This window comes from Aulonocara sp. 'chitande type north' Nkhata Bay, linkage group LG12 (assembly GCF_057382095.1).
Source record: "Aulonocara sp. 'chitande type north' Nkhata Bay isolate Kocher_YH1m ecotype deep benthic linkage group LG12, A_spYH_male_GT1.1, whole genome shotgun sequence".
Lineage (NCBI taxonomy): Eukaryota > Metazoa > Chordata > Actinopteri > Cichliformes > Cichlidae > Aulonocara > Aulonocara sp. 'chitande type north' Nkhata Bay.
The window spans coordinates 1,831,995-1,953,225 of record NC_141355.1 but is presented as its reverse complement, the minus strand read 5'-3'; the positions used below and the strand labels follow the sequence as shown (position 1 = coordinate 1,953,225).

Sequence of the window (121,231 nt, the reverse complement as noted above, 5' to 3'; positions counted from 1 at the left end):
GATCTACGCTTCGTAACGGAGGCAGATTTGATGACAGCATTAAGACCTGTACAAGCAAGAAAGCTTCTTTCTGCTTGGAAACAGAAATGTAAGTAAAAACAACAAACAACTATTCAAAATCAAAAGCAGAGATGGTCATGAACAGACATACAGTGTGAATCATAATTGTATTTGTTTTGTAATTTAAAGACCAAACTCCAGAGAACAGCTCGCTATCATCTGTGGAAGCCTCATCAACCCAGTCGCTGTCATTGCTCTCACTTTCACCCCAAAGTCTATCGTCGACCTCCTCCAGCAGCCCAGGATGTGACACACAATGGGATGACAACTTTGAAATTCCATGGAGTAAACTTCCTGCAGAAGTGATGCATTTTCTTGAGAGGGGGAAAAGGCCTCGCCCCAAAACTGAGGAGGCAAATGGTCCGGATTGTTGTGACTGAGATGATGGAAAAATGCCCACATGTAGGTAGAAAACATTCAGTTGACGTTGCAAGAAAAATGGTGGCAAAATATCCCAATTCTCTGCAAGATTTAATAGAGGGTGATATTGTTGGCGCAGGCTACCTTTCACTTGTCAAACAGTTGCAGAACAGAATTGAAAATGTAAGGCGCACTTCAACACCCAAAATAAGAAAAAGAAAACATCAGACTGACTCAGACCACACAGACGAGATCCCTTTAGAAGAAAGAGCAGCCATGCAGGATGCATACGGGTGCATTAAATGGAATGTAGAATTTCTGCCTCTTGAAGAAACTCCAGAGAGCCAACAGCAAAAGATGGAAAATCTCAAGGTGATGTTCCAGCAAGCTGACACCAATCCAGAAGAGGTAAAAAGTCTAATGAAGTCCACTTACTACACACAACGTCAACATGTCAATCAGGGAAAAAGTATCAAATGCCTTAGGGAGGAGTGGCTGTTTTGGTTTGATGAATTTGGCATGTCTGTCCACTTCAAGGAACTTACTGGGATTGACCTCAAAGAGACATTCACACGTAATTTGGATTTGAAGGGGAAAAGGCTACTGGACTACTTGACCACAGTTGCTGTCAGCAAAAGCAAGGTGTTCCTTCAGACTTATGCAAGGCTTCAGAGGATGCGGGGACCGCAGAGTGGCTCCTCAGATGATGTGAAAGAGATGATCCTGCTTCTGCTCAGCTACTTTGAAGAGAAGGAGGAGTCCATGCTTCTCTGTGTTGAAGATACATGTCTGGCAGATGAGGTACAACTGGAGCAAGTGCCTCTGACACCCACTATTATCTTGTGTGGTAAGTCTGTTTCATAGCTCTCTCTCTCTTTTTTTTAAGTGCATTTTTTATAGAATGTCATGTGACTGCCGTGTTTATTGATATAACCTGTTAAATAATTTGTTCACAGGACAGTCCTGCTATTCCTCAAGAAGATACATGCTGAGTATTGATCGGAACCTCGTCAGCACAAACATATCCTCCTTCATTTCTGCACTGTGCCTCATGTTCGGGAGCTACTACAATTTCAACATCCATTATCCATCTGAGCTGGCTTCCACTTTAGAGTTTCTTCAGAGGTGAACAAATATGGCTTTGTTATTTCTCATAACTGAGACTCTGGGATCTGGAGTCTGGCTTTGATGTGGTTCGAGTCCAGGTCTGGCTCTGAGTCTCGGTCGGCTTTGGAGCCGGTTTCAGTTGTTTTTTCTGTTTTTTGTTGTTGTTTTTTCTTTTTTTTTTTTTTGGTTTTTTTAAATACATTAACAGTCTGAATCCAGGTCCAAGCCTGGCCGAGACTCAGGGCTAGACCAAGCGTCAACTGACGTCTGACTACCTATAACCTTTGCTTTGGATTTTAACAATGCTAAAGTGTGACATATCACTGCAGAAGACACTCGTGAAGGGTGCCAATACTTTTGACCATGCATTGTTCACTTCCCCACAGCATTTTGGTTATACTTTGTCTTGAACGTGGTCATGGCCATGACTGTGTGTATATATATGTATATACTTAATTTTTACTTACTTTGTACGTGTATTTTAACTGATCAATTATAAAAATGCTTAATAAACTTTTATATGATTGTTATTCTTGTGACCAGGAGATATTTTATTTTGTATTCTTATGATCACAGTTATAATCAGAATAATTTACCATTGTTGAACCAGTTGACAGAATAATCTTTGAACCACATCTATGTTAATATTAATCTACACAGATTATCAGTACGTTAATCAGTCTATTGTTGTTCTGCACTATTCTTGGTATTTGCTTAAAGCTGTTTCACAGTTCTGTGACCACTCAGAAGCCTGTGGGTCCTTCTGGACCCTGCCTTAGTTCTATGTTCAGTTCTGCACGTACACAGGCCTTTAAAGAACATGCACGCTCTTATATAACACATGCACGTTTACACACACACACTTAGTAAGAATAGGAGGGTCGTCTGAGGACAGTTTTCTGATAGATATACTTTCACAAAAGGCACAAATGTAATACACACTTGTTTTTCTCTAAAAACTAGCAGTTGATGTCCATATTAGGTAAACTCTCTGAACAGGCCCAAACTGTTATCATTTCCAGTAAGGTCTAACTGTGTGACGTCATCACGGTAATATAAGGATGAAAAGCCTCCGCCCGGCGGAGATTGTTGATGCAAGACTGTTTTCCCCGCACTTCTGCGCAAAAGTGTGTAATAAAATCACTATTTTTGACACCTTGCACGGACTCGGCTTGTTTTTCCTTCTTAACCAAACTGAACCAGGACGTAACATTCTACAGGTGTTTCTTCTCCATAAACCCAGAAAAAGGAACCAAAGTAGAGAACCACCAATCAGACCAGGAGTGACATGTTTAGCCGCATGTTCTCCTTAAATTGCTGGCTGTCTGAGTGGTGTCCCAGAAACGATGTGGGCTTCATAGATAATTGGCAAACCTTCTGGAGGAAACCTGGTCTTGTTAGGAGAGACGGCATCCATCCCACTTTGGATGGAGCAACTCTCATTTCTAGAAATATGGACAAATTTATTAAACCCCCCAAAATATGACTATCCAGAGTTGGGACCAGGAAGCAGAGTTGCAGTCTTACACGCCTCTCTGCAGCTTCTCTCCTCCTGCTACCCCCCCAAAAACCCATCTCCATAGAGACTGTGTCAGCTTCCAAAAAGACAAAAAACAAACTAAAAACCAGCAACAAACAACTTAAACATAAACAATTACAAAGAAAGAACAATACAGTATCCACATCTGAACCAAAGAGTAAAACAGTGAAATGTGGATTATTAAATATTAGGTCTCTCTCCTCCAAGTCTCTGTTAGTACATGACTTAATAATTGATCAACAAATTGATTTACTCTGCCTTACAGAAACCTGGTTGCAGCAGGATGATTATGTTAGTTTAAATGAATCAACACCCCCGAGTCATTCTAACTACCAGAAATCTCGAAGCACAGGCCGAGGGGGAGGTGTGGCAGCAATTTTTCACACCAGCCTATTAATTAATGAAAGACCCAGACAGACTTTTAATTCATTTGAAAGCCTGATGCTTAGCCTCGTCCACCCCAGCTGTGAAACTCAGAAACCAGTCTTACTTGTTATCATCTATCGTCCACCTGGGCCTTACACAGAGTTTCTGTCTGATTTCTCAGACTTTATATCTGATTTAGTTCTGAGCTCAGATAAAATAATTATTGTGGGTGATTTTAACATCCATGTAGATGCTAAAAATGACAGCCTCAACATGGCATTTAATCTGCTATTAGACTCAATTGGTTTCTCTCAAAATGTAAAAGAACCCACCCACCACTTTAATCACACTCTAGATCTTGTTTTAACATATGGCATAGAAAATGAACATTTAACAGTGTTTCCTGAAAACCCTCTCCTGTCTGATCATTTCCTGATAACATTTACATTTACAATAATTGATTACACAGCGGTGGAGAGTAGACTTTATCAAAGTAGATGTCTTTCTGAAAGTGCTGTAACTAAGTTTAAGAATATAATTCACCCACTGTTATCATCTTCAATGCCCTGTACCAACACAGAGCAGAGCAGCTATCTGAACGCTACCCCAACAGAGGTCGATCATCTTGTTAATAATTTCACCTCCTCACTACGTACGACTCTGGATACTGTAGCTCCTGTGAAAACTAAGGTCTCTAATCAGAAGTACCTGACTCCGTGGTATAATTCTCAAACACGTACCCTAAAGCAGATGACTCGTAATCTGGAGAGGAAATGGCGTGTCACAAATCTAGAGGATCATCATTTAGCCTGGAGAAATAGTTTGCTGCTTTATAAGAAAGCCCTCCGCAAAGCCAGAACATCTTACTATTCATCACTGATTGAAGAAAATAAGAACAACCCCAGGTTTCTCTTCAGCTCTGTAGCCAGGCTGACAAAAAGTCAGAGCTCTTTTGAGCCAACCATCCCTTTAACGTTAACTAGTAATGACTTCATGAACTTCTTCACAAATAAAATTTTTATCATTAGAGAAAAAATTACCAATAATCATCCCACAGATGTAATATTATCTACAGTTACTCTTAGTACCATTGATATTAAGTTAGACTCTTTTTCTCCAATTGATCTTTCTGAGTTAACTTCAATAATTACTTCCTCCAAACCATCAACGTGTCTTTTAGACCCCATTCCTACAAAACTGCTCAAAGAAGTCCTGCCATTAATTAATTCTTCGATCTTAAATATGATCAACCTATCTCTAATGATCGGCTATGTACCACAGGCCTTCAAGCTGGCTGTAGTTAAACCTTTACTCAAAAAGCATCTCTAGACCCAGCAGTCTTAGCTAATTATAGGCCAATCTCCAACCTTCCTTTCATATCAAAAATCCTTGAAAGAGTAGTTGTCAAACAGCTAACAGATCATCTGCAGAGGTTTATTTGAAGAGTTTCAGTCAGGTTTCAGAGCTCAGCACAGCACAGAAACAGCTTTAGTGAAGGTTACAAATGATCTTCTTATGGCCTCTGACAGTGGACTCATCTCTGTGCTTGTCCTGCTAGACCTCAGTGCAGCGTTCGATACTGTCGACCATAATATCCTATTAGAGCGATTAGAACATGCTGTAGGTATTACAGGTACTGCACTGCAGTGGTTTGTATCATATCTATCTAATAGACTCCAGTTTGTGCATGTAAATGGAGAGTCCTCTTCACACACTGAGGTTAATTATGGAGTTCCACAGGGTTCAGTGCTAGGACCAATTCTGTTTACATTATACATGCTTCCCTTAGGCAGTATCATTAGAAGACATAGCATACATTTACACTGCTATGCAGATGACACCCAGCTCTATCTGTCCATGAAGCCAGATAACACACACCAATGAGTTAAACTGCAGGAATGTCTTAAAGACATAAAGACCTGGATGGCCGCTAACTTTCTGCTTCTTAATTCAGATAAAACTGAGGTTATTGTACTCGGCCCTGAAAATCTTAGAAATATGGTATCTAATCAGATTCTTACTCTGGATGGCATTACCTTGGCCTCCAGTAACGCGGTGAGGAACCTTGGAGTCATTTTTGACCAGGACATGTCCTTCAACGCACATATTAAACAAATATGTAAGACTGCTTTCTTCCATTTGTGCAACATCTCTAAAATTAGAAATATCCTGTCTCAGAGTGACGCTGAAAAACTAGTTCATGCATTTATTACTTCCAGGCTGGACGACTGTAATTCATTATTATCAGGAAGTCCTAAAAACTCACTGAAAAGCCTTCAGCTGATCCAAAATGCTGCAGCAAGAGTCCTGACAGGGACTAGAAAGAGAGAGCAGATTTCTCCTGTTTTGGCTTCCTGTTAAATCCAGAATTGAATTCAAAATCCTGCTCCTCACATACAAGGTCTTAAATAATCAGACCCATCTTATCTTAATGACCTTGTAGTACCATATCACCCTATTAGAGCGCTCCGCTCTCGCTCTGCAGGCCTACTTGTTGTTCCTAGAGTATTTAAAAGTAGAATGGGAGGCAGAGCCTTCAGTTTTCAGGCCCCTCTTCTGTGGAACCAGCTTCCAGTTTGGATTCGGGAGACAGACACTATCTCTACTTTTAAGATTAGGCTTAAAACTTTCCTTTTTTCTAAAGCATATAGTTAGGGCTGGACCAGGTGACCCTGAATCCTCCCTTAGTTATGCTGCAATAGACGTAGGCTGCCGGGGGATTCCCATGATGCATTTAGTTTTTCCTTTCCAGTCACCTTTCTCACTCACTATGTATTAACAGACCTCTCTGCATTGAATCATATCTGTTATTAACCTCTGTCTCTCTTCCACAGCATGTCTTTATCTTTATCCTGTCTTCCTTCTCTCACCCCAACCGGTCGCAGCAGATGGCCGCCCCTCCCTGAGCCTGGTTCTGCCGGAGGTTTCTTCCTGTTAAAAGGGAGTTTTTCCTTCCCACTGTCGCCAAAGTGCTTGCTCATAGGGGGTCATATGATTGTTGGGTTTTTCTCTGTATCTATGAAGCGCCTTGAGGCGACTTTTGTTGTGATTTGGCGCTATATAAACAAAATTGAATTGAATTGAATTGAATAGAGAACAAAAACTCAAACCGTCGTCTCAGTGTGAACCCTCGAGTCCTCACCCTGATTCAGGATCTCGCCGACCACGAGTGGCGCTAAGCCTAAATCTTGACTCTCTGTGGACTGTTAGTTTTACTTTGTTAATTTTGTTCCACAGTGTGTACTGGAACCTTTTACTGGTCAAATGCATGAAGCCAATTCATGAAGATGTTCTTTCTTTGTAGGAATGTTCTTTATTTACATAAGAAAAGAAAAAAACAACATGCTGCTACTGCAGTGTTTCTAGACCACATGTGTAGGTTTGTTTCACCACGTGGTTTTGCTGATGTTTTCTGACCAGGGCCATGGTTGTGGTGACAGCAGGGTGCGTGTTGCGTTGCACGGTGATTATGATCATTTTTGGCACAATATGTGTTTTTTGTTTTAAAGTCTTAACAGGTTATTTAACTTTTTCTGGTGGAGGGTCTAACAAATGCTTGTTTCATGAACATGGTTCTTGCTTTGCAGGAATGTTCCACAGCTTTTATAGCCTATATTTTGATTGAATTGTGTAGTTGCTGTGTGCCTTGCATATTGTGTTAGTTGGGAAAATGGATCCATTTGCTGTCATTTTGCTAATGTGGCTGCAAAATAAATTTCCCAAAAGTGATATTTTCCTCTCTTGTGTTTTCTCAAGATGTATTTTTGCATGTTTGGGTGTAGGCGTAGCAATAAGAAATTTGCTGGGTTATGGTTAAAATTTTACATTAAAACATAATATTCAGCATAGATTTTATGTATAATTTACGGAGCAGCTCCATTTAATATGCACAGTTTCACCGTAGTTCTACCATTTTAAATTAGTTCTTTGTACGATATTTCCCTGTTAATTTTGCAGTTTATGGATCCACAAAAAGCATTTATTACTTGTAAAAGATACAGGAAATAGTGTATTTATATATCACATCTATGTGTGAAATTAACTTCTTTTTCCTGTAGATTTAACAGTTTTAATCTGAGATTCATTCACTGTAAATCAATTTACAAGTTGCATCTGTAAAGCGTTTTTACAGGAAGTCCCTGGTAACCCCAGCTGCCAGGGTTTTCCTGTAAAAACAGCACGTTTTTTTTTTACAGTGTGTGTAAAAACCAAGGAGGAACCCACCCGGGGGATTAATAAAGTTTTATTTTATCTAATCTAATCTAATCTAATAACTTTAATCTCAGCCAAACCGATTTACTCACGAACAAACAAAACACTGAAAAAAGCCCAACAATAACATTTTTAGGTTGTCTAAGTGACTTATATATTACGTTTAACCCGAGCAGCGAAACTCCGCGGTGATCTGAAAATGATGTGCCGGGAGTTGTGCCGTTCTCGGCCGCATCAGTAACCCTCGAGCTTCCGGCTAGCTGTCGAGCTGGTGGGTAGCAGACGCCTCTGAAAACGTCGAAGCACTTTTGCAAATATGGGATATCTTGATAAACCGAGCAGATATTTGATGTTTACACAACTACTTTCTCGCCTGAAAATATGTTAAAAGTTTATTTTGTGACCCAGAAAGATTAGTAAGAGTAATTTTAAAACTTAGTAGCGGCCGCCATTGCTGGAAACTGGAGTTTGGCTGGGCCGCGCTATGAATTCTGGGATATGGTGGGCCACGAAGGACACACCCGACCCATCCTTCAAATTCGGGGAAAAGAAGGACGCATTTGTCGGCTGCATTCGGAGGAGTCGAATTTGGACAGCCTTCGGCGCATCGCTGTGACGTAATCGGTCTACAAATGCGGCCTCAGGAGGATGCAGCCCATGAATTTGGACACGACCAATACTGTATGTGTTAACAGACCTCTCTGCACTGAATTATCCTTGTTATTAACCTCTGTCTCTCTTCCACAGCATGTCTTTATCCTGTTTTCCTTCTCTCATCCCAACCAATCACAGCAGATGGCCCCGCCCCTCTCTGAGCCTGGTTCTGCCGGAGGTTTCTTCCTGTTAAAAGGGAGTTTTTTCTTCCCACTGTCGCCAAAGTGCTGCTCATAGGGGGTCATATGATTGTTGGGTTTTTCTTTGTATGTATTATTGTTGGGTCTACCTTACAATATAAAGCACCTTGAGGCGACTGTTGTTGTGATTTGGTGCTGTATAAATAAAATTTAATTGAACTTACCCTATGAGCTCTAATTTATGAGCTTTGTGAGCTTTATAGCTCATAAACCAGTCCCATCTCTGGGACACATTGTGATGTGAATGCCAGAGTTTCACTCATTCTTCTATGATACTGAGACACTGTTTAGCTGAGGATCGGTAAACTTGTGGCAGTTATGCTGACAGTTTTTAACCAAAGTGAGACAAAGACATTTGATGAATGCTTTTATTGAAGCAAAGGAAAATGAAAGAGAGAGTAGGCAGTCTAATAGCAAACAGATGCTTCCCTGTTGTATTATTACTATAACCTCCACATGTTACACAGCTTGTAACGATAAACGAAGTGCTGATTGAGTAGAATAGATCTTAGAGCTAATGTGGTAAGTTGTGTAAATCTTTACTTGGATAAATGCTGAAGTGTAGCAGAAAGGCCTCATTTGTTTGAATGAACTCACTAAGAAACTAAACAAACTACATCAGTTGTATTTCTTGTTGGATTGTGCAGGTGGAAGTGTGATCACTGGCAGGAGTAATATCAGGAGTAATGCGTTCATTCAATCCTCATCAGAATGAGTTAGCTGGGAAACTAAAAGCACAGCAGCAAGCCTAGTGTGTGACACAGCAGTCTGCATGTGCAATAATACTCAGACATCTACATCAGGGTTGCCTGCAGGGTACATTGTCTGGTGTCTGGCCTCGGTCTCTCTCATAATGCACAGGACGGCAGACATTCTGATTCTTGATTGTGTTACATGCTACAGTCACACGCCTTTGCCCTGGAACAACCCTGGAAACTGTGCAAACGTTGTTGATTCTCTGAGATTCAACATTATACACCTGCATAGTTAGTCTGCTGATACACAAGTTTAGTGGATAGTTTTGTGCATTGTTCAGGCGTCGACCGTTGTTGCCACAGATCCCGTTCACATCCTCCCCTTCCTCAATGAAGGACTGCACTGGCTCTCTCTCACAGAGTCTTCGATTTTCCAAGTACCTGCATAAGTAGATCGATATTCCAGTACACATTGTGCATAGTTTATATATAAACATCACATGGTTTTTAGTAAGTCTGTTTTCAGCTCGTTAACACCTTCTGCCTCGTTTTCACTCCATGGCAAATGGCCTATATTTGTTTAGTGCTTTTACTAGTCCCTAAGGACCCCAAAGCGCTTTACATATCCAGTCATCCACCCATTCACACACACATTCACACACTGGTGATGGCAGCTACATTGTAGCCACAGCCGCCCTGGGGCGCACTGACAGAGGCGAGGCTGCCGGACACTGGCGCCACCGGGCCCTCTGACCACCACCAGTAGGCAACGGGTGAAGTGTCAGAGACTGTCCAAGCCGGGGCTCGAACCGGCAACCTTCCGATTACAAGGCGAACTGCTAACTCTTGAGCCACAATTTCCATGTGTCAGATCCTTTTTCACTGTGATGATGCCACAGTCTGACCAACTGATCTGATCAACATTCACTCATTTACACTCACACTGGATTTGACTGGCACCAAATTTCTCCCTGTCTTTGTTTCTCTGGTTTGCACACTAAAGGCCAAACCTTCAGTTACCTACCATTGATATTTGTTTGCTTTTAACAATCGGTCATTATCAAGAGCTCGGTATAAGGAGAAAAAAAAGTACTTTTAATTGACTCACTGTGCCCAAGCATCATTAGCATTTCTCGGAAACATTTCTTGGATGATGTGTCGTCTGACAAACTCGTCGAACCGCGGCTGGTCACTTTGCTGCTCACAAGGAAACGCATAGGTAAATCCCTTCTTGACCACGCTGCCCCCATAAGTGAGGACTACACTGAATATGAAGATGTCAGTGAACCTCATTCTTCCTGCTGTGAAAGAAAAAAGGCAACACATACTGAGTAATGTACTTTATATCACCAAAAATGAACTTATATAATCCATCCATCTTCTTCCGCTTTATCCGGTGCTGGGGAAGCAGCCTAAGCAGAGAAGCACAGACCTTCCTCTCCCCAGCCACCTCCTCCAGCTTGTCCGGGGGAACACCAAGGCGTTCCCAGGCCAGCCGAGAGATATAATCTCTCCAGCGTGTCCTGGGTCTGCCCCGGGGCCTCCTCCTTATATAACTGCTATAATTAATATGTCAAGGTTGATATGTTCTTTTTTTACACATTTTAAGAAAGTCAACTTTTATGAACATTAGTCTGTGTTTGTAACAACACCACACCTAATAGGTTTGTTTACATGTTGACATGTTTAAGTTGTTGCTCGTCCTTTTTCTCTCACTAATCCACATTAAGAATTTATGTTTTTAATTCACATGGAATTACATATTGTTTTATCTTCAGGCCTGGGTGTGCTTATTCTCTCTCCAAATGCTCTCCTCCAAAAGATAAGAACAAAAACAGCATAGAGCAGGGTTATTGGTATAATTTATCATTTTATAATTGTTATTTTACTCTATTTCTGCTTTGTGCCTGTTAAATTCTTTTAATAAAATACCCTGCATTAAAGTCTAAACTCACTTTTTAACTGTTTGTGAAACAGTAAAGGTAAAACCTGAGTATTAATCTACATTTATATGAGTAGCTCTTACAGTTTAGTTAGTTTACCAGGCCACCAAATTTAACCCAGTTAGTTACCATGTACATTAAATAGAGGGTAGCTGGTGCAACAGGTATGGCTTGTAAGATACTGGACTTGGAAGGCTGCTCAAAGCTATGATGGGACAGAGACAGAACTGGGTGAGTCCCCACAGCTGTCAGAGCCGTCTGAGCTCTGTACTGCCTACTGGGAAAACTCAGAAGATCAGAGATTATTATCAGTTAGACAGTTTAGTGAACCAATCCAGACTTCCTGTTGTTGGGTGGTGGTTCTGGAAATCAACAACCTTAATCCTAGTTTGACAAAACATTAACAGTAGATGAAAGTTGCTGCTTCCAACTCTTTGAGGTTATTAAATGTTAAGGAATTTTTATTGTTGTATTTGATTATGCTTCAAAAGTTATGTTATACATATTTCACCAGACACAGCTCTCTGTAGAAACAGGAAGCTGACCCTGTGACACTGACAAGAGACCAGTACAGAAATACACATCCGCAGAAGTTGACTCGCAGTATAATATTCTTAGAAATTGACTTGCAGCACACATACTTTGTGACACACACACACACACACACAGCTTATACACAGACAGCATCAAGACATGCGTAACAGGAAATGTGATTATATTTACATATTGACAATGTAACTTATAAAAATAAACGAATACTGCAGTTCGGTGTGATTTGCTCTGAGCTTTTCACCCGTGCTGCACGTTGTCAATCTTAAGTGTCTCAGTGTTGTTTACTCACCTGACTGTTTGTTAACTGTAAATCTCTGACATTAAATATCTTTACTTTTCCAATATATAGTATTTCAATTCAGTGGTCTATTTATTTATCAAAGTTTCAATTTAAAAAACTGACTGATTATACTCATTTTATAAATTATCATTACACATGAACAAAACTATTCTTAAAGAAGATCATTAATAAACTAATAAAATGGGTTTTTGAATACAAAAAGAGCAGATGATAATCACAAAATTGTTTTGCGGGACTTTTGACCAATTCTTCCATGAGATTAATCCCATCTACTGAGTTAGATCACCTTAATTTCAAATGAATCAAATGACATGCAAATGACTCAGATGTTTGACAATTAAAACATGAACGGTGATATCCCATCCTAGATTTCTGCTAATGTTCACTACATGCAATTGTTCATGTACTTTAACTATTACCGCATAACTTGCACTTACTGATTTGAGGAAAGTTCACCCTATATTGGATATCAATTACCCAACAAAAATTAAGATTAAAAAATCTGAATTGTAGTGTTCAAACTCATCATATGAAAGTCATGTACTTAAAGTTTTTTATAAAGAAAATAGGATTAATCAAGCTTGACTCACATGACATGATGGCACCTTGATTGTTGTTTCCCCTAGAACTCTAGAACAGAGCAGGCATAAACTCTACTGTTGTATACTGCTGTCCGCTCAGCACAGTCAGAAGGCAGATCTTTAAAGGGTAGAATATGACCATACTCCTAAGGGTGGCACCATAAGCTTATCTAACATTCAAATTGTTGCAATTTGCATTCATGAAAATACTAAGATCAGGAGAATGTAAAGATTTTATCAGCAAAATACGCATTAGAACAATACAGCATACATTTGTTCATCTATCAGTGGGGAAAAATGTTTTTTTAAGTCTCCAAGTTACATTCTCCCTAAGTTATAGTCTCCAAAACTAACAGCAATGGCAAAATGTTACCTCTTACCAGCTGTTAAGGTTCAAATATTGAGGAGGAGAGTAAAAACCACCATGGTCCAACAAGAGCTTGGTCAAACAATTGATTTTAATGAATACACGCGTGGGAAGACCACTCTGTACGCAGACAGGGATTGATCTTCGACTTAATCAAAGCATAACCAGATATTTATACCATCAGGGCTTGAACTAATGACGCCCCTTCATACGTCACAGACAGAATATATACATACGTCAAATCAAAACCATAATGACTTTTAACACAGTTTAAAAAGAACATTGTCTTCTATCTTCATGGCCGGTATTTCCTGTCAACCTTTTGACTTCCAGTTCTCGTCTGGAAACTGTTCCTCTTTTTTGCAGAGACAACAAGAAATTGTTCCTCTTTCACAGTTGCGAGCAAACATAACTAACCTCTCACCTATAAATGATTCCCTCTAACTGAGTGTGTGTGTGTGTCGTCCTCAAATGCTCTCTCATCTCACCCGTTGCACTTCTGACCTTTCACCAGAACAGAGGCTCATCTTTATGTGTAACAACCTAACTGAAACTATATGTACTATGTTGAATAAATGTTTTAATCAAGAACCTCTACTAAAAGCTTAATACAAGAATATAAAAGTATAACAGACAATTTGAATACCCTAGTTATTCACATAGCCTCGTCTAACCAGTTCCTCAGAATAACTTAGACTCTGCTTTCACTTCTGCAAACGCTCTGCAAGCCTGCAGTGTCCTGTCAGCCTGTGGCTTAGTCTTTCTGAAAGACACACACTGTTTGAACATTTGAATACAATATCAATGCTGCAGATTATATTATTAATGCAATAGTAATGATGATTATTTAACAATAGCAGTAAAAAAAAAAAAAAAAAAAAAAAAATATATATATATATATATATATATATATATATATATATATGTGTGTGTGTGTGTGTGTGTGTGTGTGTGTGTGTGTGTGTGTATTTGGGGAAAAATGAAATTTTAAGTAGTTGTTTGTTGAATTGAAATTGACTGACTAAAATGATCAGATTTGAACATTTAAATGTTTTTAACTAACAAAAAATATGTATTTACAAAAGTCCCATTGTTAGAGTAGCATCATAACCATGATGAGATGGTAGTGGAACCAGAATGGTCATTCAGTGTGATTTCTAGCAACAGCAGAAAAGTTAAGTTGGAGTTCAGATATCAATCATATAGTTTCATAGAAATAAATACCCAGTTATGTATAAAATGAGTTAAAAACAACAAAAATACCAAGGGAAAAAACTCACTGTCTTAGAGAAAGAGGACACAAGGAGACATGCTGCAGTCGCTCCACTAATCAGTTTCATATTTGTATACATTTGAATTGGAGATTAAGATAATGGCATTGTGCCTTCTGTTCATTTGCCTAGTCTTCTAAATTCAAATATAGCACAACTTGAGATAAACCTACATACACCCAGACAAATTCTTCCACATCAAACTTGCTCATCAATGTCTTTATGGACCTTACTTTGTGCATGCATGTTGGAACAGAAAAGGGTAATCCCCAAACTGTTCCCACAAAGAAGAGGGGCCTGAAAACTGAAGGCTCTGCTTCCCATTCTACTTTTAAATACTCTAGGAACAACAAGTAGGCCTGCAGAGCGAGAGCGAAGTGCTCTAATAGGGGGTGTAGAATAAGGAGGGGATGTTTTTCTCATTATTATTTAATATTTTAATATGGCATTATTAGTTCATTAGAAGTATATAACCAGCTTTGCATTAAGCATGAATTGAAGTTTTTGATCTTACATTATTCTTTGCATTACAGTGATGGTGATAACTTTAGTTTGATCTTTCCTTACAGGTACCAGAATAATAACATGATTTTCCATTGCAGATGTAACCATGATCATTCCATACACATTGCAGTTTGTTGCTCATTCTAGAGTTGTGTTCAAGGTAATTAAAGGTTAAAAGCTACAGCCAGCGCGAGTCTGGCTGATCTATGGAGGGCAAAGGCTTTGAGCTTGGAAGGCCGCACGCGCTTACACAGCACTTATAAGATGTCATTCTTGGTGATTTTGTGCTCAGTCATGTTTTAATATGTTTTAAGTAGAAGTAGCTGATCCAGCAATATTCATTTAATATTATATACTTGATTTAGAGCAATACACACTGATGGTCTTAATAAATGAAAGAGTCCTTGTAGCTGCCATGTTGTGTCTTAGCAGGGTACAGACGGTTCCAGGAGAAGGGGGGCAGTCAGCGTCTGCCCTCGGGAAGGAGACAATGTTATTCTTTGTGTTAAATAAAATTGTCAACATTGATTGTATTATACCTGTCACTACGCATGAGGGGGCGTTCTAATACCCTGATTTCATAAAACTATGGAGATGTGTTTTTTGAGATGAGATCTGAGACTGTCTGCATACAGTGTCCATCTCCCACGTGTGTGATCATTAAATCATCGTTTGACTCAACCCGACCGGACCAGTGTTGTTATTGTGGGTTTTTCCTCTTGTCTCCATCCCCAATATTCTGAACCTTAACATTTTGGGGGCTCGTCCTGTGGTATTGGGGTGGAAGTGTGAGGTGTGGACGGTCTGAGGTTGTCGAGCGGACAGGCACGGACCAGGGATCTGATGTGAGTGAGCTTCCCGGGTGCATCTAAAAGGTAAGGCACTGCCTGTTGAGTTGATTCCCAAATTGTGCCAAATTGGGCTGCATTAAATTAAAAGCCTGCTCACTGACGTTGCTGGTGGGTGTCTGTTTTGATTTTGATGAGAATCACCGTGTGTTATGCAGTTAAAGTTGCTTAAGAATGTTTAATGAAGTTGAAGAAATATGAAACTGTTCTGGAGGTAACAGATATAATGTTGGGTTTGAGTCCCTGGATATTGAGCTGAAGGCTCAGGTAGTTTGGTAGGGAAATTAGGACAGAAACTGTTCTGGAGGTAACAGATACTGTTTAATTGATATGTTAAAATTTGTCAAAATTGTTTAGGTGAAAATTGTTATAGGACGGCACTGGAAGATGCTAAGAAGCACATAGCCCGGAGGTTACGCTCCCTCCTGGCCGTGGACGCGCGGTCTTGACCTGTCGGCGAACAGGGCTAGTTCAGTTTGGTTTAACTGTGGGGTACAGGGCATCCCGAAATAAGCTAGGAGTTACCGAGACTCCTCATCGTTTAAAACGGTGTCATGTGCTTGTTTGGACAAAGTTAAATTGAGTTAGGGACTTTAGAAATCAGGCCATAGGCTGTTCTGGAGGAAACAGATACTGGTTAATTGATTACAAAAAAGTGAAGCTTTCTTCGGTTGGACCCGTTAATTTAAATTTGTCGAAATTTGTTAGGTGCTGAATCTGTCATGTCTGTCAGTGATTGTAAATATAAGACGTCTTTTGTGAATAGAATTCTATCTGAGCTTTGTGTGACCCTGTGTGTGATGAGAGCGCAGCTGCAGCGCTGCGAGCTATTTTTAGACGGTGTGAACATGCAAATGAGCGTGTGGCTGGGAGGAGAACGGAGCTTTTCACTTCCTGCCCAGAGTGTGTGTGAGCCTTATAAGCAGAAGGCTTTTTATTGCTGAAAGTTTGTAAATATGCTGCTGGTTTTGATGTTATAACAATGTAAATAGTTTTTGATTTAAAAAGAGTGGTTTAAATAATTTTCAGACACACCTTGCAAATGTGCTTATAATGAGTTGGCACTCGGCCTTTGAAGGTCAGAAGCTTCATTCGGCGTGACTGTCCGGATTGATAAAGTGTAGTAAATGCCTTGAGTGCAGAGGGTTAAATGCAAACAAGCTTACAAACACATAGGTTATGATCAGAATAGGTCCCTAGAAGGCTTTTGAATGTTTTAAACCAAGTGGGAATCACTAGAAGGTTATTTGTTAATCACAGTTGATTTATGTAATGTAAAAAGCATTTAAGACTGAGTAACTTCAGTTTTTGAGGAGCATAAGAGAGTGTTCCTAGATCAGAGTAAGCTGCTGTAAGTCAATTGAAAACAATTTAATTAAATCTTAAATATTTTATACTGATAACACAACTGATTTTAAGCCATATCTTTAAATAAGTAAAGTTCATGAAGTTTTCTGAGCTGCCATGACACAGAGAAAGTGGAGTGTTTCACCCTGAAAGGATGAAATGATGCTCTGCCTTTGTTGTCAAGTTCAAACATAGGCCTTAAATAAATATGAGCCACTAATAAGCGTGACATAATTAATAATTTCAAACAATAAAGCATATTGGGTGAGTGACCCAGATAACAATAATTTATGAGCACGCAATAAAGTGGACCTGTTAGAACCCCTTTGACATTTGTCCCTTCAACAATAAATGATTATATTGTGTCCCATGCACTAAACAGTCCCATTTAATACTGTTAAATCGTTGTTTAAATAGAATAAGCAAACATGCCTGTGCTTTATTTTGCAACCTGTAACATACAAATTGCAGAGGAAGAGGGTCGACTGGAGGTGACCTGTAAATGTCACATAGTGACTGAGGAAGGTGTTTCACCTTATGAGATGACAGTGTGGTCCGAGATTGAGCTGCATGAGCTAAATGCATATATACAACGTTGTCTATTTCTATTTCAAGGCTTAAAGGAGATGACTGAGCATGAAAATGATCCAAATTGGGAGCCCACAGAGGCCGCCCACTTTGCTCAGGCTATGGTAGAGTCGGTACTAGACGGTTTTGATTTTGATATGCTTGCTTGGGAAATAATGTAATTATCTGTGGAGATGTCTCCAAGCGATTAGTAGATTTAAAGGAGACAAATGTGTGCTTGAGAGTGCGTGGTTGAAATTGTGTGTGTGGGTGTGCGTTTGAAAGGCTTTGAAACATAGGTTTGATTTGAATAAAGCTAATCACAGTACTATGGTTTGGCATTGAAGTAGAGCGAGCTATACAGCTAATTATTGAGGAGTTTGGATTTAATTGGTCCATTGCTCCCTCGCTCGGTAAACAACACGGTGAATTTGTTAGTTTGTGAGCAAACATGATACTGCTTTGGGGCAATTTTCTGTGAAAAAATTTAAGGCTGTGTGAATGAATTCGAGCTGTGTTATTGTTTTGTGCCCCGAGGTCAATATGTAGTGTGTATGAGTTTATAACATTTATATTACAGAGTGAAAAGTGGTCATTAAAAGCGAATATTGAAAGAGGCTTGGTTAAGTCTTGACACACTGCGTTGGCTGTGTGTCTTACCAAGCAGATCATAAGGAGACAGTGACCCTTGGAGGAGCGAAAGTAATTCTGAAAGCTAACAGGCAGACATTGCGGAGTGATCCAGAAGGAGGAGCCGTATAACGTCACAAAAAAGGGAGGTAAGCTTGTGTTCTAGGATAATGGCTGACGGCCCGAACACGACACCTACTGGGCACAGAGGCTATAAGCCTCTAAAGGAGCAGCAGCAACAGTTAAAAAAAAAGCTATTCGCTTAGCTTCCCCTGGATCAACAAAGTTAGCTGAGAAGGAATCCAAAGCAATGGAAGCTGAGCTAAACAAGCTTATTGCTTCCCAACAGAGAGGGCTGGATGACAAAATAGCCCTAAGTCTTGTGCTCAAAATAGAAGGAGAGAGATGTGAGCAGCAACTGGAACAACTGCAAACCGAGGCAGAGAAAAGTTCAATCAACTGGAAAATTAAACAACAAATCAAGAAACTACAGCAAACTCATGCAAAGTGTTGCAAGTGGATGTTCTTGTGGAACGGAGCATCTTCCTGGATGGAGGAGGATGACACAGCGGAAACAGAAGATATGGAAAGCATAATGGAGGCTTTGAAACAACTGTAAGACCAAAATAAGAAGCTGGAAGACCAAATGAAGAACTGGATTCCAAAACCAGGAGATGCTAACAAGTATCACACAGCAGAGATTCTTCCTTGGGCCACATTAACATCTAATGCCGTAGGACGACAACATATCATGCCTGTAAGCTGATGTTGAATACACCAGAGCACCACGGGTGTTTCATAATGAAGGGCCTATGACAGTTAAATGTCAGTCCCTGAGTGGGGAAGGGAAAGAGATAACATCAGCCGCAGAGGAAGGCTTGCCTTTGCCTTCTTGTTCACATGAGAGAGAAGACAGGCCAAAAGCCGAAGCATCAAGAGAGAGCCTGCCAGACCAGACTGGAGAAGCGGATTGGACCCCAACAAACGAGGAAATGATTTCACCGGTGGAAAGGATGGCACAACCGGCTTTCATCGGGCTGCCAACACCAGCAAGAGAAGAGCAGGCCCAAACCAGGTCAAAACACTCTAAAGCAATGGCCAAGTCAGACACATGGGCAGGAGAAGTATTCGGACGAATGCTTGAAGCCCCGCAAGGGCTATTGGAAGTATTAAATACACTGAAGACCGTAAAGGACAAAATGACCAAAAGCATGGCAGAAGAGGAGAGCGACAATGATTCATCTACCACAGAGGAGGAAGAAGATGATGAAGATAACGACAGAGGAGGAGTCGCGTCAGAACCAAGTATAGCCAGGAATCTTAGGTCAAGACAGGTGAAAAAAGAGCAGGGACAGAGGAGGCCTATTTTTAAGAGTTCAAAAGGCAAGGGAAAATTGGGACAGTGTAAAACTGTGACCAAAGCAGAAAAACCTGCGGGCACTCATTATAATTTGCCTTTAGTGGCTGGTGCAAAAAATGAACCAGTGTACCGCGCATACAAAGTAAGAGATTTGGAGGCATTGGTTAAATAGCTTCCACCTATAACTGGGGGCGGAGCAAGGTGGTTGCGTGAATTAGGCAGACTAACAGAAGGAGAGGAGCTTGCGATTGGCGATTTTCGCGCCATTTCTGCGCGGTGTATGCTCGGTGGTGGGCTAGCAGATGTAGAGGCTATAGCTCGCACAACTCGCTATGCAAATGATTTGCCTTATCATGAAGTGCAATGTGCTTTGTCTGACGCAGTCCGTGAAAAGTACCCAACCCCTAATACAGGAGCCATACCTAAAATAATTTGGGACCCCCAAAACACACCTAGAGAGTTTTTAGAAAAAGCCAGAGATCAGTGGTTGTTAGAAACAGGTACCCATCCGGGTAGAGAAGGTGAGCATCGGGCGTGGTTTCGCTCAGCGGTGCTGGCAGGGCTGCCAAACCAGGTCACAGAAGATCTACAGAAAAACCCAGATTTTGCCGTAGCAGATTCGGTGCAGTGGGAAAGACACGTCTCACATCGTTTGCAGCTGGAGCAGGACAGGGCGAACAAGCAGAAAAAAGAGTTGGAGGAGGCACAAGCGTCCCTACTCAAATTACAGTTGGTGGAGGCCAGAAACAAAGCCAGCGAAAAGAAAAAAGAGGAAAGAGAAAAAACAGAAAAAAATTATGATAGTTGCGACCCAGCCTGGTCCTGGGCCTGAATGGCCAGATAGTGGCCCGGGTCCCTGCACTAATGACGGATGGCCCGCCAATGCACCAAGGCAGAACCAACCCACAGGGAATTGGGGAACCGGTGGATCGTACAGAGGGCGTGGTGGCTCAGCGGGGGGAGTACAAAGAGCTCGTGACACGGGGAATCTCAGCGGAGTGCCTTGGAATGTCTGTTGGAGGTGTGGAGCAGAGGGTCATTGGAACAGAAATTGCCCAGAACGTCGTCAGAACAATCAAAGACGAGGCTACCAATCCCAGGCACGTGGAGCTCCGAGAGCAAGAGATGGCTCTAGGGGAGCATATCAGGCCCCAAACCCGAGTGCAGCACCAGCCACGCAGTATCCAGTGGCTGACTGGAGGGAGGACCAGTACTGAAGGGACCCGGAGGGACCAAACAGTATGGTAATGGCAGATCCCATGCTGTTAATGACTGTAGAAGGGACAGAATTGCCCTTCTTAGTAGACACTGGAGCAACATATTCAACCTTGAGAGCAGCACCAGACAGTGCAACGTTGTCCTGCCACACAGTGAACGTGGTGGGTTTTTCCGGGATCCCGATCACTCTGCCAGTGACTGACCCAGCTTTGACAAAGCTGGGCAAGCAGACTTTGAAACACAACTATGTGGTGTCATCGCAAGCGCCAGTAAATCTTATGGGCAGGGACCTGCTCGTGAAGTTGGGCGCCACAATCACATGTTCAGCAGATGGATTATCTGTGACTCTGCCAGGGGGCCAGCATTTTCCGTGCCTGGGAACAAGTTCAAAGACTCAATACCTGCTTCAAGACTGTGAAAGAGCAAAAGTCAATATCTACTGGGGGAGACTAGTGAAAGAGGATGTTCTGAGGCAATTTCAGCTGTGGAGACCCTGGATAATGAGCTTGGCAGTTTACTCCCCTCCGCGCGACCCTTACCACGTTACCCTGTTTTATGATAAAGAGAATGACGACACCTATCGTGAATTATTTCAATCTGATCTTGAGGGTCAGACGTGGAATGTGCAAACACATGACATCTACATCGGACCAGAAGGTGTAGCCGCGGCTGTGAAATTAACTGATGAACAACTGCCTTGGTACAATGTGGAAGAAAATTCAACCCCTCACATTACATTGGCGGTCCACCAAGGTCATGGTGCAGGTGATCTAGGTCCAATGGTCAGGCAAGCACTGGACGACACAGGGTGGCAAAGAACCCAAATTCCTAACTTATCTTATGCTCCAAATTGTAAAACCTATCGCATAACTTGTGCCTGTGAGGATACAGTGATTTTGGAACATAAAGAAATTTCAAAAACACATGGTGAGGAGTGTGTAGATCATCTTCACGCAGTTGCTGGACTGTCGAGTCTGCCTGACAGTCTATGGTCAAAAGGGCCCACGGATGTTGGCCTAGCTAAGTGTCCTCCTGTCTTGTTCCAGCTCAAGTCACACACACCAATCAATAGACCACAGTATAAACACAAACCTGAAGCAGAGGCAGGAATTACAGAAACAATAGAAGGCCTGCTAAGGGCCGGGGTGTTAGAGCCCTCTCACTCACTGTGGAACACACCAATTCTACCAGTGGAGAAACATGGAACAGGAAAATACCGTATGGCACATGATTTGAGAGCCATTAATGAAATATTGCTCTCTACTACTGCACCGGTACCAAATCCGTACACAGCTTTATCAGCTATCACATGTGACCAAAAGTGGTTCACGTGCATAGACCTGGCAAATGCATTCTTTTGTCTTCCTCTGCATGAGTCACGCAGAGACATTTTTTCATTCACATACAGAGGCCAACAACTCAGATACACACGTTTGCCACAAGGCTTTGCACTTTCTCCAGGCATTTTCAATCAGGTGCTTAAAGAAGCCCTGTCGTCATGTAATTTGCCTAATGATTGTACATTAATACAATATGTTGATGATCTTCTCATTGCAGCCCCGTCAGCAGCGGATTGTACAGCGGCATCGTTCGTTGTGTTGAATAGGTTGGCGGAATGTGGCTTTAAAGTAAGTAAAGACAAGCTGCAGTTAGTTCGCCCTGAAGTGACCTTTTTGGGCCGGGTAATCGCACACAAATCAGTGGGTTTGATGAACACACACAGAGACCAAATTTTGACACACCCAAAACCGCGAACTGTGAGAGAAATGCTTTCTTTTCTTGGTTTAACAGGTTACAGCAGGCAGTTCATTCCGGATTATGCAGGTAAAACTGCCCCTTTAAGGGGCCTAATGAAGCAAGTTGGCGTTCGAAACTTTAAGGCTGAGCTGCCTTGGACGCCTGAAGCTGAAGCCGCATTTATTAGGGTAAAACAGGATTTGTCAAGGGCCTCAGATTTAGCCACACCCAATTATGATGAGCCATTCTATTTAGATGTTTCTGAGACAAACTCAATTGTAAATGGAGCGTTGTTTCAGAAAAAAAGGGGGGGGGGGGGGGGGGGGGTAGAGAAGTGCTCATGTATGTAAGTGTAAAACTACATCCAACAGAAGCAAAGCACCCTACATGCACACAACATGCAGCAGGGGTCGCGAGAATTATCCAAAAAACAGCACATGTAGTGAGAGAACACCCACTAAAAATACTCACTACACATAGCATAGTGGCATACGTAAATTCACAAGCATTTTGTATGTCACCACGGGCACAACAGAGACTGAGCAAAGTCTTAGAGGCCCCAAATTTGACATTCACACATGAAGGAATTAACATGGCAGATTTAATGGGTGTAGGGGAACCACATGACTGCACCAAAAGAGCACAGATCGAGGAAAAGATTAGAGAGGACCTGAAGGCCGAACCCATACCGGGAGCTGAGGACTGGTTCACCGATGGATGTTGCCACCGAGACGAAGGAGGACTGAAAGCAGGGTATGCGGTGGTCTGCAGAGTAGAAGGAGATTATCAGGTCAGAGAGTCAGGAAGGATTGAGGGAAAGCAGTCGGCCCAGAGAGCTGAAGTGATAGCCTTAGCTCGAGCTTTGAGACTAGCCAAGAACAGGAGAGTGAACATCTACACCGATTCGGCATATGTGTTTGGAGCAGCGCATGTGGAGCTGCCTCAGTGGAAAAGAGCAGGATTCAGAACAGCAACCAATGCACCTATTTCCCACAAACATGAAATGGAGGAACTGGAAAAGGCCTTGGCTGACCCAGAGGAGGTGAGCATTATAAAATGCAAAGCTCACTCCCAAGGAACCAGCATGGTGGAAAAAGGAAACCAGAGAGCAGACGAAGCCGCAAAGGAGGCCGCAGGCTACAAAGGACAGAGACAAATGATACAGGTAACATCAGAAGAAGAGATACCTGTTGACCTGATTGAGGAAGTTAAACAGGCCCAGGAGGAGGCATCCCCAGAGGAAAAGGGGGTGTGGAAAAACAAAGGAGCCTGGCAGGATGGACATTTGTGGAGGGGGCCAGACGGGCGCCCCGTGCTGACAGCCAAAATGGCAGAACAGAAGGTGGATGAAGCCCACGGACTTGCTCACGTGGGGAGAGCCCAGATGGAGAGAAATTTGTGTCATTGGTGGCATCCTGAGCTGCGAGGAATGATAAGGGAGAAGGCCAGGATGTGCTTAATCTGTGGGGCACACAATCCTAAGCCAGCAGTAAAACCGGAAGTGGGTAAGTTTCGGCCCCCTGAGAGGCCGGGAGAGGAGATTGTTATTGATTTCACTGATATGATTGATTCTGGGCCGGGCGGTGTAAGATATTTGTTATTGTGTGTTGACGCTTTGACCGGCTGGCCAGAGGCCTGGGCTAAAAAAAAAGGAGGATGCTAAGACTGTCATTAAGGGTTTAATCAATCATTACATTCCCCGTCATGGGTTCCCAAAAAGAATTAGATCAGATAATGGAACCCATTTTAAAAATCAAGATTTGGAAAAAGTAGAAAAAATGTTGGGCGTCCAGCATAAATTTGGAACGGTCTATCATCCTCAGTCTCAGGGGAAAGTAGAAAGAATGAACCTAAATTTGAAAAACAAATTGGCAAAAATCTGCGCGCAAACAGGGCTAAATTGGGTCGCAGCCCTGCCGGTTGCGTTGATGACCATAAGATGTTCTGTTAATCAATCCACAGGTTTTACACCATACGAGCTGCAAACCGGGAGACAGTTTCCGGCACCTTGGACGGTGGGCTCGGGTGAACGGGACAAAAAGGGGAACCGGTCCCACGCAGACTACTGGAACGAGCTAAAGGCGCTAGTGTCCAGTTTCACGAAACAGGCGGCTTGTAAAGGGCCCACAGGAGAAGGAGAGGTCCCAGACGCGAAAACAGTGTGGCTGAGAGTCATCAAACGAAAGTGGAAGGAGCCCCGCTGGACTGGTCCATATGAGGTATCGGCTCGGACGGCGACAGCGGTCCAACTGAAGGGGAAAGGCGACATCTGGTATCACTGGACGCAGTGCGCAGCTGCGCACGAGGGCTTGGTGGGGAAGGATCAATCTCAACCCGACGCAGGTGAAATTGAGCGGCAAAATAATCCCTCACACCTGTGCAACGGACCGACCGGTAGTCTACCCGGAAGGTCGAAGAAAGAAGAGCAGCCAAGGAGGAGATCGCCGCACCAACGAAAAGGAGCGGTACCACACTGAACACCTAAAACAGGAGAGAGGCTCTGATAAAGGGCTTTGAACTTTTTACTACACCATAACCTTCACATACCACCATGCCATCACAACAAGTAGACACTGGTGATGAAAGAAGAGTCTCAAAAGCCATCACAATGTTCAAAATTATTATGAGTTTGATGTCAACTATGTTGCTAATCATGGCTATTTGTTTTTTGATTTGTTTGTTGCAGACCGACCCGGGAAACCAGTCTGAGCACGGAGGCCATGCCAGTCCGGCGTTGTTTGATACACCAAGTACATCACGCGTGATCTATAGTGATTTAAAGCTGCGGGCAGGAGTGAAGCGCGAGGTCTCTGGTAAAAAGGATGAGTGTCTCAGCACATATGGTGGTTTAGAATTAGATTATGTTATTGGCTCCACAACTTCCTTTACGTTTGATCTGTGTGATGTTGTTAATTGCAGGGACGTCGGCAGTGCTTGGAGGGGATACAATGTGTGGGTCTGTTGGGATTATTCAGTGAGTACGCACTGCGAGAGGGGAAATCGTCCGTATGACAGCTGGTGCCGTAATTGGGACCAGGTAAGGGGTTACACTGGGCAAAATTGGGAACCGTTAGAATCAGGATCAGAAAACGGGCTTAAACTACAGAGGGATTTTAGCCCCTCTGGAAACGCGTTAACTTTATCCTTGGGGAATTGGCATCGCAAACAATCTATGTATTTGGTTCTGGGGGTGGAAATAGCGGGGGTTGATCCAAAAGGGTTAAGAACGCAAGAACGTAGATAGGATCAATTATGTTCACTATAATGTACTGAGGCTCTCTAACCTCACCAGAGACGGCATGGAGGGGTTGGCGGGGCAGGTGGGTCCGACCTCGTTAATGGGAGTGCAGAATAGAATGGCCCTTGACATGTCGTTAGCGGACAAAAAGGGGGCGGTTGTCCTGTATTGGCCGATCAGTGTTGTAATTTTATTCCAAACAAGACTGCTCCAAATGTGTCGGTAACCAAGGCTCTGGAGGGCCTAAAGAGCCTTTCTGAAACTATGCATGATCACTCCGGTGTTGGTAATCCGTTAGAAGGCTGGCTGACCTGAGTGTTCGGACGGTGGAAGGGGGTCATCGCTTCGGTCATGTTTTCTTTGTCTGTTGTGGTGGGTATTATGGTTATTTGTTGTTGTCTCATCCCTTGTGCCAGAAGAATGTTCAAAAGTATGTCTGTGAGGGCAGTGGACCCTGGAGTCATTACTCCAATGTCCATGATGCCAATGATGCATGTGGAACTGAATGTGTAGGCCAAGGAGGGACACAACTGTTTGTGACCTCTGGATTCTCCAGAGGTCAACAGAGGGAATTGTAGAATAAGGAGGGGATGTTTTTCTCATTATTATTTAATGTTTTAATATGGCATTATTAGTTCATTAGAAGTATATAACCAGCTTTGCATTAAGCATGAATTGAAGTTTTTGATCTTACATTATTCTTTGCATTACAGTGATGGTGATAACTTTAGTTTGATCTTTCCTTACAGGTACCAGAATAATAACATGATTTTCCATTGCAGATGTAACCATGATCATTCCATACACATTGCAGTTTGTTGCTCATTCTAGAGTTGTGTTCAAGGTAATTAAAGGTTAAAAGCTACAGCCAGCGCGAGTCTGGCTGATCTATGGAGGGCAAAGGCTTTGAGCTTGGAAGGCCGCACGCGCTTACACAGCACTTATAAGATGTCATTCTTGGTGATTTTGTGCTCAGTCATGTTTTAATATGTTTTAAGTAGAAGTAGCTGATCCAGCAATATTCATTTAATATTATATACTTGATTTAGAGCAATACACACTGATGGTCTTAATAAATGAAAGAGTCCTTGTAGCTGCCATGTTGTGTCTTAGCAGGGTACAGACGGTTCCAGGAGAAGGGGGGCAGTCAGCGTCTGCCCTCGGGAAGGAGACAATGTTATTCTTTGTGTTAAATAAAATTGTCAACATTGATTGTATTATACCTGTCACTACGCATGAGGGGGCGTTCTAATACCCTGATTTCATAAAACTATGGAGATGTGTTTTTTGAGATGAGATCTGAGACTGTCTGCATACAGTGTCCATCTCCCACGTGTGTGATCATTAAATCATCGTTTGACTCAACCCGACCGGACCAGTGTTGTTATTGTGGGTTTTTCCTCTTGTCTCCATCCCCAATATTCTGAACCTTAACAGGGGATATGGTACTACAAGGTCATTAAGATAAGATGGGGCCTGATTATTTAAGACCTTGGGAAAAGCTCCACCTTGCATTTCAGTTAGCTTGGGAAAATCTGACACATACACAGGCTAAAATGAAAGATCATTATGATAAAAAGGCTGTTTGCAGAAGTTTCCAGCCAGGCGAGAATGTGTTGGTGTTGCTGCCTGTGGTAGGGTCCAGTTTACTAGCCCAGTTCACTGGCTCATATGTGGTGGAACAGAAACTCAGAGACAACAATTATGTGATCCAGACCCCAGACGGCCGGAGAAAGTCTAGGGTTTGTCACATTAATATGTTGAAATCGTATCACTCAAGGAGCCCTTTGAGTGCGCCATCTCCAGTGTGCACCTCCTTTTAAACTCTCTCATGATGGACTGCTCAAGAAAAGCAGTGTTGGGTAAGTTACTTTAAATTAGTAACTTAGTTACATTACTAGTTACTTCTATCAAAAGTAACTCAGTTACTTCAAGTTACTCGTTACTTTCAGAGTAACTAGTTACTAGGGAAAGTAACTTTGGTTTAACTCAGAATTCTCTTGTTAATGTGTTGCTTCCGTAACTGGATACCCAGCAAGATTGCTAGTCTTCTAGCTTGCTTACTTGCCACAAGTGCACTGTGCCACCTACCAATAGAAAGGAAAAAATAATGTGCACATTTCCACGAGAGAAATCCCACGCCTGATTCTATCCTAGCTTTTTACATCCAACACAAAAACTGCAGTCGTGGTGCTTTCGATTGTACTCAGAACTCGGAAATTCTGCCTTCTGAATAGGAAGATGCAGGTAACACCAGACTGCAGATGAGCTGCATACACAGCTGGACTGGGACAAAAAAATCGTCCCGGGCATTTTGACTAGAGACCGGCCCACATAAAGCCTTTGAATGAAAACAAACACTGTTGTGACAGTGATGTACACTGTTCTGATGGTATATATGCATCAATCTATCAATCGTTTGTTGTAAGACGCAGATAATTATTTTTTTAAAAGCGAGATATTTTAAATGAGAATAAGAAATAAAAGTATTTCTTTGTGCCCCCCTCTCCCTGTTAATGCCCTACATGCCCCCCTGGCAACACTTTGCTAGACCCGCCCCTGCACAGTTACCAGCTGTCAGCTGCTTAGAAAAGGATGCTGGTGTTATTTGTCTCTCAGAAACTGTTCATAACTTCCCTTCAACTCATTCATGTCACCTAAAAGGTAAACCTGTTTCTCCATCACCTGTTCAGTTCTGATGATTCAGTAAGGACATCTCCTGGTTTCATCTTCATGTTTCCCTCTCACCACATATCCAAACCGACATCATGACCAGCAGCTTTACAGCTGTGGCTCCAGCAAACATCAGCTGATACTAGAAATTAATATTAAATAAATTCTAACAACAGCCGATCAAGCTTAAACGTGCTGCTGTTGTTTAACGCGACATCCGCTGGTTTCCTCTTTCGGCGCAAAGTGAGCGATAAACAAACAAGAGAGAAAAGCCGATCAGCTGATCATTGATCAGTTTCATGATTGAAGTAGAAACAGGAGAGGGAGGGGTGAGAGGATGAGAGAAGAAGAGGCAGCTGTGCAGCAAAGACACAGAATAACTCCAGCTTTGTGTCTTTTTCATTGTAGCTGAAGTGTGAAATGTGTGGAGAAGAAAAAAAAACATCAAGGAATCAAAACACCATAGAAAATAAAATAAAATGTTGTTTTCTCCTCTCAATTAAAACAGGCTGTAAAAGCCAATATCAATAGAAAAAATAAATAAATTACAATCCGTGCCTGTATAATTTGAAGCAACAATATGAAACAGTGACAGAAATGATCACCTACGTATTTGCCCTTTAAGTTCACACGTGACTAGGGATGGGTATCGTTTAGGTTTTATCCGATACCGGTGCCAAATTGGTACTTTTGAAACGGTGCCGGTGCTTAAAGAATGGAGAACACAAAATTGGTCCAAAAACCTCTCATGTTCAGCTGTTTTTTGTAAAAAGATAACAATGTTAGCCTTTTCTGCAGCTATGGGGCATATATGGTATCACTCTTGGCTGGAAGCAGTGCAATGGAAAAAACACAAACTTTGTCCAAAAACCTCTCATGTTTAACTGTTTTCCACTTTTTCTTTGGTCATTTTAGCCTTTTTGGCCAGGGTGAAGGGAGTATCTGCCATCAAACAAGAAGACAGCCGCATGTAGCTATGATGATGTTTGCTAGTTCACCTTACATGCATTAATGTAATAACGTGGTTAGCCTACTCAACGTAAATTACACACGAACAACATTAAGCGACTCACGCAGTGAAGAACAGCTGCTGCTGCATCATCATCCTCATCATTTCTGCTACACTGGCAGGGCTAGGGGCCAGGACTCTCCTCTTCGTGTTTTTGGGGGATGTTGCTAACTCCGGGTCCGATAACAGGCACCACACCCGCAGTAGATGTGCTCGGTTTGAGGTCTCGCATCAAGCTATCAAATACGGCGCATTTCTCTGCTTTTAACAAAATGCTATGCGTCGCCAGGTGTTTCATCAGATTTGAGGTGTTTCCTCCTTTGACAGTATCACAGTATCAGCTTAAAGCACTTGTTGCTGCTGAGTTTGCATATTTTGCTGTCTTTTGCTGACTGCTTCTCCTTGGGCATTTTTAATCTGTAGCTCTGCTCTAAGAGAACATTCAATTCAATTCAATTCAATTTTATTTATATAGCGCCAAATCACAACAAAAGTCGCCACAAGGCGCTTCATAGATACAGAGAAAAACCCAACAATCATATGACCCCCTATGAGCAGCACTTTGGCGACAGTGGGAAGGAAAAACTCCCTTTTAACAGGAAGAAACCTCCAGCAGAACCAGGCTCAGGGAGGGGCGGGGCCATCTGCTGTGATTGGTTGGGGTGAGAGAAGGAAGACAGGATAAAAGACATGCTGTGGAAGAGAGACAGAGGTTAATAACAGATATGATTCAATGCAGAGAGGTCTGTTAATACATAGTGAGTGAGAAAGGTGACTGGAAAGGAAAAACTCAATGCATCATGGGAATCCCCGGCAGCCTACGTCTATTGCAGCATAACTAAGGGAGGATTCAGGGTCACCTGGTCCAGCCCTAACTATATGCTTTAGCAAAAAGGAAAGTTTTAAGCCTAATCGTGAAAGTAGAGATAGTGTCTGTCTCCTGAATCCAAACTGGAAGCTGGTTCCACAGAAGAGGGGCCTGAAAACTGAAGGCTCTGCCTCCCATTCTACTTTTAAATACTCTAGGAACAACAAGTAGGCCTGCAGAGCGAGAGCGAAGTGCTCTAATAGGGTGATATGGTACTACAAGGTCATTAAGATAAGATGGGGCCTGATTATTTAAGACCTTGTATGTGAGGAGCAGGATTTTGAATTCTGGATTTAACAGGAAGCCAATGAAGGGAAGCCAAAACAGGAGAAATCTGCTCTCTTTCTAGTCCCTGTCAGGACTCTTGCTGCAGCATTTTGGATCAGCTGAAGGCTTTTCAGTGAGTTTTTAGGACTTCCTGATAATAATGAATTACAGTCGTCCAGCCTGGAAGTAATAAATGCATGAACTAGTTTTTCAGCGTCACTCTGAGACAGGATATTTCTAACTTTAGAGATGTTGCACAAATGGAAGAAAGCAGTCTTACATATTTGTTTAATATGTGCGTTGAAGGACATGTCTTGGTCAAAAATGACTCCAAGGTTCCTCACAGTGTTACTGGAGGCCAAGGTAATGCCATCCAGAGTAAGAATCTGATTAGATACCATATTTCTAAGATTTTCAGGGCCGAGTACAATAACCTCAGTTTGATCTGAATTAAGAAGCAGAAAGTTAGCGGCCATCCAGGTCTTTATGTCTTTAAGACATTCCTGCAGTTTAACTCATTGGTGTGTGTTATCTGGCTTCATGGACAGATAGAGCTGGGTGTCATCAGCATAGCAGTGTAAATGTATGCTATGTCTTCTAATGATACTGCCTAAGGGAAGCATGTATAATGTAAACAGAATTGGTCCTAGCACTGAACCCTGTGGAACTCCATAATTAACCTCAGTGTGTGAAGAGGACTCTCCATTTACATGCACAAACTGGAGTCTATTAGATAGATATGATACAAACCACTGCAGCGCAGTACCTGTAATACCTACAGCATGTTCTAATCGCTCTAATAGGATATTATGGTCGACAGTATCGAACGCTGCACTGAGGTCCAGCAGGACAAGCACAGAGATGAGTCCACTGTCAGAGGCCATAAGAAGATCATTTGTAACCTTCACTAAAGCTGTTTCTGTGCTGTGATGAGCTCTGAAACCTGACTGAAACTCTTCAAATAAACCTCTGCAGATGATCTGTTAGCTGTTTGACAACTACTCTTTCAAGGATGTTTGATATAAAGGAAGGTTGGAGATTGGCCTATAATTAGCTAAGACTGCTGGGTCTAGAGATGCTTTTTGAGTAAAGGTTTAACTACAGCCAGCTTGAAGGCCTGTGGTACATAGCCGATCATTAGAGATAGGTTGATCATATTTAAGATTGAAGCATTAATTAATGGCAGGACTTCTTTGAGCAGTTTTGTAGGAATGGGGTCTAAAAGACACGTTGATGGTTTGGAGGAAGTAATTATTGAAGTTAACTCAGAAAGATCAATTGGAGAAAAAGAGTCTAACTTAATATCAATGGTACTAAGAGTAGCTGTAGATAATATTACATCTGTGGGATGATTACTGGTCATTTTTTCTCTAATGATAAAAATTTTATTTGTGAAGAAGTTCATGAAGTCATTACTAGTTAACGTTAAAGGGATGGTTGGCTCAAAACAGCTCTGACTGTTTGTCAGCCTGGCTACAGAGCTGAAGAGAAACCTGGGGTTGTTCTTATTTTCTTCAATCAGTGATGAATAGTAAGATGTTCTGGCTTTGTGGAGGGCTTTCTTATAAAGCAGCAAACTATTTCTCCAGGCTAGATGATGATCCTCTAAATTTGTGACACGCCATTTCCTCTCCAGCTTACGAGTCATCTGCTTTAGGGTACGTGTTTGAGAATTATACCACGGAGTCAGGTACTTCTGATTAGAGACCTTAGTTTTCACAGGAGCTACAGTATCCAGAGTCGTACGTAGTGAGGAGGTGAAATTATTAACAAGATAATCGACCTCTGTTGGGGTAATGTTCAGATAGCTGCTCTGCTCTGTGTTGGTACAGGGCACATACGTACCTGGGCCCACCTACTACGCTTGCAAAAGTAAAATGATTGGCTAGAATTCAAAGTGTATGTCATGGTCCGCGGCCCGGTGTCCGAGGAGCTGATGGGATGCCCACGCCCACGGGTGTGGCTGTTAACTCCACACCTGCATCCCATCTCAGGCGATTATCAGGTGGACTATTTGATCCAGCCCAGCCAGATGCTCCACGCCAGTCCATTAGTCGTCTCACAGCGGTAACAGCTCGGCGTGTTTTTGAGCCACCTGCCTGTCCACCTGCCCGTCTGGAGTTTGGATCGCCTCCGGTACCAATCACCTCTACTTTCCTGGAGCTCCCCCGCGGACCCTCACCCCTCCCTCCGGCTCCCACGGCCCCGCTTTGACTGTAAGACTCATACTCTCCCCCACGTATGCTGCTATTTCCCCGCTCCCCAGTAATTCTCTTCCTCTTTCTGTTGCAGCCTCCCACAGTCCCGATTACTGCGTTCCTGCGTAACTCATCTTCCGGTCCCTTGGTTTTTCTAGTTTCTCGCGTGTTTTCCTTTGACCCTTCCGGGACACCTTTAGTTGAAATAAAGTTTATTTTTCGTACTCCTGTGCGTGTTGTCTCTGCTTCTGGGTCCAGCTTGTGTAGTGAACTTCGGTTCATGACAGTGTATGACATCTCAGGGGGAAAAAAGCACCGAAATGTACGCAGCTTTTCGGTCTGGTTACTACCGTTTATGTCAGAACCGGTGCCATCATGGCACCGGATACCGGTACCCATCCCTAGTGAAGAGAGAGGTGTGTGTGTGTGTGTGTGTGTATATATATATATATATATATATATACATATATATATATATATATATTAGGGGTGCAACGATACACAAAATTCACGGTTCGGTTCGGTTCGACACTTTGGTGTCACGGTTCGATATTTTTTCGATACAAAAATAAATGTTCATGCCTTTTTTAATTTGTCATTTATTAAAATTATAAATATATATTTTAACTCAAAAGTACAGTTTTTAAATTTAACGTTGCTGAAACAACAAAGTAATAAAAAAAATAAATATATCTGATTGAGGAATCACTCATCTTTAGAAAAGAGAGTTTATTACTCTCTTTTCCAAAGATGAGTATTAAAGAGAAATGTCTCTTTCCAAAGTAAAAGCTATACTATCTGCTTCTTCTGGGCTATATTCTCAGCAGCATATTAAACATATCAGGTCCCCATAAGGAGAATCCTGTGCTAACGGCTGTCTAAATGACTCGGGTAAAGTTTGTAGCATGCTTGTTGTTTGTGTCTTTGCACTAGGATGCTGTCGGAGTAAATGTGCAGTCATATTCGTTGTGTTCCCACTAGTGCTGTCAGCGTTAATCTGAAATGACGTTAACGCCACAACACGGCAAATCTCCGTTAACGAGCTACCGCTGATCGCCCCGTGCGTGGGGCTGGACGGCGTCAACACGTTAATAGGCGTCAACACGTTAATAAGCTAACTGCGCTAACACACTAGTTCCCACCATGTAATTGAGCATTGCATGGCACATCCAACATACTGTTTTACTTTAGTCCATGACGCGCTTACCTTCAGGGTCATACGTCACATGAAAACCGAAATAGTTCCAAACGCCAGATCTGAATGAGGGTGGGGGAGGTTCAATTTGCCATGTTGCAAGGAGAGCTTAACTTCTGTCTGCTAGCTTGCCCTGCGCTCAGTGAATCTGCGTTCGACTACTCCGCCTAGGCTGCACTGTCGAGCGCAGACCCACTGAGCGCTCAACACAGACAGCATCGTCAGAAGGAAAGTTGATAAAATAAATTAAAAATTCTGTATTGTTCGATACATATGCGTACCGAACCGAAAGCTCTGTATCGAATGGTTCAATATCAATACGAGTATCGTTGCACCCCTAACATATATATATATATATATATATATATATATATATATATATATATATATATATATATATATACATATATATATATAAGAGATGAAAGCACAACTTGTAGAACTTTGGCTCATCTGAGCCTTCTCAATGTGGCCTCACAAAATTATCACGACTACAACAACCTTGAAAATAGTTGGATGGACACTGCTGCTCAGTCACAGCTGGCTGGTCAATGTTTTTCATTAGCAATTTAGCAAAGTTGATGATGGTGATGTGTGTGTGTCTGTGTGAGTGAAAGACAGAGAGGGAGAGACAGATTTTGTGTTACAAGCTTCATGTTATGGACGCACAGTGTGAGCACTCAGGTCGCATCAGAGCATCAGGCCGTATAGTGTAAGAACCTGCATTGTGACCTTTGAACTTCTAACCCCTGAGATTCAATCGTACAGTTTGAGCAGGAGCTGAATAACGTGACTGAAAACATTCACACAGCTTAAGTAAGAATTTTAAAGCAAATCTAAAACTAACCAGGAGCCAATGTAAGAAAATAAAACAGGACTAATGTGAGCTCTCTCCCCAGAGGCCGTCAGGAGTCTGTTTCATGGAGGCGTCACAGACATGATTTGTGGTTTTCCTCAGTCAGAAGCAGAGACTGAGTTGCATAAATGCAGTTTATTCATATTCAGCATGCTGTGGTTTATGTAACAGGAAAATATGACAGTATAAATAAAGACAAAGTGTTCATGTCACTGCCCCAGAAACCCTCTACAGTCTGTTACGGAGGTGCATCAGTCTAATTTATCTTTACAAGAACAGCAGTTCTTAAACCTGCCACGAGGTTGAGCTCCGACACAAGGGATGGAAGCATCTCTGCTGTCCACAGTGTGACACACACACAGACACACTGTTCACAGTCACATAAAGCATTGAAGGAAACACTTGTATGTAAGTTCAAAGTAGAAACAACATGTGCATCAGTGTGTCTAAGTACAATCATCTTAAACATGATATAGTCAAACCCCCGTCCATGTGATGCACAGTCAGAACAGTAGGGGGTGTTTTTATCTTTAGTCCCTCACAGGGGTCATCACTGCAGTCAGCCAGGGTGACCATCTCCCTGACTGCTCCTGCTCCCTTCCAACATCTCCAGCTTCAACGGGCTTTAGGATTATTTTCCCTGTTAATTATCCAAGCCATTTCCTGTCATATTTATATATTACACTGACATGTTTTTCACCTTATTTAGCCTCATTTTCAAACTTGTGAGATAAATAAAGCATTTCTTATGTTAAGTAATGATTAATTATGATGTCACAAAGGAATAATCCTATTATCACATCCTGATGAGTTTGATCCTGCAGCAGCTTTTATGTCAAACTTGCTGCCTGTTTGACGCCCGTCAGAGTCTCTGCAGAGGTTTTAGTTGCAGGCTGACGCTGCGGTGATGTGCTGCCACCTGTTGGCAGCTTCCTGTAACTACACAGTCTGTGTGAACAACTCCACAGGCGTTCAGACGTAGTTCCTGTAGTCACTCCACAGTGGGAGCTTGTGCACTCGTACCTGTGTGCTGGTGTGAAAACTGAGCCAGCTGAGAGCACCAGCGACCATATCCATCCATTTCTTAAACACAGAGGTGTCTGCTGTGGTTTCTCTCACTCACCACCAGGTGAGGATTTCCTGTCATTGACACTCACTGGACCCAAACAGGTAATTATAGTGTAAAAAGCTGTTTGTCTTCAAGCTTGTCTCTCACCCTATCATGCGACTTCCTGAGGTCAAATGGCCCAGGATGTGAGTGGGCGTTAAGGCGTCTGGGAAGGGATCTCAGGGGGACACTCCAACAGGGTTAAATCTGGGACTCTTCACCATTTGAAGATTTAAGCCCTAGAACTGAAGACGCTTCTCAGATGAAGGTGAAACGTCTTCAAGCAACTTAAAGAAGTCCAGACGCTTTTCTTTCCAAGCTCCTTCGACTACGATGACCTGGATGACTGAGGACCTTCATGGACATACTGACATAAACTGATCTGTAGAAGAAAATGTAGAAAAATGAGTTATATAATAAACATGTTTATGATAGTTTAAGATATATTTCATACCATCACACTGACTCCACTCTGACATCACTGATCAATAATCAAACAGATCAAACTGATTGATCAGCCATCACAGGAGGCGGATCAATGGAGCTGCTTCTGTTCCTGATGTTTGATCCTGGACCTGAACCGTCCCTGCAGAGGAGACACGACAGCTTCACACAGAAACACAATAAAATTATAAGTGAAAGCAGAGAGAACCAAGTGAAAGTGAACAAGCACCTGTAACTGTGAGCAGCACGACTCTCCATCAATGATGTTTCCCTGGCTCCAGGCCACACAGCTGTCTCTCTCTGTGGGGCGTTTAAGGGTCAGGCTGAACTGTCCGCTTTTCACACGCTCGTCTTTCTTTCACTCGGTCTCTATGATGCTGCTCCTGTTTGTCAGGCTTCTCAGGACGGTGCCACCACTCCACCTGAGTGTCCTCAGGCAGCCGGACAGACTCCGCCCCCTCCTCCACCTCCACCTGACTCTGAGAGAACAGCAAACACAGCATGAGGTGTACAGACAGCAGCAGGTTTCAGAGGTGTAGAGAAAGCTGAAGCCGATCAGAGCAGAAGACGGAGGCCACGTCCACACTGAGACGTTTTCCTTGTAAAAGCTTCTTTTTCTCTCCGTTTTGGCCTCCACACTGAGACGGCGTTTTTGGTCAAGGAAAACTGAGCTTTTTGAAAACCCAGTTTTCATGTTGCAATCTGGACTGCAAAAACTGAGCCCTTTGAAAACAATGACGTATTTTAGTCATATGATGCAGTCATGTGACCAACTAAACTAAGTGGGTGGACGGCATTATACAGCAGTTCTTTTGTTTGCTCTCAGTTTTGACAGCCCTGTTAAAGATTAATAACAGTTTATACATGCTGCAGATAGCTCCAGATAAAACTTTTCCTCCACATTTGGCAGCGAAGTTTCAAAGAGCCGGAAAGTAAATAAACGGCACATGGAAATGACTTTCTGTGTGAGGCTTCAGTGTTAGTGGAGCCGCTAAAAGTGGTGGATCTAAATCTGCACCTCAAAGTGCGTTCACATACAAGTAGAAGGGGAGTGAGTGGGTCAGACACTAAGTTGGCACACCATTTATTTCCATGGAAACAGACACAACCAGAGTTACAGGTTAAAATCCCCCTATACAATAAAAAGAGTCTCAACACACTAAAAACCCTGCCGGCAGAAATAACTCTACACTGTCAACACAAAGGCTAAACAAATGTTTCTATATGCTAAAATTCCCATAATGCCACAGTCCAGCCACACGCGGGCAAACTGTCACGGTTCTGGGTCCGTTGGACCCAGTATTTTGAGTTTATTATGTTTTGGTTTAATTTTACATCATGGATTGTTTTCTTGTTCTCATGTGGTTGTGATGATGATTATTATTAGAGTTTCATGTTTCTGTTATCCATGTTTTAGGAATTGTGGTTTCATGTATAGTTCAGTTCCATGTGTCATTTTCTGTCTCTCTGTGTTGAGTCCGTGTCTCTGAGTTGTGATTCATGTTTCCTGTTTTATTGTGAAAGTCTTTGTCTTATGTTAGTGTGTGCAGCTTTGTTCCCCATGTCTTGTTAGCCCTGATCTCTCCCAGCTGTGTCTCCCTCCTGTTGCCGATTCCCCCGTTACTACCCTGTGTATATAAGCCCTGTGTTTTCCCATGCTCGGTGTCGGGTTGTACCCTCAGATCCTGCCTGTGTGTTCCAGTTAGTGGTTTCATGTTTGGTTTCTGTTTTGTTGGTGCCAGCAATAAAGCTGTGGTTTTCAGTTATATTTCCATCTGAGAGTCCTGCACTTGGATCCACATCTCCATCTGCCCGCACACAGAGCCCTGACACAAATGTTCCTTATCTGAAACAGGAGAGGAATTTCTCTTCCGGGATGGAAACCACGCTGCCAGAAGAACAAGGGGGCGGGGCTCCTGTCGCAGACCTGTCTCCTCCTGACAGCGCGTCACAGTCCCGCCCCACTCCACACCTGAACACGGCCTCCGTCATAGCACCGCCAGATGCAGGCAGAGGGACACCCCTGCCCTGCTGTGGATTGCATCGCCTCCCACTATGCTGGCTTGCGCGCGTTTCTTTTCCTCCTGCTTGCCTTTCGTGCGTCGCCTTCCCATCGCTGCGCTCACATCCCCTTTAACAGGTCAGTTTTGCGGCTGATAGGCTGCCTCGGGGAACGCCCCCACCTCCACAGGTGCCTACTATTGTGCGCTTAGTCCACAGTGGATTAAAAGAATATTGTGCAACAACACTAAAACACACAATATCAGGATAAAACCTGATATTTAAATATCAATAAACAAACATAAATATCAGGATAAAATCATGCAAGTAAAATCAACACTATGTACCAATGCACAGTCTGATCAAACTGTGTGACATTAGCATTTTTCAGACAGCTGTGACATTAAAGATCTAATCAAACTAATAATGAATCACTTTGTTTGTGCAGCAGCATCAGGAAATGTTCAGGAGCTCGTCTCTTCCTTCCCAGCTGCTCTGATGGATCAATAAACTTTTGATAATGTTGTAAAGTGAGTTTGTTTCTGCACTGTGTGAACTTGACACACACACTGAGTCAATTTCTGGAGCATCCAGCACACGGTCTGACTGCAGCTCTGCTGGACCTGAGCGATCCCTCTGATCTTCTTCTTTCTAATCCTGTCCATCCTGCTCACCTCCAACCAAACTCTCAGCATCTTCAGCTCTGCCACCTGCAGCTCCTCCTGTCTGTGTGCCACCGTCTCCAAACCATCACAGCAGGTCTCACTGCCGTCTCCTCCTCTTCACTCTTACTGTTCTCCTCCTGTCATAAATCAATCAGCCCTGACCTCCTCCTCATCTCTCCTTGTTTGTACTTTCTCTTCTCTCCAGACTCTCCTCCTCACTCTCACTACAGATCATAACTTTGTCTGCAAACATCAGAGTGTTCATCAGCACTGCAAACGATAAAGGGCTCCGAGCCACCTCTTTGTGACCCCCACTGCCTGAGCCTGTGAGTATTTAGAAAGTAGAAGGACAGAAACTCCAGGTGTGGACGAGGCTCGTTGCATCATCCCCAAAAACAGCTGCTACTTTGTGCAGTTCTTACAGTAAACATGTTTGAATGTTTCCTGTTCCCCTGATGCTTCTTCCTGTTGGATAAAGTTGGTTTGAATAACATGTTCTTATAGGTTTCAATGAACTTCAAACTGTGATCCACTTACAAAACTGTCTCATTTTATTGGAACGATCCACATTTGCATCCATTCACGGTACATTTGACATCTGAACACGTTTGTACACATGATGAAAAGACAGATGGTGTTTGTGTGTCCTTCTTAAACTTAGTGTGAATGTTTCATCATGTAGAACTACTTAGAACAAAGTCTTTGGGAACATTTGGAGAACACATTTAGGAAAGTAACATCCTGGTAGAACATTTTCTTAAAGCAAAGCAGAGCTGCAACATGACTGTGAGTATTCACAATAATAAAGTCAGAATACTTTATTATTATGAAGACTAAAGTGCACCTTAATGCTGTCAATGAACACACATGTTCTTTGTGAAAGCATGTGTGAGCACAGCTGACATGCACCACACTGACCCCACTCGCCCCATTTCTTCATCCACTTCTTGCTCTTGTGCTTGAAATGAGACGCAGCAAAAGTCAGAGGCTCTAAAATCCACAGAAAGGGGGCTCGTTAGATCAGGATACTGGATGTGATCAATAGAAAACATGGATAATACACCACTTTATTTGAAGCATCTGTAGCACTGCCTCAGTTCTGGATGTTTCCACAGACTCCTCTGTGCACCTAAAGGAAAGGTCAAAGGTCAGCAGCACATGTAGTTGTGACAATTCTTCATTTACAAACAACAGTCGCACAAACTATACAATTATTTTCCTCCAATGACGACTTTTCACTTGCAGAAATGGTCCTGTGTGATTTCCAGGCTGTGATATAAAAACTAGTTCCTAATGGCAGCGACTCACTCAGTAAACATGTGTTTCCTTCACCAACCTCACACACAGATCCAATAAGATCAGGAAGTGGGCAGTATAGTACAATATGTGTTATTCTGTGCTGCACTGCCCAAACTAAAGATCTGCTGAAGTGTTGGAAATGATCCAGATGTTTATTTTGGACGATACAGGAGAAGATCAGACATGAAAGTGGAGATAACACAGAAGACCTGCAGCAAAGGGTCAGAGGTCAGACTGGGCCCCTGAATTCAACAATGAGCCAATGATCATCAAGCAGTGACTAAAGCAGAGCCCTGACGTTCTGACATTCATCACACAGTCAGAACAAATGTCTGCTGATGACTTCATCTCATGAAACGACTGATAGATGTCAGTTCATTGATCAGCTGAGCTGCTGATCTTCATCGTCACAGAAACATTCAGCTTGTTTCAATCAGTAAATAACTCCCACTACTCTCAGTTTGAACTGTTCCCACTCAAAATGCTGTGAGAACAATGATCACCTCTAAAATCTCTTCCACAGTTTCTGTCTGAAGTCCACTCTCTGTGTCGGATCCACAGGAAACAACAAGATCTTATTAACATGGTTTTCAATGTGTCTCCTTCCAAAAAGTCCAACCAATGAACAAATGTGTGTATTTGTGGAGGCCGAACAAAAGCATGACACATTCCTCTGTTTCTATAAACTGGAGTCAAACACAAACATGAAGAGTTTCACTGACAGACTCCAAAATGCCCCCACAGTGGATCAAAGGGAAATCCTACAGTGTGGCCAGAGACTCTTAATGGCTCCAACATCAACACATCCACAATGTTGGATCCAGTTCTGCCTCACAGAGTTACTAAGACACACCCTCTGCCAGCATCACAACAGCTCCACCTGCTTCACCTGCCTCCTCAGCATCTGTACACCTGAAGAGAAAAGAAAGGCTCCAACAGCTCAAATCTACAAAGGATTCATGAAGTTTCATCCAACAATAACATGTTTGCCTTCCACAGTGTGCTGTTAGACACCACTGTACCTCTGCCATTTCAAAAAGAGCAGCTTGGGAACATTTTGGCTCCAAACACTTTGTGTTTAAGTTCTTTGTTTTCTTTGTGAAGCCGACAACATCTGGAGCTTTGTGACTCATAGAAACATCATTTTGTTCTTTAGATGACAGCAGATTGGGACTGAATAATCAATCACTATCAAACCAATAAAGACAAACATGCTGATTTTACAGGAACTTTGTTGGAGAAGCTGTAAAGACATGAAACTGGTGGAGATCCCAAACCAGTTGATAGTGCTGGTTATTCCAAATAAAGCTGTTTTCCATTTGAGATGAAATGACTTTGTGTCCTGATATATAATAAAGATGTTGTTGTTTTTGAGCCCCTGTATTAAAAGTAGATCCAGTTTAAAGTCAGCTTGAGTTTGATGTCTTTATGTCAAAGCTGCTCATGATGTTGAGCTGCTGATGGAATAAAAACAGTGAAAAATCTCCTCAATATAAAAGCATGTAGTCCAGACTTAAATGTAGCCTGTTGTTAGCTGAGGTCCACACACAGTGTTTGACAGTGTAAACTGTGTGAAAGGGCTGCTGGAGCTCACTAGGATGAGCAGGTGACCATGTGCCACGAGGTGGAGAGCAGCTGGCCTGGCTTTGACCCGGGCCACGCCCCCTTTCTCTCTGCTTTGCTGTCACTTATCTTCACTGCTCTGTCCAATAAAGCTGAAAAAGGCCCCAAATCAAAGAAATCTGCTGCAGCCTCTGAAATGTCTTCTGTTTCCTTCCCGACGGCTTTTTCACCGTCAGCCCATCAGACAGTCCAGCAGCATTTATGATGATGTCATGATGTTGAAGAGGCTGCTACGGTGGCCTCCCATGACCCCCAGCCTCATCACAGCTGAGATGCAGACATTTGAAAACATTCAGCAGACAACTGAATAACAGTCCAACACAACAGTCTGTGTTTCACTGACCTTTCATATAGTCAAACACAGCTAGTTGAGTCATTTCTTTTGTGAGTCTAAAGTGAATCTAGTATTTGAAAGTCCACTTCCTGTATTTGTTGTTGAAGACTTCTTCAGCTTCTTCTCAAGGACATCAGCTGCTTGTTTGGCAGCAGAGGCAGTTAAGAAGCTTCCTGAAAAACACTGAACAGTGAGTTCACTGTGGCATATGACAAATTCAGCTTTCTATGTGGAAATACGTCTGTGTCAACCTTTCAAATGCTGTTGAATCCAAAACATCAGCGGCTGCTCGGCTGCTCACTTCATGCACTTCTGTCTGTGACAGTCCAATGACATCACAGCTGTTTCCAGCCCCAGTGTCTCAGGACTGGACACCTTTAAACATGTCGAGGATCAAACAGCGTCCAGCTAAACACACATGAAACTATCAAAGCTGACAATCATTCCAATAACATCTAATGGTTCATGTATGTAGACACAGGACTACAAGGAAATGGCTCTCAGCATCTGGCTGTGGGAACACATGAGTCCCTGTTTGTGTTCAGATTGTGTGCATGTTTTAGACGTGTGTCACATGTAGAAACACAACAATCCCACAATGACACACAGATGTGTTTGACACAGCTGTGCAGCTGTAAGTTGTTTCTAATGATTCATTGAAGCTCTTCTAACATTCTGGAGACGATCAGTACATGAATCTGTTCAACACGGCAACAATTTGACTTCAGTGTGAACGTTTGCATTAAATAACCTTCTTCATCCAGCTGACAGCATCTTCATCCTATGATGTGAACAGTTCCTCCTGTTGATGACAAACCTCTGACAGGATCTGCTTGAGGAGCTTTTTCATGTGCAGCTCTCTGAGCTCAGGGCTGAGCTGCTGTTTCATCTTTAAGAGCTGCTGCCTCCTCGCCGGACTTGTTCTCCTCTTCTTCTCCTAATGACACCATTTCTGCTTCATATCTTTCACTGGGCCTAAAACAGATGAAGAGTAGATCTACTGCTGTTCACTGTTTGTGTCAATATGGAGAAACATGAAAGACAAACACAGCACATACAGAGAAATGCAGACAGGATGTGCAGCCAGTGCAGTAAATGGTCTCAATATCAGCTCTTTAGAAAATGATCCTGATGAACATGAAACTAACATCCAATGAGAAACAGCTTCCTTGTTCCATGTACAATAACAATAAATGAAGAGCTAGTAAAGAGTTATTCTATTGTAAAATGCTGAGATGATTATTAGACAGAACCCAGCGGCTCACCAAAAGCCTGCATTGAAAAATATATTAAAGTAATCTATGCTCATATATGGCAAAATCCTCACTGTGTTTTTTATCTGTGCTCTTGTTGGTTGGACAAGTTTGTAAATGACAAAGAGCTCAATGGGACTTTGCATCCATCAGATCCTGTTAGATGTTTGGATTGTTTTTCCTTCACAGCTTTGTGATGAAGGCTGAAGAACAGAGATATGAACTATTGCCAACATGAATCCTGATGCATGACGTGGGCACAGACCCACCACAGCAACACTCAGCTCACCTCATTCCAGGCGCTTGTCTGCTGGAGACCATGAGCCTTGTTAGTCACACACTAGCACCGTGGTAGGAAACAGCCTCCATCATTTCATTAGATCTGAATTTGGACTGTTTCCCTCTGGATGAGAACCAAGTCTGTCAAATCTATTGATCCAACACAAACTATCAAACACATTGGCTCACAGTCAGATTGGCTTTGTATGGATGGTGTAACAGGGGGCTGGGGAAGGATGGTGAAAGCTGAATAATACAGAACAATAACAGGACATATAATAATGCAGCAAACATGATCTTCAACAGGCACACTTCTATTATTCATGATCACAAACACAAAGAACTTGTGCAGCCCTGATATCAGCCCTAATATATGAGTGCGTTTGCCCAAAGATTGAAACAGCATCAACATGACAGCTGTAAGAAATCTTCTCTCAGCCTTGTTTGGCAGAAGATCCCTGCAACAAAGATTGTAGCTGAAAGATGAGGTGTGTAAAGTTTGCTCTTTGGGGGGGTTGAGGCTGTTTTTAGACCTTTGATAGTTTCCAATCCTGTCATAATCCGACTGCGTGCAGGGAGGAATTGGACCCAAACGCAAACTCATGGGAAACAGGACTAAACTCAAAATATAGCTTTATTGTTGAAAAAAGGCAAAGGTGATACAAAGTAATACAAGAGTCATGAGGGAGGATGCGACATAGAACTGAGGGAGACGCAGACATAAATACACCGGAGAATAACGAGGGACGTGGAAGCACACAGGGAACACAGCTGATACTAATAATTATAATAAGACAGGGCAGCAGCAACACAACGTGACGTACACTGATGGGAGACTATTAAAGTAAAACAGAAGGTACACAGAGATACGGACAGAAGGGAGAGAGAACATTGGGAGAGCACAGACATAATGGGCTGGGGAAAACAGAATAAAACACAAGGAGGAGAAATGAGGTATGGGCACTCACAGATACATGGAGGGAGACACGGGGTAAATACACGAGGGGAAATCTAATAAACTAAACCGAATAACCATGGAGTAAATAATGAACAAAATACAAAAAGAAAAGAAAACTAAGAACATTGGATCAAAAGGTCCCAGTACCATGACAAACCCAGTTCTGAAAGACAGAAATAAAGACCAAAACAACATCAGATCATGATCAGATCATGGAGCTGTTTTCTGCCTTGTTTCTGTCTTCATATTACAATGCTTTAATACAACAAAGATGCTAAAAAGTATCTGTAGGAACAACATCATTGAATCTATAACAACTGGAGCCAAACCAGTAAATGGACCTATTCTTACTCTTCTGGAGTACTCAAAGGGCTCTATACAAAATGTAAAATTCACACACACTTTCTCTGAACTTAGTGCTGGCTAACCACATTCACAATCCGATGGATGCATCGGAGAGCAACTTGGGGTTAGTATCTTGCCCAAGGATACTTAGCATGCAGACTGGAGGAGCCAGGAATCGAACTACCAACTTTCCAATCAGTAGGTGACCAGCTCTACCTCCTGAGCTACAGCCACCCCATTGGTGAGCCAACACTGGTCATTCCTTGTTGGATTCAGATTTCAGGGCTTCCTTTTGCTCCTCCGTTTTAACTGTTCTCTCTTCTCAACAAATGATGACACAAAGGAATCAGCAGTGACAAAGATGATACTGAAGAGGATCCATCGATTTTAATTGGACAGTGATCTCTCTGTGCTCTCCTGAAGTCAACACTCATCTTTGTTGTTGACTCACATTCCTGAATGTGAGTCAACAACCAGTCAGAGGTCACTAAAGGTCAGAGGTCACTAAAGGTCAGATCCTTGATTTTAAATCTGTTTACTGTACTTGAAGCCCTATGTGTCCTGCAGTCAGTCTCCTGTACTAGGTCATCTCTTATGCCAAACATATAATTATGTTTCTTTTAGCTTTATGTTCACAGAAGCTCTGCTGCATTAGTTTTGGAACACCCGAAAGCAACACATTCAAAATAATTAAAGTTTTTCAAAATGGAATAAACGTAAAGTTTTATTCATGAAGCACAAAATCACAACAGCTGTCTCATGGCGCTTTATATAGAAAAGTAAAGACGTTAAGCTGTCTGTGAAGGCTCTCAAACTGGATTATAGATGGCAGACAGTTGGTGTCTTAAACCATCGCCTCTGTTCAAAGATGGTCGCTCACAGTGGATGTAAATGGCTTCTTTCAATTCTCTTTCAAACCGTCTGTCTTTGGCTGCATTTGAAGGTCGATTACGTCACAGCCAGGGGACGAAGACTGACTCCTTCAAATGCGGCCGACAAATGTGTCCTCCTTTTCCCCCAATTTGAAGGATGGGTAGGGTGTGTCCTTCGTGGCCCACCATATCCCAGAATTTATAGCACGGCCAAGCCAATTTCAGTTTCCAACAATGGCGGCCGCTACTAAGATTTAAAATTACTCTTATTGATCTTTCTGGGTCACAAAATAAACTTTTAACATATTTTCAGTGGAAAAAGTAGCTGTGTAAACTGCAAATATCTGCTTGGTTCATCAAGACATCGCATATTTGCAAAAGTGCTCGGATGTTTTCGGAGACGTCTGTTACCCACCAGCTAGACCGGGGGGTTCAATGATCACTCGCAACGGCGAGAGCAATGGACTCCCGGATTCATCAGTTTTCAGACCCCCTCTGTCTTTCGCTACTCAGGTTAAACATGATATATAAGTCACTCAGATAACTTAAAAATATTATTGTTTGGCTTTTTTCTGTGTTTTATTTGTTCCGGAAATCTTGGCTGAGATCAAAGTTATCAGATTATTAGATTAAATAAAACTTTATTAATCCGTCGGGTGGGTTCCTCTGGGATTTTCACACAGCTGAATAAAAGTCAAAAAGAAAGCTGATTAAACAGAAGTGTGAGACAGTCGAGAAAAAAGTTAGCTGAAAAGACTTTTATATTTTAGATAGCAAGGAGCAGACAGCTGAGTTTATTAAACTCCACCGACACAGCGGTGACGCTAATCTGAAGGCTAGACTGTCCAATTTCACAGTCTCACACTTCCGACCTTCTCAGTCTTAGAAGGACCCGGCCCATGTAGACCATGAAGGCCGGATCCTCCGAAGGATGCAGCCTACGTTTTGGGACACAGCTTTTGTCAAACATGTGAACTAGGGATGCAGTGATACCGATGCTGGTATCGGGTATCGGGGCCGATGCCATAAAATGTGCGTGTACTCATACTCGCAAAAGTTAACCGATACCATGAATCGATACTAATTTACTTCATGAATCAGAAGGTGGCCTGTACTTTCTGTTGTAATTTTTTAGATTGGCCGCTAGGGGGACATGTCACTAGGGGGTTAGGCAAGTGAGACTGGCGGCTCCTGCAGCTACGCTAAACAAAATGTCAGCAGTGTGGACTTACTTCAAAATTTGTGTAGATGACAAAAGCAAGGCAGAGTGCAAACTGTGTACCGGTAAGGTGTCCACGGGTGGGAAGGAGAGTATGTCGTTCAATACAAGCAATTTAATCAAACACCTGAGGACACATCATGCTCTGGAGTACACCGAGTTTGCTAAGGCTAACGCAAGACCAGAACAGCCCACTTTAACACAGGTTTTGGAAAAGCGACAAAAAATCTCTAGAGAAAATCCACGAGCAATTAAAATAACAGAGGCTCTATCTCATTTTATCGCTCTGGATGACCAGCCACTGTCGGTTGTGGAAAACGTAGGATTTCGCCGTCTTCTCAGCGTACTCGAGCCGCGATATGAGATTCCCAGCCGCCCATACATCACGGACGTAATGCTGCCAAAACTTTTTGAAGATGTAAAAAAACACATGCATAACCTGTTGCAGGAGGTTTCAGCCTTAAGCTTCACTACCGACATTTGGAGAAGCAGTGTGTCCCCGATGTCGCTCCTCAGTTTAACGGCGCAGTGGATTGATGAGGAGTTTGTTCATCATCAAGTAACTCTACATGCAAAGTCATTCAGGGGCTCCTACACCAGCCAAACCATCGCAACTGCTTTCGATAGCATGCTTCAAACCTGGGATATACCAAAGACGTACGTCCACATAGTGCTCCGGGACAACCAAGAAATATGATAAAGGCCATGAGTGATGCTGAGCTGCCCAGCCTGCCTTGTACTGCTCACACTCTCCATGTAACGGTCTTTTGCATTTGATGTTTGTTGCATTTGATATTTGTTAAGCTGTATGTCTGGATTTTGTTCCTTTGCGCCCTCTGGTGGTGAACTGTGTAGGGTACAGTTTTGCTGTTTGGGTCTCCACCCAGCCACTTTTCTTTTGCTAGCGCACATGGTGTCTGCATGCTGCAGCTCACAGTTAGCTCCACACATGGAGAAAATATCATTTAAAGAGTGGAAATAATTGACAAAGAAGATGGAAGATAAGGCAATAAGGCCATAAGGGACTATTTAGCACCTCCTGGATGTCAGCTCATGAGGTTTGTGTATTTTAAATGTTTATTTTCTGTAATTAAGGATTTTTGATTGATTGACACTACGTACAAGAGCGCATTTTGATGTGATGTTTTTGTTTTATTGTTTTGTCCGTGAGCAGTTCTCACGGGTTGCCAAGACCAGAATAAACCCTGTTTTATAACTACATCGTGCGTACGTCAATCCTTGAGGGTGCTACACTCCAGTTGGTTGTTCATGAGGGCCTTCTGTCACAGAAGAGTGTTGCTGATGCGGTGGTAGTTGGCCGCAAAATAGTTCGACATTTTAAACATTCTGCTCTGGCTAGCTCCCGTCTGGAGGACATTCAATTACAGATCAACCAGCCTGTGAAGCGGCTCCAGCAAGACGTTCAGACCCGCTGGAACAGCACCTTTTATATGGTACAGTCATTGATCGAGCAGAAACGGGCTCTGGGAATATTTGTGTCTGAATATGGACTCCCTGATACTCTCACGGCTCACCAATGGACACTGCTGGAGAAGGTGATATCTGTTCTGGGTCCATTCGAGGAGTTAACTCGAAAAGTCAGCTCTTCAGATGCCACGGCTGCAGACGTCATTCCAGCGGTCACTGTGCTCCACAGATTTCTAACAAGGGAGACTGACGAGGACCATGGGATCAAAGCAATGAAGGGAACCTTGGCTGCAGCTGTCAGGACGCGGTTCTCTGAGGTGGAGGAAAACCCACTCTATAGCATCGCCACGCTACTCGATCCCAGGTGAGTGTTGTGCCTGTGTGTAACTGTTTGACTGTATGTGTGAATATGACTGTGTATGTAACTGTGTTACTGCAAAAAAAATGGTAAGCAAAACAATTGTCAGCTAACTTTTTTTCTTTCTCTGTTTTAGATATAAAAATCGTTTTTTCTCCAGCACCACAACTGCTGCAAATGCTAAGGAGATGCTAAAACTTGAGCTGCTAAGGTTGCCTGAAGAGGAGGATCATGACCTGAATGAACCACCTTCAAGAAAAGCACGCAGTGACCAGCCCACAACTAGTTTGGACAGCATGTTTGATGAAATTGCAGATGAGCAGGCATCAGCATCGGTGGGCAGAGCTGCGGTAGGTTCTAGTGTAGAGTTAGAGACATATCTTGGAGAGGCCGCAATTTTACGAGAAGACAAACCTCTACAATACTGGATGGTTAATAAAGTGCGGTTCCCAAACCTGGCTAAAGTGGCGGGCAGATACCTTTCAGCACCATGCACAAGTGTAGATAGTGAAAGGCTTTTCAGCTCAGTGTCACACATTGTGAATGAAAGCAGAAACAGGCTCACAGCTGATCATGCAGAGATGATTCTTTTTATCAAAAAGAACCTGCCTCTCACTTTCCCAAAAACAGTTTAGTTCGGAGGTCACACCACTGCTTGCTGACTGAAGTTTTTTTGTTTGATTAAAATGTGGACACTCTGCAATAGGTGGTTCATTAATGTTATGTAAATCTGAAAGCTGTAGACAATTGCCACATAGTTCACTGTTATTTTGTTTGGATATAATATGGACATTGTGCAATAATTTAACAAAAGTGTTTATTTTATTCTGAAACCTAAGTTTTATTTGTTTTACTCTGAACAGAAGTGTTTATTTTTTCAATCTGAAAGCGGGAAAGAGACCCAAAGAGTTCAGTTATTTATTTATTTGTTTTTACAATGTGGATACTCTGCAATAGGTTCATTAATGTTATGTCTGAAAGCTGGAGACTCCAAAATACTTGAGTTATTTTGTTTGTTTGTTTGTTTGTTTACAATGTGGACACTGGACAATTTAAGAGAAGTGTTTATTTTTTACTTGAAATTTAATTTTTGTGGTCTTTTTTATTAATATTTGATTTTTTTATTGACAGAAAAAAAAACTGTCTTCTAATTCATTGCATTTTTCTGTGTGTGTGGTAGACGTGTCGGTTTTTGTACTCGGTATCGGCAAGTACTCAGATCCAAGGATCGGTATCGTATCGGTTTGAAAAAATTGGTATCGTTGCATCCCTAATGTGAACATTGGCACGCTCAAAGAGTGACCTTTGACCTTTTGATGCAGCTGGACAGCTGGGTCTTGTCTCATCTTTTCTATGTTTTTCCATGAAGTAATTTTTGGTCTCTCCAGTGTTGAGGTCTAAAGTTCAGAAAACAGATTTAAAATCAAGGAATTTGTCCTGTAGTGACCTCTTACCTTTAGTGAACTTTACAGAGGGCTTTTTTTTTTTAAATAGAGGCTATGTGTTTGAGAGTTATACCACGGAGTCAGGTACTTCTGATTTGAGGCCTTATTTTTCACGGGAGCTACAGTATCCAGAGTCGTACGTAGTGAGGAGGCAAAATTATTAGCAAGATGATCGACCTCTGTTGGAGTAGCATTCAGTTTCTATGCCATATGTTAAAACAAGATCTAAAGTGTGATTAAAGTGGTGGGTGGGTTCTTTTACATTTTGAGAGAAGCCAATTGAGTCTAATAACAGATTAAATGCTTTTTTTTCTTTTCTTTTTTTTTCCACACACAGTCACAGTCTGTCTCACAGTTCAGTTTTCACTCAATCATTGTTCCAAGATATATTAGATTATAATACTCAACACATTCCACTGTCTGACCCTTAATGAATGTGACCTTTTGGATATGAGTATGTTTTCTAAATTCAGTGATCACGTATTTTGAGATAGGACTCATCACAACATTTAGCATAATTGTCAAAGACTGGGTTGTAGCTGGTCTCATCATCCTGAGGCCAATTACCAATGACAGAGTAAACTGATATGTTTAGTTGATAACTGATTAAATGTGCAAGTGAAAAATTTCCATATGCAATTTTTACAGAAATACTGTATTTTCTGTGAAACCATGAGAATGTCTTGTGATTTGAGTTAAATTCTACAAAGCTGTCTGATGGTTTTTCATCTTATTCCATAAGGTTTTCCCAAATTTTTTCATAACTGCAGGTATGTGAAGTATGTACTGCAGAGCTCCTCTGGCACCTTCATCCACTCTGCTTCTCATCTCCTCCAGTTTCTGGACCTTCCCTGTGTCTCCTTTCTCCTTCATCTTCTCAATTAATAACTCAAAGTGTACAATAGTGGACAGAGAAAAAACATTCAGAGCGATTTCCTCCAGTCTGACAAGATGTTGGTAGGACTCCTCCAGCCACTGTGACTTCTCTGCTGTCAGCTGGTTCATTTCCTTTTCTAGATTTTCCAAAAGGCCGGACTTGTTCTCACTTTCCGCCTTGTTCTTTTCATATTTCTCTTTCATTTCTTCATTAGTCTTTTTGACATGTTTTGTCTCGGTTACATAGATCTTCCTTTCTTTCACATGATCTGATGCAGGACACTTGTTGGTACAAGAAGTACAGTGGCCTCCTTCCATGACCTCACAGTGTTCAGGATACCAGGCCATTGTGCATCCAGGATAGTGACAGTTCTCCTCACAGACTTTACAGCTGACAGCTCCTGCATACCCAGCCAACAAGCACCACCACCCAACCTCGATCTTTTCTCTAACTTTGGAGACCTCATCAAATTCTATAGTGAACTCCTTATTTATCTTCATTTCATCTTTATGTTTCTTCAGAGCCTCTTGAGTCTGTTTTATTTCTGTCTGTTTTAATTCAATAAAATCTATTCTTTCTTGCAGGTTTTGAATGCAGGCTGTCAATCTGATGCGTTCATTTAACACTTCAACAGTTGTCATCAGTTTCTGAGGTTCAATATTTTCCAGGAATTCTGAGAATTCACTCATTCCTCCCTCTGATACTCTCCATGCGTTATCCAAACCCACCTTATCTTTCTTTCTTCTCTTTTTTTTCTGTTGGTTATTGAACAGGAAGTAAACTGGCTCATCCTCTTTTCTGGCACATTTTATTTTTGCAGCTTCAAGAGCTTCAAGAGCATCTTCAGGTGTTACACCATCTGAGTGTGTGATCAGAGCTACAATGTTTTTCTCCAGGTTTTTTCCAAACAGAGACATCACTGAATCAAAGATGTACCTCAATCGATCACTCAGTCGATTATCACTCGCCTTCATCACTAGACCCACTGCATGAACTTCTTGAACTCCATCATCTGATCGAAACAAGTCAAATAATCTTTCACTAACAATGACATCACTCTCAATCCCTTTGGTGGCACCATATCCAGGCGTGTCAATGATGGTCAGAGAGTAGGGCAGAGTTTCATCTTCAAAACCAAAGATCTCGTACACGATCACATCTGATGTCTGACTTACTGATTGACTTTTCTCCTCCTCCTCTACAATCTTAAACCAGACTTCATCCTCCCACTTCACTCCCATCGTGTAGTTGACCAAAGCGTTGATCAGAGTAGATTTTCCTGCTCCTGTTTCACCCACAAGTAAGATGGTTTTATTTGTCTTTTTTTGATTTTTTTCACCAACAGTCATTTTTGTCAGAGTTCCAAACGTTTTTTTCTTTGGTTTTAGCTGGTAAACAGGAGGAGGTCCTGAACAGATAGGAATACTTTTGTGGATGGTGTTCTTGTATTTTGAATACATATCCCTGGTCCTGAGAAGCAAAAATAAAAATTTGTTAAGTTTCGGTTTTTTGCCACACATTTAAGATAAGCATGCATGTTTCAACATACAGACACATAAATCATAAATGCCAACCCAGTTTTGCAATCTGTCTCCTTTAAAGCCGGTCGGAGCGGGCATGCTCCGTTTTGCATAACTATTTTTAAATCCCTGTAGAACCGGAACCACGTGAGCTAGCGCAATAATTTGTTTTGGATATGAAACCGGAGGAGTTGTATTTACATGTTATGCCATCAGCTTGTCCTCGGTCACGGTTTCCTTCCACATAAAGCTTTGCAAAAATTGCATAAAAAGCACTTGCAGCAACAAAAACATAATATTCCAGAAACACGCTTTGCCGATCCGATCAGCTGTTCGTAACTCTTCGTACGTTAGAACAGACGTCAACGCGAACTATCGTATGTCTGCTATTACTTGAAGTGATGGCATTTCACGGAAAATTTCGCTTTTTACCTTCAGGGCCTTATAAGCCTATACTGGTGTTTTTAAAAGTCAAGTTTGACTTCATGCTTTTTTGTATTGTTTCTGGGATGCTTAGAGCTCAAATTGCACTGCTGGAAATCGTTTATTTTGATGCATATGCAGTTTTTTTGCAAATTTGCATTATAATATTTATTTTCGTTTTTCCTGCAGTATATAAAAACTGGTGTATCTCAAAATTAAAACTATGAAGACACTCAAAATTAATTTCCTTTTTTGCAACTTTTTTGTATTTAAAGTTTTGAGGAATAAACCTCTTAAATTTCTCTAAGTAGAAAAATATGTTAAAAAAACAAAAACAATTTTTTTTTGTAGTTTATTGCAATTTTTTGCAATTTATGTAGTTACTATGGACTTAATGCATACATATTATTAGAATTTGAGCTATAACTGTTGTATAGCAACTTGAAATGCTCCCAAAAATGGCACTACAGCATGTAAAAATATAAAGTAAGCTCTGGCGGACTTGGTTCTATGGTAGGTCTTAAAGGGTTAATAAGAATGATATGATCAGTTGTATCAAAGGTCTTATAAATGTAGCTCAAATGTAGTTATTCACCTTTTTCTGAGCTCATAAAAATATTATTTGCTGCTTTTAATAATGCTGTTTCTGTTGGAGTCAAATTGTTAAATGTTGTCATTGTTTTTCTTAAATTTGTAAGTCTTAGTTCAAGCAGTAGGATCAAAGACAATCCTTTGTCTCTGACCACCTCTCAAGCTACCCTGGTGCTGGGGGAGGTTTTATTGTAAGGACATCTGAAAGATCTGTTTCTTGTGTGGTAAGCTTCCTGCTTTTATGATCCTTTTGGTGAGCAGGAGGTCACACACACACACACCCATGACACAAACATGTACACACAAACACACACACACACACTCTCTCTCTCTCACACACACACATTCTCACACATACACACACATACACACATAGTGCCTTATATAGTGCTTGTGTGTACTGTTGTGTAAACTGTGTGTCATGGAAATAAAAAGGCTGTGAGGAAGGCTGCTTGTTGAAGAAGTTCGGTTGGAGACAGGTGAGGAGCGTTGAGCTCTGAGAGCCTGGTTCCGACCAGGTTTCCCTTGCCAGCTAACCGTTCCGCTTTGTTTCCTTCTTCATGAGGAATACGTTTCTAAACTAGTGGGGCCTGTGGAAGCGCAGACCCAACAGTTTCAATCCTGTGGTTTCATCTGTTACTGTATTGATATCAAATCAAATGTATTGTTTCTATCAATTAGCTGAAGGAGCTGATAAGCAACAACTTTCTCAAGTTGTTGATCTTTTAGGTTAGGTAAAAGTGAACTCATGACATCACTAACAAGTGGAATACAGACCTACAGCCAAAACAGAACTTTATGATTCTTCTATTTTAACTGGTGCAGTTTTTATAGTCTTTTTATGGTAGTGGTTCAGTGGTTGAAGAAATGTGAGTTAAACCATCTCATGTGACACAGACAGCTAAGAGTAGTAAATTACACATGAAAGTTAACTTGGTGTTCGTTGTCTCTGCAGTAGAGTATCACTTCCTATTCCTGTTCCAACAAACAGTGGTGTTTTTGAGTAGCTGGTCTCCCCTCCACCACCAGAACACTAGCTTTCCAAACGTCACTAGCTGCATTCCATCTGACCCCTCTGATTGTTTTGCACAATCACAAATGTTGCATGTTTAATGAGTGTCTGAAAGTTTTACCTTCATACTACAAATATGATGGAAATTGTTTTCCATATTCAGTATATTTTTCTTGCATTATGAATTCAGAAGTTTGGGATATCATTTGTAGTTATGTGTGTTCAGAGTAAGAAGATGCTTCAAACAGATTTTCCCCACACATACAAAAAGTAAAGCATAATTGAACAGCTTCAAATTTCTCTTTCTGTCAACAGTTCAGTGAGCAGAAGATGAACTGATCTCCAAAAGGCTCAAAGTCAGAAAGGAAACTTTCTTTTCTACATTTTAGCAGATTACAGTTTGATTTTTATTTAATGGATTTTCAGAAAAGTGGAGAGTGACTTTAGTTTGTAGAAGTTAAAAATAATAACCAGTGTTTGAGTCATTTTTGATGCTCTGAGTTTGATGAGTAAAAGTGAAACCTTTGCAGCAAAGTTAGTGCTAGCTCCTCTAGCTTCCTCCAACACTCAGCACAACATGACTGATGGAAGAAAACAAGCACAAGCATCACTTCCTGTTTGCTGAAGTGGATTTTCAGTTGTTTAGAAACCAAAGGCTTGTTTTTAAGAGACAGTTTAAATGGGACTGAGGGAATGACGTGTTTGCACTGCAGTTTATATCCAACAACATCAAGCAGTTAAATCAAAGAGTTCATGTTACTAACAGCTCACCTCTCTGCAGCAGACACAGGCTGGACCTTAAAATCAGTGGGGGGACTTTTAGACTTGCCACGTTTTCTGGGTTCAGGTTCATGTTTGTGTTTTCTTCCTCGCTGGTCCCTGTGAATAATGATGCAGCAGTGATGTGAGTGCTGAGCTGTGACATGGAGAAGAGTCATGGACAGTTAGAGATGGTCATCTCACCTCTGAGCTTTGGTCTGGCTCTCATGTTCCCCACACAGAGTGGTTTTAGAGGGAGGGACTCCCTCCTCTCTGTCCTCACACTGATCCATGCTGCTCAATTCACATCAGCTCACACACACTTTCTACCTTCACCTGCAGAGGAAACACAAATCATTCATGTGCACATCAACTGAAATCCCCCTTTCCATCATGTGTGCTGTCCAAATATCAGCAAATAGAGTTAAAGATGCTAAGATTTTCATTGTGAGTGACCAAGAGAGACAATTAGAATTGAGTATATCAGACGAACAGCTAAGGTCAAACACTTTGAACACACAGAGAGAGAGACTGACATCTGGGCTTTGTTATTTGGCATTATTATATATAACTATACCATGTTAGAGTACAAGTAACTGATTTTTTTTTATATCAACACTTTTTTAAAACATATTTTGAAAATACTACTGTGATGACAAGCCACACATGGTAAGCTCTCACCACTAGTTGCTTCACTTTAGTTTACTTTGCAGTCACTACTTTAAATATATTTTACTAATTGTCAAATATGTTTCTTTATTAAATTTTTTTTTCATCATGTTTTGATATGTGTGATGTTGATGTGTGAGATGTGTTATGTGCACTCCATATATGGAGTTGTTATTTTAGTGGATTTTTTGAGTTTAGTTTATATCAACACTGCAATGTCAAAGTTCTGTTTTATGTTATATTGATACACCTTTCTTTGTTTGAGTTACCTGGGGGCTTGGCTTCTCCTTCCCAGTTGGCAAAAGGTGTGGCAAAGGGCTTGGGGATCTGAAGTACTGCCGAAAACCTCACTGGGCTAAACCACATGCTTCATTGCCTGGAGGGTGTTTGGAGCTTGTTAAATTGTTTTGTGTTAGTTGGTTATATGGCAGCAATTTTGTTTTCCCTGTGTGCGATATGATTTTGCTAAGCCAGTATTTAAGTTCCCTCATGTGTCATTTTAGCAGGTCAGTTTGTCTTGTGTTTGTTTGAGGTTTTGTTAGTTGTTATTTTGAGTTTAGTTTATTTAGTTGACCTATTTTATTGGTCTGCCTGTTTAAGTTTTGGCTTTGTTAATTATCATTCCTATTTTTGGGTCATAAAACCCCAGTTTTGAATTTAACACCTGCATCTTCTATGTCTTACTGCTTGGTCTCTGACAACTACGTTCATGGAGTCCAAAACAAAGACTGTTCCGGTGGGCGGCCACGTGGCCGGTGGCCGAGACGGGACAGTTCTGGTGGGCGGCCGCGAGGAAGACTGCGGCGGCCACTGAGCAGGTCCGGTGGGCGGCCGCGAGGAAGGTGGCGGCGGCCACTGAGCCGGTCCGGTGGTCGACCACGCTGGCGACGAGGAGAAGGTGGCTGAGGTGCAGCTGCAGGAGGTGGCGTGGGAGGCGGCGGTGACTGAGGAGCAGCTGCAGGAGGCGGCGTGGGAGGCGGCGTGGGATGCGGTGACTGAGGAGACTGGAGGACAGGAGGAGACTGAACTACAGGAGACTGGAGGACAGGAGGAGACTGAACTACAGGGGACTGGAGGACAGGAGGAGACTGAACTACAGGGGACTGGAGGACAGGAGGAGACTGAACTACAGGGGACTGGAGGGCAGGAGGAGACTGAACTACAGGGGACTGGAGGGCAGGAGGAGACTGAACTACAGGAGACTGGAGGGCAGGAGGAGACTGAACTACAGGAGACTGGAGGGCAGGAGGAGACTGAACTACAGGGGACTGGAGGGCAGGAGGAGACTGAACTACAGGGGACTGGAGGACAGGAGGAGACTGAACTACAGGGGACTGGAGGACAGGAGGAGACTGAACTACAGGAGACTGGAGGGCAGGAGGAGACTGAACTACAGGGGACTGGAGGGCAGGAGGAGACTGAACTACAGGAGACTGGAGGACAGGAGGAGACTGAACTACAGGAGACTGGAGGGCAGGAGGAGACTGAACTACAGGGGACTGGAGGACAGGAGGAGACTGAACTACAGGAGACTGGAGGGCAGGAGGAGACAACTACAGGGGACTGGAGGACAGGAGGAGACTGAACTACAAGGGACTGGAGGACAGGAGGAGACTGAACTACAGGGGACTGGAGGGCAGGAGGAGACTGAACTACAGGAGACTGGAGGACAGGAGGAGACTGAACTACAGGGGACTGGAGGGCAGGAGGAGACTGAACTACAGGAGACTGGAGGGCAGGAGGAGACTGAACTACAGGAGACTGGAGGACAGGAGGAGACTGAACTACAGGGGACTGGAGGGCAGGAGGAGACTGAACTACAGGGGACTGGAGGGCAGGAGGAGACTGAACTACAGGGGACTGGAGGGCAGGAGGAGACTGAACTACAGGAGACTGGAGGGCAGGAGGAGACTGAACTACAGGAGACTGGAGGGCAGGAGGAGACTGAACTACAGGGGACTGGAGGACAGGAGGAGACTGAACTACAGGGGACTGGAGGGCAGGAGGAGACTGAACTACAGGGGACTGGAGGGCAGGAGGAGACTGAACTACAGGGGACTGGAGTGGAGGCTGAACAGCAGGCGAGGGAACTGACTGAAGTGGAGATGCTAAGGGATGAACTGAGGTAGGTGAGGCTGACGACGGAGCTGAGGTTGGTGTGGCTAATGGCTGAGCTACAGACTGAGCTAGTGAAGGAGATAAAGCTACCGCCTGGGCTAGTAAGGCGGGTGCCTGAGCAGGGGACAGGTCAGCTAGCCTAACTAGGGATAGTGTGAGGGCGTGCAAAGCTGGATCAGGAGGTGGATAAAGTGGTGGACTGACAGGTGGAGAGGCTATCTCTTCCGTGCCTCTAGGGAAGTCAGGCTGGGTTCTGGCTGCCCTCAGCCTGGGCGTTGGGACAGGCTCGGGAGGTGGCTGGACACCAGTCACCCCCACCCGAGAAACGGGAGCAGGTGTGGAGGTAGACTGGGTCACAGCTGCCCTCGTCCTGGGAGCTGGAACAGGAGTGGTTGCTGGCTGGGCTCTAGCCATCTGAGGTGGTGTTCTAGGGACAGGCTGAGCCTTAGTTGTCTTCACCTGAGAAGGTGAAATGGTGGAAGTGGAAGGCCGAATCTGGGCCACCATGCTGGCAGGAAACGGCTGAGTGATGGGTGTGGAAATAGTGACTGGGTGTGTGATACTGGCGGGTTTATCAGGGCTTGTTCTGGTCTTTCTGCCACCACTATTTACAGTCTTTAACTGAACAGTCTTTGGGGGAGCAGAGCAGAAAAATTCTTCCCAGTCTACATCGTCATCTAGGAGGGAAACTCCCCATGAATCGAAGATGAGTCCGTTATTTGTTTTGAGTGAGGAATCAGTCAAGGAGTGCGAAAAACAGTCACTGGAACTCACCACCGGGAGTTGCTCAAAATGGTCCATATTATGGCGGCGTAAGCGCCGCTTTCCCCGGGAAGAGGAAGCGGGCGGGGTACACAGCCGAGCCTCTGGCGCAGGAGCCTCCACCTCTCCATAGACTGATGGAGACAGGAAAATCACTATGGATTTAAATGATGAACAGATCAGTCCTGTGTTTACTCCCAAGCAGCTGAGCTGTGTCAATGGAATTTGTTCAACTGTTTGATAATAATCTACCTGAAACGGATGATATTGAATGGCATGTGGCCTCCTTCAATTCGCAGTGTCTAAAAATTTGAGATAAAGTGGCTCCTCTTAAAACTAGAAAGGCAGCACTATTAAATCCCCACCCTGGATCACAGAAGCTATCCGCAGCTTTAGGCGATTTTGCCGTAAAACTGAGCGCCTGTGAAAAGCCACAAAACTTGAGGTTCATAAGCTCCGTGTCATGGTCCTGGGTCATGTGACCCAGTATTCTGAGTTTCTTGGTGTTTTTGTTATTCTTTTTAGTCTAGTTTCATTTCAGTTTATCTAGTTACATTCTGCCATGTTTCATGTCCAAGTTTTTTTTGTTTGTCAAGTTCAAGTCATGTCTGTGTCTCCTTATGTTTCCTGTTTTATTTTGAAAGAGCTTTGTGTTTTGTGTTTATTATATTTAGTTTCACGTGTCCTGTCATTGTGTTAATTGTTGTCAGCTGTTTTCCCCATGTGATTCTACTTCCTTTGATCATTCCTTATGTGTATTTAGTCTGTGTGTTCCACTCAGTCAGTGTCAGATCGTCTGTTAACCTCACCACAGTTTTCATAGGTTTACCTCATTGTTTCACTGAGTGTCACGGCCTTCTGTTAACACAGTGTTCATAGTCTCCTTGGTTTCCCTAGTTTCATGTTTTTTCTTCTGCAATCAGCCAATAAAGGCTCGCTTTATTTTTGAAACTACGTTCTGTCTCCACCGTGTCTGCATCTGGGTCTGCCTCATTCTTCACACCGGTGCACCCCGCCGTGACACTCCGCTTAAAAGAACTATAATGACATAGTGAAAGACACGAGAGCCACTTGTTTCTAGGGGTGGGTTTTGATTTTATCGATTTATCTATTAAAATCGATTCTAGCTTGGATAACGTGATATTGATTCATTAAAATCCCAAATCAATTTTTTAATATAAATTTATTTGCTTGAAACGCCAGAATCTCAGATTAAATCTCACAAAATGTCAACAACCACCAAACAGCTAAAACAGTAAATGAGAGCAGGTACACAGATTCTGCACAAAGACGTAAACACAAAGCGTTTATGGATCATGGATCAGAATCAGTGAGATGTCGCCTTTCTCACGGTAGGGGCTGAAAGCCGACAGCTCGCTGATTCTGAGCTTTGTGTTTACGCCCTTTTTGCGCTACATTCTGAAGCTGCGGGTTTGATCTCTCTCCAAACAATATTGACTGAACCAGCAACAAAAAAAGATCCAAACTACGCTTCACATAAACATCGTCATGAATTCACTCTGATTTTGGCTGTTTTGCTTCCACCAGGATAAAATCACACGTCAGGCACAGCTCTCTCTCTCTCTCTCTCCCTCACTTCAAGAACAGTTTCCCGTCTAAAAATCTTTTTTCTGCATTATTCGCTTGCTTGTTACGCACAAGTCTGCCGTTGTTTACAGGCTGTCGGACGCTGTTTTTTTTTCCTTTTACTTACTTCCAAAAAAAAGCCTCATTTCTGCTGTTCAATAGGCTACTGAACAAATTTAAACTTTTTAAAATTATGCAAAATTGCAAAACGCTTAGCTGTGTCTCTAAAACCTCTGTAACTTTGCTCTGCTTCACTTCAGCAGCATCAGGTAGTGTTCATATGTTGATTAATGGTTTTCTTTCGTTTTTGATCTACTGCAGAATATTTTTATAACTCCCAGGCCAGGAAAATCTCCTTCATGTTTTTCTGTGTTTTATACTCAGTTACTTTGACACAAAGGCATCTGCTGTGATGCTCACACCTTTGATAAAGTCTTGCTCGGGATGGGTATCGTTTAGGTTTTATCTGATACCGGTGCCAAACCGGTACTTTTGAAACGGTGCCGGTGCTTAGACGGTGCTTGAACCGGTGCTTAAAGAATGGAGAACACAAAATTGGTCCAAAAACCTCTCATGTTCAGCTGTTTTTTTTGTAAAAAGATAACAATGTTAGCCTTTTCTGCAGCTATGGGGCATATATGGCATCACTCTTGGCTGGAAGCAGTGCTTAAACAATGGAAAAAACACAAACTTTGTCCAAAAACCTCTCATGTTTAACTGTTTCCCACTTTTTCTTTGGTCATTTTAGCCTTTTTGTCCAGGGTGAAGGGAGTATCTGCCATCAAACAAGAAGACAGCCGCATGTAGCTATGATGGTGTTTGCTAGTTCACCTTACATGCATTAATGTAATAACGTGGTTAGCCTACTCAACGTAAATTACACACGAACAACATGAAGCTACTCACGCAGAGAAGAACAGCTGCTGCTGCATCATCATCCTCATCATTTCTGCTACACTGGCAGGGCTAGGGGCCAGGACTCTCCTCTTCGGGTTTTTGGGGGATGTTGCTAATTCCGGGTCCGATAACAGGCTGCTAACACACGGTGCATTTCTCGGCTTTTAAAAAACGCTATACATAGCCAGGTTCGTCGTCAGATTCGAGGTGTTATCACTTTTGCATAGTATCACCTTTGCAAGCTGCTGAGTTTGCGTCTTTTGCTGTGAAGTACAGCCAGACTTTTGTCCGCTTCGCCTTGGGCACTAAAAGAACGTACGTACCTGGACCCGCCTACTATCCTTGCAAAGGTAAAATGATTGGCTAGAATCCAATGTGTATGACATCTCTGGGGAAAAAAAAGCACCGAAATAAAGCACCAAAATGTGCACTGCTTTTCGGTCTGGTTACTACCGTTTATATCAGAACCGATACCGGTACCCATCCCTAGCACTGATACTGTGGAACAGTCTACATTTTATACAGACAGAGCACAAAAGGTTGAATTCCGTATTAATTTATAATAAATACATAAAAGTCCCATACAAATCAAATCCATATATAAAAATATAAAACTGATTTTTCTTTAAACTTTTTTCTCACCAAGAAAAAAGCTAAGGTTTTTTTTATGTCACAGTTCGATGTCTGACTTATACTGTTAATATAATATAATATAACTGTGACTGAAGCATTTTTAAATGTTCTGATTTATTAATAGAGCGTTTTAAATTTCATACAGTAACTTTTGTTCAGTCTGAGCAATGTAAAACCTGTTTTTTTTCCTCCATCTTTATTTCCTCCATTTCAGTGTGAACAGTTTGAGCAGAGCCAACAGTTCATGATAAGTTTAACAGAGGCCGACCTCCTGAATCGAAGCTACGTCTGTTTTAAACAACACTGTACAAAGTCCTCTGCTCTCCCTCCACCTGCTGTCTCTGAATACAAAGAGGGTGAGAACTTTAAATAACACTGTGGTAGGTACATATGCATCTTTAAAGGATCTCAGTGAGTGACAGACAAATGAAGGAAGGCATCTGGGGTGGCTGAAACCCCCACCCGAAACATAACCACAGACAGCAGAGTTGTTATACTTTTGTAATTTCTAATTAGCTTTTATTTGCATTTCTTTTTCACTTTGTGTTTTCAATTCTTTTTAATTTCGGTTAGTTTGCTTCTTTCAGTTTAGATTTTTTTTATTTTTATTATGTATTCAGGTCTATGTCAGAGGCTAGACTGATTTAGATTAATGCGGATTTTATAATAAAAACATTGACCTCTTTGATAGCAGTGACTCACAGTCTTGGAGAAATCCAACATCTAAATAAATTTGTCTATCAAAGAATAATAAGGCAGGTTTTTAATTTTTATGTTGTTGTTTTTTTTTTTTTTTAATTTTAATTTTTTTTTAACTAAACTAAAAAACACTAGCAGGACATTTCCTGTAAAAAGTTATTTAGGTTTTGAATTTTCCAAAATCATTTAATTGATCATTATCAACAATTTAGTTTTAATTTTTGTGTGCAGTTTTTATTTGTATTTTAACTTGTTTTTTCAGATCTAGTTTTACTTCTGAGTTTAGTTTTAATGAACAATAATAACTTTCGTGTGTTTTGTAGCACTTCTTCCTGTTGGGGCGGAGCCAGCAGTTTGTGGCGCAGTACTTTTAAGACCGACATGTTGAATCTATATCTAACACACATCTATACAAAATATTCATTTACAAAATCTGCTCTCTGTCTCCTGCTGTCCCTGTAAATAAAAACACCCGAAGCTCAGAGTGTCTCTGGTCCAGCTCAGGACACATTCAGTGTGTTTGGTCTGATTCCCGGAATCTGATGATACACACAGAGAGAAAATGGCGGACACACTCGGCCTCGTCGGAAAACATTACACACTGAATTTAATGGAGAGACCGGAAATGAAAACACACACAGTTTGTTGTGTGAAGAAATCAAACATGAGCTGAACAAACAGTAAAGTTCCTAAAGACAAACTGTTAAAGGAGGAAACAAAGCAAACTTACAGTTTCTTCACACACCAACAACAAGCTCCACTCCACACCTGGACACTAAACACGGACACACAGGTGAGCTGCTTCCTGGAAGGAGGCGGGACTCCACCTGAAACTCAGCACAGGTGGGAGGGGCTCAGCTCTGTGTGTGTTGATGTGTTAACTTTAAAAATATGCCGTCTGACTGCTCAGACTGAGTCTAAGTAAAGTTCACATGCTGACGTGTGGAGACATGAAATCTTGTTGTAGCTGCAGGTGTGAACACACTGATCCCAGATCAGCTCTGCTGTATTTCTAACATGAACATTTCTGCTCCAAAGCATCAAATGTTCAGCATGTTTCTCTGTTTCCAGGCTATGTCTCAATTCAGGCTCTGCATCCTTCAGAGGAGGACGTAGACTGCGAAGGCCACGTCCTCCGAAGACCAAAAAGGCCAGAAGTGCAAGGCTGTGAAATGGGATGGTCTAGCTTGCTCAGGTTGCCGAGCAACTATGATACTAACCACTGGAAACCTTTCATACAGCATTGTTTGACAGAAATGAAGGAGAAAATCTTTTGTTCATCTATTTTATATGAACTTTGTTTGATTTGATAAGTATCTGAGGCTGAGACCACGGGACTGTAAAACATGATTGTTGGGCTTCATTTCTGTACTGAACAGTCATTTTAAGATTAGTTAGTAAATAACAATTAGCTGATGTTGTTCATGAGACTAAAATCATCTCACTTTAGTAATGTAAATATAATATGGCCAATATTATAGTTATTGTCAGATTATTATGATATACATATATTACAGGATATATTGCAGCAGTGAGCTTGAACTCTGTGTCAAAGATTCAAGTTGCATTTATTTATATTTCCAATCACCTTAAATCTTCACTCAAAGACGAGTATCTTTGACAGTGCATATATAGATGTATTATACATAAGAGACAAATATTGTTTGTTTAAATTGTTGGCATTACTAAATTTGGCTCAATGCTTACATACATGTGTAAAAAGAAAAGTACGAGCTGTGATAACTGTGTCTGATAGAATGAAGAGTAGACTGATATATGAAATATTCCTTTATTGGGTGAGAAAATCAGACCATGTCATAACTGCTGTAAGTCACACAGAATAGATATCAGAGCCTTAAACAGGCTGACGTCTGCTAAATGGGTCAAACTGGGCAGAAAGTCTACAAACACATAACATCCTTATAGAATAGCTCTACTTTTCTATGACTACAGTCATCCACAGCACTGGTGTGAGGTCACATGGTTCATATGTAAGGAGCACAGAGACGTCCTAGCAGCTGACCTCAGGTCAGTTTAATGACTGTGAGCTCAGATCAGCAGCTGTGTTATTGTCAATGTGACAGGGAGACACTCTCAGACACAGCGGTTATGTTAGCTTGTTCTCATGCAGGAGGATCAGGAGCTCCATGTTTGTCTTTATTTTTGAATCATGATGTGTTTGTGCCATCAGAGTCTGTCATGAGTACTCAGGGTTTCACAGCAGCTCTTCTGAATGCTGACGAGGACTCCAACCTCATGTTTCACCTCTCTGAGGTTCTGATTTCTGTGAACACCCGTGTTTCTTCTCTGGGCTCATCTGAACAAAAACACCTTTCTGTGTTTGGCTCCAGCCTCATTCTGACTGACAGAAAGTGTGTTATCCATGAGCTGCACTTCTTTGAGAAAGCTGCAGTTTCCTGGTGTGTTTCCTCTGGTAGGGTCGGCATCCTTAGTAGGATGCCATTAGTGGCTAATTTTAATTTTAGGTGAATAAGCTTTAGCAGCTAATGCTCATACCATTTTCCTTTGCTTTGTAAAAATGTCAGCAGCTAATGATATGAAGTCTACCGTTATTAACTAATGCTAATTTGATGTTGTGGTGTGAATAAGGCACGGCAGGTCCAGGGATCAGTGTTTTGAGCCATTTTATTTACATCACAAATGTAGCATATTTGCAGCGCTGGAGGCCAGGATTACTGAATTGGAGACTCGGCTTCGCACCCTTCATTCACCCGTAGCTAGCCAGGCCCCTGTAGCTGGTGCAGCCGAAGATAGCGTAGGCCCCGCTAGCTGTTCCCCGGCAGACCTCAAGCAGCTGGGGAAAGAGGGCGGCTGGGTCACGGTGAGGAGGAAGCATAGTCCTAAACAGAAGCCCCAGGTACACCACCAATCCGTTCATGTGTCTAACCGTTTTTCCCCACTCGGCGACACACCCGCCGGGGGTCAAACTCTGGTAATTGGTGATTCTGTTCTCAGACATGTGAAGCTAGAGACACCGGCAACCATAGTCAATTGTCTTCCAGGGGCCAGAGCAGGTGACATTGAAGGAAATTTAAAACTGCTGGCTAAGGGTAAACGTAAATTCAGTAAGATCATAATTCACGTCGGCAGTAATGACACCCGGTTACGCCAATCGGAGGTCACTAAAATCAATATTGAATCGGTGTGCAACTTTGCCAAATCCATGTCGGACTCTGTAGTTTTCTCTGGTCCCCTCCCCAATCAGACCAGGAGTGACATGTTTAGCCGCATGTTCTCCTTAAATTGCTGGCTGTCTGAGTGGTGTCCCAGAAACGATGTGTTCTTCATAGATAATTGGCAAACCTTCTGGAGGAAACCTGGTCTTGTTAGGAGAGACTGCATCCATCCCACTTTGGATGGAGCAGCTCTCATTTCTAGAAATATGGACAAATTTATTAAACCCCCCCAAAATATGACTATCCAGAGTTGGGACCAGGAAGCAGAGTTGCAGTCTTACACGCCTCTCTGCAGCTTCTCTCCTCCTGCTACCCCCCAAACCCCATCTCCATTTGAGACTGTGTCAGCTCCCAAACAGACAAAAAATAAACTAAAAACCATCAACAAACAACTTAAACATAAAAAATCACAAAGAAAGAACAATACAGTGTCCACATCTGAATGTCACGGCCCGAGGCCAGTAGGAAAACGGACTTTAAGGCAGACAACACTCGGAGGCGCAGGGACTGAGGGTGACAAGACTTTATTTACAGTGATGAAATTAATGTAAACAGCGAATGACAGTGAGAGGTGCTCAAAGTGCTTACCATAACTCAGAATTGCTTAACGTAAACAAGGAATAACTCAAAAACACTCATAAGGAACCGAGGACTAGCGGCAACCTAAACAAACTTAACACATGCTAGAAACTCCACTCTGGGACATGAATTCAAATATAACGTTACTTAGAGGCACACTATACAGTGGGGCAAAAAAGTATTTAGTCAGCCAGCGATTGTGCAAGTTCCCCCACCTAAAATGATGACAGAGGTCAGTAATTTGCACCAGAGGTACACTTCAACTGTGAGAGACAGAATGTGGAAAAAATATCCATGAATCCACATGGTAGGATTTGTAAAGAATTTATTGGTAAATCAGGGTGGAAAATAAGTATTTGGTCAATAACAAAAATACAACTCAATACTTTGTAACATAACCTTTGTTGGCAATAACAGAGGTCAAACGTTTACTATAGGTCTTTACCAGGTTTGCACACACAGTAGCTGGTATTTTGGCCCATTCCTCCATGCAGATCGTCTCGAGAGCAGTGATGTTTTGGGGCTGTCGCCGAGCAACACGGACTTTCAACTCCCGCCACAGATTTTCTATGGGGTTGAGGTCTGGAGACTGGCTAGGCCACTCCAGGACTTTCAAATGCTTCTTACGGAGCCACTCCTTTGTTGCCCGGGCGGTGTGTTTTGGATCATTGTCATGTTGGAAGACCCAGCCTCGTTTCATCTTCAAAGTTCTCACTGATGGAAGGAGGTTTTGGCTCAAAATCTCACCATACATGGCCCCATTCATTCTGTCCTTAACACGGATCAGTCGTCCTGTCCCCTTGGCAGAAAAACAGCCCCATAGCATGATGTTTCCACCCCCATGCTTCACAGTAGGTATGGTGTTCTTGGGATGCAACTCAGTATTCTTCTTCCTCCAAACACGACGAGTTGAGTTTATACCAAAAAGTTCTACTTTGGTTTCATCTGACCACATGACATTCTCCCAATCCTCTGCTGTATCATCCATGTGCTCTCTGGCAAACTTCAGACGGGCCTGGACATGCACTGGCTTCAGCAGCGGAACACGTCTGGCACTGCGGGATTTGATTCCCTGCCGTTGTAGTGTGTTACTGATGGTGACCTTTGTTACTTTGGTCCCAGCTCTCTGCAGGTCATTCACCAGGTCCCCCCGTGTGGTTCTGGGATCTTTGCTCACCGTTCTCATGATCATTTTGACCCCACGGGATGAGATCTTGCGTGGAGCCCCAGATCGAGGGAGATTATCAGTGGTCTTGTATGTCTTCCATTTTCTGATGATTGCTCCCACAGTTGATTTTTTCACACCAAGCTGCTTGCCTGTTGTAGATTCACTCTTCCCAGTCTGGTGCAGGTCTACAATACTTTTCCTGGTGTCCTTCGAAAGCTCTTTGGTCTTGGCCATGGCGGAGTTTGGAGTCTGACTGTTTGAGGCTGTGGACAGGTGTCTTTTATACAGATGATGAGTTCAAACAGGTGCCATTCATACAGGTAACGAGTGGGGGACAGAAAAGCTTCTTACAGAAGACGTTACGGGTCTGTGAGAGCCAGAGATTTTCCTTGTTTGAGGTGACCAAATACTTATTTTCCACCCTGATTTACCAATAAATTCTTTACAAATCCTACCATGTGAATTCATGGATTTTTTTTTTCACATTCTGTCTCTCACAGTTGAAGTGTACCTCTGGTGCAAATTACTGACCTCTGTCATCATTTTAAGAGGGGGAACTTGCACAATCGGTGGCTGACTAAATACTTTTTTGCCCCACTGTATTTCATAGTACTCCGCTTGGAGACAAACAGTTTTAACTCAGAAATTCACAATCCTTTACTTTGAAGCTCATGGCCGACTTGGCATTTCTATGAAACAAAACTGGAAGGTGCCCTAGAAGTGTCTGTGGGGCTGTCGTGGATTGAATGGAGAACCCGACACTGGAAATCTGTCAGTGCAGGAACTCCCGAGGAGAGGGGGGGGCAGAGGTAAGGGTTTAGTCACTGAAAAGTGGGAAGAACTGTCACGGCGGGGTGCGCCGGTGTGTGTGTGGAAACAGGACCCAAAAGCAGATGACGATGAGGAGTAGTAAGGTTTTAACAGAAGGTGAAGCTTTATTGCGATGCCGGCAGGAAATAAACCAAGAGACCAAAACAAACAGGCAAAAACACTAAGAAACAAAACACTAAGCTGGCAAAAACACTAAGAAACAAAAAACACTAAACTGGCAAGACACTAAGAAACAAAACACTAAAGGTACTAAGACCAAAAAACTATAACTATGACTATGACTGAGGTGAGATTAAACAGACGAAAACTATAACCATGACTGCGGTGATGTAAACAGACGAACCGACAATGGCATGGAGAAAACAAAAGGCTTAAATACAGACATGAGGTGATCAGGGGAAGTGGCGACACATGGGGGAAAACAGCTGACAGACATAAACCTAATGACAGGACCAGGAGAGGAAAGCTAAATACAATAAACAAAGAACACATGACATTGCCAGAATAAAACAGGAAATACTAAAACATGACAACACAACTTAACAGACCTAATACGTGATGAATAATTACAAAACCCCAAAACATAGAAAACCAAGAACAATAACTGCCTAAACTAAAGGAAAATAGGAAATGACACAAAACTGATCACATAACAAAATGAGACAAATACAAAGAAAACTCAGAGTGCTGGGTCGGAGACCCAGCCTGTGACAAGAACAGGTGTTAGACACAGGGCATGACAAGCTGGTTCAAAAACAGTCAGATGTCAGATATCTATTCATATTAATGTACAGAATTCACCTGCTTGCTGCTACTACTGCACATTCACCCAATGTATATACTATATATATATATATATAAAATGTTCTTCCTCTACACCCCCCCCCCCCCCCCCCCCCACCCCCATTTTTGCACATGTCGAGGAGCGTGTCATGCTACATTTCACGGTGTGTTATACTTGTATAACTATGCATGTGACAAATAAAGAACCTTGAACCTTGAACCTTGAAACACTCACAGTGGCAGTAAACAGTCTTACTCGAGCACAGGTGGAGGCAAAGCTTAGAGGGGAGGTGGTACGGGTGAGGGGAGATGATTGTCCTGAGCGCTGGGCAGGGAGGCAAGCAGGCATGGAGAAACTGTGAACAGACCAGCGCTGGAATCCTAACAGATGACGGCAGCGGCTTGACAATGTCCAGAGGTCCTCTTAGAGTGGAGAAAGCACAAACGTCAGAGAACACATGAAACTACTATGAACTGACAAAAACTGTGGAAGCCCTGACTGACAAAGGTTTGCAGACAATCTGGCGAGGTGTGAGTCTGAGCGCTGGTCTTAAGAAGCCGACAATTCCAATTATGCTCAGGTGCAGCCCGTCAGCATGTGGCGGCTCTGCCCAAGGGTGGAAATGCTGGCCCTGTGGGAAGACCCAGCACTCACCCGGACCATGACACTGAACCAAAGAGTAAAACAGTGAAATGTGGATTATTAAATATTAGGTGTCTCTCCTCCAAGTCTCTGTTAGTACATGACCAGTGTTGGGACTAACGCGTTATTAAGTAACGTGTTACAATAACTACGTTATTATTGTGGTAACGAGCACGGTAACTAGTTATTATGCCAAAACCAGGAACGCGTTACTCATTACTGGGATTTAAATAGGCTCGTTATTCGTTACTTCGTGTGGTGGCTATCGCGGAGCTTCCACAGATTCAATAACATTAGCAAGTGGTGGAAGCCAGCAGGTGGATGAAGGAAAAGGGAGGCAAGAGGAGAGACCCGAAGCGGCCGCCGGTCCGAGTGTCAGGTGAACTGAACTTCAGGTAAGAAGTTATGACCTGCAGTCTCTCTGAGTCAGATATAAACCAAGTTTAGGTGGAGTTTATTTTCGTTATTCTGACTTTTTCGTACTGCGTGCTAGCTAGCATGACGGAGTTTCTATACAGCTGGGTGGTGCTATGTTACTGATGTTGAACTTTATTTTGTTCATACGGTTAATTATTAGAGTTGCCAACCATCCCGTAAAAAACGGAATCGTCTCGTATTCAGAGAAAATATTACGCGTTTCATATTCAGGTGAAAAGACACACAGTTTGTCCCAGATTTCAGCTACAATGAAAAAGGCACAAAGCTGGATTTATTCTGTGTTTACGCTGCACAGCTGCCTCTTCTTCTCTCATTCTCACCCCTCCCTCTCCTGTTTCTACTTCAATCATGAAACTGATCAATGATCAGCTGATCGGCTTTTCTCTCTTGTTTATTTATCGCCCACTTTGCGTCAGAAAGAGGAAACCAGCGGATGTCGCGCTAAACAACAGCAGCACGTTTAAGCTTGATCAGCTGTTGTTAGAATTTAATATTAATTTCTAGTATCAGCTGATGTTTGCTGGAGCCACAGCTGTAAAGCTGCTGGTCATGATGTCTGTTTGGATATGTGGTGAGAGGGAAACATGAAGATGAAACCAGGAGACGTCCTTACTGAATCATCAGAGCTGTGATGGAGAAACAGGTTTACCTTTTAGGTGACATGGATGAGTTGAAGGGAAGTTATGAACTGTTTCTGAGAGACAAATAACACCAGGATCCTTTTCTGTGTAGCTGACAGCTGGTAACTTTGCAGGGGCGGGTCTAGCAAAGTGTTGCCAGGGGTCCATGTAGGGCATTAACGGGGAAAGGGGGACACAAAGAAATACTTTTCTTTCTTATTCTCATTTAAAATGTCTAGCTTTTAAAAAAATAATTATCTGAGTCTTACAACAAACAATTGATAGATTGATACATATATACCATCAGAACAGTGTACATCACTGTCACAACAGTGTTTGTTTTCATTCAAAGTCTTTATGATTTTTCCTATAATGGTGGGCCGGTCTCTAGTCAAATTCCCCGGGACAATTTTCTGTCCCAGTCCAGCCCTGTATGCAGCTCATCTGCAGTCTGGTGTTACCTGCATCTTCCTATTCAGAAGGCAGAATTTCCGAGTTCTGAGTACAATCGAAAGCACCACGACTGCAGTTTTTGTGTTGGATGTAAAAAGCAGGCTAGAATCATGCGGCGGTCAACGACGGTCCAGGTGTGGGATTTCTCTCGTGGAAATGTGAACATTATTTTTTTCCTTTCTATTGGTAGGTGGCACAGTGCACTTGTGGCAAGTAAGCAAGCTAGAAGACTGGCAATCTTGCTGGGTATCCAGTTACGGAAGCAACACATTGACAAGAGAATTCTGAGTAAAACCAAAGTTACTTTCCCTAGTAACTAGTTACTCTGAAAGTAACGAGTAACTTGAAGTAACTGAGTTACTTTTGATAGCAGTAACTAGTAATGTAACTAAGTTACTAATTTAAAGTACCTTACCCAACATTGTACATGACTTAATAATTGATCAACAAATCGATTTACTCTGCCTTACAGAAACCTGGTTGTAGCCGGATGATTATGTTAGTTTAAATGAATCAACACCCCCGAGTCATTCTAACTACCAGAAACCTCGAAGCACAGGCCGGGGGGGCGGTGTGGCAGCAATTTTTTACACCAGCCTATTATTCAACCAAAGACCCAGACAGACTTTTAATTCATTTGAAAGCCTGATGCTTAGCCTCGTCCACCCCAGCTGTGAAACTCAGAAACCAGTCTTACTTGTTATCATATATCGTCCACCTGAGCCTTACACAGAGTTTCTGTCTGATTTCTCAGACTTTTTATCTGATTTAGTTCTGAGCTCAGATAAAATAATTATTGTGGGTGATTTTAACATCCACGTAGAAGCTAAAAATGACAGCCTCAACATGGCATTTAATCTGTTATTAGACTCAATTGGCTTCTCTCAAAATGTAAAAGAACCCACCCACCACTTTAATCACATCTTGTTTTAACATATGGCATAGAAACTGAACATTTAACAGTGTTTCCTGAAAACCCTCTCCTGTCTGATCATTTCCTGATAACATTTACATTTACAATAATTGATTACACACCATTGCAGAGTAGACTTTATCACAGTAGATGTCTTTCTGAAAGCGCTGTAACTAAGTTTAAGAATATAATCCACCCACTGTTATCATCTTCAATGCCCTGTACCAACACAGAGCAGAGCAGCTATCTGAACGCTGCTCCAACAGAGGTCGATTATCTTGTTAATAATTTCACCTCCTCACTACGTACGACTCTGGATACTGTAGCTCCTGTGAAAACTAAGGTCTCAGATCAGAAGTACCTGACTCCGTGATATAATTCTCAAACACGTACCCTAAAGCAGATGACTCGTAAGCTGGAGAGGAAATGGCGTGTCACAAATTTAGAGGATCATCATTTAGCCTGGAGAAATAGTTTGCTGCTTTATAAGAAAGCCCTCCGCAAAGCCAGAACATCTTACTATTGATCACTGATTGAAGAAAATAAGAACAACCCCAGGTTTCTCTTCAGCACTGTAGCCAGGCTGACAAAAAGTCAGAGCTCCATTGAGCCAACAATCCCTTTAACGTTAACTAGTAATGACTTCATGAACTTCTTCACAAATATAATTTGAATCATTAGAGAAAAAATTACCAGTAATCATCCCACAGATGTAATATTATCTACAGCTACTTTTAGTACCGTTGATATTAAGTCAGGCTCTTTTTCTCCAATTGATCTTTCTGAGTTAACTTCAATAATTACTTCCTCCAAACCATCAATGTGTCTTTTAGACCCCATTCCTACAAAACTGCTCAAAGAAGTCCTGCCATTAATTAGTTCTTCAAACTTAAATATGATCAACCTAATAATCGGCTATGTACCACAGGCCTTCAAGGTGGCTGTAGTTAAACCTTTACTCAAAAAGCCATCCCTAGACCCAGCAGTCTTAGCTAATTATAGGCCAATCTCCAACCTTCCTTTCATATCAAACATCCTTGAAAGAGTAGTTGTCAAACAGCTAACAGATCATCTGCAGAGGTTTATTTGAAGAGTTTCAGTCAGGTTTCAGAGCTCATCACAGCACAGAAACAGCTTTAGTGAAGGTTACAAATGATCTTCTTATGGCCTCTGACAGTGGACTCATCTCTGTGCTTGTCCTGCTGGACCTCAGTGCAGCGTTCGATACTGTCGACCATAATATCCTATTAGAGCGATTAGAACATGCTGTAGGTATTACAGGTACTGTGCTGCAGTGGTTTGTATCATATCTATCTAATAGACTCCAGTTTGTGCATGTAAATGGAGAGTCCTCTTCACACACTGAGGTTAATTATGGAGTTCCACAGGGTTCGGTGCTAGGACCAATTCTGTTTACATTATACATGCTTCCCTTAGGCAGCATCATTAGAAGACATAGCATACATTTACACTGCTATGCAGATGACACCCAGCTCTATCTGTCCATGAAGCCAGATAACACACACCAATGAGTTAAACTGCAGGAATGTCTTAAAGACATAAAGACCTGGATGGCCGCTAACTTTCTGCTTCTTCATTCAGATAAAACTGAGGTTATTGTACTCGGCCCTGAAAAGCCTAGAAATATGGTATCTAAGCAGATTCTTACTCTGGATGGCATTACCTTGGCCTCCAGTAACACTGTGAGGAACCTTGGAGTCATTTTTGACCAGGACATGTCCTTCAACGCACATATTAAACAAATATGTAAGACTGCTTTCTTCCATTTGTGCAACATCTCTAAAGTTAGAAATATCCTGTCTCAGAGTGACGCTGAAAAACTAGTTCATGCTTTTATTACTTCCAGGCTGGACGACTGTAATTCATTATTATCAGGATGTCCAAAAAACTCACTGAAAAGCCTTCAGCTAATCCAAAATGCTGCAGCAAGAGTCCTGACAAGGACTAGAAAGAGAGAGCAGATTTCTCCTGTTTTGGCTTCCCTTCATTGGCTTCCTGTTAAATCCAGAATTCAAAATCCTGCTCCTCACATACAAGGTCTTAAATAATCATGCCCCATCTTATCTTAATGACCTTGTAGTACCATATCACCCCATTAGAGCACTTCGCTCTCGCTCTGCAGGCCTACTTGTTGTTCCTAGAGTATTTAAAAGTAGAATGGGAGGCAGAGCCTTCAGTTTTCAGGCCCCTCTTCTGTGGAACCAGCTTCCAGTTTGGATTCAGGAGACAGACACTATCTCTACTTTCAAGATTAGGCTTAAAACTTTCCTTTTTGCTAAAGCATATAGTTAGGGCTGGACCAGGTGACCCTGAATCCTCCCTTAGTTATGCTGCAGTAGACATAGGCTGCCAGGGATTCCCATGATGCATTGAGTTTTTCCTTTCCAGTCACCTTTCTCACTCACTATGTGTTAACAGACCTCTCTGCATTGAGTTATATCTGTTATTAATCTCTGTCTCTCTTCCACAGCATGTCTTTATCCTGTCTTCCTTCTCTCACCCCAACCAATCACAGCAGATGGCCCCGCCCCTCCCTGAGCCTGGTTCTGCTGGAGGTTTCTTCCTGTTAAAAGGGAGTTTTTCCTTCCCACTGTCGCCAAAGTGCTTGCTCATAGGGGGTCATATGATTGTTGGGTTTTTCTCTGTATCTATGAAGCACCTTGAGGCGACTTTTGTTGTGATTTGGCGCTATATAAATAAAATTGAATTGAATTGAATTGAATTGAATTGAATAAGAACCATAAACCAAACTTTCACTTATTAATACTTGGTTGCAAATCCTTTGCAGTCAATTACAGCCTGAAGTCTGGAACACATAGACATCACCAGACACCGGGTTTCATCCCTGGTGATACCCCAGGCCTCTACTGCAACTGTCGTCAGTTCCTGCTTGTTCTTGGGGAATTTGTCTTCAGCAAGTGAAATGCATGTTCATTTGGATTCAGGCCAGGTGATTGACTTGTTCATTGCAAAACGGTCCACTTCTTTCCCTTTAAAAACTCTTTGGTTGCTTTTGCAGTATGCTTTGGGTCATTGTCCATCTGCACTGTGAAGCACCGTCCAATGAGTTCTGAAGCATTTGGCCGAATATAAGCAGATAATATTGCCAGAATTCATCGTGCTGCTTTTGTCAGCAGTCACATCATCTATAAATACAAGAGAACCAGTTCCACTGGCAGCCATACATGCCCACGCCATGACACTTCCACCACAATGCTTCACTGATGAGGTGGTATGCTCAGGATCATGAGCCGTTCCTTTCCTTCTCCATGCTCTTCTCTTCCCATCACTCTGGTACAAGTTGGTCTTGGTCTCATCTGTCCATAGGATGTTGTTCCAGAACTGTGACGGCTTTTTTAGATGTCGTTTGGCAAACTCTAATCTGGCCTTTCTGTTTTTGGGGCTCACCAATGGTTTACATCTTGTGGTGAACCCTCTGTATTCACACTGGTGGAGTCTTCTCTTGATTGTTGACTCTGACACACATACACCCACCTCCTGGAGAGTGTTCTTGATCTGGCCAACTGTTGTGAAGGGTGTTTTCTTCACCAGGGGAAGGATTCTTCGGTCATCCACCACAGTTGTTTCCGGGTCTTTTGGTGTTGATGAGCTCACCGGCACGTTCCTTCTTTTTGAGAACATTCTAGACAGTTGTTTTGGCCACGCCTGATGTTTTTGCTGTCTCTCTGATGGGTTTGCTTTGTTTTTTCAGCCTAATGATGTCTTGCTTCACTGATAGTGACAGCTCTTTGGATCTTGGCAGATCAGGTTCCAAATGCAAATAGCACACTTGAAATGAACTCTGGACCTTTTATCTGCTCATTGTAATTGGGATAATGAGGGAATAACACACACCTGGCCATGGAACAGCTAAGAAGCCAATTGTCCCATTACTTTTGGTCCCTTAACAAGTGGGAGGCACATATGCAAACTGTTGTAATTCCTACACCTTTCACCTGATTTGGATGTAAATACCTTCAAATAAAAGCTGACAGTCTCCAGTTAAAGCACATCTTGTTCGTTTCACTTGGAATCTATTGTGGTGGTGTATAGAGCCAAAAATGTTGTGTCAATATTTATGGACCTGACTGTATGTGAATATGTATATTAGTGAAATATAAGTCCTCCACAAAGTCAGGGAAAACCCTGTAACTTACTGTAAAACTAAATATGTTCCCTGAGACACAGAGCTACAGATCCCTGAGAGCCTTAGCCAGTCAGCTAGCAGCTGTGACCTGCACACCTGTGCAGGTAATAAAAGGACAGGTAATGTTTGCCGAGCTGTTGCACACACAGCACGCTCATTTCATCAGTTGGCAAAAGGCAATTGACCAGCATGTCCATAATGAGCTAATACTGTGTGCTACATACTACAGTGTACGCTGTACACCTGCTTACTGGTTTTTGTTGCATCACTCTGTGTCTCCCAGTTGATTTGTGTACAGCTCCGCACCGCCCAGGTGGCAGAAAATGTGCATGGTATTTGTAAACTGGTTCCCAGCTCGTAACCAGCGCACTCTGCTTTCAAGGGTGAGCATTGGTTAAAGGTCATCATGTGACTGATGCGAGCCAGATCCTTTTATTTAGCAAAATTGTGATTAATCGTTAAACTTTACTGTTGAGGGGAGCGGCCACGACTCCACACACACACACATACATTAAAAAACAAAAAAGCCAGAAGAAAAGGGCACTCGGGGCATCCAAGAGGAAAGAGCCTCAAGCCCTGCCCCCACACATGCCACCGACCATTTATGAGATTTTTTTAGAGACCAAGCATTTATCATCTCTCTTTAAACAATTACACAGCATCCAGTTTTGTAAAAATTTGCTGTAAGTTCATCTTTATTTTCAGGATTCAGCCCATCTCTGACAGAAGTGGAAGACGGCCGTGTGTACAACAACATCCAAGACCAAACCTCTGTACCTCTCAGTCACCATGTGGAGGCCGTGTGCCAGCCCATCACATGGTCCAGCCCCCCCACAGCACGCAGCCCACTTCTCTGCCAGATGAAGTGCTTCGAGGATGACCTCAGCGAGGGAGAAAATTCAGCCAGCAGCAGAAAAATTGAGCCCTTCCACAGACCCACAAAATCTGAAGCCTTTACCTGCAGTGACGTGTCACAGAGTGATTCAGCAGGTGTATTTAGCAGCTCGGTGTTAGACGGTGAAGATAGTGGAGATTTGCAGAGTGGAGGCAGAGATATACCCACAGCACTCTGTGACAGTTCCACTCAAAGTAAGGATGGTTTTCCCAATAAGTCAGAGTCACCTGGTTGTGAGTTAACCTTCATGTTCATCCACCAGCCTTTAGATCACACAGCAGGGGTGTCGAGCAGCTCTGTGCTCACTGATATGACCACCAGCAGTGAGGACTGTCCAAATCAAAGTCACGGACAGTTGGAGTCAAAGCAGTCCCCCAAGCTTGAAGCAGTGAACAGGGTCATTATGAGCACTGAAGCACCAAACCTACCCCAGCAGCAAACATCCCAAACGGATGAACCCACCCTGGCCTTGGCCCCATTCCAGCTCCCATCCCACAGCACAGGAACAAACCCCACGGTGGCTGCCGACATGATCCCCAGTCAGCTATATGAGAAGGAAGATGCCAGTGAGTTTGCAGGGATTTGTCCCATTAACACGGTGATCCTAAGAAGGAACGACAGGAATTCATTTGGGCTTGAACTGGAGATTATGTCATCACCACTGAAGCTGGTGATCGCTGGGGTGGAGCCTGGAGGTGCAGCAGAAAGGGTACGTGGGATTGCTTTCAACCCTACACCAGTGGGGTGGGGGTGGGGGGTTCCCCCAAAAAACAAAATAAATTCAACAACACAGTTTTTGGCAATAAACTGCAAAGCAAAAAAATGATGGCTGTAGCAAAGATGATACAAATTCAAATATATATGCAAAATTTTCTATGCACACTGAATATGAACAAGAATATTTGAATTTTCTGGTGATTCTTTAAAGGATCAAACGATTTAAGATATTAAAAATATTCCATGTAAAGGCTGAGCTTGTTTCTCTAACTGTGGTCCCAGGAGTCTGCGGGCAGGCTGCGTCCCGGAGATGAGATCGTCAAGATTGGAGATAAACTAGTTTGCTCCTCCAGCTACCAGGACATTTGTGAACTCATGCACAGCCTTCCTCTGACACTGGCCTTGGACATCAGGAGACCGATCTCAGGTAAGACGCTCACCGTGTGACTTTATTCTAAAGCTGAATAGATGAAAATGAGCAGCTCACCTGCTTCAAGAAATTACAGCCTGATGCTGTCGAGTCAGGGAGAAGATGCTGAAAGCACTGTGAAACAGGCACAGGGGACCCCAGTCTGGATTGTCCCTCATTGTGGGGTCGCAGCAGGCCTTTTATTGATCGGAGGCAGTGTTGGGAAGGTCACTTTTATAATGTATTCCACTACAGATTACAGATTACATGCCCCAAAATGTATTTTGTAACGTATTCCATTAAGTTACTCAATGTGAGTAACGTATTCTGAATACTTTGGATTACTTACTATATTGTCATGCTTTTCAAAATCAAATCAAATCAAATCACTTTTATTGTCACATCACATGTGCAGGTACATTGGTACAGCACATGTGAGTGAAATTCTTGTGTGCGAGCTTCACAAGCAACAGAGTTGTGCAAAATACAACAATGTAAACAAGCAAAATACAAGAATGGCTACATCTGAAACTAATAAATATATGTACAATATATAATAGTATATGCATTTCTGGATGTGTATACTGAATATTTTCCTACGTGTGTGTGTGTGTGTGTGTGTACACATATTTTACAAATTAAATAGAGTAAACAATAAATAAAATATATAAAAATATACAGAGTGAGACATGTGCAAAACAGTGGCATTACTGTACAGTATGGAGTGCATAATGTTGAAGTTCCAGTAGTGAAGCTGAGGTGTCTATGACGTGTTCAGCAGTCTGATGGCCTGATGGAAGAAGCTGTCTCTCAGTCTGCTGGTACGGGACCGGATGCTGCAGAACCTCCTTCCTGATGGAAGTAGTCTTTTTTACAACTACACGAATGTCGCTATCACATCCTGCACATTCTTGTTTGTTTTTCTTTACCATTTGGCTGTTAAGCCCAACTTAATATATTTAATGTAGAGGAGCAAAGACTTGGGTATGTTTGTATAAGCTGTTTTGTCTTCTTAAAGATAATAAAAAAGCACGGTCTTTCCTTAACAATATTTTTTTATTTATAAAGCTGACAAGTGGAAGAGTATTAGACAAACATAAAATCTGCCATTGAAGAGTATTTACTGTTATGGTCACCAACATGACTTAGTTAAAATCAAAAGTAGCCTGGCACAAGGAGAAAAAATATCAGCATTTTCAATGACTGTTTTCTTATTAGGACAAAAAGGCAATATATAAAATTATACTCAAAAATGAAAAATATATTATTTTGGCATTTACTGTCAATATTATTCTTCCACCAAAAATTTTAAATTACAAAAGATTTTTCAATACAACTCAGATATTCAAACTCAATGTAACAATGAGAAATTACATTTTAAACCTTACCCTAGATATAATTTTTAAAACAAGACAATATATGTTTTAATGCAACTCAGCAACATTACCTTATGGCCATTTAACAAAGGCAAGCAACAAAGAACTGTCCGAGGTGTCAGTGCTGAACTGCTTGGTTCAAAACCTTAAATGGCCCCAAAAATCAAATAATTGGCGAACAATTGCAGTAAACATATGAGGTGCTGCTTTTTGAATGCATGCCAAAAACAAATACTAAAGACTACAAAATACTGAGGTTGCAAGCCCCATCTGTGAACAATACCAGGATAGTTTCAGCAGACTACCTACATCTGTTCCGCCTAGTCTGCAGTCCAGTAAAGGCGGTTGTAATGCAGCAAGAGCACCTGTTCAAAGTGTTTGTCTGTCATGCGGTTATGGTGTCAGGTGAAGACGAGTCCTCCGTGGCTAAAGAGACGCTCGACCGGAGCAATTGACGGCAGAGTTGTATTGTGTTTTAAGAAGAGGGCTCTGATCACTGGATGTCCCATTAATGAGGTCAATGTCTTATCTGAATCTTGAAGATACCTCTGTACCTCATCCTCCGCTGTAGAACAGGTCACCTGTGTACTCTGAAAACTGAAGAAGCTGTTGTCGTCATCATCTTCTGGCTCATTTCCCACTGAGGCATGTCCAGTGGTGCTGGTGTCATTAGAAGGTTCTGTGTTGAGGAGACGGGCCTCTTGGACCATCGTTCTTCTCATGGATTCTCTCTCATCATCTGCCATCCTTGCTTCATGGGAGGCTAATACAGCTGCAAATCGAGTGTCAATTGCTTTGATGATCGCTAAGAGGATGTGAGTTGAAAATTGCACTTGTGTCAACTTTTCAGATAACTTGGCTTTCAGACTGAGAAGGGTGGGAATCACATATCCGAAGTAGCAGTTCTTTTCCCCTGGAGCAGGTTGACTGAGTAGTCAAGCGGTTTCAGAGTGGCTGCATACTCTTTGAGAAACACTGTCTCTTGAGGATGCAGTTTTGCCACCTTCAGATGTTCACAGATTTCATTGAGCTGACTTTCAGGTAGATTCATTAGCTTCTCGATTGCATGGTACTCTGAGCTCCACCTAGTCATTGAAGGTACAACCAGTGTTGGGACTAACGCGTTATTAAGTAACGCGTTACAGTAACTACGTTATTATTGTGGTAACGAGCACGGTAACTAGTTATTATGCCAAAACCAGGAACGCGTTACTCGTTACTGGGATTTAGATAGGCGCGTTATTCGTTACTTCGTGTGGTGGCTATCGCGGAGCTTCCACAGATTCAATAACATTAGCAAGTGGTGGAAGCCAGCAGGTGGATGAAGGAAAAGGGAGGCAAGAGGAGAGACCCGAAGCGGCCGCTGGTCCGAGAGTGTCAGGTGAACTGAACTTCAGGTAAGAAGTTCTGACCTGCAGTCTCTCTGGGTCAGATATGAACCAAGTTTAGGCGGAGTTTATTTTCGTTATTCTGACTTTTTCGTACTGCGTGCTAGCTAGCATGACGGAGTTTCTATACAGCTGGGTGGGTGCTATGAAGTTAATGATGTTGAACTTTATTTTGTTCATACGGTTAATTATTAGAGTTGCCAACCGTCCCGTAAAAAACGGAATCGTCTGGTATTCAGAGAAAATATTACGCGTTTCGTATTTAGGTGAAAAGAAACAGTTTGTCCCAGACTTCAGCTACAATGAAAAAGACACAAAGCTGGAGTTATTCTGTGTTTACGCCGAACAGCTGCCTCTTCTTCTCTCATCCTCTGCCCCTCCCTCTCCTGTTTCTACTTCAATCATGAAAACTGATCAATGATCAGTGATCAGCTGATCTCTTGTTTTTTTATCGCTCACTTTGTGCCGTGGAAATGTGCGCATTATTTTTTCCTTTCTATTGGTAGGTGGCACAGTGCACTTGTGGCAAGTAAGCAAGCTAGAAGACTGGCAATCTTGCTGGGTATCCAGTTACGAAAGCAACACATTAACAAGAGAATTCTGAGTAAAACCAAAGTTACTTTCCCTAGTAACTAGTTACTCTGAAAGTAACGAGTAACTTGAAGTAACTGAGTTACTTTTGATAGAAGTAACTAGTAATGTAACTAAGTTACTAATTTAGAGTAACTTACCCAACACTGGGTACAACACATCTCATTTGGGCAATTTCTTCAATTACCTCAGAAGCACCTGATGAGTGATGAGCCTTATTCCAGATGGCTGCCCATTTTGCCTTTGCACTCCTGTATAATTTTCTGGAAACACCCTGCTGTGAAGCAGCTTTATCAAGGTCAGTCGTGGCAATGAGATTTAGTGTATGCGCAGCACATCGATGGTGTGGTGGCAAAAAGAAGTTCAGCTCCTCGTGTTCTTGCTCCTCCTCAAGTACTGTAGTGACATCATGAAATTGTACATCACCTGTGTCTTCCAGATCATCTTCTGTTTCTGAATCTCCATATTCATTGAAAGCTTTTACAGAATTGCTCCTATTGTCTGTGACTGTAGCACTAACCTTGCCTCTGATATGGAATTCAGCATGAACCTGACTTATTTTGGCGGCAATAACATCATAAATGTGATGGCCTCTTATCCTCTCACATGCCAGTGCAGCAGACCTGCGATCCAATGTGTCTGACTCGATCCAGTGACATGTGATGCCAATGAAACTTCTGTGATGCGCAGTCCAGATATCTGCTGTTGTGCACACATTTTGAGTATGTAGAAGAATTTCAGTTATTGCTTCGTTCATTTTTTGGAAAGGTTTTCTCAACACGAGTCATCAATGTTTTTCTGCAAACAGGACTCCTGCCCCCACTTAGTCCTTCAACCGTCTTACGGAATGAGGTGTTCTCAACAGTAGAAAAGGGCTGCACTTCATTGACTATGAAGTCAAATACCAAGGAATTTACTCTCCTTTGGGTGATGGCTGGAGTGCTAAGGATGGCTTGTTTGAGAGGAGGAGAGGCTGTGTCTTTGCCACTTTGTTCATCACCATGATCCGATGTGTTTGCTTTGGGTAAACTGCGTATAACCCTGGGATGCGTCCTCTGGAAAAAAAAAAAAAAGAGAGACCGACCAAAAGATAAAATATTACTGATGAAGAAATAGTTTTGTATTCGAGATCACTGCAAAAAGTGCAGCCTTACCTAATGTCCACTAAGGTTGGGCGATTAGACGAATATATCGACTATCAACAATAGGTTGAGCCTTTCGCCGATTGTGTTTACAAGACGAATTTAATTTTTTTACCCATGAGTAAGTATAATAATAATGTTGGTTGAAGGCAAGAGAAGCAGTCAACAGGAAATATAATAGTGATGTTTTAACGGCATGAACAAATGCAGCGATTCATTTACTCAAACTCAGAATGAAAGAACAGCAGTAGTCTATGTTCAGGAAAAAATTAAACATTTAATTTAAATAAAGAAACCGCAATGGTGGGTAGGGATACAAAGAAACTGTCTTCTTCTTCCACTTTAACTGTGTTCCAGTGTTTATGTCTTAGACACTCGACCAAACAACAAATAAGTTAAAAACCAAAATGTCACTTCCAGCGACCATAAAAAAATATCAGAGGTAAAGTTAAGGTTTTTTGTGCAATTTGGTGCATCTCAAATAAATAAATGAATAATCCAAAAAAGTATGTTTCTGTTAACACAGAAACTCCAACAAGGAAAACTTTCTATTTATGTTCTAGATGCGCAAATCAGTCCGTGCATGATTACATTACTCCGCCCACTAACAAGTCACCTGCGCGAATATGTTGGTTATCATCATTTGTTTGACTGACGATTGTTGGTTGGAAAATTTTTAAATCTCGCCCAACCTTAATGTCCACCGTACTGTTAATCATTTTGGGATTGCTTTCAGAACTGCACACGATAATTTGAAGCTAGCAGGTTGTTAATGCTATCCATCAAGTTTAACAGTCTATGAACTAACTTTAGCTAACGTCAGCTAACATTGTTAGCTGATGTCAGCTAACAATGTTAGCTAAAATCACAGCAATATCACATCGAAGCTACTGAAGTGGCACATAGCCCAGGTAGCTACCACAACTAAAATGAGATATTTGCAGTAGGCTAACGTTAGTTTTTAAAAATAACTTACTTGATTTGTTAGGTTGGAGGTGGAGTTTTTGGCGAGGAGAGCATCTTCTTTTTTTGCATTGCACTGTTAAATTTCGCCCATCCCTTTCTTCTTTGAATATGAAATGGTGTTGGAACTTCCAAGTCCGAAACTCTGTTGCGCTGGCGCTGGCTCCGGGTCCATCGTGTGATTGACGCCACCAACAGGACGCGTGTTTTGTTTGGGTTTCCAGCCGCAATGCGCGGCGTGGAATGACCAGAATTACAGAGGACCGCCATGTAATCCATTTATAACAAAGTAACTGTATTCTAAATACCACCCTTTTAAACAGTAACTGTAACGGAATACAGTTACTCATATTTTGTATTTTAAATACGTAACGGCGGTACATGTACTCTGTTACTCCCCAACACTGATCGGAGGGTTGGTGGTTCAATCCCTGCTGAATATACTGGACGGGATACTAAACCCAACTTGCTCTCTGATGCATCCATCGGAGTGTGAATGTCTCTGAATGTTAGATAGAAAGCAGTTAAATAGAAAAAGTTTTTGTGTGAATGGATGAAAGAGCCTAGTTGTGTAAAGCTTTGAGAAAATAGAAAAGCTCCATTTAAAAACCGTATATATGGACTGCCCAGCTGATTGGCCAATGTCAGACGAGAATAAAAACAAACATTGGCTACTCAGAGCTTTAGACTCTTCCTTCCACCCAACCCTTTCTACATTTCCTCAGTGCAGTAATAATATGTTTATAGCTGCTGTGGTCTGCGTCTCATCACACAGTTGTCTTTGCATTGGGGAAGAAGCACTAACAATATACAGGCTGGATTCCTGATTAGATGCTCAGCTACACTAAGCAGCTGAACATGTCACTTCTGTCACGCTACACTGCTCGTTCACTTTCTGCAGCCTGCCCATCAGCTTACACTCAAACCTCCAGCTGCTGGGAGGAAAACCGTCTCCACTTAATGGTTACGACATGATTAAATCGTATATTTGTGTGTCTTTGAATGTGCGCTTACACTGCTGTGTAGTGCTGTTTCTAAGCCACCAGGTAGTGTTACTCTTTAAGCTTTCACATAGACTGCTGTGTGTTTTCCTTTAATGCTGACCTCAGATGTAGGATCAGCATCCCCGCTCTCTCCTCCCCAAAGCAACCTGCACGCCTCTGACTCTCTGTTCACGGTGACTAACCTTTATATTTTACTTTTAATGACCAATATTAGATTTGCCCTGTAGCTTCACACTAGGCGTAGTGTAACATTAATCTTTATGTAACACAGAGATTGCTGTGGGGCACTAAAACGGGGAGTCTTTCCACATGTCTGTTTTAAAGTCATCATGTCTCTCTGAGTAAACATGTCATCATAGATCAACATTACTGATAAGCAGGCGAAGGAAAAAGGAGGAAAAGTCACTTCCTCTGATGATAACCTGTCCATATACGCTGCTCCTGACAGTTTCAGTTCTGTAACTGGTAAACAGAGACTTCTTCACATCTTTGCATGTTAGACACTAAAGTGCAAACATGTGTAATACAAGAGAGAGCAGTCGATCATGTGACTTCCTGGATCAGCCACAGCAATGTCTCCAGCTAAGTCCTGCAGTTGACCAGCTGAGTATACATCTGTGTACAGTAGCTTTAGTCTTTCCTTATGAGATTGTAGATTATAATATAATGCAACCCTTTTGATGCATATCACTGTATCGTATGTAATAGTATTGTACAGTGTGGCTGTATGCATTCCCTCTGTATGTTAGGAGTCAGCAGTTCACAGCAATGACTGTATCAAATATAACACAGTTGACAGAGTCATTGGTTCAAATCAGAGAAAAATCCATTCGGGTTCATTTCTTTTTTTTTTTTTTTTTTTTTTTTTTTTGTGTCCCGTTTGGATCTTTAGCATCAGAATTGTTGTCTTAAGGCCAAGAAAGATGCCAAGCGGATTTATTTTACCAAGTGGATCATCATGGCCTTGCCATATTGGTCCATTTGATTGACCTTTATTATAATTATGAAGTTATTTTATTTTCAGTTGCTACAAACGGGACAGACATGACTGGGGGATAGGACGGGGAGAAAGAATGAAAGAAAGAGAGGGAGAGAAAGAAAACCAAAGGGGAGAAGAGACGGTGAGAAGGGGGGGAAGAAAGGAAAAAAGAACAAACAAAAAAAAACACCTGGGTCACCTGTATGGAGAAAAAAAACAGAAGAGAAAGCAAACAACAAAGAGCAACATAATAAAAAAAAATGGCATCATCACAATAAACTAGCTAGCAGTAGATATCAGTAGATACTAAATAATAAACGATATTGTGCAGCACGCAAGATGGACAGCGCACAATGTGCTTTGAGGCAGCAGCCAAGAAAGCTGTAGTCCGCGTCTGTGAATACCCGTGTGTACACCTGTGTGCATACCTGTGTGGATCAGCATGCTTGCATTCCAAAGGTTTCTCCATGTAACGGTCTGCTAGAGGGTGTGGGGAGCCACAGCCCCGTCCTCCAGGGTATGAATATAACACAGTTGATAGACTCATTGGTTCAAATCAGAGAGAAATCCATTCGGGTTCATTTCACGCTGCTAACATGAGAAAAGGTCTTTAATCACTTCACCTTCATGACGGCGCCTCACCTCTCATGCAACAGGCTGAATTACATAGATACATGTTATATAGTGGTGCAGCAGATCGCGGTTGATCCGTAATCTGAACCGATCCCACTCCACGGTTCGGCACGCACGTGGTCCGAAGATTTGAAAAAGAAGGAAAAAAAGTATGTGTATGGTGCGTGTGGTGGGTCTGTCAAGCGATAGCTATGGCCAGCGCTAGCGGTCCAAGTGGAGGAGCAGAGGAGTTTGTGGCATTTAAGCAGCCCTTTGCTGCCCAGCCCGACCGGGCTAAAGCTATTACAGAACTGGGTGTTTAGCTGCAGACGGGAGGCCGTATTCTGTTGTGCAAAACAAGGGGTTTAAACTATGATGAATGTGCTTGAGCCACGCTATGATATCCCGTTGCGCGTCCACTTTAGTGGCAAGATCGTTCCAAGTGTGTACAATGGCGTGTCCAGCGTGGTGGCCTGGGGGGGCACTGGCCACCCCAGGTGCCACCCCAAAGGTAAAACAATAAAATTCAATCAAATATCAAATGTCCGATTATGTTTTCACGGTGAAGCTCAGATATCCGAGTGTAAGTGAATGCAGCATCGGCTTCTGCGCTATGTGCATCACGTTAGCAAAGGTAGGAGAGCCAAGCACGAAAGACGTCACTGCAGGAAACAATTTTTCGGTGAAAGAAAATGAGGACAGAATAAATATAAGTAAGTAATATTAAGTTTGTTGAGTTTAGTAAACTTCGGTGAAATTAGAATACCAAGGAAAAAATAACACTTAAAGAATTATTGCAGCCGTGGAATATTTCAGACAGTATGCTACAGAGGGCAGCTAACATAAGAGTTATGAGTTATAAGATGTAATCTAAGTCGTAACATTGCTGTATGGAGCTGCAGATTTGGTTGCAGGTTAACATAGCTGGACTGGCCATCGGGCATACCGGGCATATGCCCGGTGACTTATTTTTTATTTTTTTTGTAAGGGCATGAACAATGAGAGGTGGTGGATTGGCCAGATGCAGGTCGATGTGTAAAAATAACCCAGTTGTTTGGTGGTGGCTATGGCAGAGCTTCCACAGAGGCAACAGGTGGATGAGGGAAGGGGAGGCAGGAGGAGAGACCCGAGGCGGCCACCAGTCCGAGTGTCAGGTGAACTGAACTTCAGGTAAGAAGTTATGACCTGCAGTCTATCTGGGTCAGATATAAACCAAGTTTAGGTGGAGTTTATTTTCGTTGTGCTGACTTTTTACTGTCAGTTGCAATAACTCATACTGCGTTCTAGCCAACTTGATTCAATTCAATTCAATTCAATTCAATTTTGTTTATATAGCGCCAAATCACAACAAAAGTCGCCTCAAGGCGCTTCATAGATACAGAGAAAAACCCAACAATCATATGACCCCCTATGAGCAAGCACTTTGGCGACAGTGGGAAGGAAAAACTCCCTTTTAACAGGAAGAAACCTCCGGCAGAACCAGGCTCAGGGAGGGGCGGCCATCTGCTGCGACCGGTTGGGGTGAGAGAAGGAAGACAGGATAAAGACATGCTGTGGAAGAGAGACAGAGGTTAATAACAGATATGATTCAATGCAGAGAGGTCTAGTAATACATAGTGAGTGAGAAAGGTGACTGGAAAGGAAAAACTCAATGCATCATGGGAATCCCCCGGCAGCCTACATCTATTGCAGCATAACTAAGGGAGGATTCAGGGTCACCTGGTCCAGCCCTAACTATATGCTTTAGAAAAAAGGAAAGTTTTAAGCCTAATCTTAAAAGTAGAGATAGTGTCTGTCTCCCGAATCCAAACTGGAAGCTGGTTCCACAGAAGAGGGGCCTGAAAACTGAAGGCTCTGCCTCCCATTCTACTTTTAAATACTCTAGGAACAACAAGTAGGCCTGCAGAGCGAGAGCGGAGCGCTCTAATAGGGTGATATGGTACTACAAGGTCATTAAGATAAGATGGGGCCTGATTATTTAAGACCTTGTATGTGAGGAGCAGGATTTTGAATTCAATTCTGGATTTAACAGGAAGCCAATGAAGGGAAGCCAAAACAGGAGAAATAGGCTCTCTCTTTCTAGTCCCTGTCAGGACTCTTGCTGCAGCATTTTGGATTAGCTGAAGGCTTTTCAGTGAGTTTTTTGGACATCCTGATAATAATGAATTACAGTCGTCCAGCCTGGAAGTAATAAATGCATGAACTAGTTTTTCAGCGTCACTCTGAGACAGGATATTTCTAATTTTAGAGATGTTGCGCAAATGGAAGAAAGCAGTCTTACATATTTGTTTAATATGTGCGTTGAAGGACATGTCCTGGTCAAAAATGACTCCAAGGTTCCTCACAGCGTTATTGGAGGCCAAGGTAATGCCATCCAGAGTAAGAATCTGATTAGATACCATATTTCTAAGATTTTCAGGGCCGAGTACAATAACCTCAGTTTGATCTGAATTAAGAAGCAGAAAGTTAGCGGCCATCCAGGTCTTTATGTCTTTAAGACATTCCTGCAGTTTAACTAATTGGTGTGTGTTATCTGGCTTCATGGACAGATAGAGCTGGGTGTCATCTGCATAGCAGTGAAAATGTATGCTATGTCTTCTAATGATGCTGCCTAAGGGAAGCATGTATAATGTAAACAGAATTGGTCCTAGCACTGAACCCTGTGGAACTCCATAATTAACCTCAGTGTGTGAAGAGGACTCTCCATTTACATGCACAAACTGGAGTCTATTAGATAGATATGATACAAACCACTGCAGCACAGTACCTGTAATACCTACAGCATGTTCTAATCGCTCTAATAGGATATTATGATCAACAGTATCGAACGCTGCACTGAGGTCTAGCAGGACAAGCACAGAGATGAGTCCACTGTCAGAGGCCATAAGAAGATCATTTGTAACCTTCACTAAAGCTGTTTCTGTGCTGTGCTGAGCTCTGAAACCTGACTGAAACTCTTCAAATAAACCTCTGCAGATGATCTGTTAGCTGTTTGACAACTACTCTTTCAAGGATTTTTGATATGAAAGGAAGGTTGGAGATTGGCCTATAATTAGCTAAGACTGCTGGGTCTAGAGATGGCTTTTTGAGTAAAGGTTTAACTACAGCCAGCTTGAAGGCCTGTGGTACATAGCCGATTATTAGAGATAGGTTGATCATATTTAAGATCGAAGAATTAATTAATGGCAGGACTTCTTTGAGCAGTTTTGTAGGAATGGGGTCTAAAAGACACGTTGATGGTTTGGAGGAAGTAATTATTGAAGTTAACTCAGAAAGATCAATTGGAGAAAAAGAGTCTAACTTAATATCAATGGTACTAAGAGTAGCTGTAGATAATATTACATCTGTGGGATGATTATTGGTAATTTTTTCTCTAATGATAAAAATTTTATTTGTGAAGAAGTTCATGAAGTCATTACTAGTTAACGTTAAAGGGATGGTTGGCTCAAAAGAGCTCTGACTTTTTGTCAGCCTGGCTACAGTGCTGAAGAGAAACCTGGGGTTGTTCTTATTTTCTTCAATCAGTGATGAATAGTAAGATGTTCTGGCTTTGCGGAGGGCTTTCTTATAAAGCAGCAAACTATTTCTCCAGGCTAAATGATGATCCTCTAGATTTGTGACACGCCATTTCCTCTCCAGATTACGAGTCATCTGCTTTAGGGTACGTGTTTCAGAATTATACCACGGAGTCAGGTACTTCTGATTTGAGGCCTTAGTTTTCACAGGAGCTACAGTATCCAGAGTCGTACGTAGTGAGGAGGTGAAATTATTAACAAGATAATCGACCTCTGTTGGGGTAGCGTTCAGATAGCTACTCTGCTCTGTGTTGGTACAGGGCATTGAAGATGATAACAGTGGGTGGATTATATTCTTAAACTTAGTTACAGTGCTTTCAGAAAGACATCTACTTTGATAAAGTCTACTCTTCACCGCTGTGTAATCAATTATTGTAAAAGTAAATGTTATCAGGAAATGATCAGACAGCAGAGGGTTTTCAGGAAACACTGTTAAATGTTCAGGTTCGATGCCATATGTTAAAACAAGATCTAGAGTGTGATTAAAGTGGTGGGTGGGTTCTTTTACATTTTGAGAGAAACCAATTGAGTCTAATAACAGATTAAATGCCATGTTGAGGCTGTCATTTTTAGCATCTACATGGATGTTAAAATCACCCACAATAATTATTTTATCTGAGCTCAGAACTAAATTAGATATAAAGTCTGAGAAATCAGACAGAAACTCTGTGTAAGGCCCAGGTGGACGATAGATGATAACAAGTAAGACTGGTTTCTGAGTTTCACAGCTGGGGTGGACGAGGCTAAGCATCAGGCTTTCAAATGAATTAAAAGTCTGTCTTGGTCTTTCATTAATTAATAGGCTGGAGTTTTTAGGTGGGTGGGTGCTATGATGTTACTGATAGTGAACTTTATTTTATTCATAAGGTTAGTAGAGTTGCCAACGGCTCCTTAAAAACATGGGATGGTCCCTCATTCAGAGAAAATATTACACGTTTCGTATTGAGCTGAGAAGAGACGCAGTTTGTCCCGAACTTTAGCTATAATGGAAAAAGACACAAAGCTGGATTTATTCTGTCGTTACGCTGCACAGCTGCCTCTTCTTCTCTCATTCTCTTCCCTCCCTCTCCTGTTGCTACTTCAATCATGAAATCAATGATCAGCTGATCGTCTCTCTTGTTTGTTTATCTCCCACTTTGCGCCAGAAAGAGGAAACCAGCGGATGTCGCGCTAAACAACAGCAGCACGTTTAAGCTTGATCAGCTGTTGTCAGAATTTATTTAATATTAATTTCTAGTATCAGCTGATGTTTGCTGGAGCCACAGCTGTAAAGCTGCTGGTCATGATGTCGGTTTGGATATGTGGTGAGAGGGAAACATGAAGATGAAACCAGGAGATGTCCTTACTGGATCATCAGAGCTGAACAGGTGATGGAGAAACAGGTTTACCTTTATGTGACATGAATGAGTTGAAGTTATGAACTGTTTCTGAGAGACAAATAACACCAGGATCCTTTTTTATGTAGCTGACAGTTGGTAACTGTGCAGGGGCGGGTCTAGCAAAGTGTTGCCAGGGGGGCATGTAGGGCATTAACAGGGAGAGGAGGGCACAAAGAAATACTTTTCTTTCTTATTCTCATTTAAAATATCTAGCTTTTATTAAATAATTATCTAAATCTTACAACCAAAGTTTTTATCTGACGTAAAATGTATAGAAATCATACATATACCAACAAGACTGTACATCACTGTCACAACAGCATTTGTTTTCATTCAAAGTCTTTATGGCTTTAATACCTGGTGGGTCGGTCTGTAGTCAAAATGCCCGATTTTCTGTCCCAGTCCAGCCCTGCAGGTTAATACTGGCAGTGTCACCATGCCAGCTGACTGTATTTCATCATCAGCCAGTGTTGTTCTTTATCAATATTACCAAAGTTTACCATAAGGCAGCATAGAAAGTATTTACTTGCTTTCAGGTTTTATTCAAATGTTCGTCTTTTCATTTGTTTCTCCACTTTTTTCCTGTTTCAAAATCAAACACCAGTTTGTGAGAAGATTATCTTCTTTTTTCAACAGGCAGATAAAGTTTTGCATTGGAATGGCTAATTTGTCAATTGTTTGTTACAAATGTTCGTATTTTAATATTCAAAAATGTTTTTGCCCAAAACATATGTGCACTACATGTCAGTAAAAATGCTATGCAAATATTGCTGTCCTTGACTGCTGAATAAACACTGACTGATTGTATCTCTTGTACTTTATCAACGCAGTATCTAAAAACTTTGCACCGTAGTGGTTAAAATCTCATTCTAATAAGAGTTAAAAGCGCATTCGGTTATTAGGTTTATAGGGTTATTGAATTATGGTTAATGGTTGGTAGAATTTTTTTTAAACATTATCTGCCAATTAAATCTGCCACCCTTCTCCAAATCTGTGCCCCTACCTGGCCCCCCCAACAAAAATTTTCTAGGCATGCCACTGAGTGTGTATGAGCAGGAGAAGTTTAAAGTTATGGCTGAACTGTCCCAGGCATCTTCTGTTGCCCAACTACTACAAATGGGTGGAGCTCCAGGGCAACGGAAAGCTACGTGACCGTGACCGCTCATTATATCACAGCGGAGTGCGATGTAATGAGCAGTGTGTATTATTGTAGGGTCTACTTTACAATATAAAGCACCTTGAGGCGACTGTTGTTGTGATTTGGTGCTTTATAAATAAAACTGAATTGAATTGAATTGAGTGGTCGATACAAAGCCCTATACTGCACTATATTGTACCATTTTTTTTTTAATAACTGCGTGGAATGAGTCTAGAGTTGAATGTTTTTAACAGGCAAAAAATACTTCAATAAGTAAATGTTAAATTTTTGTCTTTTTTCCTTTTTTGCTGATCCGAAAATTGATCGGATCCAAACTGTGGGATTTTTGATCCGTTGCACCACTAATATGTACACATAAATAATTAAACTTACACATCAAATTATATCATATAAATTACAATTCACTGGTTTCATATTTAAAAAAATATGTAATGTAAATAATTCGTTGTTACCAACCTCCTCTCATTCGATCCTGATCTTTTCATGTCTTGTGCCAGCTGTAGATCGACTGCTCAGCCCGGGAGGGACTGTGTGGTCACAGAGCAGTGATGGATCCACAGTGGATCCAGCCAAATCTGTTCAGGGGGGGACTGATCAAGTAATAAGAACACATTTAGGAAAAGCCACAATCCAACCAGACTGTAACTTGCCCATCGTCAATGTAGACGACGTGTTATCAGATGTGAGCCGCGACACCAGTGAGGAAATATCATGTGATGAGCCTGAAACCTGCTGTCCAGGCCAACATGGTGCAGCCCTGTGTGAGAAGCCTGCTTTGGAAGCCAGAGATGAAAAGGGTGCTGCCTTTCTGATGAATAAATGTGTGAACCAACAGAAAGAAGGCAGCTCTGCAGTTTTCAGCGGATCAGGTCCAGAAAAATCAAATCCTAGTTGTAAACACATGGATCCCACTGCAGATGTCAGTGGTTCAAACAGTGACTGCAGTGCAGTGGTAAAGAACATGGCAGATGGTATTGGTGGTGTCTCTTCTACACGGTCACCATGCCAGTTTCTTAACAGTACAGCACCTGTTTCTGCTACAGAGCCACACTTTGACAGAGTTAAAGCGTGTGCAGCATCCAGACACACGAGCGTTTACAGAAACCATGCTCCACCAGCAGCCCACTCCGTTACTGAAAAGCTGCATGCAGACGTCTCCCAAAGATCAGATTTACTGAGGTGTGACGACACACAAACATATTCAGTGGAATCCAACCCCTCAGGCTCCAGGCTATCCAAAATGTCAGCGTCAGTGAGCAACAATCACAAAGTCGTGCAGTGTAAAGATACGTTAAAGCCTGACGCTTGCTCCTTACCTAAGACAAGCTCAAAGCTGAAACACCTCGGTTACTCAGACAGTCCTGTGTGGAGGAGTAACTTCAGACTTCAGGTTGAAAGTGGTCCTTCCACATTTAAAGGTTTGAGTATTAAAAAGAAGAACAGCCCAGAGGAGCCTCTTCAAAAACTGTTGGGGAGTCCAGTCCCTGCAGATACAAAGGCTTCCTTCAGGCAGTCAACAAATCCAGCAGCTGTGGTAACCATTGGGATTTTGAAGCCCACTAACCAGCCTGATGTCAGGAGTGGCCTAGCTGTGGCCGGAGCAGGTGACACAAAGCAAATAATGACTGAGCATGGAAATTCAGATGGAGCTTTGCAAACTGTGCAGCTGCCCAAAAAAGATATGCACGTAGGTTACGAAGCAAAAGCTGAATCACATGGACCTGCCACTCAGAGGACATTCATGGAAGTGCGACTGTCTTCCTCATCATCATCATCATCATCGTCAGCAGCAGCAGCAGCAGCTATGTCACATAGAGACAAAAAGGTTTCAAAAGAAAATAAACACAGAAATGATACAGATGCACGATTAGCAGCAATGCATTCATCCACTGTCACCGCAGAAGAAAGAACAGCTGCCTCGGTCACCAACACAGCATTTCATTCACTGTCTTCTACAGCAGCTCATTCAACAAGTAAAGGTTTCAAACCTGTGACAGTTATGGAGACAGAAGAGACAGCGAAGTCCAGCACATCCAGACTGTCCACACAGACCCTGTCCACACGGACCCTGTCCACACAGACCCTGTCCGCACACACTGCCTCGTCTGCAGAGTACAGTCCTTTCTCTGTCCGACATAAAATCAAATCCTTTGAGAATCTGGCTAATGTTGACAAGCCCCTGGTGAAAAGCAGTGATCCTCAGCCGTATGCGCTGGCATATAGAGCCCCGCTGAACCAAAGGATTGCAGGTTATATGGAACTGGTTAATGCTGTTGACTTCCGGACACGGCAAAGGAGTTTTAGCTCTTATGTGGAAAATCTGCTTCCAGCCACATCCTGTTCTCTTCGTCTTCGTAAGTCTTCTAAGAATGAAGTTCACAAAGCTCCAGATGGGGCTGCACCACACACTCCTCCAGTGCTGCGCAAGAAACATGGCAGACTTCTCTACAGTAGGTTACGGCAGCTCAGGGCTCTCAGCATGCCTGAGCTGGAAAAACTGTGCAAAGAGGACGTTGCAGGAGGGTGCAGCAATGCAGATAAAACAGACTCTGACACCCAGTCCACTATAGCCCCAGTGACTGACAGCTTTCCAACCTGTGCAACTCCAGTGAAAGCAGATTTGAACAGCGTTAACCACAGTGAGGCTGAAGTCACTGAAGAGACTGCTCAGAGGACCCGAGAGACCCATGGCCGGCAGCTCGGCTGGTCCATCAGGTGAGACTTTAAACCAGTCATTGTAAATCACAGCAGCTGCTTTGCTCCAAACATAACTGTGAAATGTGGGTGAAAAAAACACATTAAATGTCCTGATTCGATGGCTTTTTCTCTGCAGTTTAGAGGAGCTGTCAGCTTCACCTGTGAGTCAGTGTAAACTGGAAACACTGCTGTCCTCACTAACAGCGAAAGCTTACATATCAACCCTGCTTCAGCAAACCAAGGTAATGTCTCACTGCAGATACAGAGTCCAGCTGAGTTTGAGTTTTCTTTATTTGTCTCTCTGTGTGTTTTGCAGACTAACAGAAATACTCGTCTTGTTGTCCTGAGTAAAGGAGAAGGTTCAGGACTTGGTTTCAGTATTGCTGGAGGAGTTGACCTCGAGCAAAAGGACATAACTGTAAGTACAAGATGTTGAATCTCTGTTCAGATTCACATCCTTCAGATTTAAATAATAATGTACGGTGACTGTTGCAACAATTTAAAGTACATTTTCTTGCACATTCATTTACTTGCCTTGAATGCCTCACTAAGATATGAAGATTCAGTTAGTCCAGAAAATCTCAAGAAAAGTTTCTTCAAGAGCAAAATGTACCAAACAGTGTGACAAAGCCCACTCTGCTGAGGGAAAGTTCATTAGAGTCACCAGCTACAGAGGTCAAAGGTTACCAGCAGCTCAGATTACAAAACACAACAAGCCTTTCAAAACTTCAAGCAGCAGACGTTTGAGGACTTACAGGATCTTTGAGGACTTACAGGACCTTTGAGCACTATAGACGATCTTTGAGGACTTACAGGACCTTTGAGGACTTACAGGACCTTTGAGGACTTACAGGACCTTTGAGGACTTACAGGATCTTTGAGGACTCACAGGGTCTTTGAGGACTTACAGGATATTTGAGGACTTACAGGATATTTGAGGACTTACAGGGTCTTTGAGGACTTACAGGATGTTTGAGGACTTACAGGACCTTTAAGGACTTACAGGATGTTTGAGGACTTACAGGACCTTTGAGGACTTACAAGACGTTTGAGGACTTACAGGACCTTTGAGGACTTACAGGACCTTTGAGGACTTACAGGACCTTTGAGGACTTACAGGATCTTTGAGGACTCACAGGGTCTTTGAGGACTTACAGGACCTTTGAGGACTTACAGGATCTTTGAGGACTTACAGGATCTTTGAGGACTCACAGGGTCTTTGAGGACTTACAGGGTCTTTGAGGACTTACAGGACCTTTGAGGACTTACAGGACCTTTGAGGACTTACAGGATCTTTAAGGACTCACAGGATCTTTGAGGACTTACAGGACCTTTGAGGACTTACAGGACCTTTGAGGACTTACAGGACGTTTGAGGACTTACAGGATCTTTAAGGACTCACAGGACCTTTGAGGACTTACAGGATGTTTTGCTAACATTTTGGTGCCACAGCACAGCTTCAGGTCCAGTGGAGTTTTGATGGCTCAGCCCTGTTTTGGCAGCAAAGGGGGACTGACACAATATTAGGCAGGTGGTCATAATGTTGTGTTTGATCAGTGCACTTTATTAGTTCATGGCAGATGCAGAAAGGACTGGTTAACCTGAGAGCAACAGTGATCGACTGAAATCAGTCACATATTGCTCAATGAGTAACTGTCACTGTTGCACCAACTCACCGTGACCTCTCACAGTTTTGTAAAGGCCATGATCCTCCAATAATTCAGGAGACCCATCTGCTTAATGAACACATAATAAATGTATTTAATACATGACTGAATGATATGTATTATTAATATGTTTTTGTCCTCAGGTTCATCGGGTCTTCACGAAAGGTGCAGCTGGTCTTGAAGGTACAATCCAAAGAGATGACAGCATTTTATCCATAAATGGCACCAGTCTGGAGGGTAAAACACATGCAGAGGCTAGATCCTGTCTTCATCAAGCCAAGCAGTCCAACCAGGTCTTAGTGGTCATTCACAGAGACAAAGACAGTGTGCAGTGTATCTCTGACAGACAAGCCTCGGCTACCCAGAAGTCTTTGGAGCGTAGCGGAGGTAGGTTTCCATCTCCAGTGGGTACACAGAGCTTCCTGTAATATTCTCATTGGCTGTAACGTCTGTTTTAAATCACTCTGATGCTGACTGACTTAGAGTACTTCTTTCGTCAGAGCATTTGACCCTTTTAAATACAAACATTAACCTTGCAAACAGCTCTGCCCGTGGTGTGGTTTCTGCAATCAGCTGAAGTCCAGCGGTCAGCAGCAGCATCCTCTCTTAGGTTTATATCTAACTTCTGTCCTTCTTGGTGTGGGATGTCTTTCAGCTGTGGATGTCAGTCCAGATGGTGCTGTAACAGTGGAGCTTCATACAGGGAGTGCAGAATTATTAGGCAAATGAGTATTTTGTCCACATCATCCTCTTCATGCATGTTGTCTTACTCCAAGCTGTATAGGCTCGAAAGCCTACTACCAATTAAGCATATTAGGTGATGTGCATCTCTGTAATGAGAAGGGGCGTGGTCTAATGACATCAACACCCTATATCAGGTGTGCATAATTATTAGGCAACGTCCTTTCCTTTGGCAAAATGGGTCAAAAGAAGGACTTGACAGGCTCAGAAAAGTCAAAAATAGTGAGATATCTTGCAGAAGGATGCAGCAGTCTCAAAATTGCAAAGCTTCTGAAGCGTGATCATCGAACAATCAAGCGTTTCATTCAAAATAGTCAACAGGGTCGCAAGAAGCGTGTGGAAAAACCAAGGCGCAAAATAACTGCCCATGAACTGAGAAAAGTCAAGCGTGCAGCTGCCAAGATGCCACTTGCCACCAGTTTGGCCATATTTCAGAGCTGCAACATCACTGGAGTGCCCAAAAGCACAAGGTGTGCAATACTCAGAGACATGGCCAAGGTAAGAAAGGCTGAAAGACGACCACCACTGAACAAGACACACAAGCTGAAACGTCAAGACTGGGCCAAGAAATATCTCAAGACTGGTTTTTCTAAGGTTTTATGGACTGATGAAATGAGAGTGAGTCTTGATGGGCCAGATGGATGGGCCCGTGGCTGGATTGGTAAAGGGCAGAGAGCTCCAGTCCGACTCAGACGCCAGCAAGGTGGAGGTGGAGTACTGGTTTGGGCTGGTATCATCAAAGATGAACTTGTGGGGCCTTTTCGGGTTGAGGATGGAGTCAAGCTCAACTCCCAGTCCTACTGCCAGTTTCTGGAAGACACCTTCTTCAAGCAGTGGTACAGGAAGAAGTCTGCATCCTTCAAGAAAAACATGATTTTCATGCAGGACAATGCTCCATCACACGCGTCCAAGTACTCCACAGCGTGGCTGGCAAGAAAGGGTATAAAAGAAGAAAAACTAATGACATGGCCACCTTGTTCACCTGATCTGAACCCCATTGAGAACCTGTGGTCCATCATCAAATGTGAGATTTACAAGGAGGGAAAACAGTACACCTCTCTGAACAGTGTCTGGGAGGCTGTGGTTGCTGCTGCACGCAATGTTGATGGTGAACAGATCAAAACACTGACAGAATCCATGGATGGCAGGCTTTTGAGTGTCCTTGCAAAGAAAGGTGGCTATATTGGTCGCTGATTTGTTTTTGTTTTGTTTTTGAATGTCAGAAATGTATATTTGTGAATGTGGAGATGTTATATTGGTTTCACTGGTAAAAATAAATAATTGAAATGGGTATATATTTGTTTTTTGTTAAGTTGCCTAATAATTCTGCACAGTAATAGTCACCTGCACACACAGATATCCCCCTAAAATAGCTAAAACTAAAAACAAACTAAGAACTACTTCCAAAAACATTCAGCTTTGATATTAATGAGTTTTTTTGGGTTCATTGAGAACATGGTTGTTGTTCAATAATAAAATTATTCCTCAAAAATACAACTTGCCTAATAATTCTGCACTCCCTGTAATACTTCTGTTGGACTGGGCTTCAGTCTGGAGGGGGGCAGGTCTTTGAGCCACGGAGACAGGCCTCTCACTGTCAAACGCATCTTTAAAGGTGACTTTTTCTTCTCAGACAAAATGCACACACACTGTGACGTCACAGTGTGTGTGCCGCTGTTAACAATGAACACAAGGTTTCCATGTGACGTAAACTGTGTCTTTGTAACTGCTGGTGTCACAGACGATAATGCTAACATGAATACTGATTCTTGTTTGTTAAAGATTTTATCACATAAACCTTCGGGCTCAAACATAAACATAATGCTACATAGATAACTAGCTTAGCAAACAAATTCAGTCTGGTGTTAATCACAGGGAACATGACTAAAGTTGTTCCACCTCCTGTGTTTCAGTGTACACTCCTCCCTGGTTTCATTCATGCTTTCTTAAAAAAATCCCAAAAAGGTCATTCTCTTATTTTGTAGGTGCATTTGTAATGAACAGCAGGGATCAGGGGATAGGGCACACTCACTGCAATTCTTGGGACTTTAATCATGAAGCTACAGCAGCAGTTCTGCTTGCATTTGCACAAACTTAACGTATATTTTTCCGGGTCTTTAGCCACAGACACAGATACTTTCATCAGTGGGACACAGAGTGGACGCTACCTTTGTGTTCGTTCATTCAGTAAAAGTTAGTGATTGAAGCCGACTTCAGTGCAGTGTTTGAGCATCAGAAGAGAAAGTAAACACAGCCATCACAGTGAGATCAGTTTATTTTCTTTACCCCTAATTTCTTTAAGAGCTTTAATAGCTGTAGTGCTACTGGGAGAAACACAAAATCTAAGCTGTTTACACTGTGTCTGCCTTAAATCAAACAACGTGACTGTTATAACAGCATTGACATTTCTGTTTGGATGGAAACTTGTTTCCCCCACAGCATTTTCCTCTTGTGGTCAAAATTTGTTGCATAACTTAAAATTTGTGGCACTTGGGTTAGCACGGTTACCTCACAGTAGGAAGGTCCTGAATTCAGTTGTCTGTGTGCACGTTCTCCCCGTGTTTGCCCGGGTTCTCTCCGGCTTCATCCCACAGTCCACAGACATGCAGTCAGTCGGGTTGGGTTAACTGGTGATTCTAGATTGTCCACAGGTGTAAATGTTCGTGTGAATGGTTGTCTGTCTTTCTGTGACAGACTGGTCACCTGTCCAGGGTTTACTCTGCCTCTCGCCCTATGATAGCTGGGATAGGCTCCACCCCCCTGCGACCATGATAAGGATAAACAGAAGAGGATGAATAGATGGAACGCTGGAAAGTTCAACAAAATCAAACTTTACATTTGTTGAACTTTGACCTCAGTGACCATGACAGCTGCATGCAAGTTTTCTTGGAACGGCCACACTGAAAGTAATGATTGCAGTGTATCCTGTGTGAAAGTACCTTTATTATTTATTTAAACACAAATCTTTGACTTAATTCAAATAATGAGAGTCTGTGAGATATGCATATATTAGAGGAGAAATCAGAGGCTTAAATCTAACAGACACTGACAGGGACGATTGGTTATAGCCAGGTGAATGGCCATCTCTCAAATCATAGCTATAATTTGAATATATCTTCAGGGTGTAGATCATAAGTAGACCAGAGTAAAATAAGGAGCTTTATCTGAGTCTGAATTGCTGTTCATGTCTAACACAGGAGGAGCTGCAGAGCTTTCCGGGCTTATCGAGGTTGGCGATGAAGTCCTGTCTATCAATGGCGGTTCTCTGGAGGGACTCATGCACCATGATGCCTGGAAAATGATCAAAGCCACTAATGAAGGGCCTAACCAGCTCCTCATACGCAAGCAGAGCAATGTGATGGTAAAAAACAAGGAAACGGAGTCCTGACAGGCTCTACTGTTCAAGCGGATACGTTTAAAAAAAGCAGTTATACATTTTGATGGTTGGACTTTTTGGTTAGCCTTTTTAAAATATCTTTGTATTTAATAATTGGCTGGACACTATTGTGGTGCATAATACGTAATTATGATTTTTCGAATGAAGAGTTCAGTTTATTTATAATAAATTAACTTTTGAACACTCAGAAATAATACATTTGTAAGGCATTCCTTTTTTTAAATAAAGTTGATATGTTGACAGAAAATTTGCAGGTGACTGTGGCTCTAGCATTCCAGCTTATACATCCACACTATATGCCTCTGTACCTACTCACCTATATGGTAGTGATGGTAAATTTGATTCTTTTTACTGAATCAAGTTTTAATGAGTCACTCACCAAAGTGAATCGTTTTTTTTTTTTTTTGAGTCATTTGAGTCACTGAGTCAGTTGACCAGAGACTGCAACAAATGTACATTTTCACTCAAACTTAATTTGTTTCTCTTTTCATGTAAATCCTACTGCTAAGATGATTGATTCTAAAAGAAAACAACTATTTTATAGAGCAAAAAAGAGCAAAACCATTTCTAAAATTAAGCAATTTCCTATCAAAATTGCTTAATAAACATTTATTTTGTTTATTTTTATTTTATTAGTATTTTCCTTAAATGTGTCAAATACATATTTTCTCATGTCAAAGGAGCTTGCAAAGAAAAGTGTCTGGATTTCTTGAGTTGCTTGAAGACGTTTCACCTCTCATCCGAGAAGCTTCTTCAGTTCTAAGGTCAAATGGTGGAGAGTCCCAGATTTAAACCCCGTGGGAGTTTCCCCCCACAGAGGGACAAAAGGACCCCCTGATGATCCTCTAATCGCCTGAGCCAAGGTGTGAAACTGGATGTGGGTCCCAATCAGCCAGAGTTTCGGGTGAGCTCATTGTGAAACCTGGCCCCACCTTATCATGTGATGTCCTGAGGTCAGATGGCCCAGGATGTGAGTAGGCGTTAAGGCGTCTGGGGAGGGATCTCAAAACTGGATTATAGATGGCAGAGAGTTGGTGTCGTAAACCACCGCCTCTGTTCAAAGATGGTCGCTCACAGTGGACATAGATGCTTCTTTCACTCCTCTTTCAAACCATCTGTCCTCTCTGTCCAAAATGTGAACATTGGCATCCTCGAAAGAGTGACCTTAAAAGAGTGACCAGTAATTTACATCAGTATCTGCATCAGCATCAGTTTTCCTGAGACAGGAAGATCTGATGATGGCCTCCAGGGGTGGCAGAGGGCAGGCAATAAATTTTTTGGTCAGTGTTAATTACACTCTGCGCAGCTGTCCTGTTCTCAGCTGTGGCACACCCAGCTAGTAGGAGAGCACGTGCTCCGGTAGAAGGCCAGCAGCAGCAGGTTGTTCTTGCTGAGGACACGGAGGACGTGCAGCTGCTGCTGGGCCTTCTTCACCAGGGTGATGGAGGTGTGGGTCCAGGTGAGATCAGCTGAGATGTTGGTGCCCAGAAACCTGAAGGTGGAGACAGCTCCACCTGTTCTCCATGTATAATGAGAGGGGAGTGGACCTGTCTGTGCCTCCTGAAGTCAGTTATGAGTTATTTTGTTTTAAGGATGTTCAGCTTCAAGAAGCTAGCTCTTGACCTTGAACAAACACAGATAAAAGCTAAAAATGGAGCAACTGGAAATTTAGCCTGCAATTGCAGCATCCAGTGCAAGGCTGAAAGTGTTCGAGGAGTGATTCACGGAGGAGTCCTTTTAAAAGGTGAAATATAATATATTTATATATTTAATGATTAGATCATTAAAAAAGTTATGTATTGGCCCAAATGTTGATGATCCCTCATTCTTTCAGATTGCAGCCTTCTTGGGGGTGATCTCAGCCTGGGACTAAATTAAGAAACACAGCAGAACCTCAGCGCTGTCAGCAGTCCACAAATATAATCAAACAGTCCATGAGCGACTTTGGGCTTTGCGATGCATGGCACTCCTTCACCTCGACATTAAGGAATTTTCTTTCTTCTCACATGACCATCACTCCTACTCTCATCTGGATTATTTCCCATCAGCAGCTCACTGCTCAGTGACATCTTAGACACTGAGATTCACCCTAGCCATCATGCTCCTGTATTTCTAACACTAAGACATAAGAAGAATACTACACTACGTAAAAACTGGGGATTTAATACATCACTGCTCAAAGATGAAGGCTTAAAGAGTGGACTTTATATTTAGACTATAATGACCTGTGTGGAACATCAGCATCTGTTCTCTGGGAATTCAATTAAATTTTATTTATACAGCACCAAATCACAACAACAGGTGCCTCAGGGAGCTTGTTATTGTAAGGTAGACCCTACAATAATACATACAGAGAGAAACCCAACAATCAGGTGATGTCATGGCACAGTGGCCTGTGGAAATGGGATGGACTCAAGTGCAGTTTCAAACCCGGAGGCTAGAGGTGCGGTGTAACGAAAAGAGTCTTTATTCACAATGCTCAGAGGATAACAGAAATCTCAGACTAGAATTACTTACTTAGTACTTACTTAGTTCCTCCTACGCCGAGCGGCGCATCGGGCAGCTAGTGATCTCCATCGATGTCGGTCAGCAGCGACTGCTTCAGCTTCGTCCCAGGCAATGTCGACAGTTCTCAGGTCGTCCATAAATGTTCGACACCATGTGGTCTTTGGTCGGCCTTGCTTTCGCTTGCCAGTTCGTGGACGCCATGTCATGGCAATCTTAGCTGGGCGATGAGGGGGTAGGCGTAAAATATGTCCCGCAAAGCGAAAGCGCCTTTCTGCAACAACATCGGCTAATGGGCGGGTGCCTGCTCTTCGTAGGACCTCCTCATTTGTTATTCGGTCCCGGTAGGAAATTCTCAGGATTCGCCGCAAGCCACGTTGTTGAAGCACGTTCAGGTGTTGAATAGTTGCACTTGTTGAGCGCCAGGTTTCACTAGCATAAAGTGCAGTAGGGAAGACTATAGAGTTTAGTAGTCTGATCTTGACCCTTACATTCAGGGAGGTCGAGTTCCAAATAGGTTGGAGACGTCGCAGGACACCAACTGCCTTCCCTACTCTGGCGTCGACATCCCGATCAGAGACCCCGTCATTCGAGATGATGCTGCCAAGATATGTAAAATTCTCCACCTCTTCAGCACGTTGTTGGTTGATCATGACAGGAATGCGGGCACGTGCATAGCCAACTCGGAGTACCTTGGTTTTTTTGGCGCTGATTCTTAATCCAACTTTCGTTGCCTCCCTCAGCAGGGCCGCGGTCAACTTTTGGAGGTCTTCCTGAGTCGAGCCCAGCAGGGCGATGTCATCTGCGAAGTCCAAGTCAGTGAGATTACGCGCTTCGTGCCAGGGCACACCGATGCCAGCTTGGTCAACTGATCGTCGCATGATGAAGTCAATTACCAACAGGAAGAGGAAAGGGGATAGCACGCATCCTTGTCGGACGCCAGTATTGATCTTGAAGAAGGCTGTGCAGCCGTCATCCGTCCGGACGCAGCAACGGGAGTTGGAGTAGAGACAACGAAAGGCATCTACAAACTGCTGAGGGACTCCATAGTGGCGTAGGATAGCCCATAGAGTCGGCCGGTGGACGCTGTCAAAAGCCTTCTCGAAGTCAATGAAATTAATAGAAATCTTCTTTTGGTATTCCAATGTTTGTTCAATGATCATGCGGAGGGTGAAGATTTGCTCGACGCATGACCGGCCACTCCGAAACCCAGCCTGCTCTTCTCGCAATCGTTCGTTCACAGCGTATCGTAGCCGATTCAAAAGAGCGAGGCAAAACACTTTCCCGGGTACCGACAGCAACGTGATGCCCCGCCAGTTGTTACAGTCACCCAAATCACCTTTTTTTGGAAGTTTGATAATGGTGCCTTTTGTCCAATCATCGGGTACATGTGATGTTGACCAGCAGGCGTTTAGGAGTCTTGTAAGGGTGGCTTCAAGATGGGGTCCACCATGCTTCAGCATTTCGGCGAGGATTTCGTCCAGGCCTGCGGCCTTTCCACTCTTGAGGAGTCGGATCGCTGTCTTGACTTCAGTGATGCTGATTTGTCCGATATCGACAGGAAGAAGATCCATGGAAGGTGCCAGGTCTTCGGCCTCGAACCGTTGGGGTGGCTCAGGTTGGTTCAGAATATCGCGGAAGTGTTCGACCCATCGTTGTTCTTGTTCAGCTGCAGTAAGGAGGACACGTCCATTTTTGTCTCGGATTGGAACACCGCGGCCACCACGAGCCCCAGTTAGATCTTGTACAATGATATAAGGTTCGGGTATCGTTCCGATCGGCTGCTTCTTGGGCTTCGATGCCTTTAGCTTCGATCCATTCACGCTTGTCACGCCGGCAGCTGCGTTTGACCTGTCGGGCGAGGTCTTGGTAGGTGGCCATGGCCCTCTCACGCTGGTCTGCAGAAGCATGTGGGTCAAAGGCCACCTGGTCCCGAACTGACTTTGCCAAGCGACGTTGATCTATAAGTTCCCATGAACGGTTGTGATCTATAAGTTCCCATGAACGGTCGGAGATCCAGCGCTCCTTAAAGCCGCCCCGTCGGCGACCAATCTTCGATTCTGCTGCACCGACCACAGCCTCTTTTAGCTCATCCCAGAGTGTATCTGGATTTTTGTTGTTATTTCCTTCCGCAGCAAGGAGCTGGAAGCGGTTTCTCAATTCGAGTTGAAATTCCGCTGCCGTATTTGCATCTTTTAGGCGTTGAATGTTAAAAGGACTTGGCCGCTGCAGTTGAGGTTGGAGGTGCTTCAGATGAAGTTTACATTTGGCAATTAGCAGGTAGTGATCCGAGTCAATGTCGGCTCCACGCCACACTCTAACATCGCTAATGGTGGATGCCCAGCGGGATGATATGCAGATGTAGTCGATCTCGCTTGTATATCTGCCACCGGGGGCCTTCCACGTCGCCTTGTGTATCCGCTTGTGGCCGAAGAAGGTGTTCTTGATGGTCAGCCGGTTTGCCGCACAGAACGAGATCAGCCGCCCACCATTTTCATTTGTCATTGCTGCGATTCCAAACGGGCCGATAGTCGATTCCAGGCCATCCCGGTTACTGCTTATTTGCGCATTGAAATCTCCGCCCACGATCAGCAAATCATGATGCGGGGAGTTGTCAATGACATCCTGGAGCATCGCATAGAACCCATCCTTGTCAGTATCGTCAGCCTCTTCTGTTGGAGCATATACTTGAAGAATTGTGACTTTCACATGCCTAGCTTGGAAACGAGCCAAGATTAGGCGGTCTGAAATGGGCTTCCAGGCCAGCAATGATGTTGTTGCACGTCGCGAGAGGATGAAGCCCACGCCACGTGCATGGTCTTGGGCATGGCCAGAGTAGAGCACCATCTTTCCATCACTAACCATCTTCCCACTTCCTGCCCATCGCATTTCTGAGATGCCCAAGATGTCCATACGGTACGAGTCAAATTCATATAGAAGCTGGGCCAATTTACCTGTTTGGTACAGAGTCCGTACATTCCATATTCCATAACGAGTAGTTTCTTTTGGGTCGAAAATTGGTCGACGCATCGGGCAGTGGACGACCCGAGGGCTTTTCTCCACTGTCGTCATTAAGGGTTGCCGATCATCATCTTCGCCCTGATTCAGTCGATACTGAGATTCACTTGCTGTTTCCGTAGCGATTGGAGTTTTTACAGGGTGGGGTTGCTAGCCCCACGCCCAACCCTCCTCCTTTCTCATCCGGGCTTGGGACCGGCAATGGCAGAGTTCAGACTAGACTAGAATTAAGGAACATAAACTAGACGCCTGAGGCGAGAGAAAAAACTATGACTATGACTAGATGGCAGGGATAACTGGGTGCAGGGACTGGGCACTGAAACAGAGGAGAGAGCAGTCAGGGGAATCCCACAGAGAGCTGCGAGTGAATCTGAGAATAATACACTGAGCTGTCTTACAAGCTGGCAGGTGGGGGTTGCGTGGAGGAGGAAGGCAGGAGAGGTCCAGGTGGGTGCTGCGCGCAATGCAGGGAGGCAGGCAGGAGAGACTGGCAGTTCGAAAAGGGAGAGATTACCGGCGGCTGCAAACTTGTATCCAGGAGAGCTTGGTAGGTGGGTTTCAGATGCTGACGAGAAAACAGAGGAAATAAGGTTAATACACACGATGATTCACCAAGGAACAGATGTGAGGCCGAGAACTGACTAAAGTTGGCAGATAATCTGGCGAAGACCAGTTGAGTGCGCAGGTCATAAATACTGTATGATTGCTGAAAGAAATCTCCGTCCCGGGTCATCCGTGGATCGGGTTTCCTCCGAGGCGTGAGCACCGATAAGCAGAGTTTTGTCTTTTCCCTATAAGATTCAAAATTATTCAAAGTAACACTCAGGTATGCCGTTCAGCAGGTTAGTTACAGCGCTGGGAGTAGCTTGGGAGAACAAGGAAACACAGACTGCTTCAGGTTGCTTTCCCAAAATCAACTCAAAGGTTTATTCATCAGACAACAGTTTATATAGAGGAAAAAGGTTCGTGTGTCAGCAGATTCTCAGTTCAAACCGGTACAGACCAAATAAGGAAGCGTCTTCCTGCCCTCTGAGCAAAGAAGTATTCTTTGTATAGTTTATCAGTTCAGCTACAATTTATGATTATCCCAGCAAAATACACTCCTAGACATAGAATACAGAGTTCTTTCATTAGTGAATTCTGAAACAAACCACCTGGCCTTTAACGAGCTCTTTTCTAGGAGATAAAGAAGGGAGGATGGGAATAAGGAAGTGGTCTCTGTGGTATTTTCGACCTTGAGGTACCATCCTGTGATTCTTACACATTAATTCTTGGGTCACAGAGAAAGAGAAAAACAACTAGTAAATGGGCCTTATTGAGTAACAGTTTTCCTGTATAATATCACTATAAAACAATATCCTGTAAATGCTACCATGGTATCAAAATATCACAACAATTGCCATCAGGTGAGGAACAACAAAGACTCCACCCAGTGGGGAGGAGCCGATGCCGTGGAAAACCACCCAGACCATGACATGTGACCCCCTATGAGCAAGCACTTTGGCGACAGTGGGAAGGAAAAACTCCCTTTTAACAGGAAGAAACCTCCTGGGAAACAGGGAAAGCTGTGATGAGAAGTAAAGTAATTTCATTCCCATCACATAAAAAGAAAGAAGAAAACAAAAATATTCAGGAACTAGAAAATAGGGCTGGGTTTTGATAATCGATTTATGGATTATGTCATGGTCCCTGTGCCCTGCTGGTCAATCCTCTATTGGGCAATATGTTTGTGGTTTGTTTTCTCTCTCACTCTCTCTCTCTCGCCACGGCGATGCTCACTGCGGGCTCCCGCTGCTGGCCCACACACCTGCTCATCACCACACCGGCCGCTGATCCCAGCTGATTACTGCACTACTTAGATGGCGAGTCTGCACTAGTCTTCGCTGGATCGTTGAACTATCAGCGTCAGTCAAACTTGTGTATCTGCCAACCTGTATCTTGAAAGCCCTTTGTTATTATCCCGCTAACCCGACCTTTTGTGTTTAGATCGTTTTTGAACCGGATTCTGAGAGGAGTGACTGAGGAGGAGTTTTTGTACAGAAAGTGTGGAGCACCTTTTCCCCTAACCCTGTTTCCCACGGACCCTGGCGACCCGGACCCTTTTCCCCCTGCACATTGTACATAGCCACTTGGTGATTGTGTTCACTGTGAATAAACGCACTGTTCTTCGCTTAAAGGGAAACCCTGGCCTGCGCCTGAGTCTCTTTCGGAACCCTTAACAGAACGATCCAGCCATTATGGACTCAGCAGGACAGGACCCCGCAGGACAGGACCCCGTGGGCCGGGCTCTGGCCGCCCAGGAAGCCGCGCTGGTCCGCCATGAACAAATGCTCGGGCAGCTACGGCAGGATGTCGCCGCATTGACCCTGGCAGTGGCGCAGTTAATACCGCTGGAGGGAAATGCGCAACCAGGGAATCCCCAGCCGCCCAGCCCGGCTCCCCAGGCGGCACCGCCCGCCGTAGCGTCAGGTAGCTCACCGCGGGTCGGTACGCCGTCTGACGGACCTTTACCCACACCGGAACCATTCTCGGGTGAGTCTGACAAATGCGCCGGATTTTTGGCTCAGGTGTCTCTGACGTTTCGCGAGCTGCAGCGTTTTCATGGCAACGATGGGGCGAAGATAACTTATTTAGTTCAACTTCTGAGGGGCCGTGCACTAAAGTGGGCCCAGGTTGTGTTAAACTCTGATCCTGTCATCACCTACGCTGACTTTCTCTCCAAGTTTAAGAATGTGTTTAACCCAGGCACCGGGGCAGAGGCCGCTGCTCTCCGTCTCCTCAACTTCAAACAAGGTAGGAGAAGCATGTCTGATTACGCTATCGACTTCTGGATTCTGGCAGAAGAGGCAGGGTGGAATCAGGAGGCGCTACGGAGCACGTTGCTGAACAATGTCAGAGAAGAATTAAGGGACGAGCTAATCATGCGTGATCTCCCTGCCTCCTTTAATGAGCTAATGTCCCTGTGCATTAAGGTGGATGAGCGGTTACGGGCTCGCCGGTCGCAGCGGAACTACAACTTCCATGAGGCTGCGGGAGTCTCTGGCACCGGCGCCATGGCGGATGCCGGCCCCTCCCGGACTCACGAGAGCGGTGACGGAGAGGAACCCATGCAGCTGGGCGGCTCCCATCTCACCGCGGCGGAGCGTCAGCGCCGGATTACCGCCGGTGAGTGCCTCTATTGTGGTCACAGGGGACATGTTGTGGCTACCTGCCCTTCGCGGGCAAAAGGGCGCGCCCGCCAGTGATGGTAGGAGTACTGGTGGGCGAGCTGAGCCAGGAAGAAGCTCCTCCCCGTTTAACACTACCGGCCACGCTTTCCATTCACTCTAAGAGCCGCTCCCTATCGGTGTTAATCGACTCTGGGGCGGAACAAAACTTTATTGACTGTCAGTTAGCCCGGCAACTTGGGTTACTATTGGAGCCCCTGCCTCATGCATTACGTGTTACGGCATTGTCAGGTCAACGCCTTCCAGACATCACTCTGGTGACGGAGCCTGTCGAGCTCACCCTCTCTGGTAATCATTCTGAAGAAATCTGTTTTTTGGTGTTTAAAGCAACTCGCACTCCACTAGTTCTCGGCCATCCTTGGCTACAACAGCACAACCCTCACATAGATTGGCTAAAGGGGCGTGTCACTGGGTGGGGGGAGGACTGCCACATGACCTGCCTTAAAGCAGCCTCGCCTCCAAGCGTTGAAACGCCCTCTTCTGGGGTATTGGAATCAGCTGATTTAACTAATGTGCCCTCTGTTTATCACGACCTAGCTGAGGTGTTTCAAAAGGCCCGCGCCCAGTCACTCCCTCCGCATAGACCCTATGACTGTGCTATCGAACTGCTCCCGGGAGCTCCTTTACCCACCAGTCGGCTATATAGCATCTCACTTCCAGAACGAGACGCTATGGACAAGTACATCACGGAATCCCTGGCTGCCGGCCTCATTCGGGCCTCCACCTCTCCAGTCGCGGCAGGCTTCTTCTTTGTCGAAAAGAAGGATAAAACCCTCCGGCCATGCATTGACTATCGCGGATTAAACAACATCACAGTAAAGAATAAATACCCTCTGCCGCTCCTCAGTTCTGCCTTCGAGCTCCTCCAGGGGGTTACTGTTTTCACCAAACTGGATTTGCGAAACGCATACCATCTGGTTCGCATCCGTAAGGGCGATGAGTGGAAGACCGCCTTCAACACCCACCTCGGCCACTTCGAGTACCTTGTCATGCCCTTTGGTCTCACTAACGCCCCTGCGGTGTTCCAAGCCCTGGTGAACGACGTGCTCAGAGACTTCATTAACCGTTTTGTTTTTGTCTATCTAGATGACATCCTGATCTTTTCCAGAAACCAATCCGAGCACGAGACCCATGTCAGACAGGTCCTGCAACGACTCCTCGAAAACCGATTGTTCGTCAAAGGAGAGAAGTGTGAGTTCCACGTCTCCACCGTTGCATTCCTGGGGTACATAATCGACCAAGGAAACCTCCGCCCGGACCCTGTGAAGGTAAAAGCCGTTGTTGAGTGGCCGGAACCTCCTAATAGGCACCAACTGCAACGTTTCCTTGGATTTGCCAACTTTTACCGGCGGTTCATTCGGGACTTCAGCCGAGTTGCCTTGCCGCTGACCCAGCTAACCTCTCCCAAGCTTCCTTTTCAGTTGAACAAAGAAGCTCAGGCAGCTTTCCAAGAACTGAAGAAACGATTCGCCTCAGCCCCCATCCTGATCCAACCCGACCTCACGCAGCCATTTGTGGTCGAGGTCGACGCGTCCGACTCAGGGGTTGGAGCGGTTCTGTCGCAACGGAAGGACGGTAAGCTCCACCCTTGTGCCTTCTTCTCCCGCCGTCTGTCCCCTGCAGAGAGAAACTATGACGTCGGGGATCGGGAACTGCTGGCGATAAAACTAGCCCTGGAGGAGTGGCGGCACTGGTTGGAGGGCACGGCTCAGCCTTTCCTCGTCTGGACAGACCACAAGAACCTGGCATACCTACAATCAGCTAAGAGGCTCAACGCTCGACAGGCCAGGTGGGCCCTGTTTTTCACCCGTTTCCACTTTTCCATCTCTTACAGACCCGGTTCCCGGAATGTCAAACCCGATGCCCTGTCCCGTCAGTTCTCAGTCTCGGAGGACACCACTGAGCCCGCTCCCGTTCTCCCCGCCACCTGTGTCGTGGGCGCCATCTCCTGGGGGATCGAAGCAGCCATTCGGGAGGCTCAGGTGTTGGAACCGGATCCGGGAGGCGGGCCAGCCCAACGGCTCTACGTCCCTCAATCAGTACGTTCTCAAGTGCTTCAATGGGCCCACACTGCCCGCTTTACGTGCCACCCAGGGGTCCACCGCACTATCAACTTCCTCCAGCGCTACTTCTGGTGGCCCTCTCTGACTAAAGATGCTCGGGAGTACGTCTCCGCCTGCGCGACCTGTGCCCGGAATAAACCATCTCATCAGCCGCCCGCTGGACAGCTCAATCCCCTGCCGACTCCGTCCAGGCCGTGGTCCCATATAGCTTTGGACTTTGTAACCGGACTGCCGCAATCAGCAGGCAACACTGTCATACTTACCATCGTGGACCGTTTTTCTAAAGCTGCCCACTTCATAGCTCTACCCAAGCTTCCCACGGCCATGGAGACCGCACGACTGCTTACCCGTCATGTGTTTCGTTTGCATGGGATCCCGGAAGACATTGTGTCTGACAGAGGCCCCCAGTTCACGTCTGGCGTCTGGAAGGAATTCTGCTCCTCATTAGGAGCAAAGGTCAGTCTGACCTCCGGTTACCATCCCCAAAGCAACGGTCAGTGTGAGCGAGCTAACCAGGAGCTCGAGGCAATGTTGCGGTGCACAGCGTCCTCCAACCAGTCCATCTGGAGTGATGAACTACCCTGGATTGAGTACGCCCACAACAGTCTGACTTCCTCCGCCACTGGTCTGTCTCCCTTCGAGGTCTCACTGGGTTTCCAGCCGCCTCTCTTCCCCTCTGTCGAGGGTGAGCATTCTGTGCCATCTGTCCAGGCCCATCTACGGAGGTGCCGACGAGCTTGGCGGGCCGCACGGACGACGTTGCTGCGCACGAAGGACCGAACCAAACAGACCGCAGATCGCCGCCGCACACCAGCTCCAGCATACAGCGTGGGACAAAAGGTATGGCTGTCCACGCGCTTTGTTCCTCTCAGGACTGAGTCCAAGAAGCTCAACCCAAACTTCATTGGTCCTTTTGAGGTTTCGGCGCTGATCAACCCCGTCTCTCTGAAACTCCGGCTGCCCCGCAACATGAGGATTCACAATGTGTTCCACGTCTCCCAAATCAAACCTGTACAGAATAGCCCCCTGTGCCCTCCGTCCAGGCCCCCTCCGCCCGCCCGGCTTGTGGACGGCTTGCCCGCCTATTCCATCACGCGGATTATGGACTCTCGCCGCCGCGGGCGTGGCTTCCAGTACCTTGTGGACTGGGAGGGCTATGGCATTGAGGAGCGATCCTGGGTTCCGCGGGCCGCTGTCCTGGACAAGCGTATGCTGCGGGCCTTCCATCTGTCTCATCCTGGTAAGCCTGGTGGGTCGCCGGGGGGCTCCCGTTGAGGGGGGGGTACTGTCATGGTCCCTGTGCCCTGCTGGTCAATCCTCTATTGGGCAATATGTTTGTGGTTTGTTTTCTCTCTCACTCTCTCTCTCTCGCCACGGCGATGCTCACTGCGGGCTCCCGCTGCTGGCCCACACACCTGCTCATCACCACACCGGCCGCTGATCCCAGCTGATTACTGCACTACTTAGATGGCGAGTCTGCACTAGTCTTCGCTGGATCGTTGAACTATCAGCGTCAGTCAAACTTGTGTATCTGCCAACCTGTATCTTGAAAGCCCTTTGTTATTATCCCGCTAACCCGACCTTTTGTGTTTAGATCGTTTTTGAACCGGATTCTGAGAGGAGTGACTGAGGAGGAGTTTTTGTACAGAAAGTGTGGAGCACCTTTTCCCCTAACCCTGTTTCCCACGGACCCTGGCGACCCGGACCCTTTTCCCCCTGCACATTGTACATAGCCACTTGGTGATTGTGTTCACTGTGAATAAACGCACTGTTCTTCGCTTAAAGGGAAACCCTGGCCTGCGCCTGAGTCTCTTTCGGAACCCTTAACAGATTAAAATCGATTCTGGCTTGGATTACGTAATATCGATTCATTAAAATCCTGAATCACTTTTTTAATATAATTTTTTTTGCCCAAAACGCCAGAATCTCAGGTTAAACCTCATAAATTTCCAACAACCACCAAACAGCTAAAACAGTAAATGAGAGCAGGAACACGGATTCTGCACAAAGACGTAAACACAAAGCGCCGCGGATCAGAATCAGTGAGATGTCGCCCTTCTCACCCGACGGCATGGACACGGTCGGGGCTGAAAGGCGACAGCTCGCTGATTCCGGTGTTTCGGCGGGTCGAGCTTTGTGTTTACGCCCTTTTTGCGCTGATTCAGAAGCTGCAGGTTTTATCTCTCTCCAAACGGTATTGACTGAACCAGCAGCAAAAGAAGATCCAAACTACAGATAAACATCGTCATGAAGTCACTCTGACTTTTGCTGTTTTGCTTCCACCAGGATAAAATCACACTTCGTGCACAGCTCTCTCTCTCTCTCTCTCTCTGTACTTCAAGAACAGTTTCTTAAAAATCTGTTTTCTGCATTATTCGCTTGCTTGTTACGCACAAGTCTACCGTTGTTTACAGGCTGTCGGACGCTGTTTTTTTTTTCCTTTTACTTACGTCTGAAAAGAAAGCCTCATTTCTGCTGTTCAATACTGAACAAATTTAAAGTTTTTAAAATTATGCAAAATTGCAAAACTCTCAGCTGTGTCTCTAAAACCTCTGTAACTCTGCTCTTCTTCACCTCAGCAACATCAGGTAATGTTCAGATGTTGATTAATGGTTTTCTTTCGTTTCTTTCCAGGCCAGGAAAGTCACCTTCATGTTTTTCTGTGTTTTATCCTCAGCTACTTTGACACAAAGGCCTCTGCTGTTATGCTCACACCTTTGATAAAGTCTGGAAAGTGTCAGCTTCCTTTTTATAGATATATAAATATGGAAATGTACTGATGCATGATCTGAATTATAATATTTCTGACTGTCTGAGGCAAAATTTCCCCGAATCGAATCGAATCGTGGATCAAATTGATTCAGGACCTTGTGAATCGGAATCGAATCGATTCTAGAAGTCAGTGACGATACCCAGCCCTACTAGAAAAACCATCAAATATTTACAAGAAGCCTACGTGTCAAGATCAGGAAATACTGAACAAAACACGCAAAGCAAAACTAGAATTAAATGAAATCATTAATAAAAAAAACAGTTCTTAGTACAAAGACTTCACTTGCAGAATTTTGAACATGGTAATAAATCCGGTCGATTTCTGGCTAACCAGCTAAAAATAAAGAAAGGAAAAACAAGTATATGTGCTGTTAAAGATTTATCTGGGAACACAATATATGACCCTGAAAGAATAAGCAACACACTGTATATCCCTCAAGCTATCGTCCAATATCCCTTATTAATGTAGACCTCAAAATAATCTGCAAAGTTCTCTCAAAGAGATTAAAGAAGATACCTCCTGATGAAACTGGTTTCATAAAAGGCAGACACTCATCAAAAAACAGACGTAGATTACTTAATTTAATAGACTACTCATGCAGTAAAAACCACAATATTGTCTCTAGATGCAGAAAAAGCGTTTGACAGAGTTAACTGAAAATTTGTATTTGCAACTTTACACAAATTTGGTTTTGGATCTTCTTTCATTAATTGGTTAAAAATATAACAACAGCTCGTGTCAGAACAAACGACCAAACATCCTCCAGCTTCTGTCTCCTGAGGGGCTCCAGGCAGGGATGCCCACTCTCCCCTTCACTGTTTGCAGTTTTTATCCAACCACTAGCAGCAGCAGTTAGACAGGCTGCAGTAATGAAAGGCATCAGATGCAAGAATGTAGAACATAAAGTCAGTCTCTGTGCAGATAATGTGTTGCTTTTTCTCCAAAACTCACAAACCAATCTCTCTGAGGTAATTGTATTAATAAATTGTTTTTCAAGAGTTTCAGATTATTCAATAAACTGGTTAAAATCTGCAGTTCTTCTGATTAATTTCTCCTTCCATAATTCTTCTTCTACCCCACTGCAATCTGGAAATATTAAATATTAATTATTTAATGTCTCTCCTAAGCTTGCAGATTTAACTAAATTAAACCACATCCCACTTTTAGAGAAAGAAAAAGACGATCTGGCCACATGGAAATCTCTACCCAAAGGACCAAGGACAAAGGACTAGATCTGCCTAACTTTCAACAACACTTCTTAGCCCACAGGCTTCATCTCAGGATGGTTTAAACACACCCTCTTAGATGAGCCCTGGGTAGATGTAAAACTTTGCACTAATCCAGAGATTTCAGACCATTTATCAGCTCAAACATCAAACGACATGATGCTTTAAAACAGGGGTGTAAAACTCAAATACACAGTGGGCCAAAACTCAAAACTGGAACAAAGTCGCGGGCTAACGTTAATATTTATTGAAATATATTTAATCCTCCAGATATAAGAATGAATCTTTTCTTATGGACTCAAACACGTTTTGCTGAAAAACTGAATATGGAACAAGCAAAGCTTAATACTAAACAATATATATATTAGCTGTATAATACCAGTAGGCCAGCTCTGATAGTAATTTGGTTTGGCTTCGCGGGCCAAATGTAATTAGGCTGCGGGCCAAATTTGGCCCGTGGGCCAGAGTTTGACACCTATGCTTTAAAAGCATCAACATCAGCTCTTCTCTGACAGCATGGTGGGAGTTTGTAACAATGACGGAGTCTTCATGCAAACGCCTATCTGGAACAACCCTGACATACTACAGAACAATGATATGGTTACAGCAGGGCCTTGGGGTGCAGGGGAGGCACCATGCCCTGCTGTGTTTTAAACACACTTTAAAACAGCACACAGCAACAACACATATGAGTGGGCTGAGAGGTCTTCACACCTTACTTATCACACTTTATTAGTTACTGATACTTATACTTATCTCGGTTGTTGCTGTGATCTCCCTGCTGTGTTGTTCTCTTTTTGTGTGTTTCTTTTTTCTTCCAGCAGCTGATCCAGTGGATAAACTGTTTATGCTGAGTCTGAGTCTGCAGGGGGTCCCAATGACATCATGCCTCGTCCCTGTACCGAAGACGCCACGTCCCGGTGCCTCCCAGGATTACAGACCTGTGCCCCTGACCTCCCACATCATGAAGACCCTGGAAAGACTCATCCTGGACCAGCTCTGACCCATTGGCAGACCACATCAGGATCCCCTTCAATTCGCTTACCCGCCCCACCTCAGAGCTGAGGACGCCATCATCTATTGCTCAATTGTGCCTACACCCACCTGGACCAGCCGGCGAGCACTGTGAGGGTCGTGTTTTTTGACTTTTCCAGTGCTTTTAACACCATCAGGCCGATCCTCCTGGGTGATGAGTTAACAGCGATGCAGGTGGATGCTTCTCCCGTGTCCTGGATTGTTGATTACCTGACAGGAAGACCACATGTACACATCATGGACAGGGAGGAACGCTGGTTTGAGCGCGGAGTCAAGGAGGCCATTTACGTGAAAAGGGAAAGACCATCTCTGAATGTAGGAGGGGCCTAAGGGTCCATCTGTCACCATCTTACAATGCTGTGATTGCAGCCATTCCCCAACTCTCTGTGAATGGTACTCATGGCCATTGATCAGTGGTTGTTGATCAGTGGTCATGAGAATTTGCATAATTATGATTAAGGAACTGCCCTCCCAGCCCCTTGTTCCTTCAGTCGGCTGGTTTCAGTCAAATGCAAATGTCCTGTTTATAAGATTGAAACCTGCAGTCAGCTGAGACTGAAGACGTCACCTGATGATGACGAAACGGTTCTCCCACAAAACGCTACGTCCAGGTGAACCGAATCAGCTTTTGGCGACACAGGAAGTTATTTCATCGAAATGCCATTCTTATATATCTCTGTAATATTCTTGATATTTATAATTGAACTATTTGTATGTATTAGAGCTATTTCTTATATTTTGTAACTATGTAATATATTGTATTATTTAATGTTCAGTCAGTTACAGTTACTGTCTGGAGCAACTGTAACCACGTACTTTCCCAGGGATTAATAAAGCATGCTGATTCAGATACAGGCTGCGTCCACACTAATACATTTTTGTTTGAAAACGCATCGTTTTCTCTCCGTTTTGGCCTCCCGTCCACACTGAGACGGTGTTTTCCCCGAAAACGCAGCGTTTGGAAAACGCTCTCGAAAACGAATACATTTGAAGACGGTGCTTTCGCGTTGCAGTGTGGACGGTGAAAACGGAGACAGACGGAGACGCATGTTAGTCATGTGATGCAGTCATGTGACCAATTAAACAAAGATAGCGGAGGGCATTATACAGCAGTTGTATTGTCTGACAGCCCTATTAAAGATTAATATCAGTCTGTACGTGCTCCAGAGAGCTTTTCTTCAAATTCTTTAATTCTCACTCGCTTTTGCAACTTTGTACTTTTGTGTTATTCGCAGCAACAACTCCACCTCATTGTTAGTCCATTTAAAAAAATCGGTGCTTTTCCTCGACATTTTGCCGCCACGTTTCGAAGAGCAGGAAAGTAAATAAACGGCAGACAGAAATGAGGCAGGTCGAATCTTCTTGCGTTTCACGCATGCGTAAGACTGGAACATAAGCGTTTTCTGGCCGTTTCAATGTGGACGCACAACTCTGTGAAAATGACTGAAAACACTAGTGTGGACGCGGAGCGTTTTCAGACGAAAATGCCGTTTTCAAATCTGTCCGGGCCAGTGTGGACGTAGCCTAAGTTCATGAATATGTTTCACTTGTTGTTTCAGAGGTTTCTGCAGAACTGCAGGATGAATTGACAATGTCAGTGATGTTTGTGTAATATTTTAACGTTTGATTATGATCTATATCAGGGGTCGGCAACCTTTCTGATGACGAGTGCATCTAAAATTTCCTCAGAAGTCAGTGTGCCATATGATTGCATTAGCAATAAATGTAATAACGCTCTACATGAACAGTTACACACTATATAGAACAACCCTATAGGATTATATGTGTTTCATTCAGACGGCTACCTGAGGACTCCTGTGAGTGTATAAACACCTTTCATTGCTTATACCATTACAATAAATAAATAAATAATAATAATTCATCAGCCCATAAAAACTAAAAATCACCATCGGCCCACCGAGCAAATGCCCCGTATGCCCGATGGCCAGTCCAGCTATGGTTGTGCCATCAGTTAACCCTTCGCGTGCCAGCTGTGGCACACGTGCCTAGGGTTGACGACCCCTGGCATAGACAAATGAATTAAAAGGCACCGGGTTGCCAGGTTTTCCTTCATCCCCTATTTGCATGCAGCATCTAGCGTCCCTACTACCGAACTGCCAGTTTCTCCGCTTCTATCACTGCAAGCAGCAGCAAACCCTTCTAGCACAGTGGTGTCAGGCTCTTGCTATATCTGCCATGTGCAAACCGCAGTGACAAGCGTCTTACCCCTGAGTTGCCAGTTCCCGTCCATCCAGCATGCCTTGGCCACCGACACACTTATCTCTGTGTTCAAAATGCAAATCCTCTTGGATTTATAAACCAATATGGCAAAAATCATAAAACCCGTTTGTGGGTCCAGAGTGTTCGGGTGGTGGTGGGGGCTCCTCTGGCATTGCATGCTGTAGTTTTTAACTGTGGACCCTCAAGATGTCTTAAGATGATGTCTTCAGCTCATTGAAAGAACTACAGAAAAAAACAACCAGAATATTCTGAATATTTCTCTTTTATACTCTTTTGCACATTTGCCTCCCTCTCTCTCACCTCCTATCTGGACATCCAATCATCATCATTTATACAGAATCACCTGATATCTAGCCACACCCTATACGCTCACCTTACCCACTTTTAACTAAGGCACAAATGACTTCATGAAAAACCACTTCATTACATTTGTCTTATTTTCCACGTGACATAGACGTCACGTCAGAATCTCATCTCTGATTTTTGCAGATGATGTGGTTCTGTTGGCTTCATCGGGTGATGGCCTCCAGCTCGCACTGGAACGGTTCGCAGCCGAGTGTGAAGCAGCGGGAATGAGGATCAGCACCTCCAAATCTGAGGCCATGGTTCTCAGCCGGAAAAGGGTGGAGTGCCCACTCCGGGTCGGGGATGAGTTCCTGCCCCAAGTGGAGGAGTTCAAGTATCTCGGGGTCTTGTTCGCGAGTGATGGGAGAAGGGAGCCGGAGATCGACAGACGGATTGGGGCTGCAGCTGCAGTAATGCGGACGCTGCACCGGTCCGTCGTGGTGAAGAGGGAGCTGAGTGTAAAAGCGAAGCTCTCAATTTACCGGTCGATCTACGTCCCTACCCTCACCTATGGCCACGAGCTGTGGGTAGTGACCGAAAGAACGAGATTGCAGATACAAGCGGCAGAAATGAGCTTCCTCCGAAGGGTGGCTGGCCTCTCCCTTAGAGATAGGGTGAGAAGTTCGGCCATCCGGGAGGGGCTCAGAGTAGAGCAGCTACTGCTCCACATCGAAAGGAGCCAGCTGAGGTGGTTCGGGCATCTGACAAGGATGCCTGCTGGGCGCCTCCTGGGTGAGGTGTTCCAGGCATGTCCCACCGGGAGGAGGCCCCGGGGCAGACCCAGGACACGCTGGAGAGATTATATCTCTCGGCTGGCCTGGGAACGCCTTGGTATTCCCCCAGATAAGCTGGAGGAGGTGGCTGGGGAGAGGGAGGTCTGGGCCTCTTTGCTTAGGCTGCTGCCCCTGCGACCCGGCCCCGGACAAAGCGGATGAAGATGGATGGATGGATGGATGGACATAGAAAATTCCATTACATATGAACATCCAGTCACATACATACGGGCATGGAATGATTGGAACACCTGAAATCAGTGATTTGTATGGGTAAGTTAATATGTTTGGTAATATAGACACATCTGTGCTTGTGTGCTGATTGTACAGGTTAGAGACTGCACAGCTTGCCTCACAGGTTTGTGAAGGCAGGCGTACTGTTCCCTGTTCAATTCAATTATTTACACAGCGCCAAATCACAACAACAGTCGCCTCAAAGAGCTTTATATTGTAAGGTCGACCCTAGAATAATACATGCAGAGAAAAACCCAACACTCAAGTGACCCCCAATAAGCAAGCACTTTGGCGACAGTGGGAAGGAAAAACTCCCTTTTTACAGGAAGAAACCTCCAACAGACCCAGGCTAAAGGAGGGGCGGAGCCATCTGCTGGGATTGGCTGGAGTTAGAGGAGGAAGACA

At 43.3% G+C, this 121,231-nt stretch overlaps 5 protein-coding genes across 9 annotated transcripts in view; 4 read left to right on the top strand and 1 right to left on the bottom strand.

The window, feature by feature from the left end:
* The window catches only part of LOC147316637 (uncharacterized), a 10,999-nt gene extending 8,321 nt beyond the window's left edge, over positions 1-2,678 (top strand). The window contains exons 3-5 of one of the 2 annotated variants that reach the window (XM_086313159.1): positions 1-88; positions 190-1,267; positions 1,377-2,678. The exon at positions 1-88 is cut by the window's left edge and continues 130 nt beyond it. In XM_086313159.1, the coding sequence (XP_086169285.1) occupies positions 418-1,267; positions 1,377-1,549 (1,023 nt within the window). In that variant the 5' untranslated portion in view covers positions 1-88; positions 190-417 and the 3' untranslated portion in view covers positions 1,550-2,678. Of the gene's footprint in view, positions 89-130; positions 1,268-1,376 lie in introns of those variants that run through there. The other variant, XM_086313160.1, reaches the window with a different exon arrangement.
* A 20,669-nt stretch (positions 2,679-23,347) lies between these two features.
* Positions 23,348-24,897, top strand: LOC147316636 (uncharacterized). Its single transcript, XM_086312811.1, has 2 exons — positions 23,348-23,925; positions 24,383-24,897. The coding sequence occupies exons 1-2, from the start codon at positions 23,424-23,426 to the stop codon at positions 24,895-24,897; spliced, it is 1,017 nt and encodes a 338-aa protein (XP_086168937.1). The 5' UTR covers positions 23,348-23,423.
* A 19,493-nt stretch (positions 24,898-44,390) lies between these two features.
* On the bottom strand, positions 44,391-63,725 carry LOC147316634 (uncharacterized). 4 transcript variants are annotated; one of them, XM_086313157.1, is made up of 5 exons: positions 63,633-63,687; positions 59,099-59,220; positions 55,742-55,873; positions 55,550-55,657; positions 44,391-52,702 (listed from the first exon to the last, which is right to left on the bottom strand). In XM_086313157.1, exons 3-5 carry the CDS (start codon positions 55,828-55,830, stop codon positions 51,058-51,060), a joined length of 1,842 nt encoding a protein of 613 aa, XP_086169283.1. In that variant the 5' UTR covers positions 55,831-55,873; positions 59,099-59,220; positions 63,633-63,687; the 3' UTR covers positions 44,391-51,057. The 4 variants fall into 4 exon arrangements, with proteins under 4 accessions (XP_086169283.1, XP_086169282.1, XP_086169281.1 ...); XM_086313156.1 differs by having other exon boundaries at positions 59,099-59,241; positions 63,633-63,671; XM_086313155.1 differs by lacking the exon at positions 59,099-59,220 and having other exon boundaries at positions 63,633-63,725.
* On the top strand, positions 48,561-49,545 carry LOC147316635 (zinc finger BED domain-containing protein 4-like). The gene is made up of 2 exons (XM_086313040.1): positions 48,561-48,916; positions 49,047-49,545. Exons 1-2 carry the CDS (start codon positions 48,576-48,578, stop codon positions 49,543-49,545), a joined length of 840 nt encoding a protein of 279 aa, XP_086169166.1. The 5' UTR covers positions 48,561-48,575.
* Positions 63,726-76,718: 12,993 nt separating the features above from the next.
* Positions 76,719-98,056, top strand: LOC147316633 (uncharacterized). The gene is made up of 9 exons (XM_086313039.1): positions 76,719-76,799; positions 76,994-77,027; positions 77,401-78,299; positions 78,590-78,734; positions 93,382-95,599; positions 95,718-95,823; positions 95,898-95,999; positions 97,392-97,635; positions 97,904-98,056. The coding sequence occupies exons 1-9, from the start codon at positions 76,719-76,721 to the stop codon at positions 97,975-97,977; spliced, it is 3,903 nt and encodes a 1,300-aa protein (XP_086169165.1). The 3' UTR covers positions 97,978-98,056.
* Positions 98,057-121,231: the final 23,175 nt, after the last annotated feature.

Coding starts and splice junctions, on each gene's coding strand:
- LOC147316636 (XM_086312811.1), top strand. CDS start 23,424: ATGGAGGAACTGGAAAAGGCCTTGGCTGACCCAGAGGAGGTGAGCATT. Junction 23,926..24,382: donor AGCAGTAAAACCGGAAGTGG/GTAAGTTTCGGC, acceptor ATCAATCCACAG/GTTTTACACCATACGAGCTG.
- LOC147316635 (XM_086313040.1), top strand. CDS start 48,576: ATGGTACAGTCATTGATCGAGCAGAAACGGGCTCTGGGAATATTTGTG. Junction 48,917..49,046: donor GCCACGCTACTCGATCCCAG/GTGAGTGTTGTG, acceptor TCTCTGTTTTAG/ATATAAAAATCGTTTTTTCT.
- LOC147316634 (XM_086313155.1), bottom strand. CDS start 55,830: ATGGATCAGTGTGAGGACAGAGAGGAGGGAGTCCCTCCCTCTAAAACC. Junction 55,658..55,741: donor AGCCAGACCAAAGCTCAGAG/GTGAGATGACCA, acceptor CATTATTCACAG/GGACCAGCGAGGAAGAAAAC. Junction 52,703..55,549: donor CCTGTGTCTGCTGCAGAGAG/GTGAGCTGTTAG, acceptor TTTGCTTCTCAG/GACCAGGGATATGTATTCAA.
- LOC147316633 (XM_086313039.1), top strand. CDS start 76,719: ATGTTCCCTGAGACACAGAGCTACAGATCCCTGAGAGCCTTAGCCAGT. Junction 77,028..77,400: donor GGTGGCAGAAAATGTGCATG/GTATTTGTAAAC, acceptor CTTTATTTTCAG/GATTCAGCCCATCTCTGACA. Junction 95,600..95,717: donor CAGCTCGGCTGGTCCATCAG/GTGAGACTTTAA, acceptor TTTTCTCTGCAG/TTTAGAGGAGCTGTCAGCTT.